Source organism: Ammospiza caudacuta, chromosome 2 (assembly GCF_027887145.1).
Source record: "Ammospiza caudacuta isolate bAmmCau1 chromosome 2, bAmmCau1.pri, whole genome shotgun sequence".
In the NCBI taxonomy this organism is placed as follows: Eukaryota; Metazoa; Chordata; class Aves; order Passeriformes; family Passerellidae; genus Ammospiza; species Ammospiza caudacuta.
In genome coordinates this window covers 42,082,580-42,225,218 of record NC_080594.1, presented here as the reverse complement: position 1 = coordinate 42,225,218, position 142,639 = coordinate 42,082,580, and the positions used below count along the sequence as shown (strand labels likewise).

At 42.4% G+C, this 142,639-nt stretch overlaps 7 protein-coding genes across 9 annotated transcripts in view; 3 read left to right on the top strand and 4 right to left on the bottom strand.

Annotated features, from left to right (window-relative positions):
• Positions 1 to 8,393: 8,393 nt before the first annotated feature.
• Positions 8,394 to 9,771, bottom strand: FUT4 (fucosyltransferase 4). Its single transcript, XM_058825693.1, has one exon. The coding sequence runs from the start codon at positions 9,769 to 9,771 to the stop codon at positions 8,566 to 8,568; it is 1,206 nt and encodes a 401-aa protein (XP_058681676.1). The 3' UTR covers positions 8,394 to 8,565.
• Positions 9,772 to 23,665: 13,894 nt separating this feature from the next.
• ANKRD49 (ankyrin repeat domain 49) lies at positions 23,666 to 26,270 on the bottom strand. Its single transcript, XM_058824929.1, has 3 exons — positions 26,209 to 26,270; positions 25,425 to 25,695; positions 23,666 to 24,586 (listed from the first exon to the last, which is right to left on the bottom strand). Exons 2-3 carry the CDS (start codon positions 25,680 to 25,682, stop codon positions 24,128 to 24,130), a joined length of 717 nt encoding a protein of 238 aa, XP_058680912.1. The 5' UTR covers positions 25,683 to 25,695; positions 26,209 to 26,270; the 3' UTR covers positions 23,666 to 24,127.
• A 40-nt stretch (positions 26,271 to 26,310) lies between these two features.
• Positions 26,311 to 45,756, top strand: MRE11 (MRE11 homolog, double strand break repair nuclease). 2 transcript variants are annotated; one of them, XM_058824927.1, is made up of 19 exons: positions 26,311 to 26,530; positions 27,034 to 27,166; positions 29,180 to 29,340; positions 29,929 to 30,016; positions 30,896 to 31,037; positions 32,483 to 32,597; positions 33,611 to 33,796; positions 34,259 to 34,430; positions 35,123 to 35,203; positions 35,741 to 35,867; positions 37,604 to 37,704; positions 38,834 to 39,007; positions 40,133 to 40,195; positions 41,159 to 41,375; positions 42,230 to 42,313; positions 43,295 to 43,350; positions 43,794 to 43,861; positions 44,238 to 44,316; positions 45,420 to 45,756. In XM_058824927.1, exons 1-19 carry the CDS (start codon positions 26,511 to 26,513, stop codon positions 45,462 to 45,464), a joined length of 2,112 nt encoding a protein of 703 aa, XP_058680910.1. In that variant the 5' UTR covers positions 26,311 to 26,510; the 3' UTR covers positions 45,465 to 45,756. The 2 variants fall into 2 exon arrangements, with proteins under 2 accessions (XP_058680910.1, XP_058680911.1); XM_058824928.1 differs by having other exon boundaries at positions 26,481 to 26,530; positions 29,199 to 29,340.
• A 3,408-nt stretch (positions 45,757 to 49,164) lies between these two features.
• Positions 49,165 to 53,131, top strand: GPR83 (G protein-coupled receptor 83). Its single transcript, XM_058800265.1, has 4 exons — positions 49,165 to 49,551; positions 50,397 to 50,522; positions 51,555 to 51,688; positions 52,507 to 53,131. The coding sequence occupies exons 1-4, from the start codon at positions 49,165 to 49,167 to the stop codon at positions 53,129 to 53,131; spliced, it is 1,272 nt and encodes a 423-aa protein (XP_058656248.1).
• A 7,500-nt stretch (positions 53,132 to 60,631) lies between these two features.
• On the bottom strand, positions 60,632 to 85,573 carry PANX1 (pannexin 1). Of its 2 annotated transcripts, XM_058825759.1 has the most exons (6): positions 85,393 to 85,573; positions 76,116 to 76,255; positions 70,925 to 70,993; positions 66,760 to 66,983; positions 64,592 to 65,262; positions 60,632 to 62,914 (listed from the first exon to the last, which is right to left on the bottom strand). In XM_058825759.1, the coding sequence occupies exons 1-6, from the start codon at positions 85,571 to 85,573 to the stop codon at positions 62,829 to 62,831; spliced, it is 1,371 nt and encodes a 456-aa protein (XP_058681742.1). In that variant the 3' UTR covers positions 60,632 to 62,828. The 2 variants fall into 2 exon arrangements, with proteins under 2 accessions (XP_058681742.1, XP_058681743.1); XM_058825760.1 differs by lacking the exon at positions 70,925 to 70,993.
• Positions 85,574 to 89,856: 4,283 nt separating this feature from the next.
• Positions 89,857 to 122,181, bottom strand: HEPHL1 (hephaestin like 1). The gene is made up of 20 exons (XM_058825407.1): positions 122,012 to 122,181; positions 113,633 to 113,877; positions 112,625 to 112,837; positions 110,685 to 110,864; positions 109,552 to 109,806; positions 108,364 to 108,532; positions 107,550 to 107,686; positions 107,263 to 107,394; positions 104,585 to 104,796; positions 104,035 to 104,185; positions 102,739 to 102,951; positions 99,994 to 100,207; positions 98,280 to 98,419; positions 97,144 to 97,284; positions 94,002 to 94,108; positions 93,292 to 93,514; positions 92,408 to 92,547; positions 91,663 to 91,822; positions 90,281 to 90,373; positions 89,857 to 90,203 (listed from the first exon to the last, which is right to left on the bottom strand). Exons 1-20 carry the CDS (start codon positions 122,179 to 122,181, stop codon positions 90,001 to 90,003), a joined length of 3,498 nt encoding a protein of 1,165 aa, XP_058681390.1. The 3' UTR covers positions 89,857 to 90,000.
• An 18,805-nt stretch (positions 122,182 to 140,986) lies between these two features.
• LOC131554598 (transmembrane 4 L6 family member 1-like) overlaps positions 140,987 to 142,639 on the top strand; it is a 13,528-nt gene continuing 11,875 nt past the window's right edge. The window contains exon 1 of the mRNA XM_058800112.1: positions 140,987 to 141,165. Within this exon, the coding sequence (XP_058656095.1) occupies positions 140,995 to 141,165 (171 nt within the window). The 5' untranslated portion in view covers positions 140,987 to 140,994. The remainder of the gene's footprint in view (positions 141,166 to 142,639) is intronic.

Here is a 142,639-nt window from a genome sequence, read left to right as displayed (position 1 = left end):
ATGTCTCACAGAAGGCGTACTTAGAGATATTTGGGCTACTTTGTGGGTTTGGCTTGTGGATTGAGGATATGGTGCCAAGATATGATCTGCTGTTCTCTCTTGTTTTTTTGTGCAGAGCCAGCCGAGCCTGCAAGTAACTCTGATCAAGTATTAAGACAATTTACAAGATGCAGGGGCATAGGGAGACATGAGAGGAGCTGAACAGTATGGTCAGGTCTGTCTCTGGATCCCCCAGGCAGATATGAGCATGGGATCTGAGATGCCAGCACTCACACACAGAGCTCACTGTCCCCTCCAAGCCCTACACATCTGCCAGAGGAAAGCAGATGGCCTCAAGGGCAGGTTAAAACAGTCCAGATCCCCTTGCACTTCAGCAGGGTCAAGTAGGTGAACAAGCCATGGCACAAGATGAGGGAGTGCTCTGAGCCCATCAAGGATCAAATCTGAATTTGCAGAGAAACAGCTGTTTGGGCAATTAGAAAGGGACATTTCTCCATTCCGATTTCTACCACTGTCATGGGGAACATTACAGGGAAAATAGAGAGAATTTCTTCAATTTGTCTTTTAGAGACACTTATCTTCTAAAAGTGTTGGAGAATTTTGCTCAGACATGGCTTGAAGGAAAAAAGGCCATGAAAATATACAGCTGATTGAAAAGTAAAAGGCAGCTGTAAACAGCAAAGTTCTCAGGCTTGTTTTTTAATAACAAGTAAATACCTTGTCCTTGGATAGTGATGGGAAAGCAGAGTGACAAACATGGAAGCCTTGAGAACAGTCAATAACAGGATGAGAAAAACAAGTTTTGGTCTCAATAACAAACCACAGGTATGGAAAACAAGAGGAGGGGTTGGTGTGTAATCTGTAGCCAATGATGAGCTCGGGTTTTGCAATATGTATGAAATTAATTAACACGGTTATAAAAATGTGCATGTTAGATCAATAAATTGGAGTTCGATGCTGATCAATCAGGATGGGTCGGCTCCCTTCGTTTCGTCATAAAAGTTTTAACATTCTTTGGGTATAATTAGCTTTAGGTAAAGCAAGAAGATACATTGTTCAGTTCTACATTTCATTTCCTTCTCTGCTCAACTCCAGCCTCACTACCCACAATCCCAAAAGGCCAGCAAAAGAGAAAGCCACATATATACCTTTTGTTCCATGATGCTGCTTTTCTGTTAAGTATCCAAACCCACCAGTCCAGGTTAACCTGCCCAAGCAGCTGAGCTGGCCAGCACTCCTTTGAGAGGGAAATGAGAGCAAGATGTGGAGGTTGATCCATAGCAGAAATGTGACAGGTAGACACATCAACCACCAGAGCAAAAGGAAGAAATTGAGCATTTTAAACTGTAAAAAGTCTATTCAGATGTCTAAATAGCATGGGTAGCTGTCCCACAGCCAGCAGACACTGTCTAAATAGTCTATAGTTCAGCCAGCTGAAAAGGTTGGACAGTTGTGAGAGCTTGTCAAGTTCTAAGACCACTGTTTTTTTTTAAAAAAGTTGCCTAAAACCACTTCTGCCCTTGAGGCAATGTTCAGAAAAAGATTTTTCCTACAGTATGTCACAAGCCATTAACCAGTGCAAGGAATGCAGCTTATGACTCTGCCTCACACACCTACAAGAGGAGGAGTGAGATTCATCTTTCTTCTGAAACACTGGAGATGCACCTTTACTTGTTCCTCGGTGCTCTGTTGATGATACTCAACCCAGCTGAAAGGATCTTGCTTCTACGCTCAGGGTAAAATTCCCAGATGTGAAATCCACGAGGAATCCTCCCTTAGCCCCTGTCCGGGTCAGGTCACTGGGGCTGCCAATGAGGCTGCTGCAAACTTTTCAACTAACGTATTTCTTTTACAGCCTTAGTGATGTCCATGCTTTCTTCTTCTGCTCTCTTCTGGCTGCTTACCTGTAAAAAAGCTTATAGGGCATTTCTGGCTTGTTTCTGCAGCTTTTATCCATAGGAATATGTTCAGAGTATGGCAAGGTCCATGCCTGTGACCAAGAGAGTCTCCTTTTGTGTTCTGTTTTGAAGTGCCTTGCATTTCTCAAATGCTTTAGGCAATGGGGTTCAAAGCACTTCAGTATCTTTAAAAAACCCACTACTTTAGTGACATTTCTTTATCTTCCCCATCTCCCACATGGAGTCAAGTCCAGGTCTGCTACTCACTCACACTACCTGCAGTGATGGTGCTTTTGGGCTGCTCCAGAATGCTTCTCTCCTTGACTCTGAGCAGGAGACCAGATTTCATCTCCTCCCTATCAGCAGTCCCATAAAAAATTCTTTACTAAGAACTCAGCAACTCCTGTGGATTCATCCTCACTTTAATAAATACCTCAGTAGTAGCAATAAAAATGACCCAACTGTAAAGACAGCACAGAAAACATTCCTCACCACAGACACCGTAACAGACAGTGTGGTGAACCTGTTTTTTTTATTAAGGATTCTCATTAATATGCTTTTTCAGAGTCTGAACTCGGGACAAACTCTGCTTTAATTTACCTGACAAATTTTTTCACAGCACACTTACTGTCTCTGTTCATAGTCCAACTTTTGATTCTTTGATTCTGAGATAATACATCAATGGGACAATCTGGGGATACAATAATTTTCACCACTAAATAGAAAACTCACAGCATAAAGTCTCAGTCTTAAAACCTGATGAGATGTTTCAGACCAAGCTGGGGTCTCCAACAAGATGCTGCCCTAAAGCATGCTTCTCTGTTTTGTATTCAGCTTGTATTGTTTACTTGATCTTACCCCAGGACTCTTGCAAAATACAAACAAAATTTCCAGCAACCATCCATATATTACTTATCTCCTCTCAGCTCTCCTTCTCTAAAGTAATAAGACATTAAAGAAGACATCCTCAGGTCCGTGCACATTTGAGGAAAACATGTGGATGACAGAGAAGGGAAACCAACAATAAGGCAAACAAATATACACTTGGGACTGGAAAGAGAATAAAAATGTTCAGAGCTCTGCCTTAACTTCAGGAGGCCATTCCTATTCAGTAGTAGATGTAAGCATGAGTACCAGCATGATTTTGAACCTATGTTTTCTGGTTTCAGTTTGGGCTAGAGTCAGCAGTTCCAAGGACACTCTCTGTTTGTTTCCACTTAACAATTTAAAATGTCCACCCATGCTTTCCCACAATTGCATTAGTTTGGTTTTTATTCCAGTATCATTTTTCCATTTTGAATCCAGCTTTGCCTTTAGGACAATTATTTTGCTGTATTTCATGAAGTCATGTTGTGCTTGTTTCCAATATCATGTTTATACTACACAAAGATATTTGGCAGCATTACAAATGCACCAAAATATATTCACAATCTGATAATCTATGCTTTTTATTTGCAATCATCTTTCTGCCTTCTGCTTAAAAGCAAGATGGCCAATTTCCAGTCCTAAGCATTCATGTGATCAGGATCTCAGAGCCAGAGTAGGCCACAGCTTGGGCATTCCTAATGCTCTGTTTTCCTGTTTTATGAGCTTCTCATAATCCAAAATATCTACAGCGCCTTTACATCCATGACAAAATCAAGGATGCAAATGCAGAATTTTCTTCCATAATGTGCATAGCCAACCTATGGGGTGATTAACTTCAAAAGATGGTTTGATAAATAGAGAAAAATTCAAGTTCCAAATTTGGGACTATTTTTCATAGTTTTAAAAAGAATATTATTAAAATATTAAGCATTCCTGAAATAAAGTCCAACCTTAAATCTGTTGCAAAAATTAAACCTATGCAATTATAAGGACCTAAAATCATTGAAGGAATTCAGAAAAGTATGTACTCCTTAGGAGAAAATTTTTCAATTAAAAGAGTGTCCTAGCTTCTCAATGCTTCCTGAGCACATTGAGAACCTTTAGCAGTGAGAAATCCCTGCAGCTCTCAAAGCACTCCTGAAAAACAGGTTTAACTTTTTTAACTCAGATAATTTCAGGGTGAGACTCCCAGGAACAGCTGCCACTGTGTGAAAATTAAGCTTAAGTATTTAACTCAAGATCATTAAAAAAAACCATAAATCTTCAGAATGCAAAGAAGACACAGAAATTCTGGCCTGGGGTATTGTTTTTTAAATGACCACACAGAAGAAAAGACATAATTATGCAAATTGTAAAACTGAATTGGTTAAATAAACCAAGCTGGTTACAGGCAAGTTATTCAAATAATGACTTTTTTTTACTGATTAAAAACAGGCTGTTATACTTGGATCCTGACTTATCCTTAGTTAAACACCACTTAAATCCACATTAAGTCACTCTGTTCTAGTCAACAGATTTTGGATTGCATCAGGTCTGTGCACCCTACAGTGGGTTATTTACTCTCTTAAAACAAACACCATTTAATATGACTGTTGGATAGAGGGATGTGTGAGTTTAATCAGGCATAACTCACTCATTCGCTCACACACTCACCAAACAAGCTTGAACAAATGGTACCTAATATTTGTCAGAAAATATTTGTCAGTTTCCCTAACCCAATATTCAGAGCTAAAATGGAAAATGAGCTATAAAAATGTTCCCCCCCGCAGGCAGGACTAAGCAAGCAGTCAGTTTAAGCTCTACTTAGAAAAGTTAAATGTGAGAATGATACAGGGAAAAGCAAGGTCTGTAGCTATGCCCCCTTCCTGGCTGGGCAGGAATTTCCAGAAATGCTTTCTCAGTACTAAGCTGTACAGAAGATGAGTAAAGAGAGGGGTAAGCCACACTTGTGCAGCAATCAGTGTCAACACAAGCTTAGGGAAAACAGCTTTTGGCTCTTGGTCTTTTGTTGTTCAGTTGAAAACAACCATGAACAACCGTGGAAAAAAAGCTGTAGCTAAAAAGGAAGATAAAACACTACATGCTGAATACCAAAATAAACACAGTCTCAGTCTGAAATTTAAGGGGGACAAAAAGAATCCAACCACATTCAAATTCTCTGTAGGTCAAGAGAAAGTTAGTTTTTTTATTTTGTTTGAAATTACATTTTTCCCACACCCAACTTCAATAAATGCACCTTTTCATATAGAAAATAACTCAGCACAGCATTTCCTATGAAAATATTTTTCTCCTGGCAGAATCAGGTTTCATGCCTAACCTCACATAGTCTGACTGCACTGAAAACAATCTGCCACTTTTATTTATTAAACCAACATGAAAAGACATTTATTCTCTTTAAAAAGCAGTTTTCTTCAGCTTTCATAACACAGACAACAGAATAAAAAATAGGGTCATTTTGCACTACTTCCTTTAATTTTATTGAGTGTCAATATATATCATTAATATAAAGTTACTTCATTCTGTGAAGATCAAGACACCTTACAGTATAAAATTCCCTGAGATACAATATGTAATTTGAGGGATCACACAAATCTCTATTCCATTTACATCATGACCAAAAAGTAATGGTAATTCTTCTTCTTATAAAACCCAGAAGATAATGATCGATCTTCCTTTCTCTTCCTCCACCCCAATATTTTAAGGCATGGGATAAAAAATTTTCCAAAATGTATTCAAGGAAATTTTTCTACTAAAAATAGAAAATAGATTTCCCCAATTTTTACAACTGGATTGTATACATCATCTGCAATGCCTTGGTACCCAATGTACAAACCAGTTCGTTCAGGCAAACCTTATATTTATCATTGAACTAGAGCTCTACAAAGTGCATTACAAAAGCCAGTCCTTTGCCTGTAACAGTACACTCTTAGCTCATGGTGCGGATGACCAAAAACCAGAGATCTATAGAAATTCTGCAATACTGACTTCAGCAGCTATAGGCCCGGACTGAGTTCCCTCCCAAATGGGAAGCCACAAATTTGCAACATCCATGCAAGAATGATGAAATTAGAAAAGGCTTCTCTTCTCCCAATGCAAGTGCTCTGCAATAATTACTACAAATCTGCAGTTTTCACCATACAGTTCTTGAAAAGCCTCAATGTACAATTTACAAATACTGTGCAATTTTGACCACTTTACCCAAACTATGCTTTAATTGCTTTGTAGCTCTTTTCTGAATTTTACAAAAAGATTTCAACTCTTTTTTTTAGAGAGGTTGAGAAGAAAATTAATATTTGCAATCTCTGGAAATTCCCATGCTCCTGCAGCCTGATCTTCTGCACATGGCATTACTAATGATTACACAGTAGAACTGTGTGCCTGAAAGCTTTCACAAACTGCTAAAAAAATTAGGAGGACTGAAAAAAATACACTGGTTTCAGCAGATTGATAAAAAGTATTGCAATCTTAAATATTATTTCTTTACTTTTCAGATTGTGCTTTTGTATACAGTTCTGCAAACTCTGGTAAAAACTGAACAGAAAAAAATAATACTATACATTCAAAGGAAAAGAGGGAGCCCATCATCCTGACATTTGGGTATTACTCTTAATACTATACCTATATTGGAGTTTTAAAAATATCAAACCCAGTATTAGGGGAGCAGTAACTACTGATGAGAAACAGATGACCACGCCATGAAGACCCCTCTTTTACTTTAAACAATCACTTTATACTTCTTGGAGTGAAAGTGCAGCATTAGGAAACATCCCTACTACATCCCACATTGCATAGATTGTTTTCACTCCCTTCCCAGTAAATATTCTACAGCAACTCGGGCACTGACAACAGAAAGGTTCATCAAGTACTTTCAGCCAACCCTCCTTGCACAAAAGCAGAAGGGAATAATTGGAGAAGCCTGCAAGATCTGAACTGGTAAAACTGTGCAAATTATTAATGAACTTCATTATTATTAGGGTTTTTTTTTTCCAATAATCCTTGGCTCCAAGCTTACCTAATCATGGGGAACATCTAACTACAAATAAATTACAGCAGATTGCCAGTTCATACATCTTAAAAGCATTCATTCAATATCCCAGAGAGCTTAAATCAAATCTAATCCTTTCCTAACCTAAATATGACTCACAAATGCCAGCAAGGTTGCCTGTTCTGATGCCCATCTTTTATTTGCAACTGACTTTCTCCTTTTCCCACCTGTTCTGTGCCCATGATTTTATTCTGAATGAAGTTTCTGAGTAGCTCCATGGATTAAAAAGCATCAGAATTAATATCTTATTCAGGTGGGCAAGTCTCTTGTAGGCTGCCATTTTTTTGCCACCAAACTTCACAGCTGCAGAAGACAGGGAGGCTGAGCTTGGCAAGGATGTGCAATTGTAACTGAAGTCTCTTTCTGGCTTTGGCTGAGCAAGATTACATGTAACCAAAAAGTAACCACACATCCACTGCTAGGATGGTTCCAGCAAAATGTGGGAGTCTAAAAGGGAATGATGACTGTAAATGTTCCTTGACAGGCACTGAGCAAATTGAGTTCTACCTTAAGAACCTATTTATTGATTAAAAAACTGAGCCACAAAAGGACTTCAAAACCAAATGAAAAGAAAATAGTAAATCCTTCCCTTTTCCTATTCTTTCCTCACACAATTTGCATTTTACCAACAATGTAGATCTTATTCTCTACAGCGATTTTCTTTCTGAATTGAAGTGATTTGGGAGTTTTGGGAATTTTTTTTTGGTAATTATGATTTTAAAAACAACAAAACAACATTCTGACTAGTCTGTCCCCCAGCAAAATTTTTTAAAATGCATGCCAAAAATCGAAAGAGTTGCTACACAACAGCACTGTCTGCTGATACTTGAGAAAAAAGATCGCCTTTCTGTATATATATTCAATACAGCAATAAAACCCCTGCAATTCCGAGCCTTTCCCTGCATTTTCCTGTATGGCAATAATTTTGCAGAGAAAAACATGCAGATACCTGTAAACATTTTCTAATTCCTGAATAAAGAGAGGGTGGAAGTGTTCCAACTTTCTTCCCTACAGTCTTTGTTTTCCTGTACTTAAAGTTCCAATCTACTCCCATACAGGATAAACATGCCTATGGTTTCAGCAGGTAGAAGGAGAAATACTTTACATCATCTGAGCTGTCTGTCCACTCAGATTCAGCCCCCCTACACACTTTTTCCTAAACAGAACAATTATTTGGTTCAAAGTATTATTAACTGGCTGCTGCAATTTCAAGCATCGCTAAAAGGTGCTACTGTATCATCAGATTCTTACATTCAACACTTGCGGCTCAGAATTTGTCTGTAAATAGCTTTCACACGCATAAAAAACAGTTTAAAACATTCATTTTTGTCTTAGTATTACAGAAAACCAGCACTGATCATGTGTCTTCTGTGAACAAAGTTTCACAGTCCAGGAAGTTGTCATAGCCACAAAAAGTGGTTTCAGCTGTACAGCTGAGGAATTTGGCATCAGATATTTATGTTGAGCTGTGCAGAAATTTAAAAGTTCTGTAACTGTACAACTTCTGGAAATTTAAATTTGCTCTTTAGGAATCATCTGGTATAATGTCTCCTTGTAATTTTCTCATTAATAAAAATCTTCCTTTTGTAGGCTTTTCACAGCTTGTTTTCCTGTATCTGTACGCTTCTCCAACTGATGTCAGTCTCCTGTGGCTAATGCCGACTACCTGGGCTAATGATTTCTGTGAGAATCATCCTTCCTGACACCTTGACACTTGGCCCCGGCTGTCCAGACAAGTCTCACCCGCCAGGAGCATCAGCTTTCAAACCAGCTGGCCAGATTCTGAACAGTCTTGATTTGATTCCCAGCTGTCCTCACAGCCTCGCAGACCTTGCAGAAATGCTCATCCCAGAACGAGGTGACGTGGACTTCGTACTTCTTCCTCCAGGCAAAGTACCGCCTGTAGTTGGGCTTGTTTTTATCGAGGAATTTCAGGTAGGTGGCAAGGAGCCGCGGGCTGGGGAAGTCGTCAACGTGGATGAAGGAATCGGGAGGGATGAAGCGCTCGTAGTTGGCCCTGCGAGGTCCCAGGACGACGGGCACGGCGCTGGCGGAGAAAGCGTTCCTCCAGAGCTTCTCGGTGATGTAGTCGGTGTGCTGGGAGTTCTCGAAGGCCAGGTAGAACTTGTAGGCTGAGACGGTCTCCACCAGGCCGCCCTCGGCCAGCGCCAGCCCCCGCGCCCCGTACACGTCGATGGGCAGGTGCTCCTTCAGCTGGCGATAGTAGCGCACCCGGGCGTGCTCCTCGTTCCAGTTGCTGATGACCCAGGCCACCAGCCGCGTCTTGCGGGGCAGGACGAAGGGCCGGGGCGCCGGCGGGACGTAGAGGTACCCGTAGGGCACGAACACGTCCGAGTCGCGGCGGTAGGACATGGTCCAGTTGAAGATCCCGGCGAGGCCCCGCAGCCCGGGCGAGTGCGACGGCGACTCGAAGTTCATCCACACCCAGCGCTGGCGCGGGGCCCGCGGCGGGGACCCTCGGGGCAGCCCCTCGGCGCCGTGCCGCGCCAGGTCGCGGTGGTGGAACAGCACCGCCTGCGCCTCGCCCAACCGGCTGCGGTCGGCGCTGAGGCGGCAGCCGCTGATGTTGTAGCGCCGCCGGCAGTCGGGCAGGCGCCGCGGGCGGCCGAAGGGCTCCCACCACAGCAGCACGGTCACCGCCTCGCCCTCCGCCCGGGCCGGCTCGGGCAGCGCCGAGTAGAGGGCGAGCGCGGCGGCGGCGGCGCCCAGCAGCCCGGCCGCCAGCGCGCACCGCCGCCCGCGCAGCCGCCAGCGCCGCCAGCAGCAGCGCCGCAGGGCCGCCTCCATCCCCGCCGCCCGCTGCCACCGCTCTGCCCCCCGCAGGGCACCGGCGCCGGGCAGCGCATCCTGGGGCTGGGGCTGCTGCCGCCGCCGCCGCTCTGCCCCCACCCCAGGCCCCGGTGGCGGGGAGGTGTCGGGGCCGCCGCCCCTCCCGGCCATGCCCGCCCGGCCTCCGCCTCCCGGCCCGGGTGCCGCCCCTCGCCCCTGGTGCCGCCTTGCCCCGCCCGCCGCGGCCCTGCCGCTCCGCCCTCAGAGACAGCGGTGCTCGGGCGCCTGGCGGGGTTTCGCGGCCTCGCCGCCTGCCCCGTGCGGCAGCACCGCCACGGCAGCCGGGGAGCTGCGACCCCGGGCCCTCGGCTGCTCATGCCCGGTTCGGGGCCGCAGAGGGAATCTGTGTCTCCGCACTCAGGAGGGATCCCCGTGAGAGCCCAGGCCCCAGCACGCACGGGAAAAGTTGAAGGGACGCTCACAAGGGGTCTCAGGGTACCCGCACCCTGGCACCGCTGGCGCTTTGTCTCTGCCTTCATCAGGCGCTTTGTCTCTGCCTTCATCAGCAGGGCAAAGGAGAGAAAATACAACGAAAGGCTCTCTGATTGACCTAAGGACAGGGAGAGATCCCTCAGCAGTTAGAGTCACGGGCAAAACAAAACCGATTTGGGGAAATTAATTTCTCGCCAATCAAATCTGACTCGGGTAATGGGAAATGTAACCAAAATTGAAAGACGCCTTCTTCCCACCCCTCCCTTCTTCCTGGGCTCAGTGCTGCTCGCAGTTTCTCTGCCTTCTCTCCAACAGCAGCGCAGGAGGATGTGGAATGGAGGCTGCGGTCAGTTCATCACATGGTGTCTCTGCTGCTCCTTCCTCCTCAGGGGACGGACTCCTCACACCGTTCCCCTGCTCCAGTGTGGGTCCTCCCACGGGAGACAGTCCTTTGAACTTCTCCAACGTGAGTCCTTCTCAGGACCTGCAGTTCTTCATGCACTGCTCCAGTGTGGATCCCTTCCACAGGCTGCTCCAGCGTGACTCCCCAGTGGGGTCACAAGTCCTGCCAGCAAACCAGCCAGCCCAGCATGGGCTCCCTTTCTCCACGGGGCCACAGATCCTGCCAGGAATCTGCTCAGCAGCAGAGCGTTCTATGGGCATCCACCTGTTCTGGCATGAGTTCCTTCATCCAGGAACATCCTGCCTCACCATGGACCACAGGCTGCAGGGGAAATGCTGCTCCAGCCCCTGCAGCACCTCCATCCCATTCTTCTGCACTGACTTTGGTGCCTGCTCTCACAATTTTCATTCCTCTCTTCTCTGGATGCAATTGCTTCTGTGCAGTACTTTTTTCCTTTCTAGATACATTATCCCAAAGGTGCTATTGCTATCACTGTTGGGGTCAGCCATGGCCAGCAGTGTGTCTGTTTTGGAGCTGGCTGGAATTGGCTCCACTAGACATGGGGGGAAGTTTCTAGCACCTTCTCAGAGAAGTCACCCCTGTCACCCCATCACTAGCAGAACCTTGCCACACAAACCCCATACATGAGCACATGTAGGAGCACAGGCCAGAGGGCCACAGGGGGAGGAGAGCCCTGCCATTCACATCACAAAGGCTGGCACAGGCTCAGGTCCCCCCTGCCCTACTGCCCATGAGAAAGCAGGACTAAAGCAGGACTGCTCTGCTGCTTCCCACATGCATTCTCATTTATTTCTTCCAGTCCACACCTGAAACAGACAGAGGTTTTAAACTCTGGCAAAAGGGTTTTCCCACACCAGCTAACCTATGATTTGCATGCTGTATCCTGTGGCCTGTACTTCAGGGAAATACTTTGGAAGATGAGGGGGATTTTTTTTAAAACAGATGTAATTTAGTGAGTTAAGCTGAGAGCAAGTTTGAATAAGTCACTTATTTAGAAAAAAAAAAAAAATAAGAAGTGACAGCTGCCACAATAGCTTTGAACTCCTGTTAAATTCAATCTGTTTCAAGCACCTCTATGAGGACTAACAATTTGGAAAACTAAAGGAAAATAAATTTTAAAAGAGGGTTCTTTTTGCTCCTTTACAGCTTTCTTAGAATCATACATGCTTACTTTAAAATCTCACAGTTATGTAAAAACTACAAAACCTCATGATTACCAGAAAATTACTTTTTCCAGCTCTGCTTCACAAAGTTGCTCTGAAAAACTTCCTCACGTGGGCTCAAAACTTTTTTCCTAAGCAATTTGCTTCAGTGAACTGCGAGGCTGTTGACTCACACAGTTCAGACAGTGTTTGTACAGAACTGAACATGTTTCCAGCTCTGACATTTCACAAGCTCGTATCCAACAGCTGTCGATTCAAGGTCCTCTCATCTGTGTCTATTGAAGGCACCAGAGTTACACCAGGCATAAATTCTCACTGACTGTTTGGATTTCAGATTTTACATAACACAGACGTCGAGGCCCTGTGACTTAACTCTAGTAAGTCAAGAAGTAAGAAAAGTGATTCAGGTCTCATAAAAATAAAGCACAGTTGTGTGTGACGGTTAGAAACTAAGTCATGTACACCCATAAACCTATTGTACATGTACACAGTATGTCCATAGCTCATGCTGCAAACACTCATAAAATATAAGAAATGCCAACAGCTGTGGTTGGAGTTGGTAGCTGGCTGCCTGCTTCAACATACAGAGTTGGCTGGAAGGGATCTCCAGGGAGCACTAGTCCTCCCTAGTGGATGAGGTGAATCATTGCCGGCACTGGCAGTGTCTGATTGTCTAGATAAATGACAGATTTTAGTCACAAAATGGGAATATGGGAAAGCAACAGTAGAAATCTGCAAAAAAATACAGAAATGCTCTTCCTTCTAAGGAATAGATAGATTCAATCCAGAGCCCACTTGATACAACGAACACTACATAAAATGAACACAATCCCTAGTCTTCATTAATCAAGGATTCAAAATGGTCGAAACCCAGAGCTGTTAGTTATTTTGTTTATTCAGACATTTTTCTGATAATATGAGAAATCTGGGACTTGTGAAAGTGAGTGGGAGAATTCAATTGTCTTCTGGAATTCTGATTCATTCAATAAATTTGATCATATCAACTGCAATTACAGTTCTTATTTTCCTTCAGGAGCTTTCAGCATTGGTACGTGACTTTGGAGGAGTTTTATCTAGTCATGCTTTCATTTCCATTGCTGCTAAGCATTTGCTGCTAAGCATTCCAAATTCAAAGTCTGACTAGTTACATTGATGATGTAAGGCCTAATCCTGCCTAATCCTGCCTGTAATGACATTGATGATGCAAGGCCTAATCCTGCCTATGGTAAATCAACAAAAATGTTGCCATTAATTCAGCATTTATGAAATGTTTCATGACAATGTAACATGGAAATCTCTATAAGCCAAATAGTGACAAATTTGAAAGACAAAAAAACCCCAAAAAAATTCCCTTGTAATGATTCATAGCAAGAGTTGCCTAGTTACTTTTGATTTTTTGCAGTCTTACAGTGAAACTTCACTGTGACTTTCATCTGCACTTCAGTGGCATCCATATTGATTGTTATACCGAGACAAATCTGTTGAATTATTTAACATGAAATCAAAACATGGTTTTCTGTATTCCTCAACACAACATCAGCTAAAGCTGTAGATCTCTCTGCATCTTAAAAAAAAGCTATTGCTGAAATCCACAGTGAGTTGTAGTTGTATATACAACACAGATATTCAGAACTATAATCATATTTGGTTTATTATGGCAAATAAGAATCTAATCATTTCAAGATGAGAGGACAGTAGCCTAAATCATTTCTATGAGTAATATTGTCACCTTAAATTAATTTTCCTGTTACACCTGCTGCTGTGGAAGCTACATATATGTTTACATTTACATGTTGTAAGTAGTCCACTAGTTAAAAAAATCTTTATGGAATTTATATCTAGAGCAAGATGAAATGTATATTTGAGATATATTTTAGAATTTTTACAAATCACAGGTCTGACTGTTTTGTTGCTGCTGTCTTCAAACCCTCCCAGTATAGGAAACAGCAGAAATACATTTTAATTGGGTATTCATCATAGTCACTGCTGAAAGCAATGATAATTGTGCCCTTCATCTAGAAGTCCAGCAGATTCCTAGAAATCTTGGTGTGGTAAATTTAAGACCCAGATGGGATGTGTTGCTGTAGAGTGAGCGATGTAGGGAGTGACAGTGATGACCCAGCTGACAGTGATGCAGGTCCTCACTGTCAGGACCAAGGCTGGAAGTCAGGTGTCCTCAGATCTGTGTGTAGGTCAGATGTTTCTCTCCCCTTCTTAGTGTCTCATTTCTTACCTAGAGAAATAAATACCAGCCTGGCAGTAACCCATGTCAGCTTCAGTTTGCCTCATTTCTGCCATCATACACAGCACATCCATGACACAATCACTTCAGCTACTTTGTGCTGGCAGGGTTTTGTCAAGCAGTTTTGTTCGCTCTGACTTGGGAAAAACTCCGTGGACATCACTGAGAAATACAACATGATGAAGGCTGAGTAGTGTTGCCAGATGCCTGAAGACCTCCCACAGGGAACACATCTGGTTTTGTGTGCTTTGGAGATAAACCAGTCCAGGAGATAGCTCCATGGACTGAGGACCACCCAGACTTCTTGGCACTGTATATGCAGCTTGGGAGTGCTTTAACTGCTCCATGGAAATCACAGCAAGTTCTCATGTTGCTGATAGCCAGGAATTTAAAATAATATAATGTGTGTTAGTAATGAAGCTGTTGCAAAATAAAAAATATTTTGCCTATTTGAAGGTTGAATAGATGCCATCACTAACAGCAGTAAATATTTCTGCCTGGAACTTCCCAACTGGCTTCCTCCTCTACACTGACTCACTCTGTTTTGTCACACTTCAGAAATATTTAAGTCTGGAAAAGTGTTTGAAGCTATGTGTCAACTGTTTTACAAAGGCAGTTTAATAGGTACTGTAAGACATGGTTGTGTTTTCAGCCAGAGCTATCAACCCAGACATTCTGTCAGGAGGGGAAACCTTGTGAAGTTTTTCATCATAAGAAAATGAGATCAACTTCAAAGCATAGGAGGAAGGATGCTGTCTGGTACCAAAATGACACTAAGAGTGATGTTGCAGTCTCTTCATAAATAGTCCCCATGGTTTCAATGCAAGTTTTTCCAAGAACCTAAATTCTCTATGAAAAGGTGTGATAAAAGTTTTGTTCTGTATAAATGATACACTTTGTATTTCAGCATGAAGTCTAAATGTCTGTTATTTGATTTCCTTCTGTTTCATATGTAGGATTATGATCTTTCTGCTTGGAAATTTAAAATTTGGAAATATTATGAGAAGATCCAGTTGAAAGCTGATGCCTGAACAGTTTCTGGACAGACAAACTCATGTTTCTGCATATGCAACAAAGGCAGTGTTAACATATTCTGCCTGGCTACAGTTTCACTTGTGACTGTGAGCAATGCTGGATTAAAACCATGAGAAGCTAATATTTCCAGGTCAAGGCACAGGCATGAAAAAATGTACTGTGCACACTGTGAATGAAAGATCCTGTCCAGGACACGCTTCAGTTTTCCGTTGAAGCACACAGCTTTGTTGTTCACCAGTGTAGACTACAGCAGAAATCAGAGCAGAAAAATTTTCCTAGTAGTCCCACACGATCCTCAAACACTTTGACACATGTGTGGGTACCAGCAAGCCAGAATTTGACTTTGTGGATAATTGTAAGCAGTTATCAATAATTTCAATCTTCCTTGGGTTTTTTCAGCACTGGCCTTCACCTTGTGCAACCATAGTGGCAAGAGTGATGTGCAACCAGCACTGATGCTCTCATTTTACCCAGTGAGTATCTCCCAGGACAGAGAGCAAGGATTTGTGACAAAACTTCTCTTTGGACATCTTTGAACATCAGGGGTTGGGGTCATATCTCAGTCCTGGAGACAAAACTACCCTAATTTGAAGCAAATCTTCTAAACCACACATAATCTAGTTATGGGGCTCTCAATACCAACTGCTTTAATAACTTGACCCTCTCCTGTTGTGCTTCATTACTTAATAATGTAGATGTAGCCTTGGAAAAATACAAGTGTTTAATCACTGGTACTAATACAGGCAATAATGTAATGATATAAGCAAGGATAACAATTGTCTTTCAAAACAGTAGTGTTGAGTTTGGCAATGAAATAATAAAATAAAAAAAGAGAAAAGGAGAGCCAAACTGTTAGACAGTAAAAAGTCACTATGATAAAATGTGAGCGCTGTTAATTTTAATTACCCAACACCCTATTTAATAAAATATTATAAATATCACAGTAATATTAATAGCATTATTATTATGCAAGATTATATTTTAACAAATTGCTTTGTTTTATTCAAATAAAAGAGGAGACACATAAAAAGGTCACAAACATGAATATATCAGACTAGGTAAGAATTACCACAGCCTCATAAGTGAGGTAACATATTCAATAGAAAAGATCTAACGGGGATTTCTCTATGGTAGAAGGTCACACAAAAAGGCAGAGGGAGAAGATGAGCACCAAATGCTGCACCAAAACTGAGTTAGTGCAGGAATCCAGGATAGAGCCAGGAAGTCTTCTCATTTGGAAAATTTTAAAACAAGATTATGAAACAGAATGGGAAAGCAAGGAGAGGAAAGTAGGGTAAAATGAAACAAAGCAGAAGCAAGGTGCAACAAGCCTAACCGAAGTCTCTGTCCAAAAATCCAGTGCTTTTCAAACATTATTATGTGATTCATGATCAAATTTGCATCTAGAAAGAAAGAACAGTATTTTCAAAAGGAGCTACCCCTCTAGTGTCTCAGGTACAATATTCAGTACAACAACCTTTTTCATTTAGAAGTCAAATGGAAACACTGAGAAGACTTGGCTTGAAACCTGCTGAGCGGCTGTTTTGGTTTTGGTTTTTCTCTTTTTTTCTTTCTCACTGATACAAAAATAAAATCAAATTTCTAATGTCAGAGCAGAGATCCAGAAAATCAAAGGGCAAACATCTGATTTAATTCACAGATAATTCTAGAAAAAACCCAAAGGAAATCAAATTCCAGTTTCACAAAATTGTCACTGAGGCTTCCTTTTTAAAAATATTCAGTGTGTTATAGATACTTCCAGAGGAACTGAGAGGCCCAGAAACAAATCTCATCTCCACCTCTTAGGCAAGGTTTTGGTACCAGGGGCTGACTACAGGAGTGACTTCTGTGAGGAATTTTAGAAGTTTCCCCTGTGTCCAACAGAGGCAGTACCAGCTGGCTCCAAGACAGACCTGCTGCTAACCAGGGCTGAGCCAATGAGCAATGGTGATAATGCCTCTGGGATAACAAAATACAGAAGGAAAAAGGTACTGCACCAAAGCAATTGCAGCCAGAGAAGAAAGGAGTAAGAATGTGTGAGAAGAACAGCCCTGTAGACCCCCAGGTCAGTGGAGAAGGAAGGGCAGGAGGAGCTCCAGGAGCAGCCATGGTGAGTCAGCTGTGCCCCTGTAGCACACAGAGGTCCATGGTGAAACTGCCTCTGGAGGACTCCATATCTTTTCTGGTTTTATACAGTATGAAGGATCTAGATTTGTTTCGTAAGTGGCATAATAATACAAGGCAAACTATTATTCGTTTGGTGTTACCTCACTGTAATAATGGTTTAAGAGTGAGAGGTTAGTTATTTCAGGTTCCATGCTGTCTCTGTGCTTCTTTGATACTATGATAGCTCTTACATGGAGAGAGGCTTATTTATGTTAAACTTTCATGAAATCAGGCTAGATACTGAATCACAAACTCTTGCCTTCTTGTCATTGTAGAGACAGAAAGAAATGACACACCAAGCAATGTATCAAAGGCTTTTTTTTTTATTGCTGCCTGTTCTCCTTTTTTTACAGTTTTACAGACCTCATGTGTGACTCCAATTGGTTAGTAGCTTTCTTGCCAATTACTCTGTTGGTTAGTAAAAGGAATTTTTCTTGTCTATCGAATCTTTCTATTCCTAAATTGTTTACATATTTTCTTCACTGATTCTCAGGGGATAGATTTAATGTTTATGCAGGTGCTAGTTGTTTTTCACCCGGGAATAGATTGTTATGTTAACAAACTGTTCACACCAGGATTGTTTTCACATGGGAACTTGCAAAGTGCTAGCTTCACTTAGAAAAAATTACAGATTAGCCACTGATCTAACAGAGCAGGCCTGATTTTTTGAGGCCTTTCTTTTATAATTTTTCTGCCTTACTGCAACACCTTTCGAAATGCTCAGTTTAATGGATGAATTCAGCCTAAAGCATTATGAGGCACTTCATCAGTTATATTAAAACCATCTGCTGGAACTTAAAATCACTTTGCAAAAGAGAAAACTATGAAAACGTGTTTTCACAGTTGCACGTTTTTCAGCAAGAACATCTTGTAATCTTTGAATTGTGATGTTTTCATCACTGGTAGAAATACAGTTCAGATTTGACTACTTACAACATCAGATTAAAAAGTAGTATGAGGATGTGAATAAAACAACAAAAAGGAAATACCTCCATATTCAAGTAGAACTTTATTAAAAATCTGATAAACAAACATCTACATTTCCAAAGGAAGCTAGTTATGCTGATGTTTGATTTGACACATCAAAGCAGCCTCAGGTCTTCAAAGCATTGACATTCAGCAATCTGTAAAAAAGACAATTTCTGCTCTAAGGATGGATGAGACACCACATAGTGAGCCCTCCAAACCACTGGTCACTTTTAGGGAAAGGCAGAAAAAGGAAGAAGGAAAATACATTTACTTATGTAAATTCAGCAATATGAATATTTTTTTCTCTCTTCTATTTATATCTTCTGCATATTTTCCTTTCATTTTTTACAGTTTCTATCTCTGTGTTCCTGAACTGTATTCTCTTTTCTGTTTCCTTCAGGAATTTCTAACCTTCTGTATATCTCCTCTTTCATTCCTCTTATCAGTGATTCTTCCTTTTCCTTCACTGGTTCCTCTCCTCTGGCACTAAACACAGCAGGCTCATCTTCTCTCATGATCTCTTCCCTTTTGTCCATTTCTATAGCCTGTACCCACTCCATCTCCCCACCAGTCTCTCCTTTCTTCCCCAGATCCTTACACAGAAAAAAATGCATGAATGGAGATGGTTTGGTGAACACAGGAGCTGAAGCCAGATTGCTCCCAGATTTTTCCCATTGTGTATCTTTTCTGCCACCTCTTCTCTCATGAGGCCTGCCTGCCCACTGCAAAACAGGCAGCATAGCTAGTGAGGAGCGCACCACTTGTCCCCAGCAGCAGTCCCTGGGAATGAAATCTCATTCAAATTCCCAAAGGAAATTCACAGATTTTCAGCACCTACATCAATCTCGATGAACTGCTTTGTTTTAAAGCTCTTCTTTCTTCAGGGTTCTGAGCAGGAAATGGAGAAGATCGTGATCTTTGAAAACTGTTTGCCTTGATTAGAAGCCTGCGGTACATGAGCTTTAAAATTATACTAACATCTCAAAACTCTGAGTCATTCTGTAGTTGTTAGGTCTGTTCTATAATTAAAGTGCTCCTACAAGTAAGAAACTCTAAAGTAAAGGCAGTGTGGCAGAAGGCTGTACTGGTTAAACACTTCTCACACCAGTAATAGCTTAATCCATGCTGCTCTTGTAACTAAGATGCCACTATCTCCTGATCCCACAAGATCAAGATAGGAAGAAAGAGGTGCTAGTCATGTATTTTTAAACCTGTATTTTTAAACCACTATCCCCCAAGAATAGTGGGAATGAGCTTCATGTAGAGGCAAAATATGCTGAGTTCATATATTCTGCAATCTCATGGCACTACAAATATTCCTCTTAAAAAGCAAAATATCTCTGTTTTCTTAGAGTTTAAAGAGAGTTAGGTTAGGAGAGAATGTGAGCAGACACTAAGCTAAAAGCTATAAAGAACAGGTGTGCTCCACAAAAGCCACACTCTACAGATTGTAAAGAGAGAAACACATTTCCCAGAGCACCAGCTGACCATTGCAGGCAAATACTAAAATGCCTGAAAGAATACCTGGATCGAGCTCTTTTCAGGAAGTGTGCTGGAGGAGTGCTTTTCCAAATAATTGAATTTCTTAGGGCTGTATGCTAAGAACAATAAGGTTCATAATGAACATGAAACCAACACTCACCATCTATCAGTAGAACCCAAGAGATTATTCCACGAATAGATGTGGAACCTTTAAAAAATGTTTCAGAATATGAAATGAGGGGACTCAACACAGCAGCCCTGAACTGATTTCTTCTGCAAAGATTTCAAAGTCTGTTGCCTACTTACTAAAAGAAGAGATGGGTTAGCTCTGCAGAAAGATGCCCTGCAACATAAAAATGAGGTGTTATAGTGAAAGTTTCTTATTATTGACTCTTACTTTTCATTCTTGCATGTCTTGAGTAGAATTGAGGCTGTAAAAGTAAATCACTGTTGTTCTGTGACACTGGTTTCAGGCTTTTAATGGAGAAATTGTTCTTCACATTCCAAACTCCTTCCAGAGCCACTGTTAACAATTTGGCAAAATATTAGCTTTATAACTGATTACTTCAGCTTGTTCTAAAATTAATATGAAACTACACAATAATATTCTTCCACTGTTAATGAAAACAGATTGACATCTTCAGAGAGAAGTTCAGATTGCTAAAGGCACGCAACGCTCTCTACTGTTTATAGAAGCTCTTAGGACTACTCAGGCACCCAACTGAAGCAGTATATAGCTTCAGTTAATTATTCAGTTTATTATTGTCTATAATAAACAAGAAACAGCAGTAATACTGATGCAGGCAGCATCCTTTTTTGGTCATAATGGAATACCAAATACTCTCATAAAAATAGAGAAAACAACATACCCTCCCCAAAAAACCCAACTCAAACAAAAAACTAAGCAAACAAATAAAAAACCAAAGTCATCACCATCAGAACAAAATTAAAAGCTAATTTATTTTAAAGATTACAATTTACTAGCCATCTAATTTCTTTTAAACAATACACTTTAGCAGTCTAAACTGTGTAAATCAGTAACCATCCAACCTGACAACTGTTGTCTATCAGAGCCCAGGCCACTTAGTAAGCATCTCTAATTGTCCAAACAGCTGAAAAAATGAATTCAGTATTCACTGAATAATCTGTACACCAGCATCTGTATTTACCATATTCATCATTCATCATTGTTATGCTATGCCTATAACATTATGCTGTACATACCATTTCTGTACTGAGCTTGCTGTAGATCCATATTATACAGTCCTGTAACAAATATTTATGTAGTGTTTCTCTATTATCTTTGTACTTTAAGCCTTTGTAACATACAATTCTTTGGGACACTCCTCAAAAGTCATGAGAGCATATAAAGTAACATCCATTTATTTAGCCAGACTGAAATACTCCAGACAATTTTGATCCATTGGCAGATGAATGCAGAAAAAATAGTTGTGATCAGCTCTCAGTAACATTAGGCACATGAGCAGACTGAGCAGACCAGTGTTAATATCTGCTAAAAGAACACTTTTAGAGCAGGACACATGCAATGACAGGTGTCTAGGACAAGTCAAAAGAATATCCAAAGTGCCTTTTTTCCTCTGCTTACTACACACAGAGGCTACCCAAGTCAGTCATTTGCAGGTGTGTGCTATAATTCCCTACAGAGCCTAGTCACAGTAATAAGAATTGCAGGCTCAAATGGTCTTTACATCTGCTAGGTACTGATTATATTACCTAATTTAGGTACATTTTTGTCTGTGAATCCAACTGTTTTAAATTCATTTTGAGTGAGTTTAGAAATGGGTCTCAATCCTACACAAGTGTACTAATAAGCAAATGTACTACAGCATTTCTTTCAAAGAGAAAGGTAACAAAACCTCCCTACTGCTTGGCAATTGTTTCTGGTTTATTAAACTGATATATCATATGGAATTATCTGTGTTCTTCTGGTCTCCTAATTTCTCACCAAAAAAAGCAAAACCAGAGAGAAAAAAGTAATAAAGACTATATGCAATTCTGCTGTTTCTAAATGTTCTGCATGATATTACATAAATGTTCTCTAATTTTGCCACAATCAGTTGTTCTGACAAACACTTGCCATTTGCTGGTAAGGAGGATTACCTGCAGATGGATGATTAACATTGCATTCTTCTTCCTGTAAATGAAAGTGCTCCTCCAGTATTTCTTTAACTCTCCTAGGTGGCTCAACATATACACATTTCTGTCCTGTTAGTAAAATATATTACAAAACAGCCAGTTATTATAAATCCCCTGAATGCTGATGTACTTTGCTGAATGCAACTGTCAAGCTATGCTACCCTGCATCCGTCTTCAATACACAGTGAACCAAATAATTTACAAATATATGATGGTGTTCAGCCAGGCCCTACTCCCCAGGACAGGAGGATGGTAAGGACAGGACCCTGGTGTGTCCACCCAGATGGGGCGTGCTGGTAGCCAAGGCCAGCCCAGGGCCACTGGGGAGCCGGCCACTGTGCCTTCCCCATGACAGACATCCCAGGGCAGGGCCGAAGATGGAGAGGCATCTGAGAAGATGTCCTCGCTGCAGGAAGTCTCCAGGGAGCTGGAGAGGGATGCGGACGCCCCACGGCACCAGGGCCAGCACCCGCCGCGGTGCTGGGGGACATCAGTGAGGGGGACATCAGTGGGGAACGGCTGGGCTCCCGAGGGGACAGCGCGGGCTGGGCCCAGGCTGGGGCAGGGCTGGCCGGGGACCGGGGACGGCCGTGCTCACGGGGCTGCTCGCCGCGGACATCGCTGCCCGGCTCCCCGGCCGCCGCCGCCGCCGCCGCGGGTGTGTGCCCGTCCGCCGCCCTCATGGCTGCCGCTGCCGCTGCCGCTGCCGCTACCGGGCGGTTGGGCCGGGCTGCGGCGCGGGCGTTGCCAGGCTGTCCGGCAGGCGGGGCCGCCGCGGCGCTGCCGCTCCCGGGGCACCGGGGCGGCCCCGAGGCGGGCTGGGGCAGCCGGCAGCCCCGGGACAGCGGGCCCGGGCACGGGGTGCGGGACAGCTCCGGGTGCCAGCACCAGCTGCCCCTCTGTGTCACTCGGCATGGCCGCGGGAGCGGGACACGCACGTCACGAACTCTGTGGGCTGTCACCCAGGGCCTGCCCTACGGAAGGGTGCCGGGCTGAGGTGAAGAACGACAGAGTTCAGTTTAAGTGATGTTTATCTACTGATACTCAAAAGTACTAGTTTGGTCATAAAATGAAGCATCTTCAGACTCTGCATATTGGACTGAAGTGGCTTGTAACCCACGTCTCTATTATTCCTTGATGCATCTCAAGGTATATTCATCTTCTTCCACTGGTGTCCTGAAACCAAACTTTTAAAAATAATACACATTAAAATCATGTTACATCATTCATAGTTCAGAAGCTGTGTTTCCATTTTCCAACAGAAAGTGATGAACATTACACACTACTTCTAAAAGGTGGGTGACCAAGATGCCCTCAATAGTAACTTGATCAGAGCACTAAATGTGGTCCAACATATCCCAACCCGGCTGCTAATGCTACAATTGTGCTGCATGTTAGTGGAAGGAGCTTGGGATCACTCAGTAAGACATCTGCATAGGACAGTGCTTACTACAGCTCTCATAGTGACAGTACTTCAGCACTTACATTCAATTTTCAGTTTGTTTAACAGAGAAGTAACTTTCTCCACTTCTAAATTACAGATGGCAAAGTTGAAGCTGAAAAACATACTGTGTGCCCTTACCATGGCAAAATTTTAGTGTACTAACTCAAAGGGCAATACTAAATTACCTGTAACTACAGACACGACAGTATGCTGGCTGTTTATCCTCACATGGTTGTGGCTCATTTTTTCCAATTAATGCCACATTCTTGACATTAAGTCTTTATGCAACTTAATTGCAAGGGAAAAGTAAAGAGGATCTTGATAGAAAGTCCCTTCCTTGAAAAGCACCAGGAAAAAAATAAACCAGAACTACTTTCTATCCTATGAATAATGTGTTTGCTTTATGAACAGATTGCATTGATAAATGGACTTTTAATTAAAAATATGACAAAATACTTTGAGTTAGATATTTTATTTTATAATAAGCCTTACATTAGGTTCATTAAACATTTTGTGTATCACCCAAATAAGTTACATTCATTCTGAGCTTTCATGCAGTTTTTAAAAAGTTAGAATGTCTCAAAAAATAATTTTCAAGTGAGCCGTAATAAAGTCTGCATAACCAAGCCAGAATTTTTTCACATCAAGTAAATATTCCAGTTTTCCCTCCTGCTTTGACACTACAGACAACTTACAAAGGCCTCTCCAAATCTGCACTTATTAAACAGAAACTCACAGGAATTACTGAGACTTTCTGACCACCTCAGCTAACTGCAGGAACGCTTCAAAGTACGAGCGTGACCACTGAACTGTGCTGCAGGAGGTGACATTTTGCCTGAGGAGAATACTGAAATATCTTACATTAAAACCTCGTTGCAAAGAGACAGACCACCACCGACAGGCATGCAGAACACTAACAAGAAAGAGGCAGAAAACCTCACATTCACAAGGTTTTAGGGGGACACAGTGTTTATGCAGTCTTCTACTATTTCAAAAAGGTAGTGATATATATCAGTCCTCCTTGCAATGTCAAGGGCAGTTTCATCCAAGTTGTTTTTCAAGTCTGGCTTCACGTAGCGATTCATCAGCAGGAGCTCAAGGGTTTCCCTGCTGTTCTTGTTTCCTGCAGCGATGTGCAGGGGTGTCAGCAGCCCGTTTGTCTGCGCGTTGATGTCCGCGCCCTGCTGCAGCAGGAACGCGGCCACGCTGGTGTTGTTCCACTTGCAGGCGCTGTGCAGGGGCGTCCAGCCGTCCACGGTCTGCGCGTGCACGTCGGCCCCTTGGGCCACCAGCTCGTGTGCAACGTCCAGGTGCCCGCTGTAGGCAGCTCGGTGCAGAGGAGTGTACTGATCCTCATCACGAGCGTTCACTGGAGCCAGCTTTTCCGTCAGGAGCCTCTTCACCGTACCCAGCTGTTTAAAGAAAACAGGGAACTTCACGTGATTCTATGAAACAAGATGTATGCCTTTTGTCACGGACATATTTTATGAAAAATCCTTTGACAGGATCCTTTTCTCCTGAGAAGCTGGAAGGCCTAATAAATGACAAGTAAACAATAATTATCTGCTGCTGTGCAATGCAACAGGTGCATCTTTGATTGGTCTGATGTGGTTGTTTTTAATTAATGGCCAATCAACGTCCAGCTTAGACTCTCTGGACAGTCACAAGATTTTATTATCATTCCATTCCTTTCCTTTCCTTGCTAGCTTTCTGATGAAATCCTTTCTCTCTATTCTTTTGTATAGTTTTAGTATATAATTTTCTTTTAATATATCATAAAATAATAAATCAGCCTTTTGAAACATGGAGTCAAGATTCTCATCATTTCCCTCGTCCTGGGACCCCTGCGAACACCACCACATGGCTTTGAAGGTCCTGAAGTTTAATTTCTGTCAGTGCCAGAAGCACTTATAAAATCTCAGGTATAGCCTCTCCACCCCAGTTAAAAGGCTTATTTGCCATGAAGAGCCTAGCATGCTTTCAGTTTAGAGAAGTTAAAGAAAAGTGCTGTTACTTGAACTTTGAACTGGAATCAAAATTTGTTCTAAAAGCCAATGGATCCAGAGACGCTTCAGTGTGTACGGGCTACAAAGGGGGATGGTTTACATAGAGTGGCTTGCAAAACCAAATCAGAAGAGCTCAGAGAAAGAAAGAAAAGTATAGGTAAATTTTTGTTTGTGGATGAGACTACAGACATGCTCAAAATAACATTCTTGTAAATTACATATGTGAACAGAGCAAGTGCCTTACCCGATTGTTTTCAGCTGCCCAGAGTAGCAATTTCTCTGGATGCTTTTCCATTTTCTTTTCTTGCATTTCGTACCATTCCTCCGTTCTTTCTTGCTCATCATCATCATCATCAGACTGTCCTGACCAGCAGCTCTGAGTTCCTACAGGAATCAAATGCCTGTGCGTCTCCAGCAGTTCAAGTTGGTTAAAATGCTCTGTGAAGTCTTCGAACAGCTCGCTGTCATCATCGTCCTCATCAGCTTGCTTGTCTTTACTCATTTTCAGTCAGCATCTGTAGAACAGTATTTATGCCAACTGTAACTGTTATCGGTGCACTGTCAATAAAACTATCTGATGGATGATGCTGGTGTCAACAAACAGCAAAACTCAAGGAAAAACTCAGTGACCCTCTGCTAAGCCGGGCTTTGCCAGCTCTGCCAGAACTCACAGATAACATCCACGCTAAAAAGCGCCGCGTTACCCCGACCCTCGGACAGCACCACCTTCAGACTGCAGTGCAGCACTGCACGGGGCTTTGCTGAGCGCACTCGGAACGATGCTCACTTTACCAACAAAGGGTCTGGAGAGCAGCCCGGACTTTGGGGCAGAGTCTCTGCTCCGCCACAACAGCCCAGCCCAGCCCAGCCCAGCCCGGCCCGGCCCGGCCCGGCCCGCAGCACCGGCCCCGCTCCCCTCCGCGGGGCTCGCATCACCCCGGGCAGGCCGCACCGCCCCGCAAGACATCGGCCGATCCCCGCCCGCCCCGCGGGTCTCCCGTCCGCCCCGCCCGGCCCCGCTCCGGTACCCGAGGTCCCAGCGCCGCCGGGGCTCCGCACGGGGCGCGCCCGCCGAGCGCTTCCGGGCCGCGCGGCCGCCGGACGTGACGGAACGGGCGGGGCCGGGGGCGGTGCTCGGCCCGAGCCGCGGCGGGAGCGCGAGATGGAGCGGCGGCAGTGATCGTGCAGAGTGATCGCACCTCACTGTGCCCCCTGGCCCGGCGCCTGGTTTGGTCTCTTGTGCTTCGCGTAGCGCCTGTGAAGAGAGAAGCTGACTCCCTGAGCCGTCAGCGCTGTGCCAGAGCCTTCCCGTGAGGAACCTCGCACCAGGATGAGCACCATCAACTCACAGTAAGCTCCCGCTGTCTGCAGCTCCCTGCAATGCTGACACACCAGGCAGCAAGTGTTTTATGTGTCTGGGACGAGTTAAGAAGAGCCGGGATCATCAGCTGTGTTTCCCTGTGGTCCTTATGATCACCGTTCTTGCCTTCATGCACGTGTAGATTACAAGTGCAAAAAGAGAATTAGACTTTCCACAAGTATTTTTAAAAGCAAGGAACATACAAAGGGTTCTTTAGTTTTTAATTAGATACTTCAGAGGGGTGCTTGCATCCCTTTACTGGAGCAGAATGACTGGGATAAACAAATCTTCCAACTGGCTGTTTTGGCAATGTGCAGTTTGCAGTACAAGTAGTGAAGCATTTTGAGACTCTTACAGGACTGATACTTGGTAGAGTTTTATGGCAAATCTCCTTGTTTCATGACTTTGGACAGATAAGCTTACCTTAGTAAAGCCTGTGTAGAAATTCCCTATGTGTATTGCTCTCTGACACTAGTTTTCCTGTCTTATTCAGGGATGATGAAGATACCTTTAAAATACTCGTTGCTACTGATATTCATCTCGGCTATTTGGAGAAGGATCCAGTGCGTGGAAATGATACATTTGTAACTTTTAATGAAATTCTGGACCACGCTCAAAAAAATGAAGTAAGTGCTACTTTTTGGAGAAGGAAAAACTGAAGCTGTTAAAATATGGTCCAATCTGCCAGAAGCTGTAAAGCTTAATCGTGGTACAGTCTCTAGTAATACCAAATCAAATGGCTGAACTATTTGTTACATTCAGTTTCATTTCTGGTTTAGTAAAAGGAGCGCCTGATTCTTTGTGAGAGCATTCTTACTGAATCATGAGTTTGGTTGCATTAGCAGTGGTTTCGGGTTTCAGTGGTATCTAGAGAGAGTTTGTCACTTTGAGGGGGAAAAATAATTGAGGAGAGTGAGAGTAGTGATATACAGTCTTCTGACAAACCAGCAGAGATTTGTTAGAAGCTTTTGAAGTGTCGTGCAGTGCTGAGTCGCTGAAGTGAGCAGTTCTGGTGCCGAGCAGCTCCGTTTCCTGCCCAGTCGGTGGCAGAATCCTGTAGTGGGGCCGACAGAGGGATTTCCTGAACTGGGACAATGTCGGAGGAGCCGAGAGCGACCAGGCGCCCGCAGCGGCTGATGGTACCTGGGTGCAGTCAGGAGCAGTGGCAGCCAAGACCCCACCCCGCACCTGTAAAAGAAGCTCCAGGGGAATGGCAGGAAGCTGGAGCACTTCCAGGATGGCAAACAGACCTGCCGTGGTGTGACTTTTTGTGCAGGAACAGCACTTGAGCCCTGCCAGCTCCACCAGGGAGTGGTGGTGTCTATCTGGCAGAAAGCCATGGCCTTTCTAGACAGAAGTCCCTGTCCAGACCCAGCTCTGGTTGAGGAGTATCAGGGAGTGTGTATGAGAGAGAGAGAGAGAGAGAGACTCTGCTGGAATCACAGTCTACTTTCCTTAGGGCAGGCCTGACAGGCAGGCAGGACACATGATCCAGGGGATTCCCTATCCTCTGGATGAACTCACTGAATTAAGGGACGAGGGCGGGGGGGCAATAGCAACAAGTTCCTGCCCAGCACAGCAGGTGCATCTCCTCTGTGACTGCCCCACATCCCCACATGCCCTGACATAACAGGTGCGAGGCTCTGCAAGTGGAACTGAACAAAGACAGTGGTTCATCTAGCATAGAGGTGTTGCTGAGGTTGTTGCCTGTGCCCAATATCAAAACTCCTTCCATGAAGAAAAAGGGTGGGTTGTTAGAGGAGACATGCTTCTCATGGGAACAGAAGGCCCAATATGGTCCAGCATGTGCCAGGTGGCCAAGAAGGCCGATGCCATCCTGGCCTGGCACTAGAGCAAGTGGCCAGAAGGTGCACCAGAAGAGATTTAGACTGCATATCAGGAAAGATTTCTTCCCTGAAAATGTTGTCAAGCACTGGAACAGGCTGCTCAGGAAGGTGGTGGAGTCGCCATCCCTGGAGATATTTAAAAGATGTATGGATGTGGCACTTGGGGACATGGTTTCATGTTGGACTCGGCAGTGCTGGGTTAACACCTGGGCTTGTTGATCTTAGAGTTCCAACCTAAAAAATTCTGTGATTCCATCTTTAAGGACTGTATGTTCATCAGTCAGATTCTTTGTAATTTTGATAAGGTTTTTCCTAATGCTTTACCAAAAGCTAAATATATGCAGTATATGCAGAAAGAGCAGCTAGCACCTTCTCAGAATAATGTGGCGATGGCTACTGGTTTCTTTGCACTAGGTAGTGCAGCAGTGAGAAAATAATGTAGCTTTTCATGCCTGTCAAAAATGTTCAGGAGCCAATTTGGAGCCCCTTATTACAATAGTAGACTAATCCTTTTTTACCATTATTAGTTGTTTTCTCCTGTGGCTCTTCATAAATGGGTCTTTTTGGGGTTGACTTTGTTTTAATCAGTAATTTAATTAGGTTTTTTCTAATTAGGAAGTTAAATATTGTTTCTCTTACAACTAACTCCTTTTACCTAGAAGTATTATTTTCTCATATTTGAGGAAATATATGGAACTCCCTAGAAGAAATAATTTAAACAATTTGCTTAGAAGTCTTTCAAGGTAATACAAAATGTTGTATTAAAATAATAAAGCTTTTTGTTACATACAGGTGGACTTTATTTTATTAGGTGGAGACCTTTTTCACGACAACAAACCCTCCAGAAAAACAGTACACTCTTGTTTGGAGTCACTAAGAAAATACTGCATGGGTGATCGTCCTGTTCAGTTTGAAATTTTGAGTGATCAGGCAGTTAATTTTCATTACAGCAAGTAAGTATGTTACTATAAATTATCATGTAAGGCTTGATTTGTGTATTGGATGAGTGTGTTGTGATTTTTATTTTATATTCTCCATGACTGGAACCTGGAATTTTTAGGCCTGCGTGGGACAGTTCACAGGATAACTTCACCTGTCATCTAAGTCTGTAAAGAAATGTGTACAATATTTTGAGAAACCTCTGAGTGTGGTATGAGTCTTGATATATTTATGTAATGTACAGTTTCCATTTTGCAAGTACAATACAAGTAATCCAGTTTACATTCAGCAGAGTTCCCTGTGTGTAAGCAAAGGTTGCACAGCCTAATCCACTAGTTCTACACAATTTTTTGTACAAATCTTTTCATGGCTTGTTCTAAAAAATAGAGATCTCTTTTGCTACCCTATTCCCCATAGAAAGTACCATTCCAGACCATGAGTAAGAATCTTCTTATGGTTAAGCTTAAGCTTTGGCTTATTCATAATCACTTCTTTCTGAGTTTTACCACATCTATTTGTGATGAAGTTAATTTGAAGAGAATATTGAGAATCATACACAAATTTGCAGATACAGTTTAATTTCTTTTCCTATTTTTGTTTAGGTTTCCTTGGGTGAATTATCAGGATGAAAATCTCAACATTTCTATTCCAGTTTTTAGTATTCATGGCAATCATGATGATCCCACAGGGGTAATTCTTATCATAATTTTACTGTTGCATTACAAAGATACAGAAATACAGTTCTGGGAGACTATGCTACTTTTAGTCAGTTGCTCCACTCTGTGTGTAAATATTCTGTGCATCCTTAGGACTTACCTTAATGAGTGACAACAAGTTAAGAGTGACATTTAAAAGCAAATGTAAATAAGAGATCCATATGAACTGCGTTTAATTTCTTAATGTATGTAGGTTTCTGTCATTGAGAACAGAATCACTCTTCATGCCTAGAAGTAGCAGCCTTTCTGAAAAAGTTTCTAAAACATTCCATCTGTAGAGACTGAAAGCTTCTTTCCTAAAAAAGGAGAATTTTGCTGTTTTGATTTGTGCATATGTGATTGATATGCATCATTTATTTTCAAGGAGGTTAATCTGATAATAGTAAAATGGTAGCTTAAAAACAAGCTAATCAAAGTAAACAAGAAATGGTTTAGAAAGCATTAAAATGCATGTGTTAAATTAATGATTTTGCATTTTATATCAAATAGCAGTGTATCACAGAGATGAGCGTTTTAGCAGCAGTTTAACTTTGAACTTACTATAAGGTAGTTACCTTAACCAGACAATTTTTGTAGTAGTTTAGAGAATGGCTAGTTTGAGTGGTTTTTTGCGTTTTTGTTTTTCTGAATGATTTAATGTTTAGTTTCATATTGTTCAAATGAAGTATGACTTGTAAGGAAGAAGGATTTGCTTTTGTACTCTAGAGTATTAGGAAAACCCTTAATATTTGTTGTGGGACTTATTTTCAACTGCAGAAGTTACTTAAGGAAAGATATTCTATCTTACTTTTGAGACTTTCATTTAGACATTAAACACTTAATGTTCTATTCAAATTCTGTATTTGTTTCTTAGGCAGATTCACTGTGTGCATTGGATATTTTAAGCTGTGCAGGACTGCTGAATCACTTTGGGCGTTCAACTTCAGTGGAGAAAATAGATATTAGTCCCATTTTATTGCGTAAAGGTAGAACAAAAATTGCTCTGTATGGCTTGGGTGAGTATTTGTCTGCCAGACTGTGACTAGACTGTTCATGTATTACTGAAATTTAATGGGTATAAATAAAATTGGAGCAAATGTATGAGGCTGCAACAAACATGAAGGTGTATATGATTCTAAATTAAAGCATATAAATTCTGTGACAATGTCAGATTTTCCTCCTGCTTTGTGTTACTAGCTGGCAGGGTTTTGTTTTTTTGCTCATTTAGATAAATCTTCCTAAATTTAATTTTTGTACTTTTATTGGTGATAAATGAAGCCTGCTTCAGTTAACCATAGTGCTGGTGTATCAAGTCAGAGCAATCACTCTTAAATTCTCTCTGTTGTGTATTAAGTTTATTTCATCCTACTTAAGCAAAACTTAAACACCCAATGTTTATATGCCATTTTGGTTATATTTAAAAACATAAGCTGTCTGAGCAGAAATCTAATGTCTTATGTCTCTGTCTGAAGTGGTTCATAAGTAGCATTGGCCGTGGGTAGTCTCAGTTACCTTAAAGAAACTTAAGTTTCGTACTTTAAAGCGGTTCTGTGATATGTTTTCAGGTTTGTTCCTTTGTATTTTCTCCACTGAATTCCTCTCTACTCTCACTTCATCCTTAGTATGGTTATTTTTGACTGCTCTCTGTCTAGAAAAGTTAATTATTAAGGTCTTATTTTTCCACCCTTATTTTTTGTCCGGTCATGAGTGCTTAAATACCTAATTCCAAGCAACTTTTATAGCTCTAAATTAAGTCCTAGTTGGCCATGATTTTGTGTGTTTAATGAGACACTTGAGATGCTAGGTGTTTGAAAGGTTAGTAGTTAAGATGTTTGAAAGGTTAGTAGTTAGTGGAATGATCTAATATCAAAATATAAGAGTTTTCAGTACCAAAGTTGATACTGGGAAATGCAACAACTTTCTAAAGTACCAGTGTTGCTACATGAAGGTGTTCATGGCATGTTTCTTTATGTTTGTGCCAGAATTATTTTTACCTTTATGACTTTCTCTGATTCAGAGAGCATTTGTTCTTATGCAAAATATGAACACTCCACATGGAATTTATTGATGTCTATCATGAGCCTGGCTAAGGATAATTTGGGGGTTTTTTTTCCTAGTTAAAAACATCAAGGAAATAATCAGTGTCTTCCAGGGATGGGGCATGCACAACTTTCTTGGGCAAGCTGTTCCAGTGCCTCATTACCCGTACAGTAAAGAACTTCATAGTAATATCCAACCTAAATTTGTCCTCCTTCAGTTTAAAGCCATTCCCCTGTCCTATCATGCTTTCCCTTCTGAAAAGTCCCTCTCCAGCTTTCTTGTAAACCACTTTGGGTATCAGGAGGTTGCTATATTTTTGTTCTTCATGCTGTTTTTAATCGAGTTGCTAGTAAAAATGCTATGAAATACAGACTTGTTTACCACACAAATTTGTTTTTGTTTGTTTGTTTGCCCACTTCAGGAGCAATTCCAGATGAGAGGTTGTATCGTATGTTTGTCAATAAGCAAGTAACCATGCTGAGACCAAAGGAGGATGAAGATAGTTGGTTTAACTTGTTTGTGATTCATCAAAATAGGTAACAGTACTAAATGAATTACAGCCACTTACTGTGTTACTACATTAAACTGTCTGGAAAAGGATAGGTGAGCACACCAGCTGCATTATTTCATACTTCTTGTGAGTAGCTGGTTTCTTAAGATTTTTACAAGTGAAAACATTGTTTTACAGCTCTTTTTGGAGAAGAATTGTAAAGGAAAAGGTTTGAAATAAATGAGTTAGGGAGTTGGGAGATCTCTTCCCAGACTTTTATAGTCAGAGGCAGAGGAGGGTTTGTAGTGTTATGTGCATAAATCTGCTTGTTAGAGCTGGGAGAACACCAGACTTCATATTGTATTTTCTGTCCTTGTTTGAACCATAGTTCAACAAGTGCCCTGTGTTCCCTTGCACTGCTGTGCTTTACAGATTGGTAACATGTTCTAGCTGCCTGCAGGCTGCTACCAGCAGTGGTAGTAGGAACAGGCAGAGTTCTTTTCCAAATACTTTCTTCTGATTTTTCCTGAAGAAGAGGGCAATCCTCATGCTCAAATAATGGTGAGGCAGACATAAACAAATAGAGCTCATATTACCCTGTGTATTGATTTCTGTCCTGTAGGCTGAAGGAACTCACTCCTCCATCTGCCTTCTTTCAGAAAGGGATTGGGGATGGCGTGTCCCATGTCTGTTTAATTCAGTTGGTTTTTCCCCACCATTTAAAAACAAAACACAACCAAAACTGATTGCCATGAGATGCTATAAAAGTATTCATATAGTAAAAACCCAAAAGTCTTACCAGCCAAGTAAGAAGAAAAGGGAGATCCAGATAAAAGGAGGGGAGCAGAAAACAGTGAGCTGTGTAAAAAAGTGAGCTATGTAAGTTGCCCTATTGTTTAACCAAACACTAAACAACTGTGTAAGGAATAAATGTGAAGAAGAGCTGACATGTATGTCTGATATTATTGCTGGAGTTCCTGTATAATTTTAAATCACACTGATGTTTTTCTCCTTCACTCTCTCCTTGCCCATCCATTATTCTTCTCTTCTCTTGAACAGGAGCAAACATGGAGCGACCAACTACATTCCAGAGCAGTTTTTAGATGACTTTATTAATCTTGTTGTGTGGGGTCATGAACATGAGTGCAAAATAGCTCCATTCCAAAATGAACAGCAACGTTTCTATGTTTCTCAGCCAGGAAGTTCAGTGGTGACATCTCTGTCCCCTGGAGAAGCCGTGAAGAAGTGCGTGAGCTTTTCTTTTTGTTCTTGTCTATCCCTTGTCTTGCATGTCTCAGATGTTCTTTTGAGAACAGAAAAGTACTTGAATACAGTATGAAAAGACTTGTATTACTGTGTGGATTAGCTTCAGAGTGTGACATAATAAGCAAAGTAGATGGAATGAGTACCTGGTATAACTTCTGCTTTGCTCATAATTTAATCTAACATTTAAAGCAAATGGAACTTAGCTAAGAGGAGTTACACACTGATAAATTGGAATACAAATAACTGAGTGCAGGTGCTTGTGTATGGAATAAGCATAATCTAAGTGTAATAAAATGGGAGTTTTGCCTGGCCAACCCTGAAGTACAGATCTTTCTGTAGCTTTTGAAATTTTGTCCCTGAAAAGTAAACATGAATTTGAAAAATCTTTATACCATAGTTCTTTTAATTTTATCTTCTAGTAAGTTACCTTTCTCCTTCTAGACACATTGGTTTGCTGCATGTTAAAGGGAAAAAAATGAAAATGGAGAAGATTGCTCTAGAGACAGTGCGAACTTTCCATATAGAGGACATTGTTCTAGCGGATCATCCAGATCTTTTTCATCCTGACAATCCTAATGTTACTCAGGCAGTACAGGCATTCTGCATGGAAAAGGTAACTTGTGATGATAACAGTTTATAGATAACGGTATGGACAGGGGATGGGATGTGGTTTTGAGACTGGAAGATGAGAAATCTTGTGCCCCATATTAAAACAAACTTAGTGTTTCCATAGGAAGCTAATTCCATGACATTCACTCTGCAGCCTTGGCTTCCAGATTCCTTGATTGGGATGAGCTATTAAAGTAGGCTGGAACTGCTTTTTAGGTGTCCATATGATTTTTGTACAAAAGCTTGCACCTAAGAGTGGGACAATGTTGGATGTGCACTTTGGAACCAGCATAAATACATTGACCTAAGCCCTGAGAGCTCAACCAAGCAGTCTGAAGTGGCAGAAGTAACTAAGCAAGTTTATTAATTGTTTAGTTCTTAGGTTTATATGGCTCTTTCTGCTTTTCCCTGGAACTAGAAATTTAGCAAAGCATAGTGACTATAATATATGAGAGATCAGTGGTGTAGATACTGCTGGACTACACTATATCTGAAGGATAAGCCCTTCTTTGTCATGTTTCTCTCAGTCATTCTTAATGACTTTTGTGACATACGTGTTCAGGAACAAGAGCACATTCTATAATGATTTATTTTGATTGCTCCCCTTGCAGCTGGATGTATTTAAAGTTATACTTGAAGCGTTCAGGCATCTGTAGGAGAACAAAGTAGAACTGAATTTATAATTCTCCTTCACAGGTGGAATTGATGCTGGACACTGCAGAAAGAGAACGCTTGGGAAATCCTCGTCAGCCAGAGAAGCCTATCATAAGATTAAGAGTAAGAAATTGTTCAGCTTGGATTGCTTTGTTTTTAAAGGTCACTTTGAAAGGTTTCAAAGCAAAGTCATGCTTTTTGTGTAAACACATAACGTATACATTTTTTTGCTATGTACAGACAAAATAAATCACCTACCTTACTTCTGTTTACCTGTGTAACCAGTACTCTAAGTTAAAGGATGAGATTGGTCATAAATGTACTTCACTCTGTTCTGAGTAAGGGCATCAGAAGTGTCTATTTACTGTGAATTTTTATAGGTCATATTATCCTGTGTGCTTTCCCAACCCAATTGGAAACTGTTGTGAAAGCTAGTAAATGAAACAAATTAAGAACAAGTTATAAAAATGAGCTGTTATTAGCTATTCTGCTAATGTTATTATTAGCTGTTAACTGTTCGGCACAGTAAGGCATTAATTTTAGGTTGACTTATTTCTTACTATTAATTTTTTCCTTTGAAGCATAACAAATCTGTTTTGATTTGTGTGACTTCCCCACTTCTTTTTGTTTCATATTTAAATTTGTCCTTTCCTCACTTAGGTTGATTATGCAGGTGGCTTTGAACCGTTCAGTGTCCATCGTTTCAGCCAGAAGTACATGCATCGGGTGGCTAACCCAAAAGACATCATACACTTTTTCAGGCACCGTGAACAGAAAGAGAAAAAAGGTGATTATGAAAGAAGGAATCATTGGCTTGCTTTTGTTTGCATTCATCTCTCTGTATTTTGTTGCCCAGCACTTGCAAAGGTTTGGTGTCTAATTTCTTACAGGAGGAGTAAAGATGCATTGTCTTATTGAAGTGTATATATTGCACAATTATTTCTTTTCTATTTTTGCATTTGTCCAAAAATTCTGACATTCAGCACAGTGTCTTCTGACAGTTATTCATAACCAGTTTCATTCTCCTTTGGCCTCAGACCTTATTGAGTTATTTATAGTAGTACATATAGCCCCATGCCAGACTGAGTTACTCTATGCTTCTGTGGTAATTACCATGAAAGGCATTAAGTGGCTCACTCCCGAGGCTTCTTAGAATAAGATGATTTGGTTTGACCACTCTGAAGGAAAAGAGGTGGATATAGTGCTTTTTCCCTTTATATTTTGATTTTACTTTGTAGTAGTTAATTTGTTCATACCTAAAATAGTAATGAAGGCTGTGGGCTTAAGAGCTGTTGATATATTTTTTTAAAAAGGTCCAAATGTAGGATAGCATTTTGTTTGCCCTAATTAATTGTGTGTATGAGGTTGTCTTGGCTTGTCTCTTCCAGGTTTGTTTCTATTCAAATATTTGTGCAAAACCAATAATAGCTGTTAGCATTGCAGCATTTCTCACTGTTTCCTAGAATTTTTAATAAATGGTTAATACATGTTGTTCAAATACTGGATTTGTAATAGTTGCTAATGAAGATTCAGCTTGTACAGGAACATAATGTGCTAAAAAACTCTTCCTAGTTTGCATTAGTACATTGCAAGTGCATTGTCCAGTTCCAGTGGCAGTTTTTATGAATACTATCAGTTCTATAAAGTTCAAAACATCATTTCATGAATAAAAACTGCTTTTAGTGAGTTTTAAAATTCTACTGTATTGATCTTGGTTTATTTTGCTTTGGTTTCCTTTTTTTATAGTTGTATAATCTTATTAACATTTTCAGAATACACAGTAGCTACCACATCTGCCACCATGTTTCACTAATTTACTTTTCCCACTTAATGGGCATGTCAGCTTCAGGAAAGGAATGTGAAAGTACTGCCATGGCTTTTGTGTTGCTTTATTAGACAGCCTCTTATGCAAGGGAAGTGGCTAAGGAACCACACAATGTTTTCATTACGTGCACATTGTGGTACACTACAGGGAATGTTAAAACTGCAGGAATTCAGTCTATAGTCTAAAGCTGGCTATAGTCACTTAAAGTTATTTGTGTGGTATGTGCTAACCTAGGATGATTATCCTTGTCATCCTTCTGCCATTCCTACCTTGCTGCCTGAGAAGGGGGGATGAGCTATGAGCATTTCCTATTGAAAATCAGTCAATGTGCTACAGAGGAGAATCTCTTTTCTAGTAAATGGATTACTTATAAAAAACTTTATGCTTTGATGACTCCTATGATTTTCTTCTATTTGTGACCTTCTAGAGTTTAATTATAATAACCTTCAGAACACAGTGTTCAATATATAATTCCAGATATATGTTAGTTGGAACTCTTTATATCTGCTAGACATGGAGTTGTCTCCACAATTATTATGTTTCTCTGTGTTTCCAATGAATAGACTCTAAAAAGAGCAAAAAGCTCTACATATAAAAGGGACCACAATTCTTAGGAGACTTGCATTAACCTTTTTTCCTGCTACTGTCAGTGGGATGGGAATAATTAAAAGCTGTAAATCTGTGCTTTTCTATTCTAGACATTGATCTTAATTTTGGAAAATTGGTTAGCAGACCTGCTGAGGGAACAACACTGAGGGTAGAAGACCTTGTAAAGCAGTATTTCCAGACAGCAGAAAAGGTATATTTCTACCTTTTATAATTTTCCTTTTTAATGTCATATATTTTTATTACCTTTTTTTCTTTCTTAATGGAAGTAGTGTGCCCTGAAAAGACTCTGACATTCACCATGAAATGAATTTATTTCCCAAAACACTGTGTGTGTGTTTCAGATGACACATGAAGTGTGTGTCTTAGATTAGCAAGTAACTGCTGTGTATAGGTTGTGTAGGTGTGTGAACACACACTGCTTTGAGAGCATGATAGTTCTTTGTGTGAACTTGCAGTGTGTGCCCTGTACTGTGTGTCATGTACTCAAGTACAGGAGGAGAATCTCAGGCAGCGTGTGAGGGAAGAGCTGCCTTAATTTACTGTAGAACCAGTGTGACACTGTAGCATTTACTATTACCAGCTGACTTAGAGTCACTTGTTGCTTTGCAGTGTGTTTGTGTCCTCAGATGTAGTGCACATCCACATTTTATTTAAAGCAGAGCAGGGAGAAGGAAGAGAAACTCGTGATAATTTGCTTCCTTCCCACCCTCTTGTTAAATATGGTATATTTCCCTTTCCCAGCACCAGTGCAGTAACATCTATGAGCCAGGTGCACAAATGCTTGATGTAGTTGATCAAACATAACTTGCAGAAGCTATTTCAGTTGTAGAAAGTCTTTAAGCAAGAATTCTTGAGGTAAAGATCCTTCAAATTGCGTCATCCTGCCTAACCTTAGACACATGCTAGGTGTCAGTATTAGGACAGCATAAATCATGTTCCTTTGTTATACTTACTTTATTTAAGCATTTTGTTGTATAATAGTTAGGAAGTTTATTCTTCTGGGCAGCATTATTTCCTGGAAGATTTTATTTTAGATATTACTAGCATTGCAGTTTCTTTACTGTCCATAAAGCCTTTGGCTTTGACTAGTTTGAAAAATACTCTGTAAAGTTAATGTGACATGCTAGTAGCAAGAGAGTTGTATGTTTATGACACATAATATTTGCTTATTGCTGTGCTTTTCTCTGATGTAAATAAGCAATGCACATTACTGTTTTTGCAACCAATTTAATGTAATATTTATCTGAAACAGCTGGAATATTGCTTGCTTTCTCTAATGGCAGATGCTTCTTAACAAATTGTTTTCCCCAATTCTAAAGAAGGTACAGCTTTCACTTCTAACCGAAAGAGGAATGGGAGAAGCAGTGCAAGAGTTTGTGGACAAAGAGGAAAAAGATGCCATAGAAGAGCTGGTGAAATTTCAGCTAGAAAAAACGCAAAGGTTTCTCAAGGAGCGTCGCACTGATGCAGTGGAAGAAAAAATAGATGAGGAGGTAATGTCTGTTAATGTTGATTCCCCAAGAGAGGTCAAGACAGTAGAAAAATCCGTGCTCAAACACAATTTAATAGAATTGCCTGTGTGTGGAGCATCTGCTTGAGGCAAGTGTTGCCTCAGTTGTCAAGCAGAGGCAACACTTGACTCTAGTAATTTCCTGCAATTAATAAATGAATAATTAATTTATGAGGGAGTTTCAAATACCTGATTTCAAAACTTGTACTGAAAATGGAACATGCGCACATGCTCACAGAAAAAATCTGTCTTAATACATGTAGAACTACATATTTACTACTGTTCTGAGAAAGATGACAAGTATAATCTCTTTGTAGCTCTTTCGTATTGGCTTAGGGAAGAGTACAAGAACAGGACAAGCAAAAAAGAAATTTATACTTCAGGTGCTCTGCTTGCTTCTAACTGCTTGCAGCTCAGGGTATCCCAAAGACAGGCCTGGTTTGTGTGTATTGAGGAACTCTTGAAAGACATTTTTGTCAACCAGTTGAGCTTCCACGTGAGCCCATGTATTCAGCTGTAATATTCAACACTGTGGAAGTAATTGTTCTGCAGCTTATCTGTGCACTGTTTAAAGAATAATTTGGTGGGGAAGGAAGGCTACATGTACATGTTTTCTTACTGATTGCTTTAATTCATGTGGGGTTGAAAGAGACAATAAACAATCAGTGCCTGCAGGCTTTCTGTGACACTTCAGGGTGTATTTTCTGTTGTTGTTTGTCCCTAGAACTAATGTCTTCTTTCTGTCATTCCTCATATCTTTTTCCATATTTTTCAAGTTGAGCTTCCTTAGTTGTACAGCATTGTCTCTTCTCATAATAGTTATTTTCTGTCTTCCTTCTTCATCTCTACCTCTTTTTCCAGTTATTCATATTCCAGTGTCCCTTATTGTCAAAATTGCTATCTTATTCTTCTCTTAAACATAGTATCTCCTTCATCGTGTGCCAGGCTTTCTTCCTTGCCCTAAACAAACTGTTCAGTTATTCTTGGACTCTCCACTTCTCACATGAGCTTGACTTAATGATTCAGTGATTAAAGCTTCACACTGGCTGTATTTTGATTGTTGTATGCCATGAATTGTTATTTTGATGGGAACTGGTTTTTTATTCAGGTGCGAAAATTCAGAGAGAGTAGAAAAAAGAATACCGAAGAAGAAGATAAGGAAGTCCGTGAGGTAATTACTCTGAATTTTGAACATAGGCTGAAAAATGGAGTGGTGACTTCTGCATATAAATGCAGTCATTTAGCAATTCTTCAGCATTGTCCTTGACAAAATAGGCCTGTCTGCCTTTAAGGCTTAGTAAGTCTGTTTTAAATCTTTGTTAGGGTAATTATGTACCTAAGCTACTGCTCAATTTGGCTTTTGAGGTCTCTTTTTTGTACAAATTTGTGAATCTGATTGTTCATTATTTCTTGTTTTTAATGGAGGTTAGACCAGGCAGGTGACTTTCAAAGACCGTTCAGCTTAAGCTCTTTGTGATCTCATTACCAGTGGACATGTGGCTGGAATGTATTGGGTGGTATTACTGGAACAAATGGGGAATATTGATAAACCTTTAGGTACTGTGTCCTTATCAGCAATCTTAAATCTCCCACATTCATACTTCGATTGCATATGTATTTTCAGAGAAAATTCCAACCTCTGTTAGCATGGGTGCTCCTTTGTCTTTGCAAGTTATGTGAGACTGGAATGGAATTTTGAGATAAAGGACACCTGGGGTGAGATTCAGTTCTCCTGGTCTAGGATATCATCACCTGAGCTAGTTGTCTTAAGCACGTACTGTCATCAATAGAGTGCAAGTCAGTGAAGCCCATAGGATGCTTTCTCTGAGCAGGCACGTGGAGCTGACACAGGATGAGCTGAGCTGCTCACCAGACTTCACTGACAACGTGTCACATTAATGAGCTCCACTCGGTTATCAGTCTTAGATAACTACTTTATATGTACACATCTAATTACGTATTTTCACAGATATCTTCTGTAACACTGGATTTGTGTCTTCTAAACCTCGCTGGTTTAGAATGACACATTTTTATTTATAGTTATGTTATATATTTATTGTACATAACTAGGATTTAACAATGGTGTGTTTCATGATTTAAGATTCTTTTTCCTGTAATTATTTTTCCATTTCAGGCAATGATCAGAGCCAGAGCCCACCGATCTGAGGGTGATGCTCTGGTTGCAGCCTCCAGTGATGAAGATTCCATGGATATAGAGAGGATGGGCACTAGCAATCTGAGTGATGGCCTTTCTTCAACACTGAGCCGAGGAAGGGGTCGGGCAAGAGGCAGGGCAAGAGGTGCAAGAGGACAGAATTCAACAGCAAGAGGTTCATCTCGAAGAGGAAGAGGTAAGAAAAACTTTGCACTCTTTGTACTGGAGTTCCTGACTTTTTTTCTTTAAAAGTTGACTCTTTTCTGATGCTTCCATCAAGTGGAAATTTGCTGCTTAAAAACTACTGGAAAAAAACTCTTCTCAAATACTTGGGGTATCCTATTACATAAAATTACTGCCTTACAAGGCTTAAGTTGGGACTTTTTGTCACTCTGATTAAAGAAAAATATCATGCTTCCCTGCTGTGGAAACATAGTATACTCCTAAAAGATGCATTATTGGGAAGTTCTGTGCGATGAAGTGCATGGATAGACCTTTGTTACTGCTAAAGATAATGCATTTGATCAGTGTAAAGAGGAGGTACATCTCTTTACTAATCATCTCTCCTAATGTAATTTACAAGAGTCTTTATTGTTTCTAGTGACTGAAAATAGAGGGAGTGTTTCTTAAGCAAAAAGAGTTAAATAGCTCCTGGACTGAGTGTGATTGTACACTGTAAATAAGTGACTCCTTTGAGTTATCTTAGTAGTATGCCCAAATGTCTGAGTGGGTTGAGTTCAAATGAAGGCTGTCATCTTGCCTGTGATTTGGTTAGTGCTTTTAAACTAGTTCTGTGAGCCTGTGCTCCACCACTGTTGTGATCCCATCAGAGTAGAGCCCTCTGTGTTAAGAGGTTGTGTCTGGGGACCTTTGAACAGTTGACCCAGAGCAGTTCTTCTGCATGTAGGGAGGGCTATAATTCAAGGAGAAAGTGAGGAGTAAAGAGGATTGTAGATTTTTTTAAAGTGACTTCCCGCTCAGTAATAATAGACTAGAGAGGGAAAAAAAAACCTGCTGAACAGATTTGCGTTTTATTTGTTATATCTACAGGAACCACTAGCCAAGAGTCAGCTTCTGGCAGCAGATCCTCCAAGCCTGTATCTGTTCCTGGCAAAAATATGTCTATCCTGGATGGTAGGCCTGTGATCTATCTTTACTCTAATCCTCTCTCTCAAATTGTAGTGAAGGTGTTTGTTCAATGATGAAGTGCTGTAATTGCCTTTTATTCTGTTAGTCAATTTCAGCTGTGAGAGATTATTTCAGCAGTAATGAAATATAATAATTAACAGTGATGAGAGAAAGAAAAAAAGAAAAGGAAAAAAATTAGTGATATTCTTCTGTCATGGGGTAAAATAGAATGTGTTAGGAACTTCTGGCTAGAACTGCAAATAGGAAACATATTACATAATGCAGTTTCTTAAGGAATATGCATAGAAAGAATGCGTCTTAATATTTTAGGCAGAATTTTCCTCGGGGGATAAAAAGTTATATTTGACTGATGTTTACAAGTTAGTAAGCTTTAATGCAGATCCATGTAGCCTTACATTGTAGTGAGTTTTGTAAATTCCAGTTTTTACTAGAGAAAGAAAACCTTATCTTTAAGCCACCTACATATGTGAGAGTAGCTGTTCCTTGCTGTAGAGGAAAGGCACTGAGGAAACAGCATAGGTCATCTGAGAATTAAAGAAAAAAATACTACACATAAACCCCTCAGAAAATACACCAAGGTAGACTGAATTTTAAATTATTCAGCAAATTACCTTAATTGTAAACTGGTCAGCAAATGAAAGACTGCAGAGAAATTAATTTTAGCAGGGGTGTTCATAATTAGCCTGTTAGATATACAGGAATTTCAGTCACAGTAGTATTTTTTTGCATCCTCTTAACCAGCATTACTGATGGCTTTTCAGCCAGACTGGGAACCTGCAGCTGCACAGAGGGTTATAGCCCTGGGTTGACAGACTTAATTTATGTTTTGGTTTGGTTTGTTTGTTTTACAGGGGTTTTTGCAGTGGAAATGCATGGTAGGCACATGTTAAATAAGAAGAAGTGTATAATGTTGTTTGTGTTTGATTGTGTGAGCATTTTAAAAGTATTGCATATGTTTTATTCCAGTCTTTAGGTCTTCCAAAACAGACCACTCTTCAAATTCGTTCCAGTCTTACTCTGAGGTAAGCACCTTGTTGTGAGTGAAGTTGTGCTTTTACTGTTGATTTTAAAAATAAATACACAGTCAAAGCATTAGCCTAAATCAGCAGATGTTCCCAAACTATCAGTTCCAGCATTAAGTTTCTACATGTTAATCTGTAGACCTTTTGTATCCTTTTTTTGAGAGAAGCCCTGTTTTATTTGTGGCCATAGCCTAAGATACAAGGTGTCTATACATGAGTGTTTTGGTGGGTTGTGCTAGGTCAAAGATGTGAAGAATAAACTTGTGCTGTATTTGCTAATTTGTGCAGTTCTAGCCTGGAGCCCTCTCAAGTGTATATTATTCTAACTAAATAGGTGTATAGTTGGAAAAAACCCAGAGTTTCTGTGCTATAATGCTGACACATTATGCACTCTCTCTGTAAGGAGAAATTCTGTGGAAAAACTTTATACTTTTTTTTCCCAGGATATTATAGATATTGATTCTGATCCAGAAGATACTTCTTTTGTTCCTTCTTCCAAAATAAATCAAAGGTCAGTATGTTTGCTTCATGAATGCAATGTATGCCTTATTTTTGGCTGGCAATTGGCAGTCAAAGGGTCTGATTGACTACCAGATTTTTAGGAAAGTCATTGCACTGCTAAGAAAATTTATATAAATTTTTACTTGCTAATATGGGTTATCTTTTTGTAACAGAAAAAATTAGATTACTGATTGAGGTAAACTTGATCAGAACTTTAGTATGAAGATGTTATTTTAAGAATTTGTATTGTTCTACTTATTGTTATGCCTGTTTATTTTTATTTTGTGTATTGGTTGTCCAACTCTTAAGTTAAAAGAGAAGTTATTGGAATGTCTGGTGACTGAGAACATGCTGATGCCACTTTTTTTCTCTTTGTATGTTTCAAGGTTGCCAGCTATGTCTTCACATAGTAAAAGAGGTTCACAAAGCCAAGCATCTAGAGGAATTGAGTATGAGTCAGATGAGGTATGGTATATAGTACTGTTCTTTCGTTTTATTTCATGTCAGTTTCTATAGCTCACTGTTTTACACCTATTTGAATAAAGCATTTCAGAGTGAAATTGAATTTATTACTTTTTCACTAACAGGGCTAGATTATTGCAGCCAACTACCTATATAATTACCAAAAATAAGGCTAGAAAAATACCTCAGAAAAATACCCGATCCTTTTTCCCTTCAATTTGTAATCAGTGAATTGTCATTACTGAAATGTGGACCTGGAATTGCCTGGGAGAGAAAGCAATTATAATCTCTTCTAGTGCTTAGCTATATCCTTTCATTTAGTTATATATTTTATTCTTCTAAAAAGGAAGATTTTTTTTTTTTTTTTGCATTTAGAAACGGCAGTTTTCAGGGCATATTATTATTGCAAATTACCTAAGTACACTTCTTAAAAAAATTAAAACGCTGTCTTCAAGTCTAATATGTCTGTTTTTGCAGTGTATCTTTGTAATTTGCTAGGAAATTATTTCTTCCATAATGAAACAAGTAGAACTTTTTACACAGTTTTGCACTGAATAGAAGACATTATTCTGTCAAGCACTGTGCAGTTGGTTTTCAGAGTCTGTCATGCATGCTCAGAATCCATTCCTTAACAGTGTCAAGTGGTGGCCACTTCAGAGAAAATACTATGTTCTTGTCTCTTCTCCCCACTGCACTATCTCTTCTTGTACCTGGAATGAAAACCTACATGTTTGCTTGAATATGCAAAAATAAACAGTATTTTTAATTCATACAAATATTAGTAAACTATGATGTGCAACATGTACATAGACATAATTTAACTGAGGTATGTGCTGCTCATTTACAACTGAAATATAGATTGTACCTTATGTCAAAGTAGCTGTTCTGGTCATATTGACATAAACTTCTATTCTCTGCACACATCTCACACTGGCTTCTAAGTTAATAAATGACCTCTTTCCTTTCAAAACCAACAAAAACAGGTCTGTCAGAAAACATGGAATAGTATGGCTAGGCTTTCTAGTTTAAACTAAAGGTGGCTTTGCTTTTTTATGACTTGGAACACCTGCTAATTTAAGTAATGTGTGTCTCTTTGGAAACTGCAGGATGATCCGTTCATGAGTCCTGCAACGTCAAGAAGAGCTAAGTGATTTCTGACTCACTGTGCGAGAGAGACTGGAAGTTTGTGAAGAAAATGGAAAGCAGTTTGCAAAACTTTGTCTATGTGATATTTCCCTGTAAATGATGGCTTGCCTTCCATTTTCACTTCTGTGAAATGGTTTGGTTTGGGTTTGTTGGTTTCTTTCAGCGGCACCAAATTTGGTGTAATGTCTGTTACATTGGTTGATGCACTAGGCTAGAAGGGCTCATATTCTAAAGTACTGCCTGAAAGTTGCAAGTTCTTTCTAAAGCTCTGAAACTCTGTTTTCTTTTTGAGATGATAATAAAAATGACATATCTTTTCTATAAAACTCCATCTCTGGTTTGAATTTTGCAGAGAAGTAAATTTATAGTAGTCTGCAGGTATGAATATGGACACAGTCTCAGTACAGTGGAATTTGTACTTACCTGCAATCTGCTGTGGATACAGTTGAAAACTCTGAGTTCAGAGTCATAGTTGGACATAAGGATGCCATTTTCAGTATTGAAGCTATAAAATGTCTTAATGATTTCAACTCTGCCAAGAGAACCTAAACCCAGTATTGCACATTTATTAAACATTATTAAGTTATTATACATTATAAAGTTATTACTAAAGTTATTATATATAATTAAAGTTATATTATAAAGTTATTAAGATGTTACACGCATCTTAGGAAAATATTTTAGCTGAATGTGTATGAATAATAGGAATCATATCAAAGGCTCTTTTCTCCCTTTTCACAGTTTTTTTTTTTTCAGTCAGCTGTCAAATTCACAATGTCTTTGTGTTTTATCTGTGGGAGATGCTTTGTGTTTTATCTATGAAAGATAAACATAGCAGCCTTCACTTCAGGGGAAAACATGTAACTGGAGTGTGCAGAAAGACTGTACTGTAAAGAGATGCTTGTCCTAAACATTAATGTGATTGATTATGCAAGGGGGCAAGATGCTCCAAAAATCAACATGATTTCTCAGTGGTCACACTGGATAGTTTTTTAAAAAATCACTTCTTACCAATGTAATTTCAATTCCTCTGCCCCAGAAAAGCTGAAAAATTCAGCAAAGCTCAAAAATTCAGTAAAGCTATGGTAGTAAAAGATTGTTCCCAGGAGCAGGGGCAGGGGGAAAAGCACACTGTGCTGTGTATTTAAAAAGGAAAAAAAAAGGCATTATTCCTCATTTTCAACACTTCCAAACTTTTTGGCATGTCTAGTTGACTTTTTTATATTCTTATAATCTTTTATTCCCACCAGACCTGTTTTTTAATTTGTTATAATTTTGTTAAGAGTATTCTTGCAAAGGTATTTGTGATGACTTTTTTATCACCTGAATTCATGATCCATCCATATAGCTTTGTTTCAAACATTATTTTTCACTTTAGAAATGGCATAATCTCGCAGGCACCTTTTATAAAAACCACATTCAGCATGCCAAATCCTGACATTTCTGTGCAGCTGCCTGTTTTACTGTTGTAGTGCTGGGGATTGATGAGCAAGGGTGAAGTTGGCAGAAATAGGTACCAAGCTGCCAAACCTGTTATAGCCTGTTCTCTAGTAACAACCAAACATAGGTGAGCTGCTTAAACAGCTCATACTGGAGCATGTTTTAAGTACAAAACTGAATCAGAGAGGTGTTGTGAAGCAGAGAAAGGCACACCAGCAGCATGGGAGACTCCTGACACAGAGAGCTTCCACTAGGCCTTTCCATGACCCTTTGTGGGTATTTTGGGTGTGCCTGTCCAGAGTGGCTGGACCACCTCCTCTGGATCACAAGACACAGAATGCAGCTCAGAGGAGAGTGGGCTTGAACTGACTGGGGGAGAAGTTTCCCATCCTCCAGCAGCCTGGCTAAGGAGGGGAGAAGGTACCCTGCTTTCCTGGATGAACCTCATCTTCAAAGGCAATGGCAGCTCTAGCTACATCTGCAAGGGTACCCTGCTAGAAATTAAGAATTAGATCAAGGGGCATAAATAAACAAAGCTGATAATTTTTGCTGAAATGCCAATTATAGTACAGGAGAACAGGGTGTAATAGATGTGAAACAATAAGAGCTGGTGTGTGAGTGGGAAGAAGAGGGAATGCCTTTACACACTGGCCAGCGGTGCTGGAAGGGAGAGGGGGACTTGGGAGCTGCTGGAGCAGCATAGCACACAGGGGGACATATGCCACTGACCCTTCTGTTCTCATCCCAAACATATAAGAACACTGCTCTGTCCTACTGTTTTCTTGAGCCTTTATTTGAGACTGGTTTCCTGATAGTGCTTCAGAGTGGGACGTTTCTTCTCTCTGAATGGTCAGGTGTGACTGCCACCTTTGCAGCTCCAGCAGGCCCACTGAAAAGCTTTCTCTGAGACAGTTGAATTGCCTGAAGAGCTTAAATTGTTCAATTTAATGGAAGAAACAGACTGTGGCAGCAGTGTGCAGAGTAGCTCTGTGGGTTGTCTATTCTGCTTGTTCTATTGTGTCCAGCTCCTGAGGAGTGGTGAAGAGAAGGCAGCCTGAAAAGTTCACTGAGGCAGTCACAAACATCTTTTGGAAGAGTTGTTGTCCCCAGTGAGTGACCATCTTATAATAATACAAGCTTTTCAGAAAGTGGTCATTTAATTAATGGTTAAGTAAAGCCTTTTATGCATAAAGCCAGCTCTGGCTGGGGTTAGTTGGCATGACCCAAGCAGATCTGTCCTCAGCAAAGGTGCAGCACTGTACATGTGCACTTGGGAAGTGGCACATCTTTCTGTGTAAGATTTGTGGGTCTTGGTCTCTTGGTCCTGATTTTCAATTTCCTGCTGTGTTTTGTGGGAGAGGCAGAGGGAACACACATGCTGCTATCTCATTAATGCTTGGGAACAGCATACAGCTTCTTTTGCTTTGGATACTGGACTCACTGGGCTGGGACAGCTCCTGTTCTGTGTCCTGTATAATCACATCTTTGTAACTACCTCTATTCCTACAAACCCTACAAAGCAGTTTCACATCAGACTTTTATTCCTTTGGCTGAGAGGAAATACCTGCCAAGGGGAAACTTGAGTATTCCATGTTTCTCTGAAAGAAAAAATGTCATTGGAAAAATACTCTTAAGTACAATAAGGCAGCTTGTTAATTACAGTTAATCTGTTACATTCTATTCTATTCTATTCTATTCTATTCTATTCTATTCTATTCTATTCTATTCTATTCTTTATGCTAAGAAATGAGCTGAAACTTGCCTGCCAGACCTGTAAAACAGCTCAGATTTGACCTGTCCTGAGAGGGCAGAGCTGGCGCACGTGCTGCTGGTGTATAAACAGCATGGAACTTGCTGGAGCTGGGCTGCTGGTAGAGAAAACAGATTCTGACATCTGAAGGGAGCGATGTTGCCATTCTCACAGATGTACTTAGCTCGGAGTAGCGCCCGGGAGCGCAGCTGCATGGAAAGCAGCACGTCAGAGCACAAATTATGTCATGCAGCCCAATGACTGCAGAAGATCCCGGCTCGGAGCTCGCCTGGGGATATAAAGCCGGCTGAAGGACAAGAGTAGCTGCGAGCTGAGCGGGAGAGCAGCACATTGCGGGAGGCAGGAGCATCTCCCGGCTCCCGGTGTGCCGTGTTTGCAGCCCCCGAGCGCGCCGGGCTGAGCGAGGCGGGAGCGGCTCTCCCGGCGCACGGAGCGAGTTCTGCTCCCGCCAATGAGCCCTTCCAGAACCGCAGGAGCGGAGCAGCGTTCCAGAGATGTTGTCCTGTTTTGTCTGGCTCACCCTCCCCGACTTGGTTACCGCCTTTGTGAGCCCAGGAAAGTTGTCCCTTAACGGGAGCCTGGAGAAGACTTTTGTAGTCCCGAACGTGTCGGGTTTCTTTTCCTGGGATAATGACAGCCTGGCCGACTGGCGGAGCTTTGTGGACAGGAGCCGCTACGGAGCGGAGTCGCAGAGCGCCACGGTGAAAGCCCTGCTCATCGCGGCGTACTCCTTCATCATCGTCTTCGCCCTCTTCGGCAATGTCCTGGTCTGTCATGTTGTCATCAAGACGAAGCGGGTGCACTCTGCCACCAGCTTGTTCATCGTGAACCTGGCTGTAGCCGATATCATGATCACGCTGCTCAACACACCTTTCACGCTGGTAAGAGGGGGCAGAGATGCCTGGGATGCCCCACCCCGGAGGGAAAGGAAGCACCTCAGCATCCTCAGACATGGTGCAGCCTGGGATGGTGGGGGAGGATGCACCACCACAACTTCCCCCATGACTGAAGTAAATTTCTTTGGGCCTCTACAGTGCCATAAAGGTGCTTTGATGGCTTTTCCTGCTTTACACTGCCATAGGCAGTGTGTGGACATTCTGCAGATAGCTGTCCACTCCAAATTACAGCTATTGCAGTTGCCTTTGGAAAACCCCACATGTATTTTTCTTCTCTGATTCATGTTATCTAGCTGAAGATCGGAAATGACCCATTTTTTAAATGTGGCCCTGATAGTACTTGAGAAATAATAGCTTTGAAGTGAGTGCTTAGTACTTTGTAGCATCTCATCTTTTTTTTCCCCCCTTCTCTTTTCTAAAGTATTTTGAAAGCAAGGCTATAAACCTCTTGAAAAAAATTAAATGCTTAGCATTGTTTAATAAGCTGTTCTGAAAAGCTGTAGTTTGCCTGAAGTGTAAGGTGTACAGGTTAGCCCTATCCCCTGAGTGGAGGCTAAAAGGAAGAGCAAATGTATTGACTGAATAGCGAGGCTGCAGAAGGATACACCGTAAATAAAACAGAACAAACATCTTTTTGCGCAGTGCTGCTGTATTGTTCGAGAGGCCACTGAGCAGCAGTAACTTGCCTCTTCAGTGTTCATATAATTATACAATTATACAAAGAATCTGCTATCTAATATGTGTCTTTTACACAGCACAAGGGATTGTGTACTGGAGGTGTACCTAAAAGCAGTTGTGAGGTGCACAAAACTAATGGTCTTCTTTTTTAGGCTCGTTTTGTGAACAGTACCTGGATCTTTGGGAAGGGGATGTGCCATGTCAGTAGGTTTGCACAGTACTGCTCCCTCCACGTCTCTGCCCTGACCCTTACAGCCATTGCTGTGGACAGGCACCAGGTGAGACCTCTCTGAAGCAGAGAGATGGAAAGCTTGGGAGGGTATAAGTAAGCTGAGAAGGATGATCCCATGTCCTTTGCCTTTCAGCTCCCAGAGTACCGTAAGATTCATGAGAAGCTGACAGGGTAGGGGGACAGTTCTTGTTGTCAGAATAGTTTCAAACCCACAGCAAGGTAGGAGGTATCCATCGCCTTGCTATCTCTTTCAGCTGAGTAAAGGGAGCTTTTAAGGCAGCAGATAATCCAGTAGCTCTCAAACAAGGAGAAAGATCAAGATCCTGACAGGAATTCATGTGGACAGCTCTCCTTTGAGGTGGCTTGTCCAGCACTAGGGTTGTAAAGGACATCCTGGTTAACTTTCTCAGCTCTATCTCCTGATGTTCTTGGATGTCCCACCTCCTGTTACCCTGAATACTGGAGATCTGACTGTAGCACACTGGTGTTTGTCACAAGCAGAGCTGTAGCTTGCTGTTGATAATGGGCTCAAAGCCAAAGACATTTGGGTATTATCAGCTTGGAGTCACCCAACAACCACCCAAAACTGTTTACAGTTGGCATTTTCTGCTAGGAAGATTGTTTCCGGAAAATGCACTCACTATCAGAAGCATTCCCATGGAGGTCTGGTTAAACCTTTTGGTTCTTTGGGCTTTGGGTCACGGATAGTGAAGAGTTTAAGACTTTTTTCTCCACTTTTTTTTTTTTTTTTTTTTTTTTTTTTTTCCATGAAGGAAATTGAACCTGGTAATGAACATGTGTTAACAGCTCCTGGTATGCAGTTTTTCCCATCTAGATGAAAGTACTGAAATTTGAGGATAGGACTAGGATCTAACTTGAACCATATTTCATGGTGTTAAAATTCAGGTTTTCATGTACAGCTTACACTCATTGGGAGCTGGGTGATGGCTGCACTGCTTGCATGCTAAATTACCACATTAAGTAATAGATTTCAGGCTGGAAGGTTGTATGGAAAAAAAAAAAAGTATAATTTTTTCCAGAAATGTTATAAGCCTAGATTTTGGTTTATTTTGCACAGGTTATAATGCACCCCCTGAAACCTCGCATATCTACTGGAAAAGGTGTTATGTACATCTCTGTAATCTGGATCATGGCAACTTGTTTTTCCCTACCACATGCTATCTACCAAAAGCTCTTTACCTTTGAATACAGGTAAGGATGTGCTCTGCTTTCCTCCACAGTCTCCCTGGAGGCCAAACTCTGAGCAGTCATACTCTGGTATATTCTACTGAAAATCTTGAACATATGTCAAGGTCAGCCAAACCTGGTACTAAACTACAATTTTCATCCGATTCCTTCTGCAATGTCTGATATCCTGTCCTTTTTATTCTTAAATATTTTATCTTTATTCTGTCCCACTAACCACACGAAACAGGCTAAGAAGTTAGAGGATCTGGCTTGATCCTTTACTTCTAGACACTGGCATTTTATGCCATATACCAATCTGGCCTGTTTGGGTAGACCAGAAATGGGAAATAAAAAAACCCAACCTACCAACCAACCAAACAGAAACCCACTAAAACCCAAGAGGTTTTAATCTAGTCCTTTGCTCTAGGAAAGTACGTAAATCTGTCTCAGCTGTCAAGAGCCTTAATATTTGGAAAGTGCTTTAATGAGGGAAAGGTCCTTAATATGTGCAGAGAATGTGTTCCTATTTGCCAAAGGACAGAAAATAAAAAACTGCTTGTATGCAGCTGGAAATTTTGTAATTGATGAAATTCATAAAATTATCATAAGGTCATGAATGCCCATAAGAAATTATCACCACATTGCTCACTGGCTGCTCCATGACTTAGATCCTTGAAGAGCAGAGCTCTGCTCAGCTGTGACATTTGTGAGATAAACACAGTGTTTGCTTTCAGGCCCTGTGGCAGGAGCCCTCTCCCAGCTGGGTCCTTGTTTCTGATGTACTTATCCCGCTGTGCCTGGCCATATGTGCCTCTCATGCTGTCCCATCTCTCCGTTTGCAGTGAGGATGTCACCCGGTGCCTGTGTCTGCCAGATTTCCCTGAGCCCGCTGACCTCTTTTGGAAGTACCTTGATTTAACAACCTTCATTCTGCTCTATGTCCTGCCCCTTCTGATCATCTCCGCTGCCTACGTGACGGTGGCAAAGAAGCTCTGGCTGCGCAACGTCATCGGGGACGTCACTGTTGAGCAGTACTTCGTCCTTCGCAGGAAGAACAAGAAGACCATCAAGATGCTGATGCTCGTTGTCGTCCTCTTTGCGGTCTGCTGGTTCCCCTTGAATTGCTACGTTGTGCTCCTCTCCAGCCAGACCATCCACACCAACAACGCTCTGTACTTCGCCTTCCACTGGTTTGCAATGAGTAGCACCTGCTACAACCCCTTCATCTACTGCTGGCTCAATGACAGCTTCCGATCAGAACTGAAGGCTTTGCTCAACATGTGCAGAAAAGCCCCCAGGCCCACGGAACAGAGGCTTCCCTCCACAGTCCCATCCTACCGACTGGCTTGGCCAGAAAACGGCAACTTCAAGAGGTTGCAGGCCTCCCATGTCCTTCCACCATCCTCCAACATCCAGTCGGGAAAGACAGACATCTCTGCAGTTGAGCCAATAGTAGCTGTGAGCTAAACAGTGGCCTTGGACTGCGCATAGATTTGGCAAGAGCTAAAATGGTGGGAAGATGTGGAGCCCTGGCCACACAACAGGTGATAAAGCCAAGAAGGAGGTTCTGCAGGAGGCAGTATGAAAGAGCTGCATGTTTGGTGCAGGCTGGTGACAATGGTGAGGAGGCCCTAGAGGGGAGAAAGTAAATTCTTCCCAGGAAGGAACTTTCCTCTTTGTCAAGGTGACTTTGGATTGGTTTGCAGGATGGGGTTCTCTGCATGTGTGTTGCTGTAACCTGCATGACTAAGCCTTTTTAGAACTAGGACTCTGTGTTTTGCTGGTACTTAAATAACATTTTCATTACATCAGATCTCCCTTCCCCTTTCCTGAGTCTCCTTGTAGCAACATGGAAATGGTTGAGGTGTAGACCTTGAGGTTAGTATCTGAGATCCAGTGCAACTGGGTAGGAAAGCATTCTTTCTGAACTGGGGTCTGAAAAGTCAAGACCTGTTCAGAATGAAGGAACAGATCTATTCCATAATGTGTGTGTGTGTGTGTGTGTGTGTGTGTGTGTGTGTGTGTGTGTGTGTGTGTGTTTAAATACGCTTGCAGAAGTGGAGGATATGATAGACTTTGATAAATAGGAGCCTCTTACATTACAGGCACTTTCTCTAAGATAGCTTTGAAGAAAACTGGATGCCTATTCTTCAAGTAAGTCGATGGTTTTTCTTCAAATAGATAACTAAACCCAAAAAACATACAAAAAGTTGGACATAACATTCACAGTTGGAGAATGGATAATTAAGCGCTATTGTGAGTTTGAACCACAATAGAACCTTTATCAAAACATCTTTTCATCATTGTCAAGTTGCAGCTAGAGGATCACACAATTTGAATTTTTAACTTGCCTTTGAATGTTGCTCTCTTACCCTGTAAAGCACCTGTGTACTAGGGAGAACATATTTTCATGAGTGCACTGGCATTGTGCCAGCATCAAACCATGACAACTTGTCACTTCAGACATTTGGGACATTTCATTCCAACTAAGATGTTAGCTCTCTGGAATCAGTCCATAAATTAACTGCTTTGAGAGAAGAGATGGTATCTCTGATAGCAAGTAATAAAAATGGAACATTTGTCTGCAACTTATCCTCTGGTTGTACAATTTTGGTGCTTTTAAGGATAGCTGAGATGTGTCCTATTTGGCTAAGTGGCTAAGAAAATTCATGACTGCCCAGTGTCTGAAGTAGATTTCAGAACTCAATGTTCTTAGCAGAAGAAAATATGGGTTTGAAAAAATGGCGTTCCAAAACTTGTACCTTATATAGCACAGAAAACAAATACTTCCTTGTGCTGTGGAAATTAGTCTGAATATCACACCAGGATGACCCATTCCACATTTAATTTGCAGTATTCAGCAGTGAAATCAGAAAAATCTTATTATAAATGGAAAAATAAAAGAGTGAAGCTGTTTTTCTCAGTGTCCTGTAATAAACTGACAGTTCTGAAATTATTTTAAGCCTTGTGCAGAGTTTTCACACCTCAGCATGTAAAGAGACTGAAATATCTACCACTCCTTTCAGCTAACCTGCCCTTGCACAAGTGGTTATCACTCTCTTACTGTGAATCCAGTGCTATTTTACTGCCCTTTATCAATGCCTCTGGAGTCAGAATATTTTGTATCATTTATCTGCAGAGTCAAATCTTTCCTCCTGTCTTCTTTGACCCCTTACACCAAGTCCCATTTCCTCCCTCAACACTTGCAGCACATCAGCCCTGAATTGTTCAAGGACTTGAACTGGATGATCATTGTAGGTCCCTTGCAAATGAACTATTCTATTCTATTCTATTCTATTCTATTCTATTCTATTCTATTCTATTCTATTCTATTCTATTCTATTCTATTCTATTCCCCAGTTGTGCAGAGCTTGTGAACCATGCTCCCCATTGCAGTGGCAGCAGAATCCAGCACTTTACTAGCAAATAAATCTCTGAGAATGCCAAGTGCCTCAGTAAGACATCCTTTCTTTCGAGGCTGAAAGAAACATCTTAAGATTCACAGGTTTTGAGTGCAGTTGTAATCCTCCTACGTATGAAGAACACTGCAGTAACTCCAGTAGACAAAATCCTCAAATGCCTTCTCAAATGCTGCTGGTGAGTCTGAGTGAGGCTCCTGCAGTTACAGCTCTGCATCCTGCACCCCTGCACTGGGTGGCAAACCTTTCTCCTCCAGGCTCTGCTCAATCCTGAATCTGGGCACAAGGGGGGGTGCAAGAAGTTGAAGCTGTTTGATTTGAATCAAAGGAACAGGAGGGATGGACTGGATAAAAGGAAAAGAAGAGATAGATTGGACAGTGAATTTCAGGAGCCTGTCCAGGAATGAACAGGTAGCTGGTGGCCAGCAGAGGTACAAGTCTCTGAGAGACTTGGACAGCATGGAAGAGGGGGACATGATTAAAGCCCTGGAAATGGTGTCCTTGGAAACTGTACATCATATACTGTGTGTGCTACAAAGTGCTTAATGTGGTACAGCGTAATTTTGAATAATCAGCTATTTTTCATTTTCTTCATGTCTGATTTGGGATTCTGGACAGACATTTGGCATTCACCAGTGCTGCTGAAATCAGTGGGGGAGTTGTGTTCTGTGCACACAAAGTGCAGTATGATGCAAAATACTCAAAAAATTTTACACTCTGGGCAACTTAACTTGGGTATGCAGGCTTCATAGGTATTTTTCCATTCTACCCCATCTCTCTTGCAGACCAGAGGGTTCTTTTAAAATTCTAATACAGCCATTGGTGCATAAACTGCATTCAGATGCCATCTTGGTGGGTGTGAAGGGAGGATCTGAGTGTGGATATAATGAGACACGTGTACAGAATGGAGATTATCTTCAATTTTCCATTTGGTGTGTGTTTGCTTGCTGTAGCTGGAGTTTTTGATCTCTTTTGAATTTGAGAGGTGTTGCAGGAGGCACTGAACAGCTATTCATTGCAGATCTGCATAGCCCAAGAACAGGTGTATTTTGCTAGTGTTTTATTTATTTTCTCTGTAGAAAGATGCAGAGACCTTGAAAGGGAACACAGACAATGCCATAATGTATTTTGCAGCTTGTGCTATTCTGAATAGCACTCAGGGGAAAACAAATCCTTGAAACCACCTCTTGCTTTTACACATAAAAGGAGGACAACTCTTCGAAGCACACTGAGATCACACAAGGAGAAGATGACAAATTTCTCCTGAACAGAAGAAAAGCACTTCACCTTTGGTTGGTGTTGTTTCTAACTGCAGGGCAGCCCACCTCTTCTCCTCTCAATGTGGGACGAATTTCTCCACTGAGCTGATGGAGATGAAAAGGCAACTGCTTAAAATATAGTAATGTCCTGTAACTTCAGGAATAGTAATTCCATTGTCTCTCTGGCATTTTCAAAGGATATCAGACACCATCTCCAGGCTGTCTTTATTTACTTCCACACTTCTTATAGAAAAGTGCTGGGAGATTCCAGAGACTTCAAAATCACAGTTTTCTGAGAAGCACAAACCTCTAATTTCTTCAATTAATGTATTAGCTAGCCACCACTAGCTGTTACAAACATGGTTTTTATATCTGGCAGGCACTGATCTCTTCTCTCTGGTGACCAGTGACAGGACACAAGGGAATGGCATGAAGCTGAGTCCAGGATAGTTTAGGCTGGATATCAGGAAAAGATTCTTCACCCAGAAGGTGATGGGGCCCTGGAACAGGATCCCCAGGGAAGTGGTCTCAGCACTAAGCCTGACAGAGTTTTGTTGTCCAAAGGAGCATTTGGACAGCACTATCAGGCACAGAGTATGATTCTTGGTGTGTCCTGTGCAAGCTCAGAAGGATCCTGATGGGTCCCTTCCAACTCAGAATATCTTATAAATATTTTATTTGGGGGCATCTTAAATATTTGCAAATTAAATGTGAAACTTCAAGATGTATTTGGATGCAGTTTGGGTAGAACACGATTAAGAGTCTGGCTATGAACTGCATAGAACTCATGAATGGATCGCTCTACAGGACCATGATATAATTGCTGGCTACACACTTATCTGCTTGTTCCAAATTTCAGGCTACAATTGTGCACTGAAGCTCCCTAGTAGGGAGCTTATGCTGGGTTTAGCAACAGCTGCATGAAGCTGTACAGCTCTGGGATGTGAACAGGGACATCTGCACAGCACTGAGCTATGACCTGTGCATGCACTCTGTTGTTTCAAGAACTCCAGGGATGTCATAGTCCTCTAAGTAGACTGACCTAGAAACTGCATGTGGACACACAGAGAGAGCTTTAGAATAGCAGTTTCCCAGGAGACTGAGAATAACTATTATTCACATCTGCCTTATTCATAAAGCCCTTGAGTGCTGGTGAATGCAGCCAGGTCCCTGCTGACGCAGTCTGCCAGCCTTGTGTCGGGGCAGCGGGCTGTGAACACACTGCACCCAGGAAGGCACCTACACCACCCTACAGCTCCTGGAGGCTTGGCTGGAAGTGCTGTGCCTTCCCACAGCCTCAGTGTCCAGTCCTGGTGGCTGATGACTTGCTGTTGAACTTCCTTGTGCCACCGAAGGGAAATGAGGATGGGATCCCGCTCTGCTCTCCCCATCCTGCACAGCCCAACAGAAGGGCAGCCCCTGCTCCTTCCTGGGGGTGGCACAATGGGTTTGGGAAAAGGTCTGGACTGGCACTAAAGAAGCAGGGAAATTATTTAGCCCATCCTTTTTTCCTTCTGGGTGCAATGTCTCCCATAGGCTGTCCTCTGGCTTGCAAGTTTGAAGGGATTTCTGAGTTATGGTGCAATGAAACTTTCCACCTCTTGCCTTAGGCTCAAAGCCATTTAATGATAGTTAGAGAGGCAGAGGTGAATCCAGGGATCATCACAATGTCCTGACCAGGAAAAAATTGCCTATTTCTATAAAACAAATGAGTGCCTCCTGACCAACTGACACAGTTTATAAACTGAGTGTGCATAATCCCTTTGGCCACTTTGGGTTAGCTGTTCAGGCCATGTCTCCTGCCAGCTTCTTGTGCACCTGCTCTTTGGCAGAGCTTGGGAAACTGAGAACTCCTTGGCTCAGGGTAAGCACTGATCAGCAACAACCAAAACATCACTGTGTTATCAGTATTATTTTTGTACTGAGTCCAAAACATGGCATTGTGCCAGCAACTAAGAAACACGTAACTGTATCCCGGATGAAACCAGGGCACCAATTAAATAACTGAAGGTCTAATAACTGATTCCTGGCTCTAAGGTGTTAGCTTACTTATTTTCATAACATGTAGGGTGAGGTCCATCCAGAACAGATATGTGGTGGTACAAGTGCTTGACTTTTAGCCCCTGAGGTCACAGGGATATGAGGATTTTAAGACATAGTTACATTTTTTGTAGGCTTCTTTTTCAGTTAAAAACACTATGATGTCATAGGTTTGTCAGAGGTCACCAGTTTTTAATAATATGAAGGACATGTATCAGATGTTCTAAAAGCACATCATCAGCCTCTGAAGGTACAAACTTGGTGGGATATGCCAGAGGGACATTTAGGGTGGTGATAACCAAATTGTTGCGGTCTGATCCCTAGTGATTTTTGGAAGTTGCTCTAGAAGTGAATTATTTGCCCAGAATTTGTCTTTGAAGAAGTCCTGAGACAGAGCTCAGGAATGATCTGACACTTGAACAAGGACAGCAAGGAGCAAACCCTTGAGCTTTGTACTCAGCATTCCTGTTCAGCAGTGCAAACACATTCCAAGAGAAGCAGGCAGTAGCCTTAGGCTCTGTTTCTCATCCTGCAGCTCAGATTCCCAGCAGAGAGGCCTTGTTCTTATCCCAACTGAGCTCAGATGAGAGGGAAAAAGCAAACAAAGCCCCCAGTTCCTCTGCTGCTGAATGGGAGATTTCACTGCTGTTGGTTTAGGTACATGAAATTTTTAAGTGTGCAAGAGCTAAAGCAATTCAAAGGTAGCACAAGCAGAGTGAGCCCAGGCTGTTTTCATCCCTGGACTGCTTACCCATTCAAATGCCTTCCAAGGCACCCAGCACTTTCCCTGGACTCTGTGGGGAAAGCAAGAATCTGACTTAAGGGGACAAACTCAGCAGCCCCTGGGCTGGGTTGGAGTTCATTCGTAGGCTAGGAATGTTGTTTGCATGAAGGTGTTTGGTTAATCTCAGTGATTATAAAAAGTTTGAGATTACTCACATCAAAGAATCTGAAGTGAAGATGCAAATTTTACTACCTAAAAGGATTAGTGTTATGGTGTGAGCTCTTATTAATTTAGTATATTAAGTCAAATATTCCATTATGAGGAAAGCAGTCTTCTAGAGCTTCTGGCCACACAGTCTGCATGACAGAAACGCTAAACCACCCCTAATCAACAGCTAGGTTTTCATTTGTGCCACTCTCATATGGTCTATGCAAAATGGTGCTCAAAGAAAAGATTTCTAAGAAAGTTTATTCCCATGACACAACTTTGATTCTTCCCTGCTTCTGTGACAGACTCACCTGTGCTTGTACTGGGGGTTAAATCCCTCTTTCCACCTCCATCTTCAGAAAACCATTCACGACCTGATTTCTGTCTATGTGTTCACAAAGTGCGGTCAGGACAGCCTTTGTTAATGGGGTTTTAGGCTTAGGCACTAAACCAGTAATCAAAGCTGCTATTAAAACATCCACTGTTCCCCATAAGGAAAAAAAAATGGATCTATAATATATATCCTTATTCTGAAAGTGACTGACAACATCCAGAGGCAGAAAAACAGTGGGGTACAGCTGATTTTAGAGGCACACCATCTGCTAATGGAATAAACATTTTTACATGTTCTCTGCAGTTTAAATCACAAGTTTTAAATCTCACAAAAGCCACTGTAAGGCAAAGCATGTGCAGAACTGGTTGCAACTCTCCTACATTTAGAGAATTATTAATACCCAAGTGGTGGAGAGAGAAGGGGCAGGAAGGAATGCCATGGACCAAACCTGCACCTTGACATTGTCACTTTACCTTCTGGAATATTTAGAAGAATATTTAAAAGAGTATAGTGGTGAAGGGACTGAAGATGGACTCTTTTCCATAAAGCCTAAATTGGCATTCCACCCATCTTTTGAAAATGGCAAAACACAGCAGGAGCAGTGCCACTAAAACATAAGTACAACTGAGCTGGGCAGTACAAAAACACATCTTAAAACAGGAAGACACAGCTGAAAAGTATGTGCTGACAGTGCGGCCAATTTGTAGATGGTAATTACATAGTGGATGTGCTATTTATCATGTGCTGACATTTTCTGTTGCTCTGACAATTTTATGAGAAAATAAAAAGAGCAGAATCATAACCACTGTCCAAAATTTTTTCTCAGGGTTTAGCATCAGACCACATGTATTGCACTATGATAACACGTGACTGTTCCTGGAACCTTTGGACACATGCTGTTGGAGGTCACAAAATCTATTTCATTTTAATAACCAAGGAGGACTGAGAGGCATTTTATTGAACACTTTAGAAGACAACAACAAATTCACTGTAGCAAGTCATATTTTTTAATACAAAAGGGGAATTAGTAAAAAGTTAGGTGCATATCCAACATGAAACATGAACATGTGGCTTTCAGGAGCTTTGAATTTTAAGACTGGAAAGTCTACTTACATCAAGCAGTTCAAACACATCCACATCACAAAATCTTAGTATTGCACTATAGCTCCTTGTCCAAGACATACAATGCACAATGTGCACCTGCACTGCCTACATACAAAGGACCATCAGCAACACATCAGCACAGCCAGACAGAATCTAGGGAAGGCCAAAGGGATCATAGGCTTGGTGGCAGAATTATGGCAGTAAAATTCAGCAGTGTGGACCGCCAGTGTCCAACATAAGCCCTGTTTTGTGCTGGTTATGCAAGAGACATTAGGATTGCAGCTGTGCTGCTGTCCTGGGCAGAGGTAGCATAAAACTATGGCTTGAAAGACTTCTCTTAAAATAAGGCTTGTCTTAGTTGAAAGCCATAAGAAAACAGAAGAGTTCTTGTAATATTAGCCCTAAGCTAGCACAGCAGCACTTTCAGATCCACTCGGCTTCAGATCCACTTCAGTTCACAGCGGCTGCCAGATTCAAATATGGGCACAATCTCTGAAATCTGCTGCAGCACATGAAGAGTTCTGTGCAAAAATGGTACCACCAGTTACTCCTGTTTGCCCCTCACCCACAACCATATGGAGAATGCCAGCAGATGAGAGTGCAAAAGTGGGTGACACTAAGGAACTGGAAACTGGAAGTCCTACCTAGCTATAAAAGAAGTCCTCCTTTGTTTAAAAAGCCAGCTTGGAAGAGGTGACAGGTAAGTCATTTCACTTTCATGGACAATACAGAAAAACAAGTCAGTATATCACATTTGTGAAAGATATACACTGCCACTGGGGTGCTTCACTCTCCCCACCCACCTCACCTTATATCTAATATTTCAAGACAAAGGTCATTTTAATACTCAGTGAAGGTTGAGGTCTTTGGCAGAAGGGACAACACTAAAGCTGAATTCTACTCTCTCCAAGTGGTCTGATAACAAACCTTTGTACAAACACTCCCCCTTATTTTGTCTCTTCCAATACACTTAAGGATATTTAATTAAAATACAGTCACAACGTGTGTGGGGGAGAACAACTTGTCATACTATCCACATCTACTTCACCTTGGCTGTTGGGCGCGTGGCTCTGCTGAGGCATTTGGGTGCTACTTTAATACAAGTTAGTTTGTCTTCTCAAGTGTGGTTTAGAAAACACCACAACTAATACTGCATTTGATACTACAAACACATTGAGAAAAATTCTATGCATAAAAACATTACAAAACAACTTCAATAAACCGTTACAAAAATAGAACCAATTTCACTGATCTTCAGTCCAAAACTCCAAGGCGGATTTATTAGACACTAAGACCAAAAAAAAAAATTGAGGGATAGAAATTAAACCAACAGCTTACACATCACTACATTTCGTAAAAACATTATTAAGACATTATTAGTTTATTAATACATAGAAAACTCAAAATCCCTAATATTTACAGTACCTTCTTAACACTAAAACTGCTTGTATCTCTTTTTCCACCAATGTCAAGTACTTAATCCCGGACATGAATGTTGGGATGACTAACAGAGACATCTCAGGCAGAACAGAGTAACCTCTATTTTTCCCATGAAGACACAGCCAGTACCAGTGGCAGCCACCATCCAGGACAGATTAACCAGATTCATTATAAAACCCCATCCCCAGCCCCCCTTTTCCAGGTCAGAGAGCCCAAAGTTACCTTACTTAAACCCCAGAACTGAGATGGCCACTGCTGCAGAGCAACACCTTAGAATGCAATCAGTGGCCATACCTTTTTGCTACCTGCAGGGTTATGTTCCCATCCCTGTCCAGCATGGAGTGAGCTCTGTCCAGCTGCCAGCTTCAACTGAATTCAATGCACATCACTTGCTACTCATGACAGAATTGTTTTGTTCTTGTTCCTCCTTGTGTGTGGTTTGATTGTTTTAATAAATAATGGAAGTGTACAACGTGCTTTTTCAGGCACATGACTCCTGATTATTATACAACAAATAGTCTGTAAACCAGTTTGGCCTCTGGGGAACTGTCAGGCATTAAAGAGCAGCACCTTGCACTGAGCGCAGTGGAGGAGCCTTCCCATGGAATGGGCTCCTGGCTCCTGCAGCTGGGAAGCATCAGCACGAAGAATCTACAAGCCTTTGGCGAAGTCTCTTGTCGTCTCTCATATTCACACTGCCACTCGCATCACGGTCTGTCAACACTGAAGAGAAGGCAAAGCTTTAGAAGAGAAAGAGCCACCAAACCACTCAACACCTCCTGGTGCACAAAGGAAGTGCCACCCTGCCTGTGCTGCACTGCTGGCTGTCCTGAGCCGCCTCCAGTCCCCACGCCCAGCACCAGGGTGCCCTGCACGTCGCTCTGCCAGAGCCAGCACGTGCCACTGCTCTGCCAGCACAGCCCCTCATAAAAACATGCTGACACCACAAGGGACAGAGGAAAAGATGATGAGGTGTGGGTGAAGCTTTGCTGATGGGTGTGGAGCCTGCAGCTGTCCCCAGGCAGAAGGAGAGGGGCCACACCAGTCTGAGCTGGTCACAAACACAGCAGCTTCTTTCTGCAATCCATTTTAACAGCACTTCAAGCATTAGCTTGTTCTGATCTGGACAGAAATAGATCTTTGAAGTGTTTTCATGAGGTGAAAACAATCTCAAAAATTCTGCTTTCAGATAAAAATGAGTCATATTTTCTATTAACTTTTCAGCTCCTTGAGCCCAGATCTCCACCTCAGGCTTTTATATTTCACTTCCAAACCCACCTGTCATTTCAAAACTGGACAGATTTAAAAGGAAAACTAAATGCTGTCAGAATTACTCCAAGCTGCTGCACAAGAGATGGCTGCCAAAAGGGGTTCTTCTGGTTCAAAAAGAATTCTGCTTGTTTGTTCTGAATTCTCCTGTTGTATAGGTTGACTTCTCCAAATCTCAGCCTACCACAACTGCTTGACTCAAGTACAGGAACAGCTAACCCCTGGGTACTGATGCCTCTTTTTTATTAATTACAGGCCATAGCTTTCTGAAGAGAGAATAGATTTATCCTTTTCCTACCTTTAAAATAGTTCTTTAACTTTCTCTCTGCATTGTGCTCACATACTCAGGTAAACTTCTAAATATTTTAAATCATCATCACTTTTGGTTTATACCTCTCCCTGGATGTTTGGCTTCTCTAATTCTGCACTTGAGGAAGAAACTGGTTTCACAATTAAGGTATGCCACATCTTTTAGGACAGAATCCTAGACTGTATTGTATATGAGTGATTGCTCAAGGTGACCATGTCTGCAAACTGATGGGATATCCAGAGAGCCATTGCACCAATCCAGACTGACTCGGACCATTTTGATAAAAATCTCTTTACAGTCAATTTTCCTTGCTCTCTATGAAAGCAGGAAGAGGAGCATGTTCACTGACCCTAGTCCCACTTCCCTTCTTTTGTCATTTCCTGCTCCTTTGCCAGCAGCATTTCTGAGCATCAGACTTATTTTTATATGCACCCATGACTTCCACCAAAGCCTGAATAGAAGCAGCAGCAGCAGTTGCTGCACTTTGGAGCCAGCTTCTGAAGAAAAGTCCTGAACCCACCAGCTTTCTCACTGGAGCTGCTTCAAGCACAACCCAGCCTAGAGCTCTCCTGCTGTGCAGGGGGTCTCAGGCAGGTAAAGCTCAGACAGCTGAAGCCTGTTAGTGCCAGAGCAGAGATGTCAGCAAGGACCACCAACCCAACAAACAACCCAGGGTTCAGCTGTGCCACACACTTACACCACCACATTGTTCTGAAGTTATAGCACTTACACAGCAGGCAACAGAGCAAGGACTAAGCAGAATCACCTTACAGAATATATTATTAAGGTTTTGGTAGGAATACACATCTAGATCAGCTTACCTTGTAACTCTGTTGCATCTTTTTCCAGCTCTTCTGTAGTTGTTTCTTCAGGCTTCTCCAACTCAGCAGTCCCTGGCTTCCCATCTATGGTATCAGTCTTAATAGTACCAAGGTTTACCAAAAGCTGCATGACATCAAACTTCTCAGAAACTGCAATGTTCTCCAGCACTTTAAGGCATTTATATGATTTAAGTTCACTCACATTTTCCTCAAGAAAGAGGAGGTAAAGGCTTAAGTCATCAAAATGATTTGACTTAAGTTTCAGAACATCAAAAGTTGGCAAGATTTCATACACTTTGAGAACACCTGAATTCCACCTCCATGGAACAAACATTGCATACACTACCAGGGGCATCACCATCAGATAGACTATCAGGTTAATATAGCTGAGTACCTTGAAGACACCAACAGCAATAAGCTTGCACTGAACCACTTCTGGAACAGTTGTGTCATTCTTAAGGATCCCAGTTTTGATAGTGCAAAGAAACTCATCACTCAGAGAGGAGAGGCGGATGTAGTAGCCCAGATAGAGGCATGCAATGAAAATAATTACTAGTGTGAGCAAACGGCACGTAATGTATTTAATTATTAAGCACTTGGAATTCTTTTTTGTCTTCAGGTACTGCTCCACAATTGGGTATTTAAAGTAGCTTTCAGATATTTCCCACAAACTGAAAAAGAAAGAAAAAAACCTATCAAATCATATAGATCAGATGCTGCAACATTCACCTACCCCAAATATCAACAAAACTTAGTACTCTAAATGAGATAAAAGATTGAAAACCTTCTTAAAATCACAGAATCACAATATGGTTTGCATTAGAAGGGTTCTTTAAATATCATCTATTTCCAACCAATCCCCATGCTCTGCCATGGACAGGGACACCTTCCACCAGACCATGCTGCTCAAAGCCCCATCCAACCTGGCCCTGAGCACTTTGAGAGGTGGGACATCCACAACTTTCCTGGGCAACCTGTGCCAGACTCAGCATCCTCACAGGGAAGAATTTTTTTCCTAATGCCTAATCTAAACCTACTTTCTTTCAGTTTAAAGCCATTCCTCCTTATCCTGTCACTACATGCCCCTCTAAAAACTCCCTCTCCAGTCTTTTTTTGTAAATATCCCTTTTAGGTACTGGAAGGTGCTTTAAGGTCTCCCTGGACCCTTCTCTTCTTCAGGCTGAACAACCCCAGCTTTCCCAGCCTATATCTGTAGGAGAGGTGTCCCATCCCTCTAATCATCTTGATAATACTCCTCTAGACTCACTCCAACATGTTCACATCCTCTTATTGATGTAAATCAAGGGTAGTTTTATTGAAGTCAGTAGAAAACCAATAGAATAACAGACAAATGAAAAATATCAACACTCTAATATGGAAAATTTGCTTAAGAAACAAAAGAGTTCAAACACTGGAAAATGGGAAAAAAACATAGCCCTCATGGGAACAAAATATTTTTGTTCCTTTCCAGTACAAAACATGTGCAGTAAGCAAATCCATGCAGAAATGCAGACTCTCCAAGCACTTGTTCAATAATAGAACACTAGAAGGCTTTTCACTTGCCAAGACCTAACTCCACATTTCACAGGGACCTAAGACTGCTGCACTACTTGTAACCCCACACACAGAGAGAGAAACAGGTACCCTGGCCCTACAAGGGAGCAGGAACTGGATCTGGTTGGAACAGTGCACCAACTTGATCAGAAGGGGGGGAGGGTGTCACTTTTGTGGGTTTTGATGTTTGAGTTTTTAATCATTTTTCCAATCAGAAGCTTTGCAGACCTGTATCTTAAAGAACAGGAGATAACAAGTAACTTGACAGTGTGCAAGGGACTGTCAAGAACATTGAGAACTGAGGACTGAAGTATTTCTTTTCTTACACTGTGGAGGGCAAAACTACTTAACACCTACTGCAACTAAAGACATCAGAACATCTCGGGTAATAAGTAATCTGAAGAGCTCATTACATGTTTTCTTTAAAAAAAGAAAGTTATAAGTTCCAGCTCCAAGGGCCAAAGTAATCATTTCAGATATCTTTTTTCTTTTAACTAAACTTAAAATTGCGTCAAGTCACCATTCAAACCCTTGCAATAAATTTCTAAGTGGGTACAGATGTCACACCTGCTATGAACCTGAAGAGCAGAGAAAGCCAAGCCCCAAGATCTTACCTCTGTGTCAAGTTCTCATTAGCAGCTGGAATCAAGTCAGCAGGGTCCCTGGGGTCTCCACTTCGAATGCTATTAGCAGCTTTGATTGCCCTGTTGTAGGCTTTGTCAAGTTCTTCCATAATAAATTTCAGGTCTGAGGAAAGGTGAGGGGCTGCAGTGAAGCGCCAGAACAGACATGGCAGATACAGCAGGATAGCAACAAGCAGAAGGATGTATGGGAAGAACTGCAGGGAGAAAAAAACCCTGATTAGGCTTCACCTGCATAAGTAATAAGTCAGCCAATCACCATCATTCCCCATAAGCATTTCATTTCCTAGAGGCCTACTAAAGCTCTGTAATTTTATTTAAATCCTTCTACTAAAACCTAATTTTGTGATTATTTGGGACATGCAGGGAAGCAAAATCTCTTTTTCAGACAGCTCCAGTAACTCTGCTGCTGCTTAGAGCTTCTCCCCACCAAAGGGGAAAAAAAACCACACAGAATAAAGGTGCCGTGATCCTGATAACAATTTCTGCATATTCAGAACCACTGGAGCTGACACTGAGAAATACAGCATTAACCTGGGGAAAAAAAAAACAGCGCAGCAAAGCAGCTATCAGAGGGGCTGACTGAAAGCAGAAGACAGCACCACCTAACTCTCCCTCTCCAATGTGTCACCACTGTTCATAGCAACTAAAGCACACCAAATACCAGCAAAATCTCTCCTGCTTTCCATTTGCTGTCAGGAGGTTAATGACTAGAGCTGCTACAGCTCTGCCTCTGCCTGCAAACACACATCTGTTCAGACTGCATCCAGTGACTGTAAAAGACGTAAATGTGGCTGTAATACTTCAGGGTATTTGAACATTTTCAGGTTAACATCTAAATGGAAACCAACACACAGCATCAGAATGGTCTGGTGTCAATGCAGCACTGAGAAGTCAGCCCTTACATGGTCACAACTGCTTAGGAAAAGGGCTGAAGCAGGTATAAAACACAAGTTTGAAGTTTTGCCATCTTTCTTCTATTCATCAACAAGTAGTTCTTGTCACTCTAATTCCTCCCAGCTGCAGGAAAAATGGTGTTTCTATGTACTCTAACATTATATTCAAAGCATAAAATCATGCATAACATTACCCTTACAGAGACAGAATCTAAGATCTGGAGAGACAAGCAGTTTGTAATGAAATGTACTGCAAATTCAGCCAATCTCTTATTCATTACATTCAACCTTTGCTAGCAAGCACACTTAACTCAAATCTAGCATCAGTTCATAAGGAACTTTAAATTAGTTGAACAAATATGAAACAGATGTAAGACATCACAAGTGTTATAGCCATGTGCCCATGCACGTTCACTGGCAAAGCCAGTGGAGATTTTTAGAGGAAGCCTGAACTGAAGTCATTAATCACTGCAAGTGGAAAAGCTACACGTACATTTGCAGGTATTTAACAAGATGAAAATCTAGGCCTAATATAACTATGTTAACTTATGTTTGCATTAATCAAGAGAGATTAAAGCTTTGCATGCACAAAGTAATTTGATGTTATGGAACATTTTATTCAGGAAAATTACTTCTAATATCACCTACCATTAAAGCAAAACCCTGTGTAATTACTGGCAGTAGGAATGCGTATGATGTATTAGACCTTAAATGACTGACTTCCCCTATCCACAGCAGCCCATAAAAACTGTGCAGAGCTCTGCCCTCACTACTGCCTCTCCCTCCTCTTTGCACACAACAGATAACATCAGACCATCTTCCTTCTCCCAGGTGTAGACCTTCCAATCGAGATGTAAAACTCTGGTATGTCCAATGCATTTTGGACATCTCATCATCAACACAAGAATTTGGTCTTCTTATTTATCTCTGTGGACAATGCCACCAGGTCTGAGTCCTGATACCTTGGTTTACCCAAAATTTCATGGTTTCACATCCAGGCTCTATCAGTCCTCTGAATTCTGTATTATGTAGAAATAGAGATGATCTGTCTTTGAACCCATCTTATACTTACCTAAGCTCCTCTAAGCTGCTGCAACACATTTTCCATAGGTCTTAACAAATGCTTAACATTGCCTGTATAGCTGCAAAGCCTGTTTGACTTCACTTACACCTGAATTAAACACCTCTGAGCCCCTTTCCACTGGTGCCAGATGGGGAAAGAAAAAACAGACACATTTGATTCAGTTAGGAGCAACCAAAATATATTAGTTATGTTATATATATATGTGTGTGTGTATATATAATGTATATACCTTATTTTGGTTTACACTGCTTGGATTTAGTACTCATTCATTTCAAATTTTAGCAGCATAAGATTTATTAATTCCCTTTCTGACCCTCAAAACTGGAAACGCCATCAGCAGTATCCCATATAATCCTAGAGATCTCTAACCCAAGCACTACAAGACATGTGGTAAGAGGCAAGATAGTTTTCACACTGGAGTTACAGCCCCAAAATTCCATTGTTCCAGTCCCCACTTCTTCCCTTATAGCTTAAAAGAATTCTGCACTTGTGTAGCACATTGGCAGCAGCCCTCTTGCCTTGTCCCAGATGTCCTCCTCTAGCCTGCCCTCATTAGGCTGTTGCCTTAAAAAAACAGCCTCTGCCATCTTGCCTTGCACCTCCTCCTCTCCCCAGCTCCTTCACCACTGCCTCCTCACCTAGAGCATCACGCTGCTGGGAAAAGGCACATTTCCTATGCATTTGCTGGGCTTCCTCTTGCCAGGCTCTCATCACTCCCAAAGCTGAGCTTATGGCAGCATAAGTGAACTCTGTGCAACTCTTTTCTGAATAGTCTCAAAACCAGGGCAGTACACAATCATTAGTGCAGCTCTTTATGTTTGCGAACAAAGTATGTATCTGTCATCTTTTCCACAGCACCTGATGCACAATTCCATCCTTCTCAGATCCTGGCTTTTTTAAAAATGAAAGATATGCTTGTTCTATTTGTTAATAGTAGGCTTAGATAACCAGCAAATTGTTTTGAAATCATTAAATTTAAGTTCTTGAATGACAAGGAGAAGTGAAAATGCAAACTCATCTGGCATGAGCCCTAGGTTTCCTAGACTTGGGCTGTCCAGCTCATCTGACTACATTTGACAGTCAAACATAATGACTTCCCATTTTAAGAAGAGGACTCTGTGGTATTTGTGCACAGACAACCACGTGCCATCAGCCTTTCTTTTATGGTTTATGGTTTTATGGTTTTTTTGCTCCCAAGGCGCCGAACACACAAGGAGGAAGTGCCCCTGCAGTTTTGGGTAGTTTGAGCATTGATGTAGAAGGAAGTGTCACTGATCCCAAGATCTGTATGGTCAAAGGTATGCCAGAAACAAATACTGGCCCAGAAGTGAAGCTCAGTTTTTTCTTTGCTGTGTAATTATCAAGTTCCTTCTCACCATATTCAGTAGGACACTGACAAAAGGAGTGGTGTGTGCAGCAGGGACTCAAAGTGCAGTGCTCTTTAGTTTTCTGAGCTCCTGAAAGCTAAGGATGATGGAAGCAGGTTCTCCTGCCTTGCTTGGCCCTTAGCCTGATGGCACACTGGGGGGAACAGCAGGCTCCCAAGGAGGCAGAGCACTTGGAAGCCAAGAGGCTGCCCCTGTACTGCTGCAGGTCACGTCACTTGACAAGCCCTTGAGCCCTGTGTACATTCCAGGCTGTTTAAGTAAATTTGTTAGCACTCAGCCACTGTTCAGCAAGAACATGTGCATGGATAGAGAAGAAGAGGCATTTGAGCAGTCCATTTGCAGAAACACAAAGTGGTGGAATCACAAAACTGTCTTTTGAAGATGCACAAGCATCACACTCCCCTGAAGGTGAAAGATAAAATCAGACTAAAGCACAAAAGAGTCTATCTCCAGCTTCAATTCTGCTAAAGTGAAGTAAATACACAGAAATTTAGAAGGGCATTTAAAGTAAGTGTTTTATAAACTCAAATATGCTTTTATCATGCAAAAAGAAAAAAAAAGAAGCCGGAATTGGAGTGACGCAAAGGGCATTTTCAAGGACTTAATCTACAGAAAGCTTGCCAGGGTCTGGATAAAAATGGCTGCAAGAAGATGAAAATAACTTTAATGGTATTTAGAAAACAGCTTTCTAATTTTACTGTATCTTCAGTCCCTATTTCCTCTGGGCAAACACTATACAAGTGACTGAAAGCATTCTGACTTCCACCTACCTGACCATGGCCAAAGAGTAACTTGAGTACAGTAGCACAAAACTTGAGCTTCACAGGTCTGGGTAACAGCTTTGAGAAAAATTAATTGGCAGACAATTAAAAGAATGAAGCACTGAAGTGCCTTCATTAAAATACATTAACATGGTGAGATGTCTCCCTCTCCAGTTCCAATTTTGGAAAAAGCCCAAGCAAAGGCACTAGTCCCTAAACAGGCTAATGGCAGTAATTACACATTTCCAGAAGCAAAGGCATAAAACTCCCTCTGGATATGACCCTATTCCTCTTTGCAGCAATGGGAGGTGTCTCACTGGTGTTCAGCAGAAACAGCTATAAATGAACTGATCATTCTAAGTGAGATGCTGTCCTGTCTCCAAACCTACAGTGAATCTCAAACCCTATGTGACCTTTATCCCTCCTGTTATATACTTTCTTTCCTGATACAGCTTCAAAACTGTTCTTCTCCAGTTTTAATTAGCTCAAGCCAGGATCACCAGTGAGGCTATGATGGCTGTATCCAGTTTATTCTGGACTTTGGGGGACAGATGGCAACGTGGTAGTCAAGGGCTGCCAGGAGCAGTGACCCAGGCCTCTTGCTGGTGTACACAAGGCAATCATCACACTTCATAAGCAGCGGGCAGCCCTGGGCCTGTTAAGCTTTCCTGCTTGGCTACAGACTGCATCCCAGCTTCTCCCCTTGAGCAGGGATACCTCTCAAGGTTACTCCTCAAGGCTGAGAAACTCCTTGCTGTAACACGTGGTCTGTAGGGGATTATTAGCATGCTTGAAATCTTAGCTAAGTGATTCAAAGGATTGACAGCGCACATACAATCCTTTAGACATAAACTGTTGAGAGGTCTGGGACTAAGTTTGAACCTATCCACATCTGAACTCCCCTCTGAGAAGTTTAGAATACAAAGAAGTTCTTTCTGAACCTCATAACTCAACAGGAGGGTCTCCCCAACAATTTTGATTCTATCCTCCATGCACTAAATGTAGTGTATCACTGAACCTTGATAAACCACTGTCACATTCACATTTATTGAACTGTGTTAACTCACTGCTATAGATCAACACATTGTTGCCTCTCTCTTATGAGTGAAGTGGATGACTCCATCTGCAACAGAATGAAGTTCCTCTAGCACTACAGTTTCAAGAAATTACTTCAAAATGCATCTGCATTTATAAATACATCTATGGGTGTCCTTGCTCTGACAGCTCTTAGTCTCTCTGGGAAGGGTTTACAGGTGAAGCATGAGGGGCCCTGAGTCAATTAAGAAATTGTACAAACAATGAGTCACTAGAACCAGGTAAAAACCACAATTATAACTGTACCATCAATATAATAACCCCAAGGTTTGTTTTGGCGTATTCACAGACAAGTGACTCAAAAAACAACTCAAGGGTCCATGGTAAATCTTACTTCTTTTATGAAAAATGAAGGTTTTCACATAATCTCACTTCATGCATACAAACACTGCAGACCCACTCTCAGCAGGTCCCAAAGCACTTGTCCTGCACTTTGAAAGACCTGAGTGAGACAACTGACCTCTTCTGGCTGTGCCACATGTGAAGATCTCTTCTTTCAGTCAGATGAATTCTTTGCCTGCATTTCATGTGAGTACAAATCTCCTTTTTCTGAACACCCTATACTTTTTCTTTGCTTACTTTTATCTTCTTTGCTTCTCCCCAGTTAATAGCAGACTAGAACATAGAGTAATTTAAAAAATCCCTAGAAGACTCTTGATCATAGGCAGCTCCATCCTAGCAATCCAAATTTCAGGGCTATGAAGAGGTCATCACTCCGGGTTCAACCACCCCTCAGCTTGCTTGGTTGCTATCAAGAGCTGGTAAGATGATGCTCACTGTTCTCCTGCTTGAGTTTTCATAAATTCCTCTGTGCACTATGGATTAAAAAGGCTTCACAGTGCAGTCCCCTCCTCTCCTCCTCCACTACATGGCCAAAAGCTTTTCTTCTCCTTCCAGTTAAGGATCAAGACAAGTTTTACCAAAATAACTTGTCAGGTGGAACACTCATCTTTAGAGACAATAAGCAAACTACCTGCACAGGGCAGGCAAATACAAAACTCCTCCATCCCCATCACCACTGTCTGTCTGTCTTTACCACTCATGTCTAGAAACCAACATCTCTGTTCTGACACTTCAGACAGACACAAGAAACTTCTTAAGGGAACTAAACCTGAATGGAAAATCCCATAAGAAAAGAGAGGCAACAAAACAGTAAAGCTTGACCAGAGTAAGTTTCCTCAATGACAAACCTGAAGAGGAGTCAGAGGACTCAGCCATATAATCATTTTGACAGCTCTTTCACTGACAAAGAGAAGGAAATCTTAGCATTAAATTAAGAATACAGGCAGGACCTACCACAGTCTCTTCCTTATATGTATCTGCAGGTATTTTGTTCATTGAATTGTGCATTGTAGCACACAACTCATTTTGCTTCCTGCTGAGGGTTACCCAGTGTGAGGAGTTTCCAGGACAACTGGAAATTTCAGAACTCCTGTTCTCCATGGGGAGAGGTCCTGGGCACCCTCTAGGAGCACAATGACCACTAGACAGTCAAAGAACCCAGAAGTTTGCAGTATGGTCCTTTTCAGCTTCCAAACTGATAAATTCAACCCCTGGGAGAGATCTCCTAGAGCAGAAAGGACAACCAGTAGAGGTGCCAAGCTTTAGGGAGTGCCCAGAAATTAAACTTATATTTTACAGTTGAAAAAACCGAAAATCCCAGAGCAAACTTGAACTCTGAAACAGGAGGAAGATGGAAAGGCTTCAGTTTTTCTGTTAAAAAAAAACAAACCTCTGGAGTTTGATAATCCTCCAGAGCAACCAGACCAGTTGAGAAGAAAAGCAGAGCAGGTTACTACATGCTGGCTTTGTCACCAAAGAGCTCCCTGCTCCTCCTTCCTTCTGTACCACACTGAGCCCTGCCCCAGGAGGCAGTACTTCTGCCAGAGCACAGAGAGCACGCCAGAAGGAAACCCATCAATTTTAATCAGTAATGGGGCCTACAATCTCATTCCCCCAAAACTTTAATATAATGCCTCCTTAAGTGTTTTTTATGGAGCCTTACAGCATGCCAATATAGTGAGATACTAAGTGAGTCAGAGTTTTGGAAAGAATCTGAGATGCCCTGCAAATAAAAGCTCTGCTTCCCAGAAAGCAGGAAAAAAGTTTTAAGTGAGGTTTTAAGAAGAACTGAGCCTAATGACCCCTGCTGTCCCTCTGTGTGCATTGCTGTAGATGCAGAGTCAGGTCTCCACTAACCACTGACCTGAGCACAGCAAGTCTCCATTTTCTCCTTAACCTAATCCCTGTGCTCCCAAAAGGCTCTGCTCCAGCCATTTTTAAAATAATTATTTAGCCAAATCTGCAGAGCAATGAGCTTGTGCACACTTTGTAGTGCAGTGGTGGGGGGAGAACCCAAGTCTTCCTGCAGAAGTGATCCCAAGGCACTGAGCAGCTGTTGGCCCTGGATGCAAAGAGCAGCTTTCAGACACTAGAGTGGGAGCTAAGTTCACTGTTAAACAGCTGTAATGCCCCTCCTTCCCTGTAAACTTGTAAAGCATGGACCTGATGAACAACCAGAAGTATATTAGTTAGTATTGACTTCCAAAGAGCATCTGCAGCTCCCAATGTCTGGATCAGAGGGTGGGTGGCTAATCATGGATCTGGGAAGATGAGTCACCAGCCTCTGTAACAGCCCCTGGCTCAGCTGAGCAGATGCACTTCCTGCAGACAGGCTGCAGGACATTTACAAGGAAACATCATATGCCATACATGTCATGGAGAACTGCAGCAATTTCTGATACAGCACTAGTCAGCAAATTAACATGGGTTGCATCATAAAAGTATGAGTGCTTAAGTTATTCGTGGCTGGCAGCAGGTAACTATCACATGAAATTCAACACAAAAAATTTGGGTAACAAGAGCTTATTCCCTCAAGAGAAAGGGGCAGCAAAATATCCAGGTTTGCAGGTGGAGTTCCCAGCACTGTGAAATGTTCCAGCAGCTTCAACTGGCCTCTGTAGAAGGTCTGGCTGAAGTGGAGTCCTAACTGTGCAGGGAAGAGTTCAGGCTAGAAACCAACAAGTCTGGCTTTAATACTCATGAAACACATACCTATTGAGTCAAGGTTATCAGTGGAGCTAACTGGAGAAGCCAAAAGTAAATCCTCAATTAATTATTTGAGTCAGGAAACAAATCAGAGATAGCCTTGAATAGCTCCTCAGAGATTATACCACCAGATGACTGGATAATAAAATCTGAGGCTCAGGATACAGAAGCAAAAGCCAGAAATACAGGTGCTGCAAGTCTCATATCTGAGCTCCCTCTAGCACCAGGCTCTCCTCTGCTCCCAGGTACCAGGGGTTTATTTGCTGGGGCAAGTAATACAAGGGCTGAGGAAGGCAGAACACAAATTTGCAGAGCCCAACAAGCATTTCTTACCTTGGCATCAGCACTGCTCCAGCAGGCCAAAGCTGCCTCTGGAGTTGAGTCAGCTCCAGGCACTGGCATGGCATTAACCCAGTGTGTAACTCCTGCCAAACCTCAGCAACTGCTTTGAGCCAGCTCAAGTATCTTAAAACCCACTGCACTTTTAACCCATAAAATAAATCTCCTTCTGTGCTTTATATGATACTGCTTTACCTGAGGCAATGAAAGCCAGCTCGTGGCTGGCCTGCAGACATGCAGAAGAGCAGCTGACGACAGGGTTATGTTGGTACCACTGATTAATTTCATCTCTCCCAAAATATCTATCTGCCACAAGTGTCTGTCTCCATGCACAACTGAGTAACACAATAAAAATATAAAATGTTCTTATTTCCCTGTTTTTCTAAAATAAGCTTTTACAAGCGTTTAGGCAGTTGTTGTGTCCTGTACTCCAGTTTTAAAATAGTTCCTGGCTAAAGCCAGGTGAAGCATTCACTCCAGGGCAGCACAGCAACATAACATTACTCTTATGTCAGATAACTGGTGACCCTTTATTTGAAGGCAGAAATTACTTTCTCTAGTACTACCCTCTTTGGAAGTAAGGGAAAGAAAACATTCTAAAAATAGAGAGTCAAGTCAAAGGCAAGGACTACAGCAGAGCAGAGAAACCAGAAAAGTGAGACAAAGGTAGGTTTCTATGTGGGAATAACTTTGCCAGGAGATGGAGAGCTATACATACTTTATGCAGAGACAGGGGTATGTTTTCTAAGTTGTTGTGGGATGGTTGCTTCTGCTGCACAGCTGCCCAGCAGTAGGAGTCCACATAAGCAGCTTGTCGCCAGGAGAAGGAGCTGGGTGCAAAACAGCTTATCTGAGCACCTGGGAACACAAAGCAAAGGTTATTGCAGCCTCAAAAGATATAAAAAAAAAGAAGAAAACAAGTTTAGGAAGAAAAGCTCCCATTTAATATGTTGTGGTACCCAAAGGTATCAGGTTAAGTGACCAGACAAGGCCCAGCAGTTCTGCAGGGAGGAGGCTCCTGAGTTCCCACTGCCCCCAAAGGCTGTAACTCCCACAGGGAGCCATCTAAGGACGTCCCTAAGGGCTGAGACAGCATAGTACAACACTTATCTTTTAGGCCTATTTCTGTACGTCTTGTGGGAAATGTGACCTTTAAGATCTTTCTCACTTGCACTTAACTCTTTATCTCACTCACAAACACTTAAAGTTTGGCCAAAGGGAACTGACAGATACAAAGTGTGACCACATCAGGCCCAAGGCAACAAATGCCATCACATACCACAGCGTTACAACTTCCCAAAAGCTCAACCTGCAGCTCACATGTCTACCGTAACAAGACCTCAAACACCACTCTTGCAGGCCAGCAACCCTTGCAATGATGGAAGGGCAGGTTTTCCCAGGGTACTGCCACTTCTGCCTCTGAGACTGCAAATTATTTGGAGGGGTTCAAGCTGTATCTGTGAAAACAAGGATTTCCTCCTGTAATTTTTGGCAGAGAAATTGTGGCCCCAGACACATCCAAAGGGTGCCAGGCCTCTCCTCATCAGTGCAGTGATGTGCTGTGTCCAAGACTATGCATAACACTGTCATTCCCATTCACTCTCAGGACCTCTCCAGCTGCTCAGGAGCTTCAAATTAAGATCAAGGCCCCAGCTGACAGCAAGAGCAGCTATTTACCAGCCTTAGGGTCAAATTCTGCTCTGGCTAGTCACAGGCACCCCTCCCACAGCATACTTCAACCAGGAAAAGTGGTGATGGGACATGGAGCACCAGTGGCTCCTCAGGTAATGCCAGTAAAACAGGATGAAGGGGTTCAACTTTATTTCTGAAGCTTTGACAGTGAAAGCAATCCCCCCAGCACAAATACATTTCCACCAGACTTTCATAAATGTTGCAACAGGACAATCATTTCACCAAATAATACACAGAGTGGACATAGCCATACCATGAACGTTTCTTCTAAGAGCAACACTTCCAATGCTTTTGCCAATATCAAAAGACCAACAGGGGAAAACGTGCTATAATTTTTTCTCCTGAACACATTAATCTAAGTTATGCTAATGGAATTTCTGTGTGCTTTATGGGAGTAAGTATGTAATGCAAGCCTGTGTCATTTGTTGTGCCTTTTTTCTAGTTTAGTTTCCAGAGAATAACAACTTCTTTTGGAAAAGGAGCCAACTGCATTCGCCTTGTAACTTGTACAGCCTCTTCACAATGTAGCATAGTCAAGGAGCTTTATGAATAAAAGCCTTTCCATATGAGTCACTATTATAATTATTTCTGGGGCTGTAGTATCACAAGGACATGGTTTGATCACCATGATCTGACCTGCCACAAGTCTCCCTTATGAAAACCAGTTACTGTTTACCAGAACAGAGCTCATGTGATTTAGCAAAGTTGGTACCACACAAGCACTTGCACTCCCCCAAAGCCTTGGGAGTTTTTGTTTCCCAGATGATTTCCATTAGTTGTGGAAATCAAAGAAATAATATATTGCAGGAAAAAAAAGGGGGGGAAAGAAAACAAAGAAAAAAGCAGGCATTTAATGTCTGCTCTCCACCAGATAGGGACCATTGATGCCCTGCTCTCATAATTTAACCAATCTCCTGCTGGTGGCTGTGCCCAGTGCGGAGCAGCAAACAAGTGACCCTTTCAAAAGGAGAGCAATGGAGTGTTCAGAAAGATGCTTTGTCTTATTCATGTTGGTGCATCCACAAAAAGAAACACATTCCATGTGTTCATTCTCATTAACAGTTGGAACACCACTTAAAGTGATGGAGTGTTTAAAAGGCAGAAGTGAGGAAAAAGGCAGGCATGCCTCTTCTCCAAAACTAGTGATGAAAGAGGCAGCCAGCCTCCTTCTCCAAAATGTCATGTGCACAGCTTCCTACCAGAACAGCTACAGCAAAGCCAGTGCTGCAGCAGAGCAGAGATCATCACTCACAACCCCCAGTGTTCCAGCAGGGACACTGGAAACCTGACCTGGGAGCCAAGCACATAGAGCTCACCCTCAAGCAGGGGGACACTCCGGTTGTTGGACTGGTTTTTAACTATCTGACTGCAGTCCTGTTTGTAAACACTTGTTAATTCGAATTACAACTTTGCAGTGACAGTACTAAAGTTAGGACTTATACAGGGAAGATGTTTTTGTGCATCATCCGTACCAAACACGGACCATTACATGCCTCAGAAAATGGTCACCATTTCCCATCTTTTATTTCCTTCCTTCCTTCTCTCCTCCACAGGAGTAACAGCAGTATATATAGAGAGATAATTTATTTTATGTTGGACTGTTCTGGAGGAAGCTGAAAAGAAAATCTGTAGTTTCTATTAGAGAAATTTGGCACAGGGCTATCACAGACCCACTGTGCACACAGCTATGCACAGGGCTAGCTTATGAGAGGCTAATGGTCCTCTGCTATCACAGGAGCAGCCTCTTGGCTTGGTGACATGAAGCCAATCATTTCCCTTGCTCCTGCAAGTAATAGCTTGGGAAAGAGAAAAGCAGCTAACAAGCCCATAACAACAGGGAGATAAAATATACAAGCAAGAAGGATGAGGAATAACAAAAGTCTGCATTTGCTGAGCAGTTGCCACAACAGTCTTTGGCCAATTTATCATTACTCTTGGCAACGGACTTTTTGTAATAATTTCCTGATTAGCTTTGGAGAGGGAGCAATAGAGATTTGTCTTTTACTTTTGCAAAGAAATGAGGATAAAAAAATGCCATTTATGATGGCTGTCCTAAACACAGACCACCCAAAAGAGCTGCAGAAAGCTAGGCAGCAGCAGGTGTGCAGCCACATATGATGAAATGACACTTTTCCAAGAGTGCTAGGATTACAGATGGGGCTGGTTGTTGCAGCAGGAATTACTTGCAGGCATAGTGCAGAGTGCAAAGCTGAGTCACTGCAGCCAGTGCACAGCAAGGATGAGCTGTCACCCCACACAGCTGTGGTGCCTCTTCATGGGTGCTTTGCCAACAAACTTCTAGCTATTGCCTCCACATCTCTACCAGGAATACCTTTTTTTCCCCCCTGCAAGTGGCTCTTCTGCAGCTCCTATGCAGGAAATCTGTGTATGAGAAGAAACTCTCAGAACCCCAAGGAAATCTCAGATTGACAGGAGAATCCCTGTTCAGTACTGGAGTGCTTTGCTGGGTCCAAGGCAGGAGGAGCAGAGGGATCAGCACCCTCTGGCTGCATCCTTCACAAAAGAGAGGGTAAATCCAGCAAGCCAGACTGGTTTCCTCTCCAGTGGCTCAAAACCTCTCTGCTGACTTACACATCTAATTAAGAAACTGCAGCTAACAGGACAGTCAAAAATCAATGCTAATCATAGGCTTAACTATTTTTCTTGAACCAGGATCAAATGATTGCAGCTGACAGGACTGAACCTTCAGTAAGTAATTATTTGGGTTCTAACACACTGCAGTTACTGCAAAAAGATTTGCATAGGCTTGGAGGAAAACCTGGCCATTAATTTTTACTATAATTTTCCACAAGGCAAAATGAACTTGCCATGATACACAAACATCTGATGTCATCTAGCAAGAATTATGCTCCTTAGTAGCCCCTAAACAAAAACATAAGCAAGAAAATCAAGGCACACATAGACAATGCAGACTGCCAGGCACCATCCAACATACATCCTCCACACCAACATTAAAAAGTATTTTAAAGAAAAAAAAAAGGAATCCCAATGCATGCCAAGTAGAAGGTTGAGAGAAACAGAATCTGTTGAAGAAGAAAGTATGGAGCAAAAGGGGGCACTGGAGAAAAGAACCTCTTCCCATGGGTACTTTGGCAATGGAGCAGGAGCAGAATGTAAAGCTCAGGTGATACAATGTTTAAGGAAGTGGGTCAGAGAAATTAGCAGGTATATTTCTTTCTACAGGGCTGCAAGTTACCCCTCAGAGAAGTCTCAAAATCATACAGTGGGAAAAGAGATGGGTATTTATCAAGCATAGCCTTCAGAGTGATAATTTTTTGATTCACAGGAAACAGGAATTGTGAATTAAATTTCCACCACTGAGGTTTCCACCACCACACCTTTAAACAAAGAGTTTCCCTTCATCTGAAGGAGAAGCACTACAAAACAGTGGCAATGACCATGTAGCTTCCCTGCCAACATGGGTGGTACCCCAAACTTCAGGTAACACCAGAGGCCCATGATTTTTACATTTACTCTGGCAGCTAAAGCAGCTTACCATCATTTCCACAGGAAATGTAAAGCTGGCTCTATAGGAATGAAACAGAAAAAATCTTACCAACAGCTGAAGATGCTCACACAATGACAGTTTATAGCTTGATATTAAAGCAAATGTTTTTACCAGCTTGCCCTGGCTGCCCAGGCAGGCCTGTGCCTGATGCTGGAACTTGTGCTCTTTCCTGAGCACTCCTGACACGCCAAAGAGCAGCACAGTGTATCCTGCTGGGATCTGCCCCTCTCTGACAGAGGGTCTCAGCCTGCCTGGCTGCTCTGGGCTGAGGCAATACGTTTGCTGTCTCAGTTCCTCATTAACGCCCTGGGTTCCACAGCGCCCTGCTGAACCAAATGCAAGGTGTGCAACACAGCTATTAGCACACAGCCTGCTCCAGCAGCACTGGGAGAGGCTTTTCCAGCTCCCAGCCAGCAGCTGCCACAGTAATAGTCCTTGGCTTAATTACACCCAACCCAATTTAGCCCCCAGCTCTTACCAAGTCACAAGATAGGATTATTTCCCAAGAGCCTCCCCAGGAACTTGTGAACAAGAATGGAGAGGGACATCAGCAGGAATGACCAATCAGGGAGGTACAAGAGAGGAAAGGAACCCAGTTAAGACTATTTTTTCACTGTATTTGTTGTGATTTAATCTCAGTTGTTTGTGTTCGTTTTTTTTTTTTTTTCATTTTCTACACATTTTATTCTCGTGACTGCTTCAGACACATGATTAACTTATCTAGAGAGATCCAGGCCCAGCTGGACATGCAGTAAGGGGCACTGATGCCATCGTGGCTCCCACAGAAGCTTCTGGGATGCAACATCCAGAGCTCTCCACTAACACCCTTCACTCTGTGTCTTCTGCCAGCCAAAGCACCTCAAATCCCATAGGCAGAAAACTGCAAGGATGGGAACTAAAAAAAAAAAAAAATAGGTGAAAGAGATGCCCATAAATTAGGTGGAAAATGAGCAGGGCAAGTAAGGATTGTCACCACTGGGCAAGTCCAAAGTGGTCAATGGGGACATTAACCCTGTGGTGTGCAGATCATAAGGCAAGGCTCCACCTTCCCACCTCTGAGCATTCTCCAGCATGGCAAGATACACCAGAGAGCACCAGTGGGAAATAAGATGGTTTTAGCGCAACCAATCTCTGTTTTGACAGATTCATGCAGATGCTGTGGGTTGGCCCATGGTCTGGTACTTCCCAGTCCAGCATCCTGCCACAACTCATAAGCCAGCTGCAGAAATGCTAAAACACTTGGATCCCTTCATCCCAGCTACCTGTGAGCCATGCACAACCAACACCCAAACCAAACATGTAAGGGCTGCTGTGGCCACCACAAAATTCCATTCTTGTCCACTCTCTCCCTTCCTTCTCATCCCTCCCCAGGCATCACCTCCCACACAGGCTGCAGGGAATGATGCCCATTGCACAGCTGTGCCTGAAGCTGCTGCATGCAAGAGGTCAAACATCATTTGGTGACAAGCACAGATGAGCAGTTCACAGTTGCCTTCCTACAGAAAAAGATGAAAATATTTGATGTTGAGTGGACAGCTCTCACATCTGCTTTTCTTTAAGCTGCAACCCGAGACAGCCATTGATGTTTTTCCCAGAACTAAGCTGAGTTTTGGGAGAGGCCAAAATCAAGCAGCTTGTTTTGATTTCCTCTCTGCTCATCTGACTGTACCTGCTTAGGGCTGCAGCATCCTGCTCCAAGCAGCACCCTGGGAATAAATATCTATGTTTTCAGCCAAAGTGCTTACAGTAAGAAATCACATCTTGCAGTACACACAATCTGAGATCAGAAACTGGAATTCAATTCTGACTCAGAGCTGTTCTTACTAAAAATGGCACAGATAAAACTCTATTCATTTCTCATTCATACACTGCTGAGGGTGCCCCATCTTTCAAGGGTTTTTTTCCCCTTTATAAGAAGAATTGCTGATTTAGCTACATTTAGATGGTTTCTGTTACCACACTACCTGACCACCTCTAGTATAACTTACCCAAGAATTGCTAAATAATATAAGGAAATAATATCAAGCCACAATATAAGGAATATACATGTACAACACAATACACACAATCCTATTGTTATTTCCATTTTCCCATTCCCAGTATATATAAAATTATGTAAAAAAAGGTCTAGCTGCAAAGAGGTAACTGGTGCAGGATTTCAAGTAGCAAAGATTCCCAGGGATAGCAGACAATAGCTCAGTCACTGCTTAACTACTACCACTGCTCACTGGCAGGGTGCTACAGCTCGGTTTTCCACACCTCCAGCAGAGAAATCCTCTGTGATTCAGCTGGAATCTCATTTATTTCCTGAAACTCCCATCAAAACTAAAAGTTACTTGGTGGCTTCAGAAAACTTCCATAGCCTTTGCAAACATTTTAATAGATTTGCACAATTAAGAGCAACCACATGTAGGAGGGAAATTGCAGGTGTCTGACACCAGGCTGCAACGGAACAGGAAAGCACAGCAGGAAGGGAAGGTGACAGGATGAGGTGCCAGGACAACCCCAGGTGGGAAGAATGCAATTATCCCAACAGAAACAGGAGCTGAGCATTCATTTTTGGAAAGGGCGTTCAGTTTTTGTACTCTAAGCAGGTATTTCCCCCACTTGCACACCCACCTCTGAGTTATTCTTTTTCAGACCTAAAAATGAACCCTGACAGTTTTACTCAGTTTAGCACTCCTGAGCTTTTTCAGAGGATGATTATATCACAAAGTGTTTGAAAACAAACCGCTCTGTCTATTTCATCGCCAGTTGAAAACCACAGCACAGACAACCAGGCATTTCCAGCCCCTAAAATCCTCAGTGTTCCCCCAAATGCCTTAATGGAAGCAGTTTTGGGCTGTCCCACAAGCAGCCAGCCTGCTGAGCTGCAGGGACGGTGTGGGAAATAGGTGACAGCTGTCCCAGCAGCGTGGCTCCTTTACTATCGCTTTCTGTATGGACACCACGTGGTGCAGTTTCACCCCTGCCCGGAAATAACAGTGACAAGTACTTCTCATAGTTATTTGCATCTTTATTTCTCAACTAAAAAAGCTCGGTTTTCAACCCACTGTTTCCTTCTAACAGGTTCTCAGGATTATAAACAAAAACACTAGCAAGATGCAGCCCCTTGTTTTTATTCTTGCTTTATGAATCTACTGCACTCACAGATTCAATTTGAAATAATTGAAAGACAAGAATTTAACTCATCTGAAAGAAAGGCACACTTTGCCGAACTCTGCAGTTAAACTGTGTGTTTGATCTTTGTGTAAGGGAGTAAAATGAAAGAAATAAAAGAAACATTGGTATCCAGGCACCGTTTCAAACTGGATCCAGCAATTCTAGAGTAGAAGCAGAAAGAAGAATTAAGGGGCCCATATACAAGCTGCTGTATGGAAATGCAAACTTTCTCTTTTTAATTGCTTGAAGAGGAACAAATGTGCCTATATCAGCAGCAGGTCTAAAACTAAAAGAAGCAGGTTAGAGTGCAGAAATATGGATGTGTCCATCCAGTTTCTGGATGAACAGAGGTGCCGTGGGGCTCACATCTGGTCTCCAGTCCGGTTGTCCTTCACTTCCCTGCGCAGTTATTGTGTGCCACAGCAATCTGGTGCAATGGGGGTGTAGCTGTGGGTAAATACAGCGATCTGGGGCATCCTATCTCTCAAGCAATCTGGTATCTGACTAATGCTACTCATAATGGCTTTGCACAGATTCACCACTCATCCAAAGCTGCATTCCAGTTTCCACTCTCCTGACATTCACTTCATCCTGTAGATGACAGAGACCAGGTGTACAACACTGAATGCCAATAAACAGGTGCAGGCAGCAAATCAAACTATCTCTATGAACGGCTGGAAATCCTGTGATTCACCCCTGTCTCCAAATGGATAGCATTACATATAGACCTTTGAAATCTTCATTCATATAGTGCTATTCTTAGCAAACCATAGGAAGGCTTGGGTTGGAGGAGACCTCAAAGATCATTTAGTTCCACTCCTAATGCCAAAGGTTGCTGCATGATCACTTCTGTAACTTGGGGAGGTGGGTAAACAAAAAGATAGTAAAATAATTGGGGAACTTGGCCTTTTACCTGTAAAGCATAGTTTCATCTACCATAGAGTCACAGCAGAGATTGACAACCGAGCGGGAACAGCTGCAGGAGGGCAGAGGAGCAGCGGAAAGCTTCAGAGAGCTCTCCCACTGCCCGTCCTGCGGGTGAGCAGCCCCACCGAGCAGCCTGCAGCGCACGGCAGAGCTCTGACAGCCCTTCCCCGTGGCACCTGTTCCCGACAGCTGAGCGACACCGAATCCTACTGCCCAACACCCCGAGCGGCAGCAGACGGGCACTCGCCTGGCACATCCCGGCTGGCAGCTCCGCTCTGACCTGCGCTGGGAAACAAAGGGCAGCGCGGCTTCGGCGCTCCCATCGCTCCTACGGCAGAAGATGCGCTCGCTGGGCTGACAAAGCCCCTGCTCGGGAGGTGCCGAGAGAACGGCAGCGGCCAGGGAATGCCCCAGCGAGAAGGAGGCCGGCCGGGCAGCCCAGCACACCTGGATGAGCCTGCAGCCAGGGATGCGCTCCGGGACGGCGGCTTTCCGGGAAGGCAGCGCTCCCTGCCGCGGCCCAGAGGTGCCCTCTGCCCTGCCCTGCTCCGAGCGGGAGCCCCGCCGGCAGCCGAGCCCGCCGAGCCCCGCTCCCGCCCGGAGCTCCGCTCCGCTACGCCGCCCGCACAGCCCTTTGTCCGCCGCGGGAGCCGCCGGGAACCGGGAAAGGGAGCGCCGGAGTTACCGATGGAGACCTCCTGGGCGAAGGCGAGGGAGATGAGGAGCAGCGGCAGCCCCACGGCGATGCAGGTGACGATCTTGTCGAGCGCCAGCTCCAGGCGCAGCCCCTTGTAGCGCGTCTCGGGCGGCTCCTTCAGCAGGAAGTCGGAGAACACGTACTCGGTGGCGATGTGCGCGATGGCCATGGCGGGCACGGCTCCGCACGGCTGCGCTGGGCCGGGCTGCCCGCGGCTGGGCCGGGTCAGGCTGGGCCGGCCCCGCCCGGCTCGGCTCGGGAACGCCCCGGCAGCCCGGCCCGGCCCCGCCCGGCTCCGCCCGGCTCGGCTCGGGAACGCCCCTGCAGCCCGGCCCCGCCCGCCCGCAGAGGGCGGGGGGTGCGGAGCGGCGCCCCGCGGGTCGGGAGCGGAACTGCGGCAGTGCCCGGAGCGCTGGGGGGCGCGGAATCGCAGAATGGCCGGGCTTAGAAAGAACTTAAAAGATTTCCAGCCCCGCTGTGTGCAGGAGCGCCCTGCCTGACCTTAAACACCACCAGGGCTGGAGCATCCACAGCTTCTGTGGGCAAGCTGTGTCACCTGTGCCCCCATCCTCACAATAAAGAATTTCTTCATAAAATCTATTCTAAACTCACCCTCGTTGAGTTTAAAGCCATTCCTCTTTCTCCTATCACTGCATGTCCTTGTAAAGTGTCATTCTCCCTCTGAGTCCCCCTAGGTCCTAGAAGGTCACAGTGAGATATGTGTAGAGCCTTGTCTTCTCTGGGCTGAACTCTCTCAGTCTGTCTTCTAGAATAATTGCTCCAGCCCCTGCATGGAGCATCTTTGTGGCCTCCTCTGGATGTGCTGTAGCATGTCCATGTCTTTCTTCTTTCTTGTGTTGGGAGCCCCAGAGCACACAGCACTCCAGGTGGGTGTCAACAGACCGAAGCAGAGGGGCAGAGTCACTTTGCTTGTCCTGCTGGCCACACTCTTTCTGATGAGGCAGCCCATGATGAGGTTAGCTTTCTGCATTCTGAGCAGTTTGTTCATGTCCAGATTTTCATCCACAAGAACCCCCAATGAGGGCGGCTCTCCGTGGGTTCTCTCAGCCTGTACTCATGTCTGTGGTTGCCTCAACGCAGGTACAGTGTTTGAAAGGAGACTCCTTGCTTCAAGTTTGTGCCCATCAGCTCAGGTCATCTCACCAGGCACTGACAAGAACAACCTGACTCTGTCCATGCTACTCCTCCCTCAGCTGTTTGCACACACTGTGGAGAGCCCCTGAGGCACTTTCCCCAGGCTGGTGAGCCCCAGCTCTCTCAGCACTCATGACCCCACCACAGTCTGACAGGTGCTCCAAGCCCCTAACCTGCCCAGCATCATGTACTGTGGGAGTTTCCCCACCCATAATGTTTGATCACTGCTTTTCAGGTCAATTTTTTGGGGTAGTCACTGGGGTGCCTTCACCTTTAATAACCCTTAATTTGTTTGCCCCTCTGTACTTTTCCTGTTGGTTTCTGGACCTCTGTGAGCTTGGGGTGCCTTCACCTTTAATAACCCTTAATTTGTTTGCCCCTCTGTACTTTTCCTGTTGGTTTCTGGACCTCTGTGAGCTTGGAGAATCCTTAGCCCAGGAGTCACAGAAGTCACATGTCCACTCCATGTAGAGCCACTTCCTGTGTTGTGCTTTCGTGTAACACTCCCCCAGCTCACTGCTTTCTACAAAAAGGACAAAATATTCCCTCCTCCACTCAAATTCCCCTTTATTAAACTGATGTCCTATCTGCTTTCAATTGCCTTTCCTATTTTTTTCCAAGCCATAAGCCAAGGAAATTACCCTTCATATAGAAACTGTTCTACAATACCGATTCCTCTTCTTGTTCTTTTTGTGCTGCTCTTGTGCTGCTTTGCTGGATGAGGCCAGGAGATTTGACTCATACTGTGTACAAAATGCAGGTGCCCTAGACATTTATGTAATGGGACAAAGTGGTTTTCTGTTTTGCTCTATTCTTAATTTGTACTGATTCCTAATATTTAATTGCCTTTCTGCCCACTGAACAACATTGGAGCTAATGGTGTCATTAAAGTATTACAAATCAGATCCCATTTCAGAGATGTTTAGACAGTATGATAGACATAAGGGTAGGACTGCTTTTTTCCACATGTAGTACTGTAAATGTGTCAGTAATAAATTTTTTTCTTTTTTTTTCACTGATTTTTCATGCTACATGTGCTTAAGATTGTCACTCAACTTGTCCACTCTTTTTCACAACACTTTGATAAAATAGTGAAAAGCAAGGACAAGCATGTCATGTAGCACCCCATGAGTGACTTTCAACATGAAATCTGACCACTTTTCACTGCCTTTTAACCAGTTATTTAACTTCCATGGACTCCTCATCCCATGGTGATTTCATTTCCTCAAGAAACTTTAGGACCCTCTCAAAAATCTTATGGAAATGTAAGCAGGTTATATTCATCCATGTTTCTTGCCTATGCACTGAGTCCTTCAAAAACCTTCCTAAGGCACAATTTTCTTGTGGGGGGAAAAAAAAGAAAGTATAAACTCTTCCATGTTCTCTTCTGTTCCTTTGGACACTTTCCTGGTTTTGCTTTTAGAACAGTTTCAAGCAGCTCCCATTGTGCGGCTGACAGAGCTTTTAGTCCTCTGGAAAGTTTTTAAAGATTGACCTTGTCACCTTTCAAGCTTTTGGGACAGTTCCCAGCTGCTACCCCACTTTATAATCCAGATTTTTCATACTTGAGGGCCTGTAGCATTCCATGGAAAACATCCCTGCCTTGGTGACTTGATCAGTTCATTTTGTTGCTTAACTCTGTTCCTACTGGTGCTTCAGCCCAGCACAGATGCTGTCCTTCAACACAGGTGTCAGGGCACAGCTGGCACAGGGCTGCCTGCACCAGGCAGGCAATGGTACACTTGCTGCTTTACACTTTTTGTGCTGTTTCATGATCCCTGTGGCAGGCTGTGTCCCCTGGTCTGGCAGCAGCAATGTCCTGCGGCCCTTTGGAGCCTTCGTTCTGCTTTCACAGCCACTGTCCAGCTGAGGAGCAGGACAGAGGAAATGAACTGGGCCAGAAGGTTCATACAAATAGCTGGGGTTTTTTATTATCAATGTAATCACTTTGGCAAACTAGTTTCTACAGTCAAAACATACTTATGATTCTTTCTAAAACAGCAGGTGCATTAGCTACCCTAGAAGTGAAGTACCAAATAATTTCCTTTTGTAATAGTGCATTTTGAGTGAAAGGCTTTAATTTTATATGTACACAGACAGCTAAAGTTCTGCACAGACAGTATTTTTGCACAGAACAGGAGACCCCAATGTTAAAGTTTACAGGACAGGAAGATGAAAATACCTGTATTTGCCAGCTCAAATTGGAGTTTTTGAGTTGTTTATTGATATGATGTAAAATCTATAAGGGCTCAGTCCTGCATTTCTACTTCATGTGTGTGCTTTCAAATGACTGAGGAAAACAAAGAAATTACTGAGAACCTTCAACATATTGTTTGACTGGACATCAATGAAGGACACATTTAAGCTACAATAAGAGCGTTGCACAGTAAAATTTCCTACCTTTGAATACATTTTAAAGTACAGGAGTGGAAAAAATAAAATTTAAAAAAATCAAACTAGCAATTTGAATTTACATTCAAAATCAAATTTGTGTAAACCGTTTTACAAAGGTTTTTGTCCCGGAATTCCTCTGCTAGAGCTATAGCAGGCATGAGCAGGCAAGAATAAACACAACCTAACAAAAAAGTGGCTATAAACATTCAAGTATCACTAAATGTGTCCTGATTCTGTCTGTCTGCCTCGCAGAGCACAAAGATCATCCTCCTGATGACTTCATTCAGGCTGGGAGAGAGGTGCTGCTCAGTGCAAAGAAGAGGTACAGAATCAGGACCATAACAAGCAGCATTTACAAAGTAAATTAATCTCTTGGAGGTTGTTCAGAGCTAGATTTTTAGAGATAAATAAAAGTTGTTAGAAACTAATGGCAGGGGCACTGCTGAACCCTTCAGGTGCTAAAATTTATTTGTAGGTCTTCAAAAATCTTCGACCCCAGGGCGAAGTTTCCTCATTTAACAAGGGAAAAAAAAAAGAGACAATCACTTGAATGGTGGTGAATTCATTGAGCCAGACTTTGGGAAACTGCAGGGACTTGGAGGTTTGCAGCTGCTCCTTCAAAGGATGACAGCTTAAGCCAGTCCCTGGTGGTGTTTATTTTCTTGTGTGAACCCAGAGCTTCTGCACAGAGCACATGGATGCCATTCTGCCTGCTCCTCACTCCTGTGAAAACCCAGTGGATGCTGCTCTGCTTGGCTGCCAGATTGGATCTTGGACAGAGCTCATCTGGACCCAGAGGAGTGAAATGGTGATGGGTGGTACCTGGCTCTTGGAGCTGAGCTCTGCAGCTCATGTTCACTCTTGTGAGCACTGGCCATGGGGTGGGACTGTCAGCATATGCCCTGCTCCAGTTTTATTAGCAGCATGTTGCCTGGCAGTGTTAGGTTGGACTCAGTGATCTTAGAGGTGTTCTCCAAACTTAAAGGTTTTATGGTTCTATGTTGTGAAATCCAGTGAGTGCCTGTGAATGATATTAAAAGTGGGAATTTACAGGGAATCTGCCAGAAGTGCACTTTTATCATCCAGAGCTGTGTAATGGATTCTATTTCCTTGGTGGGTGACGAAGCAGAAGAAGATTAATGCTGTTGACAGTAGAACAAGTCCAATGCAAAAAAAAGCTGCGAATATCAGGCTGGCTTCTTCAGGACTCAAAGTTTTGCCGAAAAATTTGCCCACTTTGTTGTCATAATCTGTTAAAAGAGAGTTGTTCATGAGAAATCTGCACATGAATCTGAAGAGTTTTAAATGGCATTTAAAAAATCTTTACCCTTTGCAGTGGTTTCATTTGTTGCAGTAGTTTTATTGTATGTTCCAGTTGTGTGTCCTCCTTCTGAAGGAACTTCCCACTCTCGTCGCCCTTCTCAGGGTGAAAAAAAGCACAGTTAAGTTGGAAACCTTAATAAATATTTTTTTGTCTTTTGAAAAATTGGAGTTGACTTTATTTCATTATTTCTACCTTGCTGATCTGAACAGAAATTGTGATTAGATCATCACAACTGTTCCTCTGGGAAGCTCCATGGGCAACATTCCCCTTCTCTGTAGGCATCTCTTTTACTCCACTACTTACTGTGGTGATGGGACAAGGGGTAACTTTTAAACTGAAAGAGGGTAGATTTAGGTGGGACATAAGGAACACATTTTTTATGAGGGTGGTGAGGCACTGGCACAGGTTTCCCAGAGAAAGTGTGGATGACCCATTCCTGGAAGCGTGCAAGGCCAGGCTGGGTGGGGCCTTGAAGAACCTGGTCTAGTGGAAGGTGTCCCTGTCCATGGCAGGGGGGATGGAACGAGATGATCTTTAAGGTTCCTTCCAACCCAAACCATTCCATGATTCAGTTCTGCATTTGCTTGTCCATTTGAAACCTCACAGCCCACATGAATATGTGTAATCAAATAAAATCATTATATCCAAGGAAGGAGTATTTTGGCTACATTTGGCATCTACATTTGTCATCATGCTGCTACAGGGTTATAGGTATGAGGTGTGCCTACTGGCACTGTTTCAACTCTTGTAGAGGAGTGTAGCCAGCACAGTGAGTACCTAGATGCTGGATCCAGATGTTTAGTGAAGTAATGTGATGTGGAGAGGCTCACAAAACACTTTCAGCTTCACTTACATGTGTTGGAAGAGACAAGCACCACTCAAAAAGTTTGCCAACTTTTCTTAGTCAAGAGATCACCTATTTCTTGGACAAGATGAACAACCATTTTCTGGAGCTCCTTTTATCCCAGCTGGTGTCTGCCTGTGCACAGAGGAGCCCAAACAGCTCTGCAAGTCATCAGGGCTCACAGGAAGGAACCAGCACCATGCCAGACTGTAAGCCCTCCTGCACAGTGAGGCAAAAAGGCTGAACAACAGCTTTGCAGATGTTTTCTGTGCCACCTTTAAAGGACAAATGGTCCCTAGGCTGCCACTGTCTCAGAAGGGCACTTGTGAAGCACCAACTGGTTTCAAGTTGCAGCAAAGTGCACCAAAGATTGCCATGTCACCAGGGGTGTTTGTCCTGTCTCTTATCACTGCTAACTGGCCATGGCAGTGCAGGTGCTTCCCACCAGTGCACAGGTGAGCTCTCTTCCTTTCATCCCTGCCTTCCATCCAACTGTGCTGCAATACCACCTCTGAGTCCTGGGATGTTTCTGATACTGCACCTGATTTATTGATGGTGTAGGTTGTCTCCATGCCAGCATGGATGTGATCGGCCACGTGGCAGTGCAGAAGCCACGTCCCAGGGTTTTCTGCTACGAGTTCAACTGTCTGGAAAGTCCCAGGGAAAAGGTCATACACATCTCCTCTGTGGTCCTTATCTGTCTGTGGCAAAGCAAAACCAGAATCGTGAGAGTCATGCCTCAAATACTCCCCCATGGGCACTGAAATATTCCAGTCAGCATTCCAGCTCCTTAAGGCAGATCAAATGCTTCTTGTACATTTCTAGTGAGCATCATCCAGAGAAACTGAGGTCTGTGGACACCTCTCATTTAATCCATCATAAAAAAGCAGACCCCTTCTGTTGACTTCAGCTTTTGGCTGAGCAAAGGTGTTTCTTTGAAATATTTTTCAGGTAGTCCTGCCAGTGGCAAACTGTCACATCATAAAACCATACTCCAACCCGGCATAACTTTAATCTCCTCCCTGTATTTTCCCTCACACCTACGGGTAATCATATATTTTAACCCACCTAAGCATGTCCTCTACTAGGGTAATAGAAGCTTTGCAAGTATCTCATTTATTACGTATTTCCTTCAAATGCAAAACTCCCACCCACCTCAGCACCAGCCCAGGGCTCTGGGCCTAAGTGACAAAGCCAGGCTGGAAATATGGAAATTTTTTTTGTTTGTTTTTCTCATAAATTTCCCATAACAATATAAAAGTTTTATTTTGATTTATTTTACCAACCTTGAAGATGAAGGTCTGTGCATGGAAGTGAACTGTGTGGATATCCACTTCATTGCCCATTCCTATCAAATACCAGTTTGTCCTATCACCTTCATTCATCGTTAGACCCAAGAGACTGTTGTAAATCTTCCCATTGATTGCTGGAAGAATGACAAAAATAGGAATGATTAATAATTGGCCATGGTATGGGTGATTATAACCTCTACTTCAGGCATCCTTTGCACTTTGAGGGTAGAAGGAGTGTCCAGGCAGAGAGGGGACAGGCATGTGTGGTTAGGACAAGTGCTGTCCCCAGTGACCACTGCCACTGCAGGGAGACAGTCATGCTTTTGTTTCAGTTTCCAAATTGTGTAAGTATACATCAACAAACATTTTTTCTGTCTTACAGAGCATCAAGCTGGTTTTTTCCTGGTTGAGATTGAACTCCTGAGCAAACTGGATTTATGTTGAGAAGCTACATGGGAAAAGAGGGAATAGAATTGTTGTCTAAAATGGGTACCGGCTGTAGAAAAAAATGTTTGCTTTGCCAGGGCTATGTGTGTTCCCATCCAGTCTATTCAGCCTGGCTCCTGGACTGGCTGTAAATACAGCCACAGTTTTAAAATATCATCCCTATGCTCATAAAAAACAAGCCTGGGAGGGACACAGCTCACAAATGACAAGGAAATCCTGGCAGGGCATTCTCTTCCCAAAAGTATAAGAGCAAACTATCTTGTTAGAAAAATATCTTGGCTGGGCCTTGTGAAATTTTTTTGTTTCCAGCATTGCAGTTTATGAAGTTGTCACATGGCTGGGTAACTGCAGGCTGAGTCCAGTGTGTCCCTAAAAGGGCTGTGAAAAATAAACATCTTTCCTCTTGGCTGCTGCTGCCGAGTCCTGCATACCATGCTTGCTGTTGCCATCTTCAAAGTTCTCAGTGGAATTAAAATCATCAGGATTCTTATGAAGGTATGTTTCAATATTTTCTTTCAAATACCAGGATTCATTTTCATCGAACACCATAAACAGAAGAGTAAATTCACGATCGATGTCTTTCCTCAGACCTCTTTCATCTAAAGTTCCTTTTCTGCAAACTACAAGAGGCCCAATCAGACCACTGTATGTGTCCTGAAATAAAATAAATATATGCATTACAGATTTTCAATTCATCCAGTTATGAAATGGATACAGATTAACTGAAGATTAAATTGCTTTTTCCTATCAGATGAGAAAAAATCAGTCTAATTAAAAACTTCTTTCTCTGTGTATCTCTCTGTTAATTTACCAAAGCAATGACATCCAGTGGTCCCTTTCAATCTTACTCATTCTGTGATTCTGTGATTTTGTGTAATGTTTTGTCTTTACCCCAAATCCCCTCAACTGTTCTTTAAGGAGGAAATCACATTACTGTGGTCTATGCCTTGGGATTTCTGTAGCTTAAATTACCCAGGCATGTGCAACTGTTGGTAAAGAGTTCAAAGCATCTAGCTCTGTAAATGGTGTCTCTAGCCTGTGGTCCTCTCCCAGCTGAGAAGCAGGACCTTTCATAAACATTACACAATGCACGACATGTTAGCCAAAGCAATGGAAGCTTTAATGGCCATATCTGGGTTACCTTAACAAAATTTGCTGTTGAATAATAAACCCAAGTGATACAATTTGGATCTGTTTTGCCAGGACCGGATCGTTCCGGGACGTTCCACCTGTAGGTGTTTATTTCCCCTGAAACAGAGAGAGAACAATTTTACCTTGAGCAGCTAAGTATTAGAAGCTTTGAATGGTATCTAACTCAGACCTCCTATCCTTCTCATCAAAAAACTGTCTGCATCAAAACTACCTGTGGAAGCATGCAGCTTCCACAGGATAGGGATATGATTCTGCCTTCCAGGAGGTCGGTGAGGTTCCAGTGGTGTTAGTGAGGGCAGATTGCTCCAGAAATAAAGATCTGCAAATGATTCTGACAAAAGTGGCATCCCACAGAAGGAAGTTTACAAACAGGACTCTTCATCTTTGGCAAAACCTGCAGTAATTCAATGATCTAGGTTGCTGATAATTAAGGTCAGATGAGGCATTGGGAGCCAAGCCCAGAAAATGTTTCTTGGACCTTCTCAATTGAAGAGGACAAAAAGAAGTGGCAGTTGCCACTGGGATTTTGCAGAGGGTGCTGCAGAAGTGTGTCAGCTGTGGGCCTGGATAGGAGAGCTGGATATGTACCAACCTGCTGTCTGGGGGGAGCAGGGGGGTTCTTTCATCTTCCAGATAGGACCTTGCTCCACAGCAATTACCAGAGAATCTCTATCCCTCCTGAAATGTCATCATCTCTGCCACATCCTCCCTGAGCAGAAATTGCCTGGCCTCTGATTTTAAAAAAACTGTAACAAATGGATGAGAAAATGATCTATTTGAGTGAGGATCATTTCTCTGCACCGAACACAAACATCTGCATTCAGATGAAATGCCTATGCTGTGTTTCCCTGCTTTGCTTTTTTGCTGGTACTTCAGGAAAGGGTAGGAGACCAAGATGTGGTCAACACCTTACCCTTTTAAGTGGTGGAGAAATGTTGAACCAAGCAGTCTCTGTCCCAAAAATCTTTCAGGGTGACAACAGCCAAGAGCATCATGGGACATGCTGTGAGTCAGGTTAAAACCAGAAAATCACAGAACCATGGTTTTAGTACAGCTACAGCACAACAGCTGCCAATGGCTGTGAGCATCTAGGCAAGGAGATTTTTCAAGCTTAAAGGGTTGGGAAATGTCTGAGCCTAGTTCTTGTGTCACTGAGCCACTACACTGTTCATGCATCATGCAGCAGTGGGTTTTAATTGTACAGTAGCAACTACAAAAACAAAAAAGTGATGACTTTCAACTCTCATACAATATGAGATGGGTCTCATAAGTATTGCAATATCATTTACTCTTACAGGATAAGAATCATGTCATGGAGACATGAAGACCATGTCATGGAGACATGGAGGCCAGGGAAACGTTTCTCATCCATCTGTATCTAACCTACATGTCATCACCTCTTTTTAGAAGGTGTGATCTGAGAAGGGAGGCTGGTTGTGGTCCTCCACCCCTTCCTTACTTTTTCCTCCTCAGCTCAGGATGTTTGGAGGCTGTAGATGGAAAAGAATCCCTACCCTATTTAAAGCTGACACATTTCAGAAGGCATTGAAGACTGATCTTTGAAGTTCAAATAAGGTATAACCCCTGAAAAAAGCGAAAATTGATGTTTTCTCCCTTTTTTCCTTCTGGGTAATTGAAAGAATGGCCAGGGAGAGAACAAAGCTGTGGCAGATGAGAGCTGGTCTAGCATAGGTTGCTATGGATATGCTTTCTGCATCTATTTAGCATGCCCCCCACAGTTTCTTTAGGACCTGGCAGTGCTCTCAGGAGCACAGTTTGTCAGGATGCAAATCTGTCTGATGACTTATTTAGGATTTAGTAGAATTAGACAGTCTTTGGCAAGTTTGGGGTGAGCAGTCCAGCCTGGCCTAGGAAGAAAGACAGTGAGGATTTCTAGATGATGCTGGTGGGGACTGACGTGCCCAGAAATTTTTCTTATTTCAGGGATTTCATTTCTATGTCAACTGCTCTTTCCAAACTCCTAAGGAAAAGTCGGTCCTTAGATCCTGTTGAAGAATGCTTTTGGCTTACTCTCAAACACAGACACCTTCCCTCATCTAACTCATCCCAAGCCTGCTCCCATGTGGACACAGGAGACATGACAGTAGTGTTCCCCTTGTTACATCTCAAACGCCAGCCTAACAGTGTCAACAACATCATGGAGCAAATTACAAAACAAAGGAATTGTATATAAACCAGTTCCTTTTCTTTCCCCTCCCCCATGTATTAACCTCAGGTATACATTCACCAAACTGCAGCAAGGCAGATGCTGGCTCACATTTGGGCATGAGTTTCTGTGTATTTGTATTTTACTGACACAGCTGCTCACAGGAAAGAAATTTCAGCTTGCAAAGAGCTTTATTACATCAAAATTTCTTTACATTTAATTTCACACTGGAGTTCACAAATACCGCCAAAAAAATTTGCATGGGTGTTGGAAAGCAAAGGTGGGACTGCTATGCCTGGGTTTGATTTCCTACTTAGAACATAAACCCAATAAAAAATTGAAGTTCAAAAATTTAAACAGGAATAAAACAGGAATTAAACAGGAATTTTTCTATATGAAAAACTATTATCTATTGTTTTCCTCACTAAAAACTGAGGCATATTTGGTACACTTTTCAAAGGTTATTAATTCACATGACAGCTATGTTTGGCATTTTATGCACGACTCTGAATGCAAATGCCAATTCTCTGTAGCTTGAGTGAGGCAGAGTTAATATTAACATCTGCAATTCTTACCTCTGAATTTGAAAGTTTTTAAAACATTGTTAGAGTGTCAGTTTGGAGCCAAATGCAGCACTGGCTTACATTTCTCTTGCCATGATTATGGGCTTGCTTCTCTCTCTTTTGGAGGTTGTCTAGTGGTTTTACATTCCTGTTTCTACCCCTGATAGGAATGAAGGCTTATTCTCTGCCCAAACATGCTCACTTGGTCAAGAACCTACATGTCTAGAAACTCAGAACTGTAGCTGAATAAGCATTGAGCATATTGTGCCTGGGAGAACATATAGATATGGGCAAGTTTGAAAGAGAGATTATCATTAATGTGCTAAAATGCTTTTATATACAGCCTTTGTAACTCAAAGAAAAGAAGGGGGGGGGGGGGAAAGAAAAAAAGGGAGCCTTACCAGGGAGGGTAATTGGTGTCTCAGGCTGTTCTTCACAACCAACCTCTTCTATACCATGTGCACTTACTGAGTAAGGCCTGCTGGCTTTGTTCTTAAATACGATCAGTACGGAGTCACCGACCTCGGCATGGAGTAGTGGCCCTGAATTCAAACAGGAGATGCCAGTGTTTAATGCTGCTTTTCTGAATTCAACAAACTTTCAATAGCTTGGCCTGGGAGTAGAGCCAAGGTCTCTATCAAAATCATTGGGCTTTTCTATTCTTCTGGGAAAGCCATAGAAATTGTATTATCTCAGCTGATTAAAAGCTCCGTATGTACAAATAATCCCTTTTCAGTCAATGAAGAGAATTGTTCTCTCTGAAGACAGGTCTTTGATCAGCTGTTTTCTAAGGAAAACTCCCGAGGATGGCTTTTGAATCTTTCAAAATGTTATTGTCCTTCAGAAAAGGAAATTGTAAACATATTCCTGAGAAGGTTATCCTGAGGGAAGAGTATGAAACTGTATCAGGAGAGGCTTAGTTTTAGTATTAGGAAAAGGTTCTCCACCCAGGGGGTGGTTGGGCACTGGAACAGGCTCCCCAGGGAAGTGGACACAGCACCGAGCCTGACAGAGTTCAAGGAGTATTTGGACAGCACCGTCAGGCACAGGGTGTGAGTCATGCAGGGCCAGGAGTTGGATGTTGATGATCTTCCAACTCATGATATTCTAAAACTCTATTTTATGACCAGTTGTTGCCTGCTTTTCACCCCATAAAAAACCTGAACTGATGGTTATTTTACGATGGGTAAAATTATGTCTTGCCAATTGCAAACACAAATCCATCTCCTTAATATTAATCTTAATCTGTTTACAAGAGTCTCCCCCATGTTACAAGTTCTGAAGCTAAAGTGAATCCTGGAATTGCTATTATAGCACTCCTTAGGATACTCCTTATTCATGTTCAAGAATTAATTCTTTAATTTGGAAAGGATCTTTACACTCAGCAGTTATATAAATAGCGTGTAAAATAACTGACACCTGGAATAAGCGTCACTGTTCCATATTTTCCATCTTAATAAAGCTAGAAAACATAGTTTTTGGAAAGCAATCCTCTTTCTGAGCACAGCTTGGTCTGTGAGACATGAGAGCTACTTGCCCAGGATTTCCAAGTGTTCCTCCTCTTCTGTCCTCACTTTGCGCTGTGTGAAGTTGCCACTTGTGTACTCCCTGTAAACCACCTTCTTGTATTTTGAACCAATCAGGTCCTCTGCTTGGCCCAGAAAAACATGCCCATAGCTGCAAAATAAAATGCAATAAAAGCACTAAAGTGTACAAAGCTGAAAGCTAGTAACTGCTGTGCTATTCACAACAGATTCAATGAGAATATACAGCTTGATCCAATGTGCTGATGGATGTGAAGGCCCTGAGAGATGCAAGAGGTTTTGAATAGCAAATAGCAAGAGTGATAATCCTTACTGAATGCACACCCTCTTCAAACAGGTAAAGCTGAGGATAAGATGCACTCTCCAAGAATTTTGGGAACACAAATCCTTCACCAGAGCTGGAGTAGGAGTAAAGTGTGAGATGAGAGTGGTTTCAGCTGCCCTCTCCAGCAGCATTGTTCACTCCAATAACAGATACTGCCTGTCCCTGGAATCCTGAATCCTCCTATCATGATGGCTGCTTTTGCTATCTTGGCTATTAGCCACGGGAAGATGATAAACAAAGCTTGACCTTTGAAAACAAATGCGATCCATCATCTGAGATAAGAGGGAGTTGTTTTACCCTTCCCTCCTGCTGCTGTGCACTGCACAGGCTGGATGCTTTCCCAGCATGATGATAAAAGGAGAAATGTATTTTCATTCTGCACGGGGAAGAGGATGCTTTCCAGGTTTCCCTAGTGTGTGGCTGCTCCCATGGGATCCCAGAGGGCTGACTCGCCGGCAGAGGACACTCACAAGCCGCTGTGCAGCTGAGCCTTCACCCTCTCTGCGAGCAGCCGCCTCCTGGCAGCTCATCTCCGGGGTGCCCCTGGCAGGGGAGTTGCAAGGCTGGCTCACAATACACTAAATAAAACCAAAACACTGCCCCAGGGATACTGCTTACTGTGTAGTGAGCTGTGTGTGCAACAGCAGCCTTTGACAGTAGTGGAGTTTATGTTTTCTTTAAACTCACATCATCACCTGTGACTCTTCAGGTGTATTTTTTACAGACTCCTCTTCCTCTGTACAAGAAGCACTTTCACAGATGCTTTTCTAAGGTTTATTTTTGACATAAGTTCGTTATTGATTTCACCAAAGTGTCCTCAGAGACCAGTCTATGAAATATGATCTGGAATGTGTATTTTTTTCACAAGTTTTTTATTCCTCACAGTGGAGTGATTCAGTTCCAGGGTTACTTATGTTCTGATCTTCTCAGGGGATCTAGGGGCTACCATGCTGCAGGAAAGCAGACTCAGCACCCCCATCATGCATCTGCATTGCATTGCCTACAGGAGCTCACATCTGGAACAGGTGCCTTTCTCCTCTATGAAAACCAGAAGTCTGGGATTGCAAGGCTGGGAAGAGTAAGGGAGAGAAGAGGGTTGGGGAGCATCATTGTAAGGTTGAGCCAGGGCTGGAACACAAACTTGGAGGCCTTCTTGAATTCAACAGCATTACAAGACACTCTGAAATGAAAGCATTTGAAACTGGTGGCTATGAACTAGTCTACACTGAGAGGCTGTGACTTTGTAAATACATTTTCTCATATTATGTTTGGCAAAGAGTTCCTCCTAAAAATACAAGGTTGGCATCGTGAAATGGTGCTTCAAAGTTTCCCCTCCACTGTGAGTGTGTCTTGTGCCCACAACAGTTTTTTGGGTTGGGTACCTTTCCTCATAGCTGCTGATGTTGTAAACCTTTGGTGCTGAGCTCTTATTTGAGGCATAGTCCCACTCCACCTCCTCTGCAGCAATGTAATAGACCCTCATGGCTCCACGCTGCTGCTGGGCTCCGCTGGGGCTACGGCAGCTGCTCACCTCGTAGAGATGCTTCATCCCACCAACAAAGTGATCAAAAGTCCTGCAAACCACTTTGAACGTGCCTGGAAAGAAAAGCACATGGCATTTAAGCAATTAAAAAACCTAAGAAGCATCTTGACAAATTAGGTCCTGTGTACATCTCTGATCTGTCCTCAGATAATCCTAATGTATAATGCTGTATGGAAAGTCAAGCAAGAGGATGTTTAAATAGAATGATAGAATATTCTAGGCTGGAAAAGACCTCCAAGATTATCAAGACAGCCATTAAGCCAGCACTGCCAAGTGTACCACTAAACCATGTCCCTAAATGCCATCTCTACAATCTTTTAAATACATGCAGGGATTGTGACTCTACCACTTCCTGGGCAGCCTGCTCCAATGAACTAAAACGCCCTGATGAAACCTGAGGTTATTTCCTCTTTTTCTGTCACTTGGTACCCCTTGGGAGAGGAGACTAGCACCCAGGTAGTTATAGAGAGTGAGAACAACCCCTCTGAGCCTCCTTTTCTCCAGGCTGAACACTTCCTCAGCTGTTCCTCACCAGTCTTGTGCTCCAGACCCTTCTCCAGCCCTGTTGCCCTTCTCTGGACACGCTCCAGCCCCTCAATGTCCTTCTTGCAGTGAGGGGCCCAGAACTGGACACAGAATTGGAGGTGTGATCTCACCAGAGCTGAGTACAGGGGGACAATCCCTGCCCTGCTCCTGCTGGCCACACCGGTGCTGATCCAGGCCAGGATGCCATCGGCCTTCTTGGCCACCTGGGCACACTCTGGATCATGTTCAGCTGCTGTTGTCCAGCACCTCCAGGTCCACTTCTGCTGAGATGTTTCCCAGACACTCTGTCTGCAGTCTTTGGCATTACATGGGATTATTGTGAGCCAAGTGCAGGACCCAGCAGGACTTGACCTTGTTTTGCTCCATAGGAAAAACCAGCCTGCTCCATCTTTGCTCAAAAATCACCATAAATTACTTCTAACTATCTGAGTTAGATCAGCTTGGCCTAGGAAACTCTGAAAAGCACTCAGATGTCTGGCAGCAGGAATAAGCTTGCCAGCAAGCCTCACTGCCAGCGAGCCCATGCTGCAGACACGCCCACGAGGAGCACAGGAAGAGGATGAGGAAGCGCTCATTGCAAAACTCAGTGAAGGCATGGAGAAACAAGGGGTGTGTTTCAGAGATGCTGGTTCCTTGTCCCTGAGCACAGAGCCACTTTACCAGCCTTCAGTGCAAGGGACTCTCCATGGAGCCCCTGCAGTTTGTCTGGTGTAATCAGGTTGAAGAAGAGCTCTGCAATACAGATACAGACCCACGGTACAGGAATGCCTGCTTATAACCATTTATCTATTTGCACAGTTGAGATAAACTGGAACTTTCTGACCCTTTGCACTCCCTCCATGAAAGGCCAAGCCACCATGGGCCCTTTTTTTTGGTAGCTCTGGTGGTCAAAAATGGTAGTGATTGTGGGAGCATATTTTGGCATGTTCATGGGCAGAATTTGATATTTATACTCTCCTTCTCTCCTGCCCATTTACTCAAGCAGAAGCTGACTGTAATGTTGTCCTGTACAGCTCCACCTGCTAGCACTGTGTGAAGAAGGAAAGCACTTTCACAGCTGCTTTGTATCTGAGTCAGTGATAGAATCAAAATTAAAAACATAGCTCTGTCCAGACTACATCTCAGTCTATTTCTTGCACCTCAGAGGCAATAGTGATTAAAGAGATAACATAATATGTAATTAAAATAAAATCACAAGCATTGATGATTGTAAAGATCTGATAATTCATTCAATTTATGTTATTGCTGGTAAAAGGTTAGCCAAAAATTAATAATCTCTTTGAATAATTGTTTTGTGTGAAATCTACAGTGCAGTTTCATGACAGATGGTGGAAATGTTTGGGATTTGTGTTAGAAAAATTTCAGTTGTCTTACAGCATCTGCAACAGAGGTCTAACCTGGCACATACACAACTCCAATGTACATTTCTATCAGGTGCCCTGGCCATGGATGGCCCCAGTATGGTACAACCCTGATGACTCTATTAATTTACACAGAGTTGCATCAATACAAAGCAAGGTAATGTTGTACTTTATATGACGAAGATTATTTGGTGTCTCCAGAAAACAACTCACACTCTCCTGGTTTGAAGTATGAATCACTGGATTACCCATGAGATTTAAAAGTACCTTTAATGTATAAGCTTCTGAAGAAACTCTTAAAGACTATTACTGAAAAGCTTTGTTGAAGTCCTAAAATACCTTAAATTATGCTGACTATCCACTTGGCAGTGAATTTGCTTTTCTAAAAATGTGTGTTTGGAGAATTATAAAATTCTATGAGCATCGTGTTAGCTATCTCTCTGCCTGCTGCTCTACCCATCCCTAAGTCATTAAAGCCTCTGGTTTTTGGTGTACATGAATATGTACACCTTCCCGGAAAATTAATCCATAGCCTGAATTCTCAGCTATGCCAGGTCCCCAGTGTCTCTCTCCTGGCTTTCAGCCTCCTTGTGCAGAGCAGAGCATCTCACTGTCTGTTATTTTGGCTCACGGGTATCTGCAAGCGCCACACAACCAAAATCAGTTCATGAACATACCCACACGGTCTGGCTGCATTAGTGCTGTCCCTGATAAATGAGGGAACAAGGCCAGCCCATCCCTTGTTGTCCCTCTCAGGTCAATGGTGTTTCCTTGGAAATGAACCCCGTGCATGTCGTAGTGACTGCCCAGCCCAATGAGGTGCCAGGAGACCTTGTCATTCTTGCACATGGTCAGGCCTGGCAGATTGCCATACAAGTAGCCATTGACAGCTGTAGGAGAAGGAAAAAATCATGGTTAGCAGCAGGTCCACAAGAATGCATTACAGAACCTCCTACCACCCACCTGGCCAAAGACTCACAACTCAGCAAGTCACTAAAGGGGCATTTTGTGAAGCAAAAGTAGGATTGGAGGACACCAAATTAACATCTAAGTGCTATTCCTATAAACTCAGAACTTCTACCTCTTTGGTTTTAGCCTGTAAAATCTTGTAATAGCTCTCTGCTATTGTGATGTAGCACTCCTCCTCTGAGCTTTTGAGTGTACCTCCCAGACACCAGCCAAGTGTACAAATTTGGTACCTCCTTTCAGCCTGGAGAATGAATAACCACATCATTGAGGCTATGGAGAGGGCCATAAAGAGTCTGAGTTACAAGGGTGTTATAAGGCAAAACTCCCTAATCCTCAAATTGTTCTCTGTGATCAATGTGTGAAAGATGCTATAAAAGAACAAAACTTCAGTATGGTAGTTCCATCTCATAGAAGAAGAATAAAATAGACTGGTCCAGAAAGCCCCTGAGTTCTCTAAAAATATATATCTAAAGCAAAGGTAGGTTATGTGATTTGCTCAAGTTTGTCATCCCAGGGATACCTTGGAGGAGATCCGTGCTGAAGTCAGATACTTGCATCCAGAAATGATGTTGTAAAATATTTTTGGCCAATCCCCTAGTCTTTGTGTCTCCTCTTTTAGAGGTGGTCACTGCGCAGCAGGGCAGGTAGATTTTACTGCATGAGTCAGTGCCAAGGCCAGCAGTGAAATTTAAAACACTAGTGAACATTGGCTTCTTCTGCACCTGTCTCTGGCATTATGCCTTTTTACAGAACTAAGTATTGTATCTAAAATCACTGCTCTGTTCCCTTTTTCCAAATGTATTTGTAGATGGATGCACTCATGGCCATTGGGACTGGAGTTTCAATGTGCACTCCAAGGGCATCAGGAGCTGGCCATAAGTTGACTGACAGCTTTCCAGCTCACTCTCCAGTGCAGTTCAAAAAGCTATGAATGATAAAACCAACTCATCTTCCTAATATGATTGAATAACAGATATCATTAACAGATATTAGATATTTTGTACCATGCATTTTGTTGGATTCCATGAAATCAGCATCATTTTCATCCACTTTTGTTGGATCTCCAGTAAAGGCTTCAATATTCTTGTTCAGATACCAGCTGTCATTCTCATCAAAGATTGAAAAGAGGAGGTAAAATTCTCTGTCTATTCCTTTCTGTAGAGGAGGGGGAAGACAAGACATAAAAAAAGACTATTCAATAGAAATGAATAGGTTTATATAACAAAGCTTTCTTTTCCCTGAAGCCACTTTCATACTAAGTCTGAATAGAGACAGGAATTTGCACCTTTTCATCAGCCAGAAGGATGAATAGAGTGTCCTTTACGGAGTGTGAAAAGAGTTATTATTTGCATGCAAAAGACAGAAAAGCTAAGAAAGAGCCAGGATATTAGGGAATGGTGATTTTGTCTTCTTAACCATCCCCTTAGATCAGCTTTTACCCTGAGGATTATTTAATCTCTGTAAGCAGAGCTGGGAACTGGGCAAATTGCCTGTATGGGAGCCCCCAGTGCACCACCCTGCTCTTAGGGACAAGCAGACATTTCCGTTGGGCACCTGTGTCCCGTCGTGATTCAGGGTGTTCTTCCGACAGACCAGCAAAGGTCCCACCAGGCCAGAGTTGGTGTCCTTGACAGCATCAGTGGCTGAGTAGTACAGGTAGGTCAGGCACGGGGGGTCACTCTCTGTTGGACCTCCATTTTCAGGCACCCTCCATTTGTACGTGAAGGTTTCACCTGGCTTGACGTGGGCTCCTGGCTTCAGGTAGCCTGGAGAGACAAAGTTGAGATGCACCAAGATTACAGGAAGGCTTTGTCTCCCTGACTACAAGAGTTAGATGGAAGTTGGGCATAGCTACAGATTTCTGAGGAGAAGCTCCCCCCCTGCCACCACAGCTGGAGCACCATCCCATAGTCTGGGCAGGTGTGCCATGGGAACATCTCATCTGAGGCCTGTGCCATGGGGACAACCAAGCCAATTCCCCGCAGAACAAGCTCATCTGCTCCACTCAGACACCTTCCGACGCTACATTGGATAATCTGGATTATATTCAATCAGACAAGACATGCAGAGCTCATCCTGGTGCTTAAATGGATTCCTCTAATGTTTGTAACTTACCTGCCCTATCATGGAATTCATCTGTGGCACAAACTCAGACTCTGCTTTTCATTAAGAACCAACAAATCAGTTACATTATTGAGTGGAGCTAGAGCTGTGGCTCTTTAGAAATTCAAAACAAATCTGATCCTGGTAATTGTTTCTTTTTGATTTTATAGCAATGCACAGGAGCCTTTGTCAGCATCTCCAGAGTGGATGATATTGTTCTTTGTTGGAGGCTACTTTTAAAGGATTTGGGCCATTGTCTGCTGCTATGCAAAGGGTGGATTTAGATTGTCTTTGACACTTAAGCACCCATTATCTATATTTTCTCAGCACACTCTATGTCTAGTAATCCAAGAAAATCTTAGAAATTTAGACACAAGTGAAAATAGCAGTATTGCATCTGAGCATAGCTATTTGCTGCAAACTGCAATAGAAAACAGACTATATCTTGCACAGTATCCAATACTGCTGGATTCATCCTGCAACAGTCCTCAATGAGGCAGACATTGACTTGGAGTCAAAAGCCCTCTGAGACTATCAAGTGCCAAATGGAACATGCAAGGGTATTTCCTGAGAGCACTGAAAAAACTCCATATATCTGCAGATATCTCTAGATGTAATTATTTTTATTTACAGTATTTCACATGAGTAAGCTGCACTCGACAACCTCTGAAAAATTATTTACCCTCAGCATAAGCTTACAGGCTCTGCATGTATACCTACAGGATTTCTGCATGTATACACCTGTAGATAGATGAAATGGAAATCCATGGCACAAGAGTTAAAAGGAGAGAAGAAGGGGCAGGCAGATTATTGATGAATCTAGAGTCAGGTTTCTCTCTAAAGACCCAGAGGAGTGCCAGCTCACCTGGCTGCTGAATTGCAGTTTTGGGTAGATTTTGCTACACACAGAAGTGTGCAGTGCTGAAGGGCACTGCTACCAGGGACTGATAAATGAAATCCCAACAGCTCTGGAAGCAGGAAGCTGCACTTCCATTGGAGAACTATCTCTGACATGGGTGGCATTAGGATCTGTGCAGATAACTCCAAGGCTGAACTCAAGCCAGTTGCTTTTTATGTTTTGCTTCCTGGCGAATTTGTTGAGTTACAAGGTCGGGAACAAGAGACAACAATTTAATAAAGCCTTCTGCATTGATCTTGTTGTATGATGAGTTTTACATGTTGACCTAATTCTCTCTCAGCACAATTTTCAAAAGAGGGATTATGTCCCATGAGTTTCTTTTGATGCGTTGTAGTGGAAACAAAGCAATTTAGACAACAAGAAAAGTACGTTCCTCTTCAGTGCTGAAAATGCACTTTTTCAGAGACCACAGAATTATCTCTGTAGATGCTATAAATGGGATTCACCTCACCTTAACTGGGCCATCTCAAGCTTAGTCCCTAACTCAAACTTTAGACTTTTGTGGTTGGTGGAGACAGAATCACATCTCCAGAGGGCCTTTTTGTCACTGACTGTAAAAGATGCCTACCAATTAACATGATATTTAACATTCAATAGTCAAACTTAGATGATAAGACCCTGTCCTTACACAAAATGAGAGGAAGAATTTAATAAATGTTCCATTTCAGTATGTATGTGTCTATGAGAATGAATAAGGATTATCACTGCTTTGTGCTTTGTTCCAGGGAAATCAGATAAAAGCTGCCTTTTGAAACTGACTATCCTGACAGTAAAGCAAGGGCAATGGCCAGCCTGGATTAGAGAACTGGGAGTGATGCAGCTGAGAACATGTGGATAACTATAGCAGGGCCATCATGCCAGATCCTGAGAGTCATCATTTCTGGAGCGTGTCCGGAGGAGATCCACTCCTTGAAATGGAGCAATATTAGATAAGAATTAATAGAAATTGGATTGTTCTTGGGACTTTTGTTCAACATAGGCCTCAGCTAGTTTTAGATATCGTATCTGGCACATATCCAAGGAGAAGAACCATCACATTTGCAGACTGTGGAGTCCCATTGATTGTGACATGAAGGTTACTTGCAAACTAATCAAATCATCCTTTCTGTGCCTTAGCATCCATGAAAAGGCAAACCTGCACAGCTCAGCAGCAGATTTTTGGGCTCAAGTATTCTAGAGGTGATGATCCAGTAGTGCAGCCAAAACTTACCATCTAAGTAGGGAGCACCTTCTGACAGCTTGCTGAAGCTTACACCGTGGGCCATAATGCTGTAGCTTCTTCTGGCTTTGTTGGCAAAAGTAACCAGTACTGTATCTCCCACCTCAGCTTTTATAACAGGGCCTTAAAAAACAAAGTGAGGGAAGGTATTAGCACTGCTCTCCAGCATACTTCCACCAAAAGAAGAGAGAGCTGCTTGCAGTTAATTCCCCTCTCAGTCCAAATGGTTCTACATTCAAACCTGATGTAATGACAGGAGGGGAAAATATTCACTGTACCAAGTATTCCCAGGTGCTTCATGTCCTCTGACCACATCTTCTTACTGAACGTTGCATCAGTATATCCCACATAGTGAACTTTCCAGTACTGCCCTCCTATTCTGTCAGTCCCTTGTGTAAAATATGTTGCAGATTCACTGTGGAATTAGCAAATCAGACTGGTTAAATGATTGAAAGTTCAAGCAGAACCCTTCATTTCAGAAAAAATTATTACTCCCGACAAAGGAGAAATTACCCCCCCCCAATTACTAATCAGCATTCACTTTTCTAGCACACAAAGAAAGGTATTACTGGTTTGAATTAGCCAACAAATGAGCATTCATTGTACATTAGACTTTTATGTTTAACCCTGGTTTTCTTAGGAAGACATTTATATCAATTTACCTTAGGCAAGAACTGTGCACAATGTGTGTCTAATCATTGTTGGCTTTTCTGGGAGACACTATAATGCAATTTGTCTCCATCAGTCATATCAGGGGGGAAAATTCTGCCACTGTGGCACCTCTGAACTGCACTGATTGTAAGTGTGAAAGCTGCCTGAAGAGTCTTGATGAAGGGTCATTAACTGTGTTGAACTTGGCGTGCCTCACTTTCCCCATGGATTTAATGGAGTAAGATAAGTGCTTCCAGAAGGCACCTTGAAGCATCACAGTTATGCATCCAGCTTCCTGACTAGGCTGTTTAAATCCATTCCTCCCTGCCCCCTTCAATTAAAACTAATGACAGTGCAGGACCTAGCCCATGTGAATCACTGCGGCAGTGGCACACAGACTCCTGAAATTAAAGCACAATGGGAGTTGACAAGAAATCTTACCTGCCAGTGGCGTTCAAACCCTGCCCAGTGAATTTATCATAACCGTCAGGCCCGTAATTCCAGAGCACTTCTTCAGCAGCAATGTAGTATCTTCTCTTATGACTGATTGGGGAAGAGTGAGACAGGTTTTTCTGGCAGATCTGAACATCATATAGTGCCTCCATGCCACCTGGGAGAAGAAAGAGTCTGGAGACAGTGCCTGACCACCTGCAGAGTCAGCAATCTCATAGATACAAATGTAAATTCAAAACTCTCTGGGAGCTACATGGATTGGAAGCAATTACTACAGTAAATTTCTATTTCAAAATATATTCTTTGCTTACAATCGGCCAGATACCAATGCCCTTCCTTTGCAAGGTGGTACACTTTATGCAATAGGTGAAACCCATAGACATGAATGACACTCTTTAGTGGACTTATTTACTCAATTTCTTAATCTCCATAATGATGATAGACTGATTTTGGAGGTCAGAGTGCCTCCAGATATCTGCCAAATAGCATCATCTCCCCGTGACTTCCACTGAAATACAGACTGGTTATTTCTGCTGAAGCTATTTGTTGCTCGCCAGAATTGAGTCTGTTTTGCCTGATGCAAAGCCCACTGGAATCAATGTGAAAAATTCTCCCAACTCGTCTCTGCTGTGATAACTACAGATTGCCTGCTGCCATGACTCCTAGTTTATGATACACACTTTCAGGGTCTTGCACCACACAAATATCACAACATCATCATGGGATTTGTCCCTGCACATAATGGTTTCTGAGAACACTGCCAAGTTTTGCCTGATTTCCATAAAGCAAAAAGCTACAAAGTGTTCAGCTGGCATGATTTTTTTTTAACATGCAAGTACTTATCTACAACAAAAAAACTATGTTGAAAAATGAGTATTGAAAACTCCTCTCATTGCTCATCAAAATCTCGGGTTTACCTAGGAATCATGAGGATAGTGCTGGGTCTAGCAAGTCTTCCTCACATGAGTTACATGGCCAAGTCATTCATATTAGCTGAAGATTTGGCCCAACACGTATCATTTCTGGTGACTAAACTCATTATCATGATGTTTATCTGGCGAAACAGTTGCAAAGTCACACAAAAAAAGCGCCAAATCCTGCTCTGCCTGGAAACCTCTCTCAGTTTTCCCTTCCAAACAAAGCAGAGGCTGACGAGGGAGGTCTATGGCAGCGTACCTCGTAGGTGCTCATTGACCTGGCAGGTTATCAGCCACCTCCCGGGGCTGCCCGGGGTCATCTCCGCCGTGATGAATGTCGCTGGGAAGAGACCGACCACGTCGGCCCTCTGGTCTCGGCTGGTGAATGTGTGCCCATAGAAATAAGCAGCGTGGATGTCTATCTCAGCCCCCATGCCAAACAAGTGCCAGGACATGGAAGTGTCAGCACACATCTCCAAGCCGGGGAGATTGCCATATATATAACCGTTAATTGCTAAAAACAAAAGCATGAGACTTTATGAGAGGTGAAAGAAAAGTGACTGTGGTCCCATTGCTAAGGAGTAGCATTTTGAACATATGTCTTACTGCTCTCTATGATCAAATGTCCCAAATTATCTGTCTATGTCTGTGAAAAACATCCTGGGTAATATCAAGATGTTGCAAAGGCCAAGTCATCACCAAAAAGGCCTGATAATGAAGTTAACTTGTTCTGCAGCTATTTAGCATGGCTGAAATCTATTTCCTCTTATCCTACGTCATAAATATACCATTATATGCCAGGCACAAGCAATTTAGATTTGAAAATTTTATCAGCCAAATCAGTGTAGTCAGCTCTGTCTTCCTTAGCTTCTACATCTGAGAATATATCAGGACGCTAGGAGAATGAGACTCATATTTTGCAAAATATTTTAATTCCTAGGCTCCCTGGAACAAACAAAATATACAGAAATATCTGGAATCAACTTCTTACACCAAATGTCCAATTAACACAAAGTACCATTGGCCAGTATATCTCTGAAGGGCAGGAGTGGTTATACCAGCCAGCCCAACATCCACAAGCCTTTTGAGAATTCTTTCAATACACACACCTCAAATTGCCCTGCAACTTTCTTTGCTCTTTTCACAGCTGGACAAAAATCTGTTGCCTAAGATAAAATGTTAAACAAATGTCAGAGCTGGGCATGAAAGCCAAATCTCCTTTCTGCAAGTGTCATTCTGTTTTTAGGGAGAGGTTTTTATCAATACATTACTTCAACATTCTGACCCATTCCTTGCTGACACAGATAAAGGACAGACATCACAGGGTCCTACTGTATTGAAAAGAGCCTGATCACTGCTGTAGGTCACCATTTATTCAAAAGTCCTTCTCACCATGCATTCGGTTGCTGGTCTGGAAACCTTCATCCTCTTTGTTAACTGTGTCTGGTTCTAAGCAGAAGGTGTTTATATTCTCATCAAGGTACCAGCTGAAGTTTTCATCTACAATGCTAAACATCAGGGCAAAAGCATTAGCAGCACCAGTCCCTTCTATTGTGGTCTCATCTGCAGTTCCTAAATTGCAAACGAAAAGGAAAGTGATAAAAAAAGCCTGGGTGGGATTCAATTTAAAAATTACAATAACCTTGGCACACTCGAGGAAATACAGTTCTTTGCCTACAGTCTGCGGGGTAGGATGAATTTCACCTAATTTTGCTCATCTAAGGCATTTTGACCTCGCTCCATCGGACTTTGAACAGGTGAGTGCCTCCAGAAGGCAAAGCTAAGCTAAGTCAAGCTGATATTTCAGTATCTCTTTGGTCTGACATGAGCACAAGCACCTGCCAATATCTGTTGTCCCATTTCCCCACTCTTTGGCCCATTGCACACAATCCTGTCCCCTTAGTCAATGTCATTTAGCATCTGTGGTACTGCACAGTGAGCCAGGTCATGAGCTGGATCTATCCAGAAACCAGTGACCATGTATTTTTTTACAATGAATTAGGGAGTGGTGAGTGGTAGCCTGCATTTCTGTAGCACTGAAATGAATTCTCAACCATACCCCCATAGTGGCCCTCTAAATGTGGCTCACTGTCCACAGACTGGCAAGGAGCCCACGAGAGTTATCTAGGACTAGGTACTTAAATTTTAAAAGGCTGAAAACAGGATGAAGAGAATTTATTCCAGCTAAGTTCAACATCTTTATCCCCATATTTATATGGGGAGGAACCTGAGACTGTAGGACTGGTGATACTGAGTAGTCTGTTATTATCCACTGGCAAGTGTAGCCTTCATTCCAATCAGTCTATCACTGATCCCATGAAAACTGTCCTTTCATCTGCCTTCTCTGGGAGAAAGCTCCCAGAGAGTCTTGCTCTCAGTCCTGTGTCCACCACCACCAGCTGGAGGACTACGTCATGTAGATATCCTCCTTCATGATTAAAGGCCAAACATGTAGATAATCTGGCTTTCAGGCTAGGGTTGTTTGGAATATGCTGTCTCCTAGCTTCACGTGTTATCTTGTAGTTATCAGTTCAGTGTCATATATTCAGTTCTGTGGATTTCAAAGGCTCTCAAGGAGAATGTAAATCAGAGACATTTTAATTGTGTGAGTTAAGCTGGAAACCGGGCTTGTCTTTTCCACATTAAAGTCTTTCTCTTCTTCATATATAAAACTTACTTCACTTAGAAGTACTGCGTATGAAATCAGGGCTGATTTTGTACTCTGGGAGTTACTGAAAAGGAGTGGCAGAGTTACACGTGCCCAGGGGAAGAAGTGGCAATGACTTAGCTGATGAAGAGGTCCAGCACAACATTAGCAGGCTGTAAAATACACAGGACAGGCTGTTCCATGCACATCCCCATAAGGTTGTAAGATATAACTTGTAAGCAAAAATAAATACATACTCTCTATGTGGAAAAAATGACAAAGATTGTGCTTTCAAATATGTAAATGCTAAAGCCAAATTCACCCACCCAGCTCTAATTTGATTTCCTGAGTAGTAAGTCCTTTGTTGATCCTGAAACTTCCCCAGTTTGGGAATACTTATTTCTGGTATCAGCCACGACGGGATGGTCACAGAGCATGCTGCAGTCCCTCCACCAGCCGAGGCAAATCTATCTGAAGCCAAAGGGGAGCAGGAAGGGGGGTGTCCCAGAGCTACAATACCTACCCTGGGATGCTCCTGGAATGGCCCATCTATTCCTTGCCCCTTTTTATGGGCTATGTAGGGATAGACTCTAGACCATCATGTTTAAACCTGTAAGCAAAAATGACTGTTAAGATGCCAAGCTTGGCAGAGGGGCTTGCTCTATCAGTGTTGCTAGCTCAGTACCTTTTTTACACACCAGCAGAGGCCCAATTAAACCAGATGCAATATCTCTTGGTGTGTCAATGTGAGAATGGTAAATCCAAGTCAAGCAGTTTGAGTCTGCCAAAGTTGGGGAATAATCTTTCCTTACTGGCCATGTGTACGTGTAATTTCCACCGGGAACAACAAAGTCGTCCTCTTTGCTTTTACCGCCAGTTCCATCAGGGTAAAGTGCTCCTAATACATAAAAAGGAAAAAGGAAGACTTTAGCTGTCCTAGTTGCATTTGTTAAATAAATGTGTAATTTATTCTATTTTAACTTGTATTTATAAAATAATAGCAGCATTCACAAATACAGAATCATTGAGAAATTTTGAAAAAACTCAGAATTTCTGTCAATCTCACCACAAATATATTGGGAGTTAAAATCCATTTTTTATTGGTAGATGAACTTTTTAAAAATGTATTAACAGGCTCCATTTCTTCCTAGTCTCTTCACTCTTATCAGTCATCTATAATTTTGTCATCTAGCAGTGTGTATTTTTTCACAGGAAAGAGATGAGAATCCTGACTGTAGGCACATGTAGACACATCCACACAATCCTCTAACAAAAATACACATGCATAGGCCTGGGATTCTGAAAATTAGATCATGTCTGCTATAGGCTAAAAGAGAGGAAAACATTTAGTTGCAAGAACTCCATCTGTTCAAATGGACTAGAGGCAGAAAGAAGGAGGTAACATGTTTTGGTGAGTTATGATTCAGAAAAATAATTCAGGCAAAAAGACCCATCCAACCTGTTTCAGTACTGGGTTTATCCCAGGTGTCGAAAGTTTGTGGCAAAAAGTTTTGAGATGTGGCTGTTCCTGGTTTTAGTCATCAGCTGCAATTACTGATGAGTTTATGAGAGGGTGATCTAAAGTCCTCTGATGTCAGTGTCAGTAACAATAAATACTGGGACAAGTCAGACTTGTAGCCATGATGTTAGTTACTCCACGGAAAAAGAGAGGAAAAGGCAAGCCAGATTTTACCTTCAGAGTCCTTGTCATAGAAAACCCCATGTGGGTGCACAGAGTATGGGCGGGAAGCAAAGTTTTTCAGATGGATGATAAAGACATCTTCTTCTTCTGCCTTGAGGACTGGGCCAAGGAACCCCAGCCATGCTGCTTTGGGGATCTCCTGGGAGTAAGTGTCATCCGTGAATTGCCTAAAAATGGCCTTTTTGTACACACGTCCTATCCGGTTGGCTCCTCTTGTCGCATACACGCTTGCAAACCTGGTGTTGGGAAAGGAAAATTTGAGAGACAGTAAGCCTATCTTAAGAACTGATCAAATAACTGGTGCTTGCAGTGCAGATAAATAATTCCCTGGCTGGTGGAATTGAATTAAAGCTCAGGAGTACATCAGGTCTCCAAGCCCCTTTCTGTACAATAACCATTATCCCACTTGCAGGTCTGGTCTTTAGCACACTTGCTCCAAGCCTTCATTGAGGACCAGCCACTCAAACCTCAAGCTGCTCAATTTTAACAGCTTCTCTCTCTTTTGAAGGTTTGAAACCTCACCTCTGAAAGCATGACTTGTTCAGAAGGAAAATAAAACCAAATTAAGATTTTTCAAAAGCCAATAAGAGAGATTCTAATCAACCAGCTCAGCTCCCTGGAAGAGTAGCATTAAATGCGTTTTGCATGAAATATATAACTTCCACATTCCAGAGTCTATGTTTATAGCAACTTCAAGTGATGGAAAACCCACCATATGGTCAGTGGTTAACATAATATAACTTTTAAATACCTGCTCCCTTCGAAGCCTAAATTGCATTTGCAGTCTAATATCGTCCAGCTCCACACTCCAACCACTGGTTCAAGTCAAGTTCTCTCTCAGATCAAAGGAGCCACGTACCATCAGAAACTTATTTTTTATGCAGACACTTGCATAGGTTTTAGTTAATTGACTAAATTGCCTCCTACCCTTATTCTGGACAAACCAAGCACACCGACACTCTTTAGGCCACAAACCTTACGCAAAGCTCTCTTTTGAAAGCAAACATTTCTCTATTTCTGTTGAAGTCTGAAGAAAAGAACACACACAATAGGCAAGTATTCCAGCTAGGGCCAGGGATGTTCCCAGTCAATATTTCTTACATAACTGGGAATGAATTTTGCCCTTTTAACTATAACATCATACTGATGACCCAATTCATCCTATCTCTGATAATATAAAATACTTTTTCTAATTTTCTCCATGTTACACCTGGTAAATATGATATACAATCTTCATCCCTAATTAAAACATTCAATGAAGGCAGAAGTTAAACCCTTTGCTACACAGCAAGCAGGGGATTGTATGACAGATTTCACCATAATTGACCATGAGCTTTTTCATCGCCTTAAGATTGATTGGACTTTCATGCTTCCTCAAAAAGTCAAACTAAATTTTTCTGAAGTATCACTGGCAGAAATAAAGCAATTTCATATTTATTGTGAGACTTTGACTGGTCAGTTCACTTGCTTCACAAATTTTGTTTAGATTCCTTTGTGAAGTGCAAGCAACCAAAGTGGAGGATGTCACCTAAGTTGAAAGGCATTATTTGCTTTAAGTTCTCCACCACAACATCCACATCTCCCTCTACCCAAACCTTTCTATGATTCTGTGATTTCTATGAGACCATAACACACAACATCCCCCACTTGTGGCCATTACACCTCCACAATCACTGTCTAAAACAGACCCCTGAAGTGATCCAGATATAGAAGACTCCAAAAAGTACACTTTCTCATTTGAAATGTGCACTTTATAAGAAGCCACAAGTTTTGGCAGCAATTAAAACATTGCCAATATTGCTAGGGCAGAAACAGTGGGGTAGGATGGAGAGTAAGGGACAGAAGCTTCTCATTCTGCTTCTTCACAGAATAATGTATGCCAGATAAATACACCCCAAAAACAGGGTTAAGGAATGAGTTGCCAGGAAATTTGAATTTTCAGTGAATTAGCATGTCTGTAGTCTGTGGACATAGCAAGACCTGGCAAGTCACACCACATTCACCAAGGAGAAGATACCTTCTATCACCTGGGGGAAGAGCTGCTACCAGAGTGTTTGCCACAGAGTAGGAGGTGGTGTCAGTAGGAGTGCAGTGTAAATGCACATGCTTCCTTACCTCATGGCAATGTATTCAAATGGCTATGTCCTAATTTGAATTATGAATTGATTTTTTAAAATAGATTGTAAGAAATTTTCTCTAGAAAAATACCAAATCCATTTTTTTCAGAAAGTCCCTATTTTCAGGAGATATTTTTCCTCATTTTTTTTTCCAATTTCACCAGCCACCAAACATTTTGGTGCAGTGGCACCATGCTTTCATTATGATGAGAGTGTCTTTATGTCCAGACAACACTGCACACTCTGTCATAACACCCCTGTGCAGTGTCTTCTGAAGAAGGAGAATTGTACCCCAGAAAAATACACTTCTTAGTCAGCCTTTGTCAAATACTTTACATGAGCCTAGCCTCTTTTAATGCATAGACTGTGATCCCAAAATCCATTTAGTGATCAAAGTCAGTCAGTTTCTCAAAGCCTCTGAGAAAACCCTCTAGGCTTAGGCACTCAGAAAGTGCCAGTGCCTAAAGCTATGCTATGATATCTGGATCTGTGGTTGCCTCCTACTTAAAGCCGTCTAAAAGTCGGAAAAGAAGTCTTTTAGTGGCACTTTCTGAAAGAAGGACTATTCAAATGGGTGCAGTGGGTATCAGCTGCAGCCACTCACAGTGTAGGTGATCTGTGTGTGCAGAGATGTATTTTCAGCACATCCTTTTGGTCGCCCTCAGTACCTGAAAACAGAGCACTCAGGTTGTTCTGAGTCCCATTCTAGGGGCCCATGCTGTCCCATTTCATCCTGGAGAATTTTGGGGGCCCACCTCAGCCTTCCCAAATAGCTGGTAGCTCCTTGCCTCTTTACAAGTGTTGCTGTACTTCACATTACAGTGCTTACAGTCCTTTTGCGGAAGGAATATCCACACTGGACTGAATGCCAAAATGTTTCCTATCTGTCGTTCGTCTTTTGTCACAAGAAAAAGCTTCTCCCTGCCTCTTCATATTCTCCTGATCACTTCAAACTGCTTCATACTCCTGGTGGCTTTGTGATGGTACTGTCTGAACCTCTTCCATCTTTATGATCTGCAGATGTAAGAGCTGCTCCTCTAAATTTTAACTATTTCCCTCCAACTCAGTTGTCAGCCTGCACTTCATGTCCATAAAGTCATGATGTTCAGACCGCCTTTCTTCCTACAGTAAAGGGGAATACTCCATCCTCTGGGGCAGTACCCATGCAAACTTCCTAAATTCCTTTTCATCTTCTGCAGTCAGGCCAGTCTTGAGGTTACATACAGAGATAATTGGCATTAAAAGTCTTGTTCTGACTGAGAAAGACATGCAAATCCTGCTTTCATTTCTGTGTGTGATTTCATTTTGGTGCTTGACCCCCCTCAGCACTTCCAAAGTTCCAAGAAAAGTTGGAAATGCATCTGAGTGGAACAGTGAATTATTAACAGGGAATAAACTCTAGTTCTTGAAAACAAGTGTAAACATCATTATAGACATCCAGTTCCCTGCAATGACAAGCAATACAACTCTTCCACAGAGAGAAAGAGTAAAACAAGAGTGTCACGTAGATTCTACTTCAGATCAAGACTAGACATGCAGACAATCTGCCATTTCCAGGTAGATCTGTGTGTGAAGTGCAATTTCTACACTCATTTTTTTTATCACACAGAAGACGTCTTTTGCCATAGTTTTTAATGTGTTTGTGTTACCTTTGATCTGAAGGCTACAACCTAACAGAGGCTGTGTTTTCCAAGAGGTGCTTACATGAGCATGGTGTGACAGTGAGCACTGAGAAATGAGAAGACACCTTGTGCATGGCCAAGCAAACAGCTCTTCAGTAGCCTGGAGACAGATCCTCGCAGATTGAGGAGCCGAGTTTGTTTGCTGCTGTAATCACCACTGAGGGATGAAAAACAGCGCTCAGGATAACTACTAGATGTGAAGTCCCAAATTTTCTCCTGTAGTGAACACTCCCAATACCTACTGTACACTCCCGGGTGCAAATGCATGCAAATGAAAAATTTCTTTTTATTGTTTTTGTTCCATTGAAGTCCCATAGACTTTACACTCATAACCATCATTATGGTTTAAACAACCATCTTTATAAGTTTATTCCCTAAAATCTGTAGATGCTGAAACCTTCTTTACTCTCTATCCTCTTTACATACTCTGGGTTTGGGTCTATAACCATTTTATTTCCTCAAAGTTCCTGATTTTTCCTGTGGCTGAAGTAAACCAGGACAGTGCCAGGACTGGGCTTCAGACTACCACAATTGTTTTAACCCTTGGGTCACGTAACCTGTTGAAGGTAACCCTCCAAGAAACCATGACTCCATGCTCAGGCCAGTGTAATATCTGTCCTTGAGGGACGGCCAGGGAAGGGGAACCAGTAGTGCCAACTCACCTTTCTAAATGGCGCCCTGACCACAAAGTGTCAACAAAGTTGAGTGTTCTCAAAAGACAGAGACATAAAGCCCTCAAAGGATGTTTTTAGGCTTTTTCTGACCCACATGGGACACAGAGGTCAATAAAATCCATGAAATCTTAGATGAGGCTCTGTGGTGTCACTGGTGTGGTATGATGGCTTTCCTCCTACAATAAACTTGCCCCTGAAGTCAGTAACAAAGCTCCTCTCAGGCTTCATTAGAGCCAGGGTTTCACCTCAAATACCCTTTTGATGTTGACCCTTCCCACAATGATCATCTCTGCTGTTGCAATTGGGTTATTTGGCCTCATAATGACTCAGCCATTAGTGCAGCATCTGTGACGACAGTTTCACCGTCATTCCTCTGGGTGTGATCTCCTCACAGGCAAATTGCACAAACTATGTTTGATGCTATGCTAAAAAAAACCACCCGTTAGTGTTGGTGGGTGCAAGACTTGGCTCAGATAAATAAATGTAGGATTGGTGGCCTAAAGAGAAGAGAGGAGCTGCTCCATCAGGCAAAATTTACTAACATCTACCACCAGCAGAGCAAGATTTAAGCATTCATCATATAAACTCATTTCAAGGTAAATTCAAGGGATTATCAACTAAACTTTAATCCTGAGGGCTGAGTTTCAGTGGGGAAAGAATAACTGGTGGATGTCAAACCACAACACTTAGGTATATTTTCCTCTTAGAAGGCCATTTTCCATGTGACCATTAAAGAAAACAGAAAACATCCAGGCTCACCCTCCTGCAGCAGCAATACCCATACCCTAACTCACAAAAGCCCACTGGGATCTGCAGCACATCCAGCAGCACTGTCAGCACTTGCACCCTGTGTCAAGCATGGTTTAATGATGTCAGCTCTTCCAGCAGCTGTGTCAGTTGGGAAGGGATGCTGACCACCTTCACAGCTCACCTACGCTCAGTGGCCATCATCTGGACCTGCGATTTCCAAAGCCCTGTGTGCTCCAGAAAATGTAAGTTTAATTTCTGAAGGGAGAACAGAGAGTGAAATGTCTTGGTTTTACTCACAACAATCCAAATTATGAGAGTTGGTAGAACAGCTTGAGGCCTTAAGCTTAGACAAGACAAAGGGAAGAGGTGAACAACCTCATTAGTCTTTTTGCTTTACAATTACTGATGTCCAGCAAGATATTTAGCCTGCGCAAGCAGCAGGCTGATTCTGAAGCACTGCAGTAAGACTAGGCATAATAAAAATTATCATCCAAGCAGAATAATTCTGCTAAGACAGGGCTCATTTGGGCTAATCAGCTCTGATGAGAGGCAGTCTTCAGCTCACACCCACCCAGGCAGGTTCTGATGCAGCACCAGGACTCCTGGCTCCAGAGGCAGCTCGCTCAGCACCAGCACAGCAGGAACTGAGCAGCATAGCTGTGTCTGTGCCAGAACCTGGTTTCTAGCTCCATGCATCAGCTACCAAAGCTCCCTTTATCTTCTTTACTACTAAAAACTAAAGGTTGAGGAAGATGTTATTGACTTTGGCAAGCAACATTGAAAATCATCTCTTAAATGTCGCTATCTGATCCAGGTAATGTAACACTTTCCATTGCACACTTGCTAATTCAGGATTTTCATGAAGTACTGAGGAAAAAGAGGTTTTGATTATATCTCTGTGGGCTAGCTGGAATCAAAGGGAACATTCCTTTTTGTGTATGCATCAATTCTTTTAAAGATAATCAGCTTGTCTGCAACCTCTTTATCTTCACTTTGCTCTCAATAAAACTGGGATAGTGCCCCATCAGATGGGTGCTGTGAGGCTGCTTCACAAGGTCAGAAGTGCTTGGCTCAGCGAGCCTGAGTGCTGCTGCTTGCAGAACAAAGATGGCTCAAAAGGCATTCCTATCCCTACCTGGAAACTGATCCTTAAACTTTGCTAATGAACTACTTTTTTTATAATATCCATAGGAATCAATTAATTAGCTGAAAAGTAGCCCATTATTATACTGTTTTAAATTTACATTAGAGATTATCCTTAAGAGCTGAATAGTCAAAATAGCTATTTCTGGTTCACCATTTAACCCACATGCCTATGCAGATACTCTTATTCCAGAATACAGCACTTAATACTGGCTCAATTCAACAGGATTTAAAAATGGAGTAAAATAACAAAAATCACTTAATTATTTTGCATGTAGGGAGTTTGTGACAAACATCTCTCCAGCTTTGAATGTGTAGTCTAGATTAAAATCCTCTGTGGGTAAACCTTTTGTAATTAGCATTCTGTAATTATTACATTGCCATGATGACTGAAGACATAAAGTGTTGCCATTTAGTAAAAAAAAAAATGCATTTATGTCACAAACTTAAAAGTAAATGTGCCTCTTGATGTTCAGGGAGCACAAAGTGCACACAGCCTCAAAAGTACAATTTACAGAACAGATTCCAATCATTCTGTGGTATCTATCTATTGAATACCTCTCAGTTGAAGTGGATTTATAAGTAGTTGCTCTTTAGTTAATGCTGTACTGCTCTGTAGTAAGAGATCTTCTAGTTTATTGAGTGGAGAAAATTATCCTTTGCTACAAAGGTTAGGAAAGTGAGAAATTCAGGCATTTAATATAAATTAAGAACAGTTTTGCCAGTAAAGCTTGTTTTCATGGGCTGGGAACAAACTATTAACCTTAATTCTACCTATAAATGTAATAGCTATTGACTTGGATGCCATCTGGGACCTCTAGCTATTAAGAGCGTAAGCATAAATTTGTGTTGAAAAATAAAAGTCTTTCTCATCTCCTTCTTGTGACAAAATAGTTTCTTTTGTGAAATTCATCCAAGAGTGATTCTGAAATTACTTACCACTAGAGACATGTGCAGACTTGCTTGGGATTTCCTGAAAAGTCAGAGAGCACATTTCCATTTCTAGCTTCTGGGAGGCAGCATCTAGCTCCCAGTGAGCCTCCAAACCTGGGACAGAGACCAGGACCTCCTCACTTCCTCACAGCTCCCACTCCAATCCCAAACCTAGACACTGAGGAGAGATCCCCAAAATACCTCTAGTGTGTCAAAATATCAATGAAATCTTAAAAATATTCCCACACATTTGAATCCCATGATGTAAGAAGCAATGGTTCTCAACAAAAAGAGAGTAGATTCAGAAGTAAGAATCTTCTATGACCTAGTTGAAGATGACCCTGACCATGGCAGGGAAGGTGAACAAGAGGACCTTTAGAAGTCCCTTCCACCCAAATGATTCTTTAGAGAGGCACCAGGCATCGGAGCCATCTCCATGGAACATCCAGGCCAGCTCTCCTGCTCTGGGAGGAACACACAGCCAGCCCCAGCCACATTTCACTGGCCAAGGCAGAATCCATCACAGCACTCACCTGCGCTCCCCATTTTCAGAGATCACCAGGAATTCTCTCTGACCATAGGGACTTGTATCCCATTCATAGGTACCATACACATCTGAATTTCATGATATCTTACCAAGTTTCCCAAATTTTATCAGGGGAAATACTTAAAATTACATAAAATGCCAGTAAACAGGGTTTTGTGTTTTACTGCAAAGACTGTGCTTGGTTATAGCAAACCTGCAGTTTGCTTTTTGATACCAAGACCCAGGGATACCTCCATCTCTATGAAATACAGGTAGGGGATTTTGAGCCTGTACTTGATACCTTTTTAAAAAATATTAACTCTTCAAATGCATGCTAACTATCCCCTTGCTTAATCAACCACAATGGAAGAGAAATCAAAGTCTAGTCTTGCCTTGAAACTGAATTCCCACCTATGACAACATCAACAGAATAAAAACAAGGAAAAGGCCATCTTAAGACATTTGCCGCAGAATGACCACATGAACCGATTTTGTTTTGGCGTTGCTGGTACACCTCCAGCTTACCCAAGCCCCCAGTCACTTACTTGTCCTCTAGGAGGCTTTGCCCTGTGATCAGATTTTTCCCAGATGGTGCATAGTCCCAATTCTCTTCCACAATCCCAAGGTAGTAGGTTCTGGTCTTTGCTTCCACCAGCGCGCACAGCCAGAGGAAGCCGAGGGCGCAGAGGCGGCCCCCGCGCTGCTCCGGAGGCATCTGTGGTGCTGACTGCGAGGCTGGCACCGGCAGGCAGCTGCAGGGTGCACCACAGCTGGCTCACCCCTCCCTCCCTCCCAGCTCCCAACAAGTTATAAATAAGGAAGGGACAGAGCAAAGCTCCTCCTTTCCAGCAGGTTAGGACTGGGATAGGTAGAGAGCCAGGATATGTAGAGCAGGGAGAAGGTTGCTGTCATGGCAGGACCTTTGCCAATCCTTTGGTTAGTGAGTAAATTACTCACTTACCTGTCCAGGCTAGAGCCAGATGGTGGTTTTTAGAAGTCTGGATGCTTTTCAGTCCTTCTTTTTGCAGACTATGTGATATGGCATACGAGGGCAGAGGAAGGGTTAGTGGTTTTGACATCCTTATAAAAACCCTGTTTAAAAAATTTTATTTTAACTCCTTGATCATGTCTGAGATTTCTAAAAATAGCATCTTGTTGTCTTCATTGGTTTTTTAAAATTACATAACACTAAGGTATAATCCAGCATTATCAGAGAAAGGAAAAGAATTGGCCAGTACCTCTCATCATTTTCTAATCTATTTATTAAGACTGCAATTGATTTGAATATATTCAATTTTAGAGTGCCCAAAGTGAGCTACCTTTTTACAAGCATCCCTGGAAATTAGAGTCCTCATAAAAATCTTTCCATTTGGACATCTAAGAATTAAGGTGCGTGGAGATCTCTCTTTTATTAACCTTGGCAATTAACATGCCCACGTAGCTCTCTAGAAAATCACTCCCTTGCTTTACAGCTTAAACTCTTCCAAGAGGATATCTGTGTTACCATCTTGGCAAAGCCCAGTGTAAACATATACTTGATAGAATATAATACATATACTTGATAGAATATTTTAAACCACTTAGGAAATGTCCCAGAAAAATATCATCTAGGTGACAAGACATTTGCAAAATCATACTGCTCTTCCTAATTTTTAAGTGACTACAGGTATAAAAAAATTTGCAGTTCTGGAATAGAGTTCTTGAGACTGATTGCAAGCTCTAACAGTTGTGAAATTCCCCTTTCAGGTCCAGAACCATCTGATCTCTTCCTGTGGAAGCTAATGGTTATCCACGGCTAGGGATGCAGGAGGCTTCAGAAACAGATTTGGAAGTCACAGGTTTAATGCTGTCCACCAGGATGTAGCTCAGTGATATGAGTGATATTTTATGTGGCAGTCGGGTGAAGTTCACCCTCTGGCAAGTGGCAGTGATGGCTACATCGATGGTCAGCGGTGCTGAGCTCCCCTCTCCTCACTGGTGTGCAGGTGTCTCTGAAGTCACAGAGAACAACTCAAAAAAACAAGTGCTGTTGACAGCAGCCCAGATCCAGCCACCTGGACCTTGATAGGTCTCATCTAAATCAAGAGACAAGGCACACAGACCCAGCAATATCGTGCTGAAGAAGGTTTTGATGATTCTAGGCTATGCTTTCCATTTCTTTAGCTATGAGGACTGAAAGCCCAGCATATGTGGGTTAAGGATACAGACAGACAAACTGCAAATGGTCAGCTTGACGCAGTTATAAAAGCAGGAGTCCCTTGGCCCCCAAAATTCTCTCTGATACGTGCTGATGTTCATTTGCTCATGTCAGTTAATCGATGAACATCGAGGAAGAGGAGAGGTAATAGGACAACACAGGTGTTGTGCAACAGGACAACACAGGTGTTGTACAGAGATCCTGATCCTCAGAGGCAACACCTCCAGTCTCCTGATATCATTGGACACCTTGCTGATCTCTTCACTCTTCTGCTGCAAAACCACACTGTGCCCAGCCTCTTGTCTTCTCACGTCAATCTGTATCCTCTTTTCCAAAATGCTGATACTCTCAAGTCATCTTCCTTTTCCACTGCTTTATTGTGTCACTTTGTTGTTACTCAAATGATGATGACTAAAAGCACTGTGCTTTTAACAGGCGTAATTAGAAAGCTAAAGAAAACACAATGACAGTGGGAGCTGAGCTGAGCTTTGCCAGCCCGTGGCACAGCCATCGAGCATGCCCCTGGGGTGGGACAGACAAGCCAGCTGCTGGGCTACAAACCTGTGGAAAGGCCAAGGGGACGCTTGGAAGCTAACAGCATCCCATTGTCATCTCTTTACAGGGCCTAGGAATACTTCCCCCGCCCAGAGGAGCTTTCCTGAGCCCAGGGGAGTTACAGACTTCATCACCTGTCACTCAAGCACCTGCATTTACAAGAACTCGTGCCTGTTATGCAAATATTCACTGTCATGGTGTAACAAGCATTTGCATTTGAGTAGGAAAATGTTTATTTATAGAGCACTGTTCACTTTGAATGAGATTGTGCGGAGTTCAATTGATTAAATCAGCCATTTGCATGCCATTAGAGATATTTAAGGACTGGGTACAGGGCCAATTTAATCTAGACAGTGTTATTATGATTTTCCATCTGAGTGCTTTTTTGTAACTCAAGAATTCTGTTTTATGTTTAAATCTCTGTATATGTGGACTAATATAACACAAATGCATTGGGGTAATGGGGAATACGAAGGAGGAGTGTCCAATTCTGAGCTGGCATCTGACTGCATTATAGTCACTTAAATAATAATAGTGTTATGTCCTAGTTTTTCTATTGCTTCTCACGCACCTAGAATTGGTTCTTGGCTGCTTTCTTGTTAGAATACCTCTTTAAAATTCAAATATGAAGTTAATTTATTTGTCTATTACTGTAAAATTTACTTGTGTAACAGGAATAATGTGTAGACATCAGCACCCTTTATCAGCAATGTGTTGTAAGTCTGGTAAACGCCTTAGCTTGGCTTCAGCACTTAGATCTGGCAACTTGTATACCCTTTGCATCCACACATTAACACTTAATTACCTTGTCACATCATTAAACCCAGGCACATTTGCATTCCGGGGAGGTGCTGTGGGCGTGACTCAGAAAAAGATGAAAGAACAGCTGTTTTGCCCTTGCATCAGGAAAATTTCTGGGAAGCTCCCTTCCAGCAGTGAGCTCATGGGATTAAATTTGTCACTTTGTGCCGGATCCTTTCAGCAAAGGGGTTGGCTGTTGGTTACTCTGAGACTTTTTGTCCCTCTGAAGGCTAAAATTAGAGCATGGCTGGGTTTCAAAATTTTGCAATGAGAAGCAATATTCATAGGACCAAAGGGTGAATATCTTGAACACCAGTTTGTGAATGAGCCCCAAAGCATCACCAATAGAGCTTTCTTTTCAAGTAAATAAAGAATTATTGCAAGAATTAGCTTAAGTTAGTGCACTAAAGCCCAGACTTGCGTTAACTAATGTTAGTGATCAAACTAAAACATTTGTGATGGCTGTAAGATCAAAGAAGAGAGATGAAGGGTGTGTTGGCCTTTGTCAGTTCCTCGACATTAGATCATAGATGAGCATTTCATTCAGGCTGCCTAAGACTGAAGCCCAGCTTTGATTCTCCATTGAGCAGATGATGAGCTGATGTTCACGCAGATTGTCTACTCTGTGATTGTCTGCTCTGCTTTCTCTGCTTCTTCTTGATAGTAGTAGTTCCCACTCATAGCTGATCCTTCCTGGTGCCTTTGCTGTGTTGATTTGTGTCACCATTGCAATCTAGGTTGGGGAATTGGTCTCAGTTTCCAGCATAAGATTACCCTCAGCTAGTATTGCCACCAGCCCTGGAGCTGTGCCTGCAGTGACTATCCTAAGGTGACAAAGAGTGTTTGTGATACATCTGGGAACTGAACCCTCCTAAGTTTTGCATCAGCCTTTCAACCAAGACATCCTCTCCCTTCATCAGTTATCCCATTCTTTCCAGAGACAAACACACATTAAATGTAAAAGTTTCTTTGTATATCACTTTAAACCAGTTTCTATTGCACTTTCAAAAAAATTTCTGAGTTGCAACAGTAGTGAACAGAATATAAACCTCACATTATCTTGGGAAGTCACACAAGGTGCATGTGAATTACTTGAATCTTTTGAGTTCACACTAGTAGGTTGGAAATCTCAAAAGGCATTCAGAATTTCTGTTTGGAGTTCGGGATAGGACCTTGGTGAGAAAAACTTCCTTGACATACACAGCATGGAACATTCCGAGTCTGAGAACTGAAGCTGTTGGAGATGGAAGGACAAAAAAGCTGCTGGAACTCAAAGAATTACAAGGATATCCTATCAGTGAAGATATTAGAAGTGCAGCTATATCCCATATTACACATGACATGGTGAACCTGACTCACATCTGCCCTGAAGTCTTTGTGGCAGGATGGAAACTGAACCCATCCCTCCAGATTCCCATGTCAGAGCCCTCATGGCTCCCTGGCATTGCCTTCCAGCCATTTGGGCTCAGTCCATGCACCCAGCTCAGGGTCACAATTGGGCATTTACCACAGGGGTTGTCTGGAGATCATTAGCACAGAATAATTTTCTCTGCACATGTCTGTGTGGACAGTCTCCTTGCAGAACAGCTACTCTGGTATGTTACCAGCTGTTGACAAAACTTGAGGCAAGGTGTGAAATGGAAACAAAGGGCCTTTGTTGTGTCAGAAGCAGCACACAGATCCTTTCTTTTCTGTCAATGCTTTCAGCCAAACCCAGTATCTCTCACACCACCAAAGAAGTATGATAACATAGATTAATTTAGATTTCAAAGAAACCAATTGTACATTTGTAAAAAACCTTAAAGTTATTTCAATTTGAAGAGTGTAAAGGAATGCAATGATGAGAAGAAAGGCATTTAATTGTGCACTGAAAAAAACTGCAAGCTTGAAGAGTTTACAATAAATTGCCAAATAGGCTGGGCAAGTAAAAATTGGTCAACCTTAAGAGCCATTAAAACAAAGCTTAAAAAAGTAAGTTTTGATCCTAATTAAGAGAAGCTTCTTGTGCGTCGTAACTCATGTAAATCTGCACTGTTAAAACAAGGTTAATACCTCGACAGAACTTCAAGGCACATTATTTATGAGTTTCCATGGAGTGGCATTGTAGCACTCAACAAACATGAAAGAGCTTAGCATTACGTCAGCACTGTGGGACAGAACATGTTTATTAACCCTATTATTCAAATGAGGAAGGAGGAAGTGTACGCAATGTCCAGATGCTCACGAAGCAAGGGACTGTCCCGAGCTGGGAGCAAGGCAACAGCCCTCCTGGCCCCCAGGCTGCCCCCTGAGCATGGGGCTGGTGGAGATCAGGGTCTTGCTGGAGTTCCAGTGTTTGTGGAAGTCATGCTGGGACAGGTTGCATGGTGAAACTCTTTCACACACACCTTTGCTGCCTGCCAGCAGGAGGGCCAGTGCTGAGGTCCACCTGAGCTCTCCTGAGGCAGCTGTGCTGCCTGTCCAGCCTCCTCTAGTCACCCTGTGGGCACCATGGGATCCTCTTCCATCACATCTCATGGCACTGACCTACTTACTTACTCTAGAGGAAATGTGACCCTTTTGTTTTCCTCCTATGAGATCATTGACTCATTTTCTCTCTGGGTCAATAGGGGAGTTGGCACTGGAAACCTAACCAGGACTATTTAAAGCAGGTAGAAGAAAAGAAGGTATCCAACATTGTGAGCAGAAAAGAAAGAACTGATGTGATTGCATCTGTTCAAGTGGCTTCAAATTGTTGCAAACTCAATTCTGACAGGCTACCCATCCCCAAGAGTGATATTAAGCTGCATATTCCAAGCAGGATTGTGACATATTGCTTAGTGTCTGTTGATTAAATGGGAGGGTGCCATGTGAAGTGGAAGAGCTGACAGGAGTTACCTGATGTCCAGACAACAACTTGTGGCCAGTTTCTCGCCTGGAAAGGAGAAAATGTGGAAAATGTCACAACCTTGTGGAAACATGGATGATTGCCCACAGTGAAATCATGTGATTTATGGGATATGCTGCCAACATTATTAGTGCCTTTCATCTGAGTCTACAAAGTTTTGCAATAAGGAGCAGCCCTTGTTCTCCAGTGACTCTGATACTTCCTATTTGAGCCTATGCTGCAGCCTGAGTACCATTCCTGGAATGGAAGCCTTTCAGGTCTGATATTAAAAAGGAGAATAATTTCAGCAGCATTAGAAATTCCATAGTCTATGGAAAGAAACCTCTCTTGTCCACTAGCTCAGTTACAACTTTGAAGAGCTTACTGTGGTCTTTCAAAATATCACCTGCCTTCCTTTTATAATTTCATGTCAGTACCTGATCTTACATAGCTGATACTGAGAATTTCTTCCTTTCCCCTGCTGAGTAGAGTCCTGGGAGTTGCAGAGCACTCTTGTTTTAACAGAGATCTATTTAAGACTCCGGATTTGAGTCAGATTTGACTGTCAGCATTTTTCTTTGCAAGAAAGAGCTGTAAACATTGTGGCAGGGCCAGAGTGGCAGGGTGGCAGGGGTAAGACCACACATTGCATATGTGATCAAATTTGGCTGATCAAATTTGCCACCAAAAGGGTTTTGAAGTGAAAGGCAGCATGGCACAAACCTGTCTGCACCACCCCTGGATCCAAGCTGAAGTGTTTCTGTGCCCAGGGCCACTTACATTTCTGAAGTCAGGACTAATTTAGAGTCACTCAGGTTTTGCCAGCATGGTGTCAGCAGAAGTTCCTTTCTTCCCAGTCCATGTTAGTTGTTCAAATTATAAACTTCATGAATGACAGTGCCTTACATGCATCCTCCAGCTCCTGCTGGGCAGATCACATAGCTCCACAGCCTGTAAGTTTTGGAAGTTAAAAGTGGACATCAAACCCCACCTTGGATACCTCTAAAAGCCTCCTAAGTGCTGAGCAAGCTCCCCCAATGGAGGAAACATGGTTTCAGCTGACTAACTGTAAGCACTCAGTTAGCTTAGCTTCTCCTCCTGTGTGCTCATCTAAAAGTGGGGATGATTACATCTGACTCCCTCTCCAGGTATTTGGAACTAATTTAGTTAATGCTTGTCAAGCACTTTCAGGTCTTCAGATGAAAGGGGCCGCAGATAGGCAAAGCACTGCTATTATTATTAATTATTTCTATTGTGCAAGGAGACATGAAAGCAGCAAGAGTGATGATTACTCGCTTCCTTTACAAGTGTCAAGACACAGCGCAAATACACAGACGGGGATCCTCCCTGCCCTGCAGTGCTCCCAATCTCACCAGCCAGATCACCCAGACAAAGAGCGGCGAAGGGAGCCCAAACCCAGACAAGAGCGATGCATGTAGTGACTTACCGCACACGGGTGGGGTTTCACAACACCTGCTTTTTTACAAGTGTCCTGTTAGCCAAAGAAAGCACAATATTAGTGTTCTGAGGTATTTAAAAATCTCAAGTCAGCATCTCAAAAATAGAAAAGTCTTTTATAAAAGGTAGTAAATGCAAACTCTCCTTGTTTGCCCTCTAATTTTTGAGCAAATCAAGCTTTGAAATTCCTCTTTGCCGTTATGAGCACTGAAAATATTACATTAATAAAGAAGAAGTCAAAACTATCCACGAACAATCTGAAATATTTGGATAGGTAGAACAAATTCCTGGTGGTAACAGGTTGCTGTCAATCAACTGCTCAGCAGGAAGGAAGTGAGCATGGGCTGGGTGACAGCTTTTCCCTCCTGTGTACCCAGCGAGTCTCTAACCTCTCCCCAAAGTGCCAGGGGGCTGGGTGTTAGGAGGAGCTTACATGCAGTGATGAGATGATCCACAGTAATTTGTTCCTTTATCTAATGCCTGACTAGACAGACAGACAGATACAGAAGTAAAAAAACCCAGGTGGGTTCCAGACAGATGCTGAACATTCTCACACATGACTGTGAAAGGGCTGGCTCAGTGGAGGCAGTGGGAAACATGACCAAGACCAGTAGCATAGCTGCAGTGGGATGCTCTGGGATGAGATGTGCCGATCTGAGCCATCACACCTTTCCTTCAGAGTGTGAAGTGTTGCAGAAGCAGATCGCGGGTCAGCGAGTACCAGGGCTCAGGCATCTGCATCCCTCACCTCCTTCAGGTCTGTTTCAGCCCGTCAGTGGAATGAGCTTGTGGCTGGACCTGCAATGTCCTGGGTGAATCCAGCAATTGCTGAACCTTCCTCTGACTGCTGTATGAATCCAAATGGTATTCTTGTTAACTTTTGCCCAAGTAGAAGCATCCAGTCCATTTAATAACAGCTACTGAAGACAAAATCAGCTGATTTTTTTTTTTTAATTCATCATGGAATGAGGATGCCTGATGGAAGACACCACCAGACATGTGCTTTAATTAAACTATTGAACTATTCTTCAAAGAATCCCAGCCTCTTTCGAAAAGCAATTCTTCCAAGGAAGAAGCAACTGTATCTCTTGGAGATCATAGGGAAATACCTCCTTATCTCATTAAGCATCTCAAGGATATTAAAAATAGATTTAAAATGCTGAACCAGCTGTCTTCCATACACTGCTTCTGCTTTCCAGGGCTACGTTTCATCCTTGGGCTCCTCCAAGCTCCCTCTAATGGCCATGGACACCGTGGGTCGTTGTCCCTCCGTGCCATTGCAGGGGAGCCACACAGGCACAAAGCCCCGGCACTGCACAGGGAGAGATGTGTCCCCTGGAGGAGGCCCCTCCAGGCTTTTGTTCTGGCAATGCATGTGGCTTCATCTCTCACCTAGCTCTTTTATGATCCTGTCTCCACCCAGTATCTTCCCTCTAATCACTTCCTGGAATTCTTGCCTTTTTCCCAGTCTCTGGAGTCCTGCCATCATCACAGAGTTAATGCAGCTCTTCCCCTTAGCTCAGCTCAGGCCCACACCTAATATGAAAAATGGATTACACACCAAGGAATGACATGAGCATACTCCAGATGGTTTGTTCATTTTTTTAAACCTTGTATTCTAATCTCTTCCTCATGCTGGCTCAGGCAGTGCTACCTGCAACTACCATGCCCAGACAGCTTTTGAATACTTCCAGGACTGGAACTTATATATCTCCAAGGATGGAGACAGACAGTTTGCCCCTTTTCAGAAAGAACCTTTAATTATGTCTGCCTAAATTTGCACACGAAAAAAATGCCTGCAGCCCACTTTCCTCAATGTCTCCTCACCTTCAAAAAATCCTTGAATCTGCCTTTCAGTGGACATAGTAAAGAATAAATAATTTGAAGATGAAGATTGATTAATTTCTGGGAAAGTCTGGGATGTGTTTGTCTGTGAAAGCAGAGAATCCCTTTCAGAAACCCATGCTAAGGGCTAAGAAATGCCCGAAAGCACTTCCCACTTAGGGAAATATTGACTTAATTGCCTCAGGCCCTTCTGTTACGTATGTGAAGATTTTAAATACTATCCTGTCCCACAATGGATGCAAACAACTAATAGCTTTGGAGTCAGCAAAGGGATGGATTGTCCTTTCTTCAACCAGCCAGCACCAGCTGGAAAGAAACAAACATCAGGATCTGAAAACCAGCTGTATTTCCAAAGATTTATACAATTTTTCCACATATATTCATTTCTCTGAAACAGGCAAAGTAAGTAGTAAGCACTTCTACTTGCAAGCAGTAATTCTGGTGACAAACCTGGCCTCATGTGCATGTTCAAAACATCCCAACTACGCACACAGAGCTAGTATTGATTTTCCTTTTGGCACAAAACCAGATGGAGATGGTGAACGAGTGGACAGTGCCCCTTGCAATAACAGAACACTTAATGGTCACTTCTGACCTCCTGGGTGTTGCTCTCCTCTTTCATTCTGGTGGGAGTTACTGACCCACGTGCCTCAGCATGGAATGGAAATTTGTAATCTCTTTCAAATTACCTGGATAAGCTACATCTCTCAGTCTGGCCAAAATCAGCACTCTGGGCTACAGAAACCTTCTCTCCTGACAGTGTCAAACATCTGTAAAAAATACAATGAGCATTTTTTGACAAACCACATATTTCTTCAGCATATTCCCAGTACTTGTTCTTCATTACTGAAGACTTCCTAAAAAACCTGGAGCAGTTCAGGGTAAGAGAGGAAGCCAGAAGGATCACCAATAAGATTTCTCTGTTTGCTCAGGTAAATAGGGGCATTTTCCAGTCAGTGCTACTTTTAGGTCTTAATTCACCCTCTCCCTAAGCACATTCTTGGGCAAACCCCAATGTCAAAACATATGGATGAGAAATGCCTTTCAGCCAAAACCAGAAAGAAGTGTTGCATGAAACCAGCAAAACGAAAGCACAACCTCTAATTATTTTAATATTGGATAGTGACAGTGTTGTTCTGTGTTGAGAGTACAAACAACCCTTGGCCACAGGTCATAGTCCATTGCTATTGTAGAAAACATTGGGGTTGGTACAATGCTGTCCGTGGGCAAACCACTCAGATAATTAAATAAAACAAGCTTTGTAATAAATCAGATGAACATAGGTACACACCAGCAAGCAATTGATAATACTTGGTTGGATGGGCAGAGCTCACTGGGTGTGGGGTCAGGACCATTCTCCTCACCCCAGAAGGTGCTTTTGCAGAGGGTTGGCTGTGCCACCATGGGGTCACAGAGTAACTGATAGTGATGGGGCTTATTCCCAAAGCTCTGTCTCTTGGTAGTGGTGCAAGTGTCCCCAGAGGCAATGATGTGAGTGCTGCCATTGCAGGGGGAAAAGTGTGCTTAGCAGGATGCCATCTCAGGGAGCAGAGAGAGTCTAATTATGTAGGAGAGGGAATTACATATAAAAGGAGAGACAAGAGAAAAGAAATGAGCAGGGGGGAAATGAAAGATAGGTAAAACAGAAGAAAAGGAAAGATCCACCCATGTGACTGTTGTTGCTGGGAAGTGCATGTCCAGCATATGCTGTGTGTTGGGACCAGCAGTGCATGATGGTGCAATGCAGCAAATACACTCCCCAAGAGTACAGAGAGCCTATTTCAAAATTTGTCCAGAATAACTTCCATTCCCCCTCTTCAGACTTGTATGTATCCTTAATACAAAAACCTTAACTTGCACTACTCAGCCATTAAAAATAGTTGTTTTCTGGCTGTCTCTGAAATGATTCAAGACATGACCCTTTTTTTACTGAGCTTCCTCAATACTCTTGCTGTGCAATCAGTTCTTTATGGCTTGGGTCATGCAGATCTTGGATACTCCAGATAAAGAAAAACCTGAATAATGCTGGTAGTGCCATTTTTATCTGCCTGTTTCTACCTTAACAGAGCATCTGCATGCTCCTGGATACAGGCAGGCAGGTTCAGGTTCAGCTGGGCATCTGCTGCAAGAGAAGCACAGACAGCTGGGTCTCCAGGTCAGGCTGCCTGCAGTGCCCAAGCACATGGACCTTCTCAGAGACAGCTCATCTCAAAAAGCTTCTTAACAGCAGTTAAATTTCCTAACAGCAGTCTGATCTCAGGACAATCAACCTCCCTTTCACTCAGTTGAAGGGAACATTAACAGCAAAGTGTCAGAAGAAACTGCAGCAAGAAATAATTTGTGCCAAAATTGAATAAAATAAATTGAATGGAGTGCCATTGTGTACTCAGAAAAAAGCAGTGACTTCAGAGCAATCACTCAAGTTTTGTACAAGAATAGATGGGAACAGAGCTCCTTGCTCCTTTTTCCGCATCACACCAACAGCAAATAGGCCATTTTTCCTTAGTGTGCAGCAGCCACGCTCCAAATGGGGCAGTTCAATTAATAGAGTAAGCGGGCAGTCAGATATGCCCTTCAAAAACCTGCACATGGCTGGAATTCTTCAGTTTCTCACATTGCACCGCTCAGGGAAATTGTGGGGCTGAAGCTGTTTTCATTCCTATCATGATGAACGAGATTTTTCACATATTTACAGTTCCTCTCTCAGTTCCCATGCTACTACATGTAACTGGAAAATTAATAAAGAATTTAGGGCTAAAAGGGTAGAAAGAAAAGGAGGATCAGAGCTGCTGCACAGTAAGTCAATATAATCAGGAGGCATTGATCAGTGGAACACAAAATGTTTTCATTGCCTTAAAAGTCAATATTGCAGGGGGAAAAATAGATGTATACTATTGTATACACTCAGCTTAGCCACTAAACACTTCACAGACAAAGCTCAGTGTTTCTAAGTGTTTTAGAGCTTGCTTGCTTTCATTTCTTTTAGGTGAGTCTTGCTTTAGAAAAACAGGTAGGAGTCAGGATGCCTGGTGTTAATACAAATTCTTATTATGTTCTTTTTGGCATTCCTCCTGTGCCTCACAATGAGCAGTACTTAGCACAGAACTCATCAAAGACTGAATGTAAATCCTACTTAATAATGAGCACATCTAAAGAAATTCTTGAACCAGTAAGAGAATCTTGAACTAGCAAGATTCAATATATCTTGCTAGAATTTTATTTTTTCTGTAGTGACTAGAAGCACTAGTCTTTTGTTAAGCCCCTGAGCACGTAAGTGGTATATAAATGTAGATGAAAACACTGAACTTGCCCCAGTTCAAAATCGACATTGTTGATAGATAAACTTTGGAAAGTGCAGAGAAGAAAATGAAAAAGGTCAGTAAAAGAATGTGTAGGTGAGGTTTGCACATCATCATGGAGGAGCATGAGCCACGCAAAACTAGAGAAAACAGAATCAAAATGAAGGATGTTGAGCCCAGCTTAGGGTGTTTGTTATGGGAAGATGGGAAAAGTGGTGCCTAAGAAATATTATGGAGTTAAAGTCTATAAAAACTCCAAGCAACCAGGATATGAGATTTAGGGATTCAGAGAGTTAGTTCGGTTTTCCTCCTTGTTACCATTTGTATTTTAATGAAGGTTCTTTGCCTGAGATCCCTCTGAGATCACTAAAGATTTTTACTGGCTGTGAGTCAGTGATTATTTGATATTATTATTTATAATAAATATGCAACCAGGGACTGAATTCCTGGTGCTTTTGCAGTCACTCTGCCATGCTGGTTGTCCTCATGGATGTGATTCATCTGACAATAGATTCTGACATCTAGATCTGAACAAGAGGTGAGATTCTTTTACCATGAATGATTTACTGTAACCCTACAGTAATTCCTAAAATAGATCTTGTGATTCTTTTCCTTAGAAGTGTCTGTTTCTCTCACAAGAAACAAGCACAGCCTACGTTGACATCTATGCCTAAAGTCAGATGAGATGAATTCCACCTTCACCATCAATCTTTCCCAGTGAGTTTAGAAGATGAAAGTGAGAGGTGAGGATGCAGATGCTTGTCAGAGAGGGGATGTCTTCAGCTGAAAGAAGGGATCTGGGTATATTCCCAGCACAACGGGAGTCAAATCTGACTTACCAAGTAACATATATATTTCTGTGTTTGAAAGTTAGAACATATTTTAACAGTTATTATTATTGTCACATTTTGTACAAAAGAAACTCCCTTTCTCCTCAGTATGAGTCTTCTCCCAGTTCAATTTTAATGTCTTATTAATCTTCACTGTGTTTTACATTTCTAGTGTCACTTCTACCTTTATTTTCTCCACTGCCAAAGCAAATTTTCAGTTTCCCTTCTCTATTCCCCCTCTCTCCTCCTTGGAATAGCGTGGTTTTTTGTTTCCTTGCTCCCTCCCTTGGTCACATCTCTCTTTTCTCCCCAACGTATCTGTCCTTCTTTCTCCTTTTTCTCTTGTCTTACTGTGATTCTTCTTTCCTTCCCATCTCCATTCTCCTCACCTAACTCTCCCAAGAGTATGCTTTGGAGCACAGCCAGTACTGAATTTTAGCAGCCACAGCCTGGTGTGCAGAAGATGATGCCACACCAATGGCCAGATTTTGCTATGCCACCTCCTCCTGCTCCAACCACATTTTCTGCCAGGTACTCATTGCTCCTCTGCCATCTCCTGTCTCTCCTCTTCTGCCAAACTCTACACAGTTGAAATGGTTACAGCTGCAAAAAGGTCTCCACTGGTCCAATCCATGTGTCCCGGGGGCTGAGGCATTGACCGTTGGAACACTGCCTTAAAATAATCAATAACCGCGGGTGACAAGCCAGCCTCTCACTGGCCAACCAGGGATAACTTGGGGTATTTCCTCATTCTCAGAGAGAAACAGCTATTTGTTTAATAGAGGCTGTCACCCAAAAACATTGCCGTGCCTCGCTCAGACGGACACTCTCCAGGAGAGAGGAGCTGGAAAACCTGAAGCTGGCTGTGGGGAACTCTGGTGGCCATCTTAGCCCTGCTTAGAAGGTAAGCAAAAGTATTTACATGCTTACGGTAGCATTAAAAAGCAAAACTTTCTAAAAACCTCACTAAAAATTAGAAGCTTGCTCTAGCCACCTTGCTTAACGAAGCTGTAGAATGTGCTTTTGGTTGGTGAATTAATAAAGTGTTTCAGTGCTTCTGGCAAACCGGAGTGTTTTCCTAAGCTATAATAACGCATGCAGATCCTCTGATGTGCACAGGTGGCAAAGCGGCATTGATTTTGGTGGTAGAGGCTCTCACTAGGTCTGCTGATTGTTGTTTAGGTAAGTTCTCCCTGCAGTTTGAAGTGGTATTGAGATAGGTCAGAGAGAAAGGACTGGAACCCCCAGCTCTTCCAGCCAAAGCAGCATCAGGTTGCTTTGTGCTGTACAAGAACTGGGCCCTCCAGCCACATACGAAAGATGCAGAAGAGAATTCATAACTTAACTTCAAGGCTTAGCTTTTGTAGAAGGAGGCTAGGCTGTGCCTGTGCTTGTTTGCTTCTCTCTGGCGAGGGGAGGTAGGTGAGGTTGGGCAAGCAAATGGAAAAGCTAAAGCTGGAATGAGACAGGAAAGCATGCAGGGAAGAGTTAGTGTAAAAAAATAACCTTATTTGAAAGACAGGTGATTTGAAAGGCAGGTGAAATATCCAGTATTCTTTCCATTTTCCTCCATTCCCTTTCCCCACTTCATCTTTCACTTGCACATTGTTGGTCTGTTTAGATTTTTATCTCTTTGAACTAGGGCTTTCTCCAGAGGCTTGCAAAATGCTTTGCCAAATTTTGAGCACTGAGTAAACAATAGATAATGACCATAAACACAGAATTATCTCTGTTAAAAATGATCCCATCTGGAATATTTTCATGCCTGTTAGCTTATTTTAAACATGGATTATAAAGCTCAACATGACTGCAAAGTGCTCAGAAGAAAATGCATACAAGCACAGTGCTCTTGTTGAACTCATAGCAGTAGAGAACAATGCAAATTTTTTGTATAGAAATGCAAATTAGAAAAAGTCTCTGTCAGCCACAGCTGCTTCACAGCAATACATGGCACCCCATAAAGTCTTTCTGTTTTGCCTCTCAGTTGAATAGGTCAGAGGACATCTCACCTAATATCTTACCCTATCTCTTTACTGTCTTCCTTCTGTCGCCAAGATCTGTTTTAGCCTGTGTCTGCTTTTCTCAAATGCCTTCAAGCTACCTTTCACCTGGACCTTTTTCTTGCTTGGGAACCCAGCCTTGATGGATTTCTGTGTTCCTAGCCTGCCTAATGACTGCTCCACACCAATCTTTGTCATAAAACTTTCCAGATTATCCAATGCATATGAGTAAATTGAGGAACATTTCACCGCTGAGTGCCTCAGTAATTACAAAAACTATTTGCACATAACAAGCAAAGGCACCTGCATGTGCATGAAATGGCGTGTGCCCATGTCCTTATCCTTCTCTTGCATTTGGGAACTGACTCACAGGAGAGCAAAGTGCTTTTTGTCATAAACTGACAGTTCTCTCTGAGGACAGAAATCCACAGCTTGTCCACAGCTTGATATTTTGTATTTTCATGCACATTTTTTATTTTTATGCATTTGAAAGCCTTGAGCTGGAATGAAGCGATAATAAAACATCATGAAGAAGTTGTGATCAGTTTGTGCCATAAAGTTGAAGGTGGTATGCAAGTTCAATAATCACTGACCCAGTAGTCTGAAATTTCCAAATTGGAGGCATATGTATGGAACCACTTCTGTATGGATCCGGCTTTTCTCTCTGGCTGTAGATCACAGCATGAATGCAGTGTGAGCTGAGGTTGTAGACTTTGGTGAAGAGGGGTCTAATAACAGCCTATGAAAAACTGGGGTGTGACAGAGGTGATGGAGTGGTGTGAGAGGATACAATGGGGAGCATCAGCCCTGTTTACAGCTTTGGAGATTCAGACTGGACACCAGAAAAGTCTTTTTCATCAAGAGATTGGGTCAACTCTGCAACAAGTCACCCAGAAAGGCAGTGGTGGCTCCATCCTTGTAAGTTTTTAAAGCTCAGCTACACAAATCTGTGGCTGACACAGTGACCTAGTGTTGGTGGTAGTCCTGCTTTCAGCAGGAGATCAGACTGGACACCTGCAGAGATCTCTCTCAACCAATGCTTCATTTATGTTCATTCTTTGATTTAAAAAAAAAAGAACCTGGATGCTATGAACTACTAAGCTACTGTATCTGAAAATGAGATGGGATGGTTTTTTGACCAGCCCTTAGCAAACAGACACAGAATTAGACAAGATTGCAGTTTTTCAGCTACTTTAGGGTGGGTGCCAAGCAGGCCTATAATCCACAGTCTTATCAACCCTTACATGCAGAATAATCATGTCACAGTAAACAATAATAAATATTTCTCCAGTTCTTGCTGAAGGTCCTTTTTTGACTGAAATAGAGGAAATGCAGATGGTAGGCACCTTGGGGAGGCTTCCCTGCTTGTCTCAGTGCCAAGGTAGGGTTGAACATTCACATGGTATCCTTGGTAGCCATTTCCTGTTCTTCTATACCTTCAATGCAAGAGATTTCAAATCAGTTTCCCAAGACAGTGGTCCCAAAAAACCCAAGGCATCTGTAATGGATTTAGTGCTGGCTAAACATTACTGCACCCACTAGAAATTATTTACTCATTTCTTGAAATGAGATATGGATTAGGAGGAGGAGGGCAAAACAGGCTCAAAATTTTAAATGGTATAAAGAGAGCTTCATTAACAGAATTAAAAGAAAAATTATAAGAAAATCAGAATAGATCTTCAGAACACTTATCTTCCCTCCACACCCTCTTTTCTTTCCCCCTGACAACATGAAGAGACAAAACTTGGAACTTTTAGTCAGTCACCACTTCTAAAATAATCTTTCTTTAGTTTACTTAGGGAGAGGAGTCTCTCTTGCCATGCTATGGAGACTTTTTTACAAGAAACAGTTTTCTCATGGCTTTAATGTCATAGCAAATCAGCCACCTGAGAAAGGAAAATTTTTGCAGTGTGAAGGTCTTTCTTATGCTTTGAAGCTTTCTCAAAGCTGCTTCTATGGGCTATGTCAGCTCACGGGGTACTATTTTAAGGATAAGCTGTTTTAGCATAAAAACAAAATTTCTTTTTTTTTATCTCTGGGAACAGAAGTTTTTCTTCTTCTATCCCTAGGGCAAAGTTTCTCATCTCTCTTATCTTTTTCTGTTTAAGTCTTTATTTATAGCTTTTTAGCATTTATATGCTTTAGCATGAGAGGGTTTTTTTCATGGACTGCAGATGAATGATGCATTTCTTTATGCACTTATGAATTATAGGGAAAAAATAAAGTTTGATATATCAAAACATATACCTCCACCACAGCCTCACAAAAGAATTTCAGCCTAAGACTAAGGCATCTCCTTGATTCTTTCCCATCTAGTATTTGACATCTTTACTTACTTCAGGGTTCTGCGTTGTTTTCTCTACATGCCTTCACTCTTTTTTTTTCCTGATTTGGGAGAGAATTCGTGTTTGTATGTTCGTTTATTCTTAAGCTTTATCAATTGAAACAGTTTTGATAGTCTTGTAGCATTGACAGGTTGATCTCATTTAGGCTCTGTAATTGAGGAATGGCTGTGTCTTTTGCTGCTGGTTACATGGTCCCCGCCAGCACTGTGCAAGCCACACTGGCTGCCCGCACCACCCCTGTGCTTTTCCTTCATGCAAGGCACCAGAAAAAGAAACAAAACTGCTGCTGCTTTTGTCTTTCTTCTTGCAGCATGGCTGGCTAAAAGTGGCTAAGCAAATCAAGTCTATTGCGAGTCATGCTGAGATAGCGGTGGCCACATGCCCTCAGCCCCATGGCTGCTCCTGGACTGGGCTGGCAGCGACTAGTTTTGGCCCTGGCCTCTTCTGGCCTTGGGACAGTCTCCAGCACTGGCTGCAGGACTACTGCTGGAGCTGGTCTTGGAGTAAAGCAAAGTTTATGTGTGAGCCATGCTGAGACAGCCCTGGCTGCACAGCGCTGTCTCGGCCACACTGACTCCGGCCAAGCATCCCGGCTGCGCGGTCATCCGCAGCACCGGGACATTCTCAGTGGCATGGCCTGGAGGCAGCAGAAATCTGAACCAAGCCACGCGCTGACCCGACCATGTGGGCCATGTGAGCCTGGCCTGGGCAGGCCTGGTCTAGCCGCAAGGGGCCGGCCTGGGCCTGGCTAGTTACCCCTTCAGAGGCTGGGAGCCAAGAGAGCTTCACACGCTAGTCCATCCTTAAATGTATTTTCATAAAGCTGTATCCAGCTCTTCTAAGTGGTTTAAATGGGTGTCAATCTCCAAAACTAGCCCTCTGATTGGTAACGGGGATGTCAATCTTTCCCCCCAACTGAAAACCAGGCTTGGTTAAACCAGGACAGCATCCACCTCCCCTTCCACTCCAGGCCTTAGCCCTGACTGCCAGCGAGGGTATCTGTTTGTGGAGTCATGGTTTTGTGACTAATATTCCCAATGGACAGACAATTGTCCATTAAAAACTAAAATGAAACTCTCTGGTAATTTCCTACCAACACAATTTTAAATAAATTCAATTAAACATCCCAGCCGTGAATAATTCAATTTTAAATAAATTCTCTGAAGGGAACATGGTCTGTTGAACAGGATTATCTGTGTATGTCTTACTTGAACCATTTCTTTCTACAAAATTGATTCTTCTTTTATTAAAGCATATAACTGCTGAAACCTGGTGCTCCCTGCACTGCAGTAACCCAAACCTCCCTGTATCTTTCCTGAGTAGAGAGCTGCCATGTGCACCGGGAAGTGTTCAAAGTGCATTGGGATCACCCTCTTCCCACTGGCAGTATGTGCCATTGTCTCCAACATTCTCCTGTACTTCCCCAATGGACAAGTACTGCAGCTCAGCGAGATAACTGATTTGGTCTGGTTTTTCCACGGCATTCTGGGAGCTGGGATACTGGTAAGGGATGAACATTTCTTGTGAGTTTTGTTCAGTTTTGTTTTAAATCTCCATTAAAAAAAAGGTTATAAAAATGTGTTTTGCATAAACATGTGAACAGCTTAAATGAGAAGATGGGTATGAACTGAGAAAATGCATTTATGCATTTAAGGCATAAAAAGTGTCTAGTCAAAGAAATACAAAACATTCCTGAAATAAATATCAAGACTCCAAGAAGCACTAGGCCTAAGTACTCACTGTGGAGAAGAGTTACACGTGTTCATCCTCCAAGAGTGAAAGCAAAGCTGAGGTCAGCTGGAGGCAGTGAGTTTTCACTATTGTCTGCACCCCTGATTAAAAAAAAACATTAAGGGAAAATCAAAAACGTGTTTCGGCAGGTGTTAGTTTGAGACCCAGCTAACACTTTACAAATGTGGAGTTGCAAATGGCTTAATAAGCTGAATGCCTCCTGTTCCCACACTCCCACCCACCTTCTTTTGGGTTGGATCTGGTTTGAATGTGCTCTTCTATAACTAGTTCTCCATTCCAGGCCTCAGGAAAGATCACTTTTATGTGAATATCCATGTTGCGGAATACTTATCTTTCCAGTTCATCAGAAAGCCTGCTCCCCTTGTGCTCTTTCAATTATCTACCCAAGTGCAGTTAAAAAGCTGAGCAAGTAAAATGCATATGACCAGTACTGGGCAGATGGCAGACTGGCACAGAGCTGGCCAAAAAACAAATGAATCTTAAAGAATAATTAACTTAGAAAAAAATAAATCTCATTCACAGTCAGCCTGTGATGCAGCTGCTGCTTAAGTCTATGGAACGCCTGCAGTGGATCTGGTTCATACTCATATTTCCCAAACCAGAAACATGGCATAAGGTGATTCAATAAACAACTGTTCTCCACCAGCAGCATGTCTGCTTCTTCTTGTGGCTACCACTTGGGCCTATTATTCATGCTGAGCTTGAACATAAGCATGAGTTTGTAGGAGGAAGAAGTGCAACTACATGAGAGACCTTGTGGAAAACTCATATCACTGCAAGCCTAGGAGCCATTGGCGTTCAATGAAAGGAAAGGAAAGATGTTAGGCATGAGAGCGTCACTGGCTCATTGAAAACGTGCCTTCTTTTAAGGCTTCCACACAGACTTGCCTGTGGCCAGCACTACATACATCAAAAATGAGTACAGCTAGTCAAAGGAGAGGAAAAATTTGCATTGACCTTTAAAACACAACATTAGGAGTAATTGATCCGCAAACAATGCTGTTGAGTGTACGTTTTCCAGAAAACAACATGAGAAATGCCCACAGGTAAGGGGAAACAAAGCATTATCAGCAGCTCCATCTTCCAGGTGCTGGAAGCATGGGAAAATGAAGATTGGCTTTTCAGTGTCCTAAGGAGTTAAAACAAGGGAGAGGATGTTCCACAACTGGAGTCTGGTTCATATCCTGACACTACAGTGAGGAAAGATGAAGCTGCAATATGTTCC

Excerpts from the sequence above, each read along its gene's own strand:
- HEPHL1 (XM_058825407.1), bottom strand. The coding sequence starts at position 122,181 with ATGCCTCCGGAGCAGCGCGGGGGCCGCCTCTGCGCCCTCGGCTTCCTC. Across the intron at positions 107,395-107,549 it reads GAAGCACCTGGGAATACTTG|GCCCTGTTATAAAAGCTGAG; the intron begins GTACAGTGAATA and ends TTGTTTTTTAAG. Across the intron at positions 104,186-104,584 it reads TGAATCACGACGGGACACAG|AAAGGAATAGACAGAGAATT; the intron begins GTGCCCAACGGA and ends CCTCCTCTACAG.
- GPR83 (XM_058800265.1), top strand. The coding sequence starts at position 49,165 with ATGTTGTCCTGTTTTGTCTGGCTCACCCTCCCCGACTTGGTTACCGCC. Across the intron at positions 49,552-50,396 it reads TCAACACACCTTTCACGCTG|GCTCGTTTTGTGAACAGTAC; the intron begins GTAAGAGGGGGC and ends CTTCTTTTTTAG. Across the intron at positions 51,689-52,506 it reads CTCTTTACCTTTGAATACAG|TGAGGATGTCACCCGGTGCC; the intron begins GTAAGGATGTGC and ends CTCCGTTTGCAG.
- PANX1 (XM_058825759.1), bottom strand. The coding sequence starts at position 85,573 with ATGGCCATCGCGCACATCGCCACCGAGTACGTGTTCTCCGACTTCCTG. Across the intron at positions 76,256-85,392 it reads CGCCCAGGAGGTCTCCATCG|GTGCTCAGATAAGCTGTTTT; the intron begins GTAACTCCGGCG and ends TTGTGTTCCCAG. Across the intron at positions 65,263-66,759 it reads AATGAGAACTTGACACAGAG|TTTGTGGGAAATATCTGAAA; the intron begins GTAAGATCTTGG and ends TTTCTTTTTCAG.
- ANKRD49 (XM_058824929.1), bottom strand. The coding sequence starts at position 25,682 with ATGAGTAAAGACAAGCAAGCTGATGAGGACGATGATGACAGCGAGCTG. Across the intron at positions 24,587-25,424 it reads GGGCAGCTGAAAACAATCGG|CTGGGTACGGTGAAGAGGCT; the intron begins GTAAGGCACTTG and ends TTCTTTAAACAG.
- FUT4 (XM_058825693.1), bottom strand. The coding sequence starts at position 9,771 with ATGGCCGGGAGGGGCGGCGGCCCCGACACCTCCCCGCCACCGGGGCCT.
- MRE11 (XM_058824927.1), top strand. The coding sequence starts at position 26,511 with ATGAGCACCATCAACTCACA. Across the intron at positions 32,598-33,610 it reads TTTGTGATTCATCAAAATAG|GAGCAAACATGGAGCGACCA; the intron begins GTAACAGTACTA and ends TCTCTTGAACAG. Across the intron at positions 33,797-34,258 it reads CCTGGAGAAGCCGTGAAGAA|ACACATTGGTTTGCTGCATG; the intron begins GTGCGTGAGCTT and ends TTCTCCTTCTAG.